Source organism: Rhinolophus sinicus, chromosome 8, assembly GCF_057876585.1.
Source record: "Rhinolophus sinicus isolate RSI-liver-muscle chromosome 8, RSI-T2T, whole genome shotgun sequence".
Lineage (NCBI taxonomy): Eukaryota > Metazoa > Chordata > Mammalia > Chiroptera > Rhinolophidae > Rhinolophus > Rhinolophus sinicus.
The window spans coordinates 35,522,164-35,666,342 of NC_142508.1; the positions used below are offsets into that span (position 1 = coordinate 35,522,164).

At 41.4% G+C, this 144,179-nt stretch overlaps 5 protein-coding genes across 13 annotated transcripts; all 5 read left to right on the forward strand.

Annotated features, from left to right (window-relative positions):
* Positions 1 to 1,706: 1,706 nt before the first annotated feature.
* LOC109459446 (KRAB domain-containing protein 5) lies at positions 1,707 to 53,758 on the forward strand. Of its 5 annotated transcripts, XM_088800578.1 has the most exons (9): positions 1,708 to 1,972; positions 4,773 to 4,999; positions 7,338 to 7,464; positions 7,827 to 7,922; positions 14,789 to 14,862; positions 37,422 to 41,319; positions 44,435 to 44,737; positions 45,115 to 46,052; positions 49,261 to 53,758. In XM_088800578.1, the coding sequence occupies exons 2-6, from the start codon at positions 4,985 to 4,987 to the stop codon at positions 37,470 to 37,472; spliced, it is 363 nt and encodes a 120-aa protein (XP_088656704.1). In that variant the 5' UTR covers positions 1,708 to 1,972; positions 4,773 to 4,984; the 3' UTR covers positions 37,473 to 41,319; positions 44,435 to 44,737; positions 45,115 to 46,052; positions 49,261 to 53,758. The 5 variants fall into 5 exon arrangements, with proteins under 5 accessions (XP_074172027.2, XP_088656704.1, XP_088656703.1 ...); XM_074315926.2 differs by lacking the exons at positions 37,422 to 41,319; positions 44,435 to 44,737; positions 45,115 to 46,052; positions 49,261 to 53,758 and adding exons at positions 33,985 to 34,069; positions 36,111 to 37,384 and having other exon boundaries at positions 1,707 to 1,972; XM_088800577.1 differs by lacking the exons at positions 37,422 to 41,319; positions 44,435 to 44,737; positions 45,115 to 46,052; positions 49,261 to 53,758 and adding an exon at positions 16,214 to 17,535.
* A 16,421-nt stretch (positions 53,759 to 70,179) lies between these two features.
* Positions 70,180 to 83,258, forward strand: LOC109437008 (KRAB domain-containing protein 5-like). The gene is made up of 4 exons (XM_074315919.2): positions 70,180 to 70,392; positions 73,350 to 73,406; positions 75,973 to 76,099; positions 76,511 to 83,258. Exons 2-4 carry the CDS (start codon positions 73,392 to 73,394, stop codon positions 76,618 to 76,620), a joined length of 252 nt encoding a protein of 83 aa, XP_074172020.2. The 5' UTR covers positions 70,180 to 70,392; positions 73,350 to 73,391; the 3' UTR covers positions 76,621 to 83,258.
* A 136-nt stretch (positions 83,259 to 83,394) lies between these two features.
* LOC148757491 (uncharacterized) lies at positions 83,395 to 87,438 on the forward strand. The gene is given in 3 exon segments (XM_088800528.1): positions 83,395 to 84,208; positions 84,818 to 86,270; positions 86,273 to 87,438. Coding segments are annotated over 3 exon segments (1,596 nt in total). The 5' UTR covers positions 83,395 to 84,136; the 3' UTR covers positions 86,344 to 87,438.
* A 30,481-nt stretch (positions 87,439 to 117,919) lies between these two features.
* On the forward strand, positions 117,920 to 131,391 carry LOC109439619 (KRAB domain-containing protein 5). 5 transcript variants are annotated; one of them, XM_074315856.2, is made up of 5 exons: positions 117,920 to 118,173; positions 119,790 to 120,013; positions 123,598 to 123,724; positions 124,147 to 124,242; positions 131,113 to 131,391. In XM_074315856.2, exons 2-5 carry the CDS (start codon positions 119,999 to 120,001, stop codon positions 131,376 to 131,378), a joined length of 504 nt encoding a protein of 167 aa, XP_074171957.2. In that variant the 5' UTR covers positions 117,920 to 118,173; positions 119,790 to 119,998; the 3' UTR covers positions 131,379 to 131,391. The 5 variants fall into 5 exon arrangements, 2 of the variants coding, with proteins under 2 accessions (XP_074171957.2, XP_088656735.1); XR_016022184.1 differs by lacking the exons at positions 123,598 to 123,724; positions 124,147 to 124,242; positions 131,113 to 131,391 and adding exons at positions 120,162 to 120,262; positions 121,375 to 121,668 and having other exon boundaries at positions 117,923 to 118,173; XM_088800609.1 differs by lacking the exon at positions 131,113 to 131,391 and having other exon boundaries at positions 117,923 to 118,173; positions 124,147 to 127,367.
* Positions 131,392 to 131,704: 313 nt separating this feature from the next.
* Positions 131,705 to 134,378, forward strand: ZNF595 (zinc finger protein 595). Its single transcript, XM_088800534.1, is given in 1 exon segment — positions 131,705 to 134,378. A coding segment is annotated over 1 exon segment (1,581 nt). The 3' UTR covers positions 133,286 to 134,378.
* Positions 134,379 to 144,179: the final 9,801 nt, after the last annotated feature.

A 144,179-nucleotide genomic window follows, 5' to 3' on the forward strand; every position in this document is an offset into this window, starting at 1 on the left:
TTATGATTGTGAAATAGAATTCATTATCCCTGGCCATAGTATTTGTCCTCTGATCTACTTTGATCTTAATATAACTATTTTCTTTTGAATAGTGTGCATATGACTTGTCTTTTTTCCATGCTTTTATTTTGCATCATTTTCCCCCCTGATTTTTTTGTTGTTTGGATTTTTTCTTTGATACTACCTTTAACATTTTAACATATCTTTGAATTACATATTTTTCTGAGTTCTGTAATTTTAACTTCCAATCATGATGAGGATCTAGAATACTTTACCCCACCACCTCCACGAACAATCATGTTACTGTTTTTAAAGATTTCATTTCCCCTTTTCTTATAATACATTTTTTGTTTTTCAGTTTTATTTTCTTATTCCCATTCCCCACCCCACTCACGATTTGCAACCATCAGCTTTTTTTTTAATCTTTGGGTCTCTTTATATTTTGTTTCATGTATTCTTTCTAGCCTTGTTGATCCCTCCCTATAAAAGAAAAGCCCTTTTGTCTGCGTTGTGAGACCCTTGTAGATCTTGTACTCAGAGGATTGTCTTTAGAATAATAATATTCGCTATAAAGTCTCTCCTTAACTAAACCCAGATTTTTAAGTTTCATAGAGGTAAATATTATGTTTTATGTGTGCTTACAAATGTACAGTCTCTGTTTTCATGACATAAAGTTTAATTCACCAGGTTAAACTAATTCCTGTTTTTTTCAAGTTTTTGAAGTCTTCAATTATTTTGACATCTTTAATAATCTAAGAATTGGCATGTGTTTTATAATGATATTACAAGAAGACATGTCAAATTTTTGTATTGATTGAGGAAATCCTCTGTCTCCACATGAATATGTTCATTTCACTCCCTTGTAAATTTTACAAGCAACAAATTTCCCCATAAACAAGATGAGAATTCTTGACTTTCATCTATAACTGGCTTTTCCCCAACTGTTTTGAGTTTGATGAAATGTTCCACCAGCCATATATTTATTTGCTTGTGAATATGGCAGTCCAAGTTGAAATCTCTTTCATGCCAGCATGGCTGGTTGGCAATATTACATAATCCCATATAATCTCTATAATCTACTTTTGAAAGATCCCCAAATCTATTCCAAACATTCTATTAAAACAACAACAATAACAACATGTTCAGGAAAAAAATGCATGAGATGGTTTGATAAAAGGACTGGATTTAAATCAGGATAAACTGAGGTTGGATATTATAACTCCAATCGAGTTAAAAAAATCTGTCTAAATAGTTCATCAGTTTTCACAATTGGAAAGGATCCTTCTCAGTATCAAAACCAACATTTACAATAAAGATGGGAAAGTTTTGATCCATTCTTCATTTATAACCAAATATCACAGGTATACATATTAGAGAAAAACTTGCAAATATAATTAACTTGGAAGGTCTTTAGGCACGACGAATTTTTACTAATCATCAGAAACTCATACCCAGGGAGATCTTAAAATATAATGAATTCTGCTACATATTAAACCGAGAGTCAAGCATTACTAACATCAGTAAATATACATCTAAGAGAAATCTTAAAAATATAATGTGGGTGGGAAAGATATTTGTATCCAAACTACAAAGCTAACGAACAACTATAGTCTATAACCAATGAGAGCGAAGCGTAGGAAAGCCCCGCCACGCCCCCGCTCTGGCCCCACCGCGTCCCCCGGTCCCGTCCCTCCCTCCCGCGGGCCCCGCCCATTACAGGCCACAATTCCCGCCCCGCCCGAAACCTTAGGGCTTCTCACAGGTCCCGCCTGCCGCCCAGGTTTTCACGTCGCGTCCCCGCGGAGTTGGTTGCAGACCCGGAAGCGATTAAGGCAGAGAGAAGGTCGGGTTGGCGCCGTGACTTTCGGTCTTTCTGGTTTAAACCTGGGCGTCTCAGTCCACGGTCCCGCACACGTGACGCCTGGCGGTCACTACGGACGTTGAAGTCCCCGCACCAGCGCCCCCCACAGCGGTGAGTCCCGCGTCCTGGGGAGACGTCCGGATACCAGACCTTTTCGCTGCCGGGTGGAGGCTCCGCGGGGGTTTCCGGGTAAACTGAGGCCGTCCTCCCTCTGGTCTCTCCGCCTTCGGGCCCTTAGAGCCCGCCGGCCGCGTTGTTTTCCTGCTTAAAACCCTCCACCGGGCAGCCCCCACGCGCGGCGTGAAGTCCTGGGAGATGGACTCGGGAGATGGAGTCCGGCCGTTGGCGCCCCTCCCCCAGCCCCGCCACGCGGCCCCTGGAGCCCCGCCTCCCCCCGGGGCTGGGGTTCTGCAGACCCTCCGCCGCCTGCAACCCCCCTCGCCCCAGTTTAATAAGAGGCCCCGAATCCCAGGTAGAGCACACTGTTCAGGGGGGTGGGATTTGGGAGGGAACACCGCGGGGTGTCACCAGGTCACCCCCTCACCCGGGGAGGGGCTTTGTGTGAGCGGGGACTGAAGGGCCGGCCAGGAAAGCGGCAGAACGAGGGTGTGAGGGGGTCACGAGAAGGAGACAGATGAGAGAGGAACAGACAGGTGAGAGGGCAGAACGGTCAGTGCGGGTCGGTAAAGAGGAGGCAAAACAGGATGTGGGAGGGACTTGTAAAGCGACGGTAAGACAGAACGAGTGACTCGGAGAAGTAGCCAGAGGAGAAAGAAAATGGAGAAATACGGAGGGAAGGGGGAGCTCCAGAGAGATGAAGGGGAACCTAAAGGGAGAGGGGCCCCTGGTTAGCAGAAGTGGGGGCAACAAAGGACAAGGCACTTTAGAGGAGAGAGGGGTTAGGAGAAGAGTTAGGGGAGCCGAGTGCAGGAACTGAAAGGGGTTGGGGGTTGACAGCACAGCAAGAAGCCTCCCTGAGCTAAGCTGGGGGTGTCAGTGAGTCCCGACACAGGGGTGTAACAGGACAGACAGTGTCACGGGAAGAGGAGGGGAATAAGGAAGGGAGAAAGAGGCAGAAATACATGGAGATGGGGAGCAATCAGATTAGAAGGAGCAACTGAGGTTGAAATGGGTTTCAAGAGTCTCAAGAAACAGGGACAGGGAAGGGAATCGAGGCAAGGGGAGAAATCAGGAGAGGAGAGAGGAGGCAGGAGAGGAGAGGGGACGCAGGAGAGGACAGCTGTGGAGAGAATGGGGGTGGAGAGGGACACACAGACCATAGACAGGAATACCTAATAGCAGACGAAGAAGGGGAGCCCCCAGCTGGTTGAGTGATGAGCAGGTGGGATGTGGGTGATCAAGTCATGATATATTGATTTGTGGCTTTATAATCAATTTAATTTTACACGTGCTGCATTTTCAGTCACACAGATGAGAATGAGAAGTACAAAACTCCAGTTTCTAATGCTTGTGCGTTTAATAATTAATCAGTCAGTTATGGGTCCCTTATCATTTGCTGGGATGGCTTGAGGGACGTGACCTGGGACAAGAAATGACTGAGTCTGTCACCACATGATGGTTCTTCAAGGAATATTAAAGCATTGGGTATTCTTTTACATGGAATTTACTTTTTACTTTCTAGTTCTCTTACATTTGATTCATTGTTTTTCTTTGAAAAGCACATTGAGTTAAATATCAGTCTGTTGAATCTGCTTTTTTCTAAGTAGTCATTAACTGTCAAAATAAGCTTTGGTGACATCTCATTACCAGCTCTTATCATTCTTTCCTAAATATGTTGTAGTCTCATTTTTTTTTTTAAACTTTGACCCTACAAGTCATTTCAGTTAAAAAAAAAAGTCAAATCGATTTCCCTTCTAATAACATTGTGTCTGGTTTAGATAATGAACCCTGCATTCTTTCTACCCTTCATCATGTTGAAACATCCATTGGTACTTATTAATAATATTAGGCTACTTCAGTGTGTATTTGGTGAGGATGTTTGTGTTGAACCTAGTTTGGTGAGTTAGTGTGATATTCAGCAGCTTTTGTCTTCCTTTTAAGTGTTTTGTTAGTGAGCTGGGAGCTACCAAGTAGCTGTCCCCTCAAGTCCTTCTTGTCTATTCTCTGAAAATGTAGAAGGATGGTGCAGATGGACCGAAACTCGGTTCCCACAGAGCTCATCTATGCATGGTGAAGTAATGTGATCTGTGTATTTCCACAGCTAACCCTCTTTTACAAGTTTTCAGAGCCAAAATGTGTGTTCATTATTTGATACTTTTTAACTAATTCTCTGTGATTTCCTGGAAAAGAGGAAGGAAATCCACCAGGGAGCCAGCCCTTCTCGAATTCCACCCCCCCCCCCAACCCTTCATACTCCCTAGAACTCTCAGGTGTGCAGTCTGAGATCTGTAGCCCAGTGTGACAGGAAACAGGTATGGGGAGCAAGTCAGCTCCCCCAGGGAGACTTAGAGATGTCATTTCATTGACCCCCTGCAGACCTCAGAACCATAACTCCTTAGAGTGGGCCCTGATCCCCCAGGGACCTGCATGGTCATTGAAGCTAAAAGTTCTCATTCTGCTTCCTCCTATGTCACGTGGGAATTTCAGGAAGTGATGTGACCTGTGTCCTCCCCCTGGGAGTTGGACAAGTGGTTTGGGTGGAGCATCATTGTATTAGTGAGGTGTTCATGCGACTCTAAGGTCAGGCCAGGGACTAGCTGGGGGCTCCTGGACACAGTTCTGAGAGTTGAGAGCAGACTTTGGACAGGGGAGGTAATGGGGTGCTGTGTTGGGTTTTGGGGGCCAGGAGAGCAGCCCACGTTCTCATTGGTATGGGAATGGGTGGGTGCCTGTGTGAGGGGAGGGCACGTGAAGACAGGAAAGAAAAAACTCAGTTCTGTCTTCATTTTAGGTGCTCATGGTTCCTGACTGTGTCCTGGGACAAAGGACAGGAGAGGGCGACCTTATCAGCATTTCAAGCCCTCAATTTGGGGGAAGCAGATGGAGGTGGGGTTAGGGGCTGTATGGACCCTCTTGAAGGCACATTCTCAAGATGCAGGAGTGATTCCTCCCCAGAACATCACCTGAGGAAACAACCCAGAGCAGGAGGAGGACGAGGACAAAATGGCTGCTTCTCAGGTAAGCGTTCCGCCCTGGGGCCGAGGCTGTGTGAGCTTTTCCTCCTAAAATCTGTGGTTTTAGAACCTGCCACATTTAACTCTCTACTTCTGACATTCCTGCCTAGTGAGTTTCTTTTCAACTACTTACTTTTTATTTTTCTTCTCATGAGAGTCAAGGTCAGCTCTGTAGAACTCTCGTCTCTTTTCTTCCAGAGCCTTCTCTACATTCTCTCCATTAAGGCTCCCTGAGGAGATGAGGAATTCTCACCATGATTACTGTCCCTCAACTACTGATAAAATCCACCTGGGAAAGGGGTTGTGTCCAAGGTCCCTATTGGGTGGGGTCAGATGCTTGATGTCCTGAAGGGAGGTGTAGGTGTATGTCCTGTGACTGCAGCATCAGGGCTGTAGAACAGGGGTAAGAATGTCCATGAACACCAGGATGCCTCAGTGCACAGAATAGCCTGGAAAGTTCTGAAATAGAAAGAGTAATTGTAAGAGACTTGCTCACTAGATTGGTAATATTGACTTACTATTTAAATGCACTATTAGAGTTACAGAACTGGGGAGCTATATGTGCATTGAAATTTGCCTAAAACTAATGTTTTTATGATCACATTATGATTATGATTTCCTTATTTGTTCGTTTGTGCCGGTAACATCACAGCAGTGATGGTGTGTCCTTCCGTGTGCCTCGGTCAGCTGATACCCACTTGTTCCTTCCACCTGATTAGTGAGGTGAGGGTGAGGTAGGTGAGGGTGACTTCCTTCCAGAACTCCTACCCCACCGCAGGGTCATGTTTTCTTCATCAGTACAGCGTCTCCTGGGAGCTTCTGCTTTGTGTGGTAGAGTTTCAGATCCCGGCTCTGAGGAACAAACTGGGGTTTGCTGATTTTCACCTGGTTGAGGTCCTGTCTTCTGTCTTCATTATAAAGTTAACATTTTTTTCTTTATCATTAATAATGGTCGGGGTGGATTTATAGAGAGATGTGCAAAAACCATCACATTTCTTCTGGAAACTCCCTTTTTTCTTAGTTTCTCTGCTTTGGAAAATGAAGGCCCTCAGCTTTCTTTACTAGAGAGAATTGGCTTTTGAAGTGGAGTCTTCAATGAGGCCTTGTTTCTGTCCATTTTAATTATGTTCCACACTCATGTCACAGACATTCTTTACTTCGTCACTTTTTGTGTTTTCAAGAAAGTTTACAAGAATCATATTATTAAGGTGTTCTACTGTGGTAAATTTTAATGTATAGCTCAGCACAAATGACACCCAATTTTTTCCAAAGAAATAGCAGCTCTAACTTTTGTTATTGTGCGTTCTCTCCCTATTGAGTTAATAAAATACAGAGTATCATCCACAAAAAAAGGAATTAAAAATGATTTTCAGAATAAATCATTGTTATTTCAGTGATGTGAAAATTTCCTTCTCTGTCACTTTTGGTGTGCACACAGTCCCCATATGTCTGTGTCCATAAAATGTTAATACTATTTGAGCTATTCTTTCTTCTTACTTGCTTAAGGTGTTTCTCTCCTTCAGAGTTATGGAACTGCTATGAACGTTCATGAGATTTGTCTGTGCATATTGGTTTCTGTCCTTTTTTGGTATGTTCTACAGATAGTTTGGAGTAAAACCCAAGCTCTACCATTTATTGGATGCTTCAGAAAATATTCTCATAGAAGAGGAACAATAATACTGTTCTCAGATTACTTATGTGCATTATAAATTAATATATAAAAAACAGAACACTCTGTAGTATACAGTAGTTTTCCTAAAGAACTGTGTTGCTATGCTTCTATGAAAAGTGTAAATTCCATAAAACTCTGTCAGTTCAAAGTCATGTATGAATTTTCCCTGTTTCCTTCTTCTGTGCTATTTAACAGTGTGACATGGACCAGAGACATTGGCGTCACTAGTTAAAACTGAGTTTGTTAAATGTGGAAACTCAGGCCCCACCCTAGGACTCCTCAGTCAGAATCGGCATTTTTATAACAGTCCAGTTCCTTGTTGTCCACATGAAATTTGACAAGTGTTTCGCATTTCTAACTCACCATGACATTTCCAGCCAAGAAATGTACACAGTGTATCCTGTGTTATACAACACTCAAAAATCCATATGCATGTGTTGATGCCTGAAAATTTATCTTCTGGAAAAGGAAAGTCTCTCGTTTGTGGATCATACGTCATCCTCCTTTCTCAGTGTTAGAAAATATATTGCAGAATATTACTGTCAGTGACCTTACTGTTTAATTCTGGATACTTTCCCAGGTCAAAACCAGTTCTCTTAACTCTGTTTTCATATTGAGTCACATTGTGACCTTGCCTGTGGCCACGTGGTAAATGTGTCTTTTGTTTCAGGGACGGTTGACATTCAGGGATGTGGCCATAGATTTCTCTCAGGAGGAGTGGGAATGTCTGCACCCAGCTGAGCGGAAACTGTACGTGGATGTGATGCTGGAGAACTACAGGAACCTGTCCTCCCTGGGTGAGGGTGACTTCCTTCCAGAACTCCTACCCCACCGCAGGGTTGTGTTTCCTTCATCAGTACAGCGTCTCCTGGGAGCTTCTGCTTTGTGTGGTAGAGTTTCAGATCCTGGCTCTGAGGAACAAACTGGGGGTTTGCTGGTGTAGAAAAGGAGTCTTCATGATGCCCTTGGAGTGAAACTCATGATCTGAAAACGTTCCAAGTTGTCTAGTAAAGGTGCTGTCAGAAAAGAGTGTTTTGGGGTCATCCTTTCCTAGAATATTCTAATTTTCTGCAAGGTTCTCTCTTCTTAGCTGAGCACATACTGGATTGGAAATTGGAGAATTTCCATCAAAACCTGTGTTCCTTTTTCTAATAAACAGGTCTTGCTGTCTCTAAGCCAGACATTGTCACCGTTTTGGAGAGAATGAAGGAGGCCTGGGATGTGAAGCAAGAAAAGACAGTGTCCATCCACCCAGGTAGGTGGGAATGAAGGAGGCAGATGACACAGGTGAGAGGCCCAAAGGTCCTGGAGGAGCCAGACCTTAAGATGTGGTTTGGGAAGCTCCGCTTCAGTGGAAAGGATGTGAGAAGCCCAGGTTTCTGTCTGTTGCTGTCACAGAGGGACAGTCCTGTCCAACACGTCCCGTGCTCCTACATCCTCTAGGGACGGTCCTCCTGCTCCGTGATCTGGGTCCCATTGCAGTGAGGGCCGACGTCCTCCCCCTGGACTGTAGGCATCACTGTGGTCTGGCTATTGTTCCATTGCCTCAGGGCCGGGGAAAATCTGTGCTCTAGCTGAGGAATTCTCCCTGAAGCCATTTTTAAAATTCTGTTCTTGCCTCATGTAAGGAGTTTGTGAAGGAAGTGGTGGAGGTCCTGGAATTTGGTGCAGAAATCCCAGGGGCACTGGTGACAGATGTCACACATTTTCTGCTTTATAATTTCTAATCCTAAGGAGGCTTCAAATATGACCCTACAAAGTTCAGACCCAGTAATTTCATCTCAGCACAAGGCACCTCCCTAAAGTGAGAAACCGTCAATCTTAGTTTCATTTCAAAATGTCCTTTTTGCTTTGTGTGAACTAACATTAGAAATTTCAAGTCTGTACTCCCAAATTCCTTTATGTTAGAATAGTTTAATGTATATGTTTACCTCACAGAATTGTTAAATGAATTCATGCCTTAGGGGAGCTCAGAACATTGCCCACCATGTAGGAAGGTCGCCATTGTTCCCTGATTTATTAATGACTGTCATGTTATAAGTCTGTCTTGTTCAGTTCAAAGCTGCCTGGGCCTGTTTTGTATGTTTTCACTCTCTGATTAGATTTTGTCAGATTAGTGGTTTTAGTTGTAGCAGTGCTGATATAACGTGCTCGAATGAACTCCTTTGGTAAGAAGTGAGTTGTAGAATTACTAGGTTCCCATATTTCAGGAAATGTTTGCTTCCTCAATTTCAGTTTACTTCAGGTGGAAAGTAATCATGAGGTTTGTTATCTGCCTTCCTCAGCATGTCTCTCAATGATGGTGTACTTTAATCTCAAATGTTGATTTTATATATCACTCATTCTGTGATATTTTACTTTTTTCTTGTTTCTTTTTTTAGAAATGGTTTTTTGTTGTTCTCTGTTTGATGGATTACAGTTTATATCTGTGAGAATAGCAGCAATGTATTTATAATCTTATAAATTTTTCTAATGTTATTTACATGCTTATTTATTAAATTTTTCATTAAAGCTATTGATGAATGATTCCAGTGCATTGTCTGTGAAATTTTCCTGCCCTACAACACATATTCCAATGATTCAGAATGCTTGCTGTTCATGGGGCCACACTCAGGGTGGAAGCTGAGTTCTACAGAAGGATTCTTTTCAATAGTACATCTGTGTAGTGTTCACAGTTCTGGATACATTATCTCTTATTCTCATTTTGCAATTCCATAACAATGCTTTTTTTATGGTAGTTTCCTCAAATTTAGTTACTTACATTCTTGGTTGTTATTTAGATGCTTTGAATGTCAATGACAGTTTTCACCTCAGTCCATGTAAGACAATGGGTGGTTTGGTTCACATACCAATCAGGCATATGCCTGACTCATCTTGTTTATTTATTTATATTTTTGGTTAATGGTCAGTACAGTACTTTTCTTATCCTGCGTAGTTAAGTATTTGTGGTAATAGTCTTCATTTCACATCTATTTACTGATGATTTTGTGTTCTCTGTGGGAGAGAACCACTTTTTTGAAGTCCAGATAATTTTTGAAATGTGTTATAACTGTATCTGTTTTAGATATTATTTTTCATTTTCAATTTTGGTAAAATCCTGTGACTAAAATTCTACCCTCCATACAGTGCAGTCGTGTTAAGTATATTCACATTGTTGTGCAACTGATCTCTGAAAATTTCCATCTTGCAAAACTGACCGAGTACCCATTAAACAACCACTTCCTCATTTCTCTCCACCCCAAGCCCCTGGCTGCTACCCTTGTTTTTGTTCTATAAGGAGGACTGCTTTAGGTGACTCACGGAAGTGGACTCTTATAGTATCTGTGTCTTTGTGATTCATGAGCTTTATGTAAATGTCCTCAAGGTTTGTCTACATTGAATTAGATGAGAGCATCTGTTTCTTTTTGAAGGCTGAATATTCTATTGTATGTATATGCTACATTTTCTTTGCCCATTCATCTATCGATGGCCAATTGCATTGCTTCCGTGTATTACAGGCTTTTGTGAGTAATGCTGCAGTGTGCATGTGTGTGCACACGGCTCTTGCAGAGCCTCCTTTGAAGTGTCTTGGAAATGTGTTCAGAACCGGGATGGTTGCATCGTAGCACAATTCTATTTTCAGTCTTTTGAGAGACCTTCATATTCTTTTTCATACTGTTTGCACCAATTGATATAGTTTATACAACCATTAATAGTGTCCAATTTTTACACATTTTTGCTGACACTTGAAATTTTGTGCTTCTTTGTTAGTGGTCTGCTTAATTGATGTGAGGTGATATGTCCTTGTGTTTTTCTAACTAGCGGGCACAAACGTGTATGTTTGTATAGGCATAACAAACCTAGAAACATGAAACTGACATCAGATAGTTCAGAGAAGCAGAAGTCTGAGGATGACGTTTATGTTAAGAGCAGTTTTAGGTTTACAGCAAAATTGAGTAGAAGTTACAGAGAATTCCCACATGCACAGCCTTCCTCTTATCTTCGTGACTTCCTCCCCCTAGCGGCACATTTATTACAGAGATGAAGCTATATTGATGCATCATTGTCAACCAGAGTTCATAGTTCACCTTGGGGTTCACTGTGTGGCTATCCATTCTGGGCATATGGACACATTTATGATGACATGTGTCATACAGAGTAGTGTCACAGCCCTGAATATTCTCTGTGCTCCGCCTGTTCATCTGTCCCTCCCCTAAACCCCAGCCACCAGTGATCTTTTTACTATCTCCATCATTTTGCCTTTTCTAGAATGTCATAGCTGGACTCATACATTATGTGGCCTTTTCAGATTGGCTTCTTTCACTTAATATCTATCTAAGTTTCCTCCACATCTTTTCGAAGCTTGAAAACTTCTTTCTTTGTAGCACTGAATAATATTCCATTGTCGGTATGCACCACATTCACTCCTCCATTCACCTCTTTACAGACATCTTGGTTGCTTCCTAGTTTTAGAATTATGAATAAAGCTGCAGTGAACGTGTACGTGCAGGCTATTGGGTGGATAAACGTTTTCAACTCTGTGGGTAACTGCTGAGGAGGAGCACAATTGCGTGATAATATGGTGAGAGGATGTGTAACTTTGTACGAACCACCAAACTGTACCCAAGAGACTGCAGCATTTTGCGTTCCCACTAGCAGTGAGTGAGAGTTCCTGCTGCTCCACGTCCTCACCAGCACTTGGTGTCGTCCATGTTCTGGGCTCTGGCCCCTCCTAATAGGTGTGTAGTGGTGTTTAATTTGCTGTGTGTTTACTTCTTGTTGTTTTCATATGTATTTTCCTGGTGACATATGATGTGGAGCATCTTTTTATATATTATTTTGCCTTCTGTATATCTTGTCTAGTGTGCTGTCTGTTTAGGGCTTTGGTCCATTTTTTAATCGGGTTGGTAGTTATTGATCAATATGAAGACTTCTTTGTGTGTTTTGCATAGCAGACCTTTACAGGTGTGTCTTTTGCAAATATTCTTTCCCAGTTTGTGGCTTCTCCTTTTGTACTCTTGATGAGGATGACTTGTTTGTTTTTGCTCTGTAATATTTGATTTCAAACGTGGGAGTTCAGAACTTGATATTACGGATTGCAAAAACAAAAACTTGGTTAAAATTTCCCTTGATAAAAATCTGAAGTGTATGAAATTATGTTTACTTTATATTTAATCACATTTAAATTCCAATTCCAGCTGTGGGCTCTTTCTTGGAATAAACATGTGTTGATACAGAAGAGTTTACATACAAATTTTTTGATAATATTATGTCAACTCTAATGAAATTTTTTAATTCATTCTTAATTGTACAGCTCCTTCTAAGATGGCCTCTTTTTTTTCAAAAATTTTCCATTATTTTGGTGTTTTTTGCATTATAAAAAAGTAGGGGTGGCCGGTTAGCTCAGTTGGGTAGAATGTAGTGCTGGTAGCACCAAGATTGCCAGTTTGGTTCCCGCATGAGCCACGGTGAGCTGTGCCTGCCTTAAAAAATAAATAAATAAATAAATAAATAAATAAATAAATAAATAAATAAAATACGTTTTTGTTACAAAAATTGAAACAGTAAAAAGATATTCAGATTTTCATTGTGGTCCAAAATGTGGTCAACCATTTTATTTTTTTGTTTATTTCTATTATTAAAGTATAGTTGACATGCAATTTTATATTAGTTTCAGTTGTACAACATGGTGATTCTTCATTTACATATATTAAGTGATCACCACCCCGAGTCAAGTACCCATCTGTCACCTGAGAAAGGTATCACGATATCATTGACTATATTCCCTCTGCTACATTACATCCCGTGCCTTACTCATTTCATAACTAGACGTTTATACCTCTCAACCCCCTTCGCCTTTTTTCCCTTCCTATGGCCCTCTCTTCTCTGGCAACTATCAGTGAATTTTCTGTATCCGTGACTTTTTCTGATTTGTTTTGTTTGTTCGCTTTTACTTTTTAGATTATACATAGTAATGAAATTGTATGCTATTAGTCTTTCTCTGTCTGACTTATCTCACTTAGTACGCTGTAGGTCTTTCCATGATTTTGCCTCTGGCAGCATTTCCCTCTCTTTTTTTTTTGGCTGAATAACATTCCATTTTGTGTATTGATCACATCTTTAGCCATTGATCTATCAATGGACACATAGATTACTACTTCATATTGTCTACTGTAAATAAGGTTGCAATGGATGTAGGGTTACATATATCTTTGCAAATTAGTGTTTTGGTACTGCTTGGATAAATGTCCGGAAGTGGAATTGCTAGGTCATATGGTAGTTGTGTTTCTAATGTTTTGATGAACCACCATACTGTTCTGCTGCACCAATTTTTACATAAATTCAATTGTTACAGCTTCTTGGTGAATCGACCCTTTTATTATATAATGTTCTTTTGTTGTAACAGTTTTGACACTTATTGTATATTTCTGTAATGCTAGTTTGGCCACTTGTGCTTTTTATTGGTAACCATTTGTATGGAATACCTTTTCCCATTCTTTTAGTTATGTCCTATGTCCTCACATGTAATATAAGTCTCTTCTAGGCAGCATGTGTTGGATTTTATTTTTTAATCCATTCAGCCAACTTATGTCTATTTATTGGGGGCGTTTTATGTTTTCATTTACACCAGTTAATGAGAGGGAGGGACTACTATAACCATTTTAGATTGCTTTTTGCCCTTTTTGTAGCTTCTTTGTCCCATTTTTCCCCTCTCAACTGTGTTCCATTTTCTTTCTTTGACTTTTTCTTGGCAGTGACTTGCTTGTGTGCCTGATACAGCTATTATATTTTGGTTACCATGGGGGTAACTTAAAATATTTTAAAGTTATGAGAGTGTATTTCGAAATCTTGGTCAGGTTATTAATAGCTCTGTTCATTTAGGGCCAGTGTCTGGAGATTTAGTTTGTTTGTCTGATTGGACCATGTTTTTCTGTTCCTTTGTATGCCTTGTGATCTTATGTTGAGTTTTGGGGGAAGAAACAGCTACCATCCCTGACTTTGTGGACTTGCTTTGTACAGGACGACACATGTAAAAGGCAGCTGTACCTGAAATTCTGAGGCCTGTCAAATCGGTTCTAAGGATGTGTGTTTGCTTTGTTTTTGTCCCCCCCCCTTCTTCCGCCTCCTGTTCCCACCCCCCCACTCCGGTTCAAGCCATTGTTTCTCAGTCTAGTTGTGTAGGACACAGCTCCCTGGCCATGCTGGTATTGTGAGCCTTGTGCTTCCCCCGGCTGAGGCTGTCAATCACCGGTCGGCGGTCGGCTGTTCACTGCAGCTCTCGCCAACTGCCGGCCGCTCACGGTGGCTGTTCGCTGTTCAGTCTGCCTGCCGGCCACTTGTGGCAGCTCACTGTAATCCACGGCAGCACACAGCAGCCCATGGCAGCTCTTACCAACCTCCGGCTGGCTGCTCACAGCAACCCAGCTCCAGGGAGGGCTGTTTACAGTCTTAGCTGTAGAAGGTACAGCTCACCGGCCCATGTGGGAATCCAACCGGCAACTTCGGTGTTAGGAGCACGGTGCTCCAACAACCTGAGCCACCGACCGACCCCATTCTCTTTGTTTTTTGTGTGTAGTTTTCCACTTTAAAATGTTTTCTGTTTCTTGTTTAGAGGCAATGGTATCTTTCTATTCTTGATGTTTGTCTTCAGTACTGTAGTCTTTGTGGTATTTGAACAATTAATCACCTTTTTTGTTAGTGGCCACCACAATGCATTGACAATGCACTGCCATTCCCTTAGCACTTGGTGTCATGCAGAAGATAAACGAGTCCCTGAGGCAGCTGCAATGAAGGGACACCATTGGACACACAACATGCTCAGCTATTTCCCTCCTGAGAAGAACCTGGGAATTGGCGTTTCTCACAATATTGCCATAGTGTGCCAGGGAGGGTTAGCAGCTTATCAGCAAATATAAGCAACTTTTCTTCCCTCTTTGATGTGAGTGTTTCTCTTTTTATACTTTCCTGGGTATGTTGTGAACTCTTAACTCCCTTCTGAAATTATCAGTATTCGCCACAAAGGAGTGAAGTTTTGGTGCTTGCTTTTATGCCATCTTCCTAAGTCCTATAATCAGTATTAAATTCGTGCAGTACAATTTACCTGACTGTAGAAAGAGTAATAATTTATTTGGTGCCTTGCAGTTATGCCTTCAGAAGACACCCAGGGCTTGTTGCCAAAACCGGACATAGAAGATTCATTCCACAGAATGCTTCTGGTAAGATATGGAAGGTGTTGCCTTGAGTATCTATCCTTATTGAAAAAGTGGGAATGTCAAGGGGAGTGTGGAGGCCCAAGGGATATTATGATGGACATAACCAAACTGGGACCATTACTCATAGTAAAGTCCCTGTTGCTAAAAGACATGAAAGATATAAGATGTCTTGGAAAAACTGTCACTGTAAGGAGTTACCTTTGCAGCATAATTTATTTCTGAATGTGAAGACAGAAAACAGTTTTATAAAGATACATATTCTGTGTAAGAAAATGTGGAGTATCTGGGAAGTCCCCTAATGCATGGTGCGATAATCATTTGACTCATTTAAAATGTTGGATTGGATTAAACATTGAGCCAAAATTCCTAAATCCAGAGATATAAAAATGGAAGATAGAAATTTAAATCTCCTCAATCTAAAAATGCCTTAACCAGGGATTCATTATTCTTTCACCCCAAAAGAATCCCTACTGGTTCCAAATTCTGTAATTTTCCAAAATGTGGGAGGGTATGAATGAATACAAGCATCATCTTTCCATAAGTATCATGGAGTAATTGGGAACAACTTGACATGTTTAATGAAATTAGAACCCTTACTAAAGTCCTTTGTGTCTTCAATGATTACCAGAGTACGTGTAATGGAGAGAGAAGTTATCAATTCAGTGACTCTTGGAAAAACTTTAGAGAAGGGTCAAATCCTAATAAGCATCAGAGAACTCAGTATCCAGAGAAACATTGTACATGTGGGAGTATCTTTGATCAACGCTCAAATCTTATACATGAGAACCGTCATATTGTAGAGAAGACAAAGGAATGTAAATGTAACAAATCTTTGAACCGATCTTTAAATCTTACTGAACATGAGAATATTCATACTTGGGAGGAACCTTACAAATGTAATCACTGTGGGAGAGTCTTTATTCGATTACCCAGTCTAAACAGATGTAAGAAAATCCATGCTGAAGAGAAGACTTACAAGTGTAGAGAATGTGGCAAAGCCTTTATTCGACGTTCACATCTTTCTAGACATGAGAGAATTCATACTACAGAGAAACCTTACAAATGTGAACAATGTGGCAAAGCCTTTACTCAACGTGCACATCTTACTGTACATGGGAGAATCCATACAGGAGAGAAGCCTTACAAATGTGAACAGTGTGGCAAAGCCTTTAATGGGCGTTCACATCTTACTAGACATGAGATAATCCATAGTGGAGAGAAGCCTTACCAATGTAGAGAATGTGGTAAAGCCTTCTTTAGGAGTTCATGTCTTACTCAACATCAGAGAATTCATAGTGGAGAGAAACCTTACAAATGTGGAGAATGTGGAAAAGCTTTTATTTACCGTTCACAGCTTACTACACATGTGAGAATTCATACTGGAGAGAGACCTTACAAATGTGAGCAATGTGGCAAAGCCTTTAACCGGTGTTCACATCTTAGTCTTCATGAGAGAATTCATACTGGAGAGAAGCGTTACAAATGTACAGAATGTGGAAAAGCCTTTATTCACCGTTTACAGCTTACTCGACACATGCGAATTCATAATGGACAGAAATCTTAAAAGTGAAGAATTGGAAAACCCTGTTTGTGGCCCTCCAGCTTCACTCAATATCTGAGAATGCTTACTGGGGTGAAACTCTACATTGTACTGTACAATGAGAGACTTTTGACCAAAATACTTCAGAAAACCCCACAGAATTCATCCTATAAAGTAACTTTAAAGATTTTAAAAAATGTAGGAGAGTGTGCATTGAAAATCAAATCTGAAATATCACAGAATTGACATTAGAAAATAGTCAAGAACACTCTTTACATATTACTCTAAATCAGAATGCTTAAAGAAAATAAGCAAAAGTTAAAAAACTTAGAAAACATTCTTGATAGTATTTTTCAACTTAAGAAAAGGAGGGATGTTGGACAGGTGTACTTTCAATGTATTTGTATATATTGACATTACTTGACTTTTTTCCATAAGGAAATAGATATTTATGTGAATCCACTATAAAGTCACTTGACACTATATTTTTATACCGTGTGTGTGTTAATCATGGGTTGATTGTTGCTGCCTCGGAAATCTGAAAGCCCTTGTTTGTTGGGTGGGATTCACTCAGATCTCCTTTTCCCTGGAAGGCTGAGGGCACTGTAATACACAATGTAGGAAGAAATCTAAATGGAGATACTGTTTGGTTGACTTAGAACATTGATGTAAGTCACCCTGAAGTAGGTTTTCAGGGCACCAGTCTCTGCATTAATGTAAGACAGGAACATTCTGAATTTTAACTAATTTTACCAATTGCTCTTGAAGGAAAATAGGTAGCAGTTCATTAAAATCCTGATGCGTCTTTGTAGTAGCCAAAAGATAACAGTCGTTGAATATTATTTGATGTGCTTAAAATAAAGACGTCTTCAGATACCTGAGAAAGTATAAACAACTCATCCCTAAGTGCATAATTATTGTACATCCCTATTTCTGAAACAATGAACCTCAGTCTTCAAACCCATGGAAAACGGAGCTCTAAGATTGTTATATCAGAACAACCAGAATGCTTCTTAAATACTTGTTATCTGTATTTTGTCCATGGGTCCTACAGGTGGTTTGCCATGCTTTATTTAGACTATGTGTGGACTTAATATTTTTAATAATAAAGGCAAATGTTTTTTAATGTACTAACACTGATGTGTAATTAATGACTTGTTATCCTGCCACGAATGTTAACCTCTCCCACCTTAGTCACAGTTGTAATTCAGTATTTGGTGAAGCAGTGGAATGAGAGCACTAGTAATCCCTTTTCCCCATGGCCTTAATCTGCAAATAATATGAGGCTATTTTCCCCATAATTTATATATTGTATTCTTTTCAATGGTAACAATAAAGGTGATACTGTAGTGCTATAGAGAGTTTAGCTAAACTACCATATTGCTGCCTCAGAATCCATGTTGTGTAGCCAAGTTGCCTTGAAGTGACACTGGCCCCTCCCACTAGTGCATACACTAGACAACAGGTCACAACTCACAAGTGAATGTAAGTTCTCAATAGGACTTCTCCAGCAGCCCTTGTGAGCAACTGTCCCCTGCCTCTGAGGGACTTTACCTTGTATACCCCTGAGATAGACCCCTGCAAAGCTTACCAAAACCTTGCTGTTTTTTTGTTTCAATTGACCAATCTTGGCTTAGTTTGAGAACCCCAAATCACTTCGTTCATGAACCCTAATAAAGGCATGTGCCCTGGGTCGTGCCCTTCTCTGGTGCATCCTGCCTTGGCTTCCCATGTGGCTTTTCCAGGTGTACTGTGTCGTTCCTCTAGGACCTGTGAGGATAAGAAACTTAGCTGTTTCAGTTTCCCTGTCATTTTGTTGAACTGTGGGCTTAGCATCCAACGAAGGAGCTCTGCTTAACAAATGCTAATGTATCAAAGTCACAAGAAATAAAATTGAAGCCATACTTTGGTTCAAGTCTGCTCTACATAGGCTTGCAAGGTGGGCACGTCCATGCACCCCACATCCCCCATCTGTACCAGAATTTGTGGGCATCTGTGCGAAAAGGGTGTTTGAGGACAGCATAGAACTGTCAGTTTGGTCTCCATGTAGGAGCTCATTGTCCCTGACTCCTGTGACTAAGGACAGGGAAGGGGGGCCTCTGTATTTCAGGGTCCTGCCTGTTAATGGAATGGTAACAGATGAAGGTCTTTGTTGGTGCCTTTAAATATAGATTCTCAATATGCAGGTGTGACTCCCCATGTCACTGTATGAGGAGGAAGAAGAGATACAAATGGCAGGTTCTCGGGTATGTGTCATGTCTCAATTGAGGGGCTCTTATTGTTTTTCCATTAATGTCATATATTTAGAATTTGCAAATCTTTACTTCTTCGCTTTTTATGTTCCTTGTTAACCAATGTTTTCAACTAGTTGTTTTTCTCTTTTTATTACGATAGTCAAGGCCAACTCCTTAGATTACTTCTTTCCTGTGTCCCAGGGCTTCTGTCCACTTCAACGTCCTGACTTCTTACATCTTCAACTGCTGACTTGCAACTACTTTTTTTTTTTTTTAACTTTAATCTCTTTGGTAAAATTTTCATTTTGTTCTTTGTGTCTGTGAGTTCATTCAACTGCCTGTCTGTTTCCTTGCATCTCATTGAGTTTTTTTGGTTGTTGTTGTTTTTTAGAACTGCAATCTTGAATTGTCTGGCATTTAAGTCATATATTTCCATGTCTGGAAGTTCATTTTCTGGAGACTTTTCATTTTCTTTCTGTGTTGCCTTGTTAACCTTGGTTATCTGTCGCGTCCAGCATGACATGAGCTGTGGGAAGCGAGAAGGGCGACGCAGGGCTGAGAAAAGACAGCAGTCAAGAATAGAGTGCAAGCGGGGCCAAGGGACTCAAGCCTCAAGGACTGAGCCCCGAATTGGGCCAACACATAGCTTTTATTGGTTAACTTCCAAGGAGGTAAAAGATTGTTAATCTCAAGATCTGTGTGTTACGTAGCCTGCTGGCCGTCTTTCCGAAAGTTCCCATTGTGTTCCAGCTTGTACTTTGCCTTCACACACGCACAACTCCAAGGAGTCCATTGAAGGGGAGGGACCGATATGATTCCATCGGGTCTTAGTTTGCTGAGACTTCCCCTCAAAGGAGCTTTTCCGATATCTCTCCATCGGGCCTTAGTGTGCTGAGACACTCCCTTGTGAAATCCTGGGAAGAGCACGGGGGAACAAATGGTCTGGCAGCTGTAAGGCAACAGTTATTCATGGCAATTAATGAATTATTATTTCTCTCTCTGGGCATTTACAGGAGTGGGTTCTGTAACAGTTTGATAGGACAAGGTCTTTTGTTTTCCAGTAGGTGCTGGTGGAATGTTTTATTTTCTCTCCCACTGCAGCGTTTTATTCTCTCTCATGCTGTAGCTTTATATTTTCTCTTGCACTGTTCTGTCTTCTCACACGATGTGTGTGTGTGTATGGGGGTTTCCCTGGAAGGTGGGCTTCTGATCTGTGAGCCGGTCTCCTGGGTCTCAGGGCACTACCTCCTTGGGGGATATAGAGAGCTTCTGAAGTCCCAAAGCTCTTCCTGCAACCAGATTCAACCTGTGTGTTTCAGTGGCTCTGTTTACTCCTGCAGGGATCCGCCCAGATAGGTGGGGGTGTTGGGGGTGGGAGGTGTGAGAGGTGGCTGTGAGCAATGGTGACTACCTGCAGAGTTGTCTTGCCCCTACAGTCCCCTCCCTTTTGCTCACAGAATTAATTGGTCTGTGAGTCCCTGGCTGCGGGCTGCAGTTCTCAGAACTGCAAATATGCTGTTCTTTTGATCTGACACTGCTACTGCTACTGTTCTGCTTCTAGCACTGGGAGGGGGGGTGACCGGTTAGCTCAGTTGGTTGCTGGTTCAATTCCCTCATGGGCCACTCTGAGCTGTGCCTTGCTTAAAAAAAAGAAAAAAGAAAACCTATGTTAGCACTGGGAGGGTGGATGTGGGGCAAACTGAGGTGAGCTCTGGGAGTGTAGCGAGGTGTCGACCAGGCTCCGTGCCTATGTTTTCCATCCTCTGCTAGGCAGTGAGGGTTTAAACTGCCATTCTCACCCTTTCCTCATGTTGGGTTCAGCTGTGTTATATGTTGATCCCACAGGCGGGACTGTGGGCTATAAGGGGAGCACTAGCAGTCTGAATTCTTCCCTCTCCTGCGACTGTAGTAAGCTCTGGAATACAGGGAGCTCTGAACTCCAGTCTGCATTCTGAAGCCTGCGTCTGCACTTCCTACTTCCCTCCTCCCCTGCTCACCTGATTTTCACACCTTTAGATGGTTCCAATTGCATGTCTCAGGCTTGCCTGTGTGCCATGCAGGGAGTCGTTTGTGGAATTATAGCTGTTCAATTTGTTGTAAATTTCAGGGAAGATTTCAAGAGGCACTCTTCACGCCGTCCTTTCTGTGACATAAATCCATCTGCAACTATTAAAGGTGTTCCCTTTGTGACAGTCCAACACAGGAATGTGTTGGTAGCCAAGATTTGCACTGGCGATGAGGTCGGGTCCTGGGATATCAGTGAAGGAGGACATTTCATGTTTAGCTCCTATCTAGATGATCCATCAGCTCTGCTGGAGACCAGGATTCAGAAAATGCACAAATAGGATAGAAAGAGAGTCCTGCTGTCTAGAGTGCTAAGGAAAGACTTATTATTAAAAATAAACTAAAGGTTAGCAGATGGGAGTTACATGTGGCTTGAAATGTACTTCAAGAGTCTGTTTCCTTGTGATTAGATTCATATCCTAATTCACTTTTCCCCAATGATAACAAGATAGGTGATATGTTCATCTGTGTGCATCAGGCAGCTCACACCAATTTGTCCTCTCATAGCTGATGTTACCTTCATCCACTTGATTTAGGTCCTGTATGCCCCATTCTTCCTCTATAATGGTAACAGTTTTCCTATTTTCACTAAGAGTTTGGGGGATTTACTGAGTGTTGTGTATAAAGAATGACATTTACTCTGGAAACTCCTTTCTTCTGAGTTTGTCTTTGTTGTTTGCTTTGGAAAATAAAGGCTTTGACCTTTGTTTATTAGAGTTACTGTTTTTTACAACTAGAGGTTCTAAGTCAGGCCTCAGTTCTTTATATTTCCATTTTATTCCAAAGTCATGTCTGATACATTCTTCTCCATGATGTCATTGTATTATCAGAAGAAGAAAATAGATTCATACAGTTAATAGATGTTCATGTGTCTTAAAATTCTAAGATACAACTCAGCACAATGATAACTAAATATTTTCAGTGAAGTACACACTCATAAATAATGCCTTTTATGAGTTTACGTCATTGGGTGTGTCCATAGTGTTTTTAAAATACAAAAAGCTTTATCCACAAATAGATGTATAATTTTATGCAATTGAAAATATTTAATTTCAGTGACATTACAACTTTTCCACTGTGTCACTTTTTACCATGTACATAGTTACTTTTTAAAAAAGATTTTATTGGGGAAGGGGAACAGGTCTTTATTGGGGAACAGTGTGTACTTCCAGGATTTTTTCCAAGTTAAGTTCTTGTCCTTTCAATTGTAGCTGTGGAGGGCGCAGCTCAGCCCCAGGTCCAGTTGCCATTGTTAATTGCAGGGGGCGCAGCCCACCATCCCTTGTGGGAGTTGAACTGGCAACCGGCGGAACCCACCATCCCTTGCTGGACTCAAGGAGTTGAACCCACAACCTTGTGGTTGAGAGCCCACTGGCCCATGTGGGAATCGAACCGGCAGCCTTTGGCGTTAGGAGCATAGAGCTCCAACGGCCTGAGCCACCAGGTCGTCCCCATAGTTACTTTTTAAAGATATGGATGTGTGCATAAAATGTAAAAGTTTTTTGGTCAATTCATTTCAGCATCTTGTTTCCATTACTTCCCAGTGACAAAATCTGCTGTGATTATTCGTTTAGGATTTTCTCTGTGTATTGGCCTTGTATATATCTTCCTTTTAAATAAATTCTAAGTCAGAAAAACTACATAAAATCCCAGGTTGTACCATTTGCTGGATATCAGACAAATATTCTTATAAAAGAAAAGCAATAATATTGTTCTCAGATTAGTTTTTTGTTAGTTTTATGCATTAATTTATGAAAAACTGATGGAACAATGAGTAGTATATTAAATGTTCACAAAGAATTGTTCAGCCTTTTTGCTATTATATGAGAACCTGTAATTGCAGTGACAGCCTCGGTTCAAAGTCATGAATGAATTCTTCCTATCAGGTTTTGCCTCTTTGATACAGAAAATGTGACTCTAGGACCTGAGGTATTAGCATGAGTGTCCAGCCTGTTAGAAATGGAGAACACAGGCCTCACCCCACAACTACTGGATTGGAACCTGCATTGTAATAAGATCTCCAATTCATTGCTGTGCACGTTATAATTTGAGAAATACACTTCAAAGTCACCATGAGTTGCTTGTATGGGATATACACACTCAAAAATATGTGTGCCTGTGTTGATGCTTTAATTACATATTTTACCTTCCCCAAAGTGGATTACCTATGGTGGGTTTTTACATGGATGCCATTCGCTTTTTTCAGTTAGCAAAAATATTAGAGAATTTTACCGTGTTGAAATAATCTAGTTTTATATTTCAGGTCACTCACCTGAGTCAAAATCACTTATCTTAACTCTGTTTCCATTTTTGGTCAAGTTTTGAACTGTGTTCATGGCCACTTGGTAAATGTGTTATTTACTGCAGGGACTGAGATATTGAGGGATGTGGCCTTAGAATTCTCTCAGGAGCAGTGGGAATGCCTGGGCTTCTCAGTAGGATTTGAACCTGGACCGTGATGTTGGAGAACTCCAGGAACCTTGTCTCCCTGCCAGAAGGACGTTTGCAGAAGTCCTACCCCACCCACACGGTTCAGTTTCTTTCATTTGTACAGTGTTTCTTGGGAGATTCTACTTTGCATGACTGAATTTGTGACCCTCTTTGAAGGAAGCTGTTTGGGGTTTGTTGGTGTAAAATCTTCATAATGGGGCCGACCCGGTGGCTCAGGCAGTTAGAGCTCCATGCTCCTAACTCCGAAGGCTGCCGGTTCGATTCCCACATGGGCCAGTGGGCTCTCAACCACAAGGTTGCCAGTTCAATTCCTCGAGTCCCGCAAGGGATGGTGGGCAGTGCCCCCTGCAACTAAGATTGAACACAGCACCTTGAGCTGAGCTGCCGCTGAGCTCCCAGATGGCTCAGTTGGTTGGAGCGCATCCTCTCAACCACAAGGTTGCTGGTTCGACTCCTACAAGGGATGGTGGGCTGCACCCCCTGCAACTAGAAACGGCAACTGGACCTGGAGCTGAGCTGCACCCTCCACAACTAAGATTGAAAGGACAACAACTTGACTTGGAAAAAAAGGCCTGGAAGTACACACTGTTCCCCAATAAAGACCTGTTCCCCTTCCCCAATAAAAAAAAAAACTTTAATAAAAAAAATCTCCATAGTGTTTTATATTGACCTTCACTTTCCCTTTTTGTGAAGTGATCTGCATCCTTCACTTTACGTTAAGGATAATCATAGAAATTCATTGTCATAAAGTATTGTTGCCTGAATCTTAAACCTCAATTTCCACGCCTTATGTTTGATTCCATATTAGTACTTTGATGTGGAGCTCAGATCTGTAAATTGAATGTGCTTACTAAGCGTTATAAAGGGGCTGTCAGTAAACTGGGGAAATTTTTTTCTATATTCTTCTATAATGTCCTCTCTTCTCTACTGAGCACAATGCTGAGTGGAAATTGTAGAGTCCCCAGGAAGAATCATGTTCCTTTTTTCCTGATAAACGTGTCACTGTCTCAAATCAAGATCTTGTCAATTTTTGGAGCGAAGAAAAAGCTCCATAAAGGGAAGATACTCAGAACACACACTCGCTTCCACCCAGGTAAGTGGGAATGAACAAAGCAAATGACACAGATGACAGGGCCAAGATTCAAGGGGGATGCACACCTTAAAGTGTGGTTTGGGAAGATGTGCTTCAATGGAAATGATTTTGAGAAGCCCAGGGTTCTTTCTGTTGTTGTCACAGAGGAACGTATCCTGTCGTACTCTGATCCTACTCCCACATCCTCTAATACCTCTCCTTCTGCTCAAGGGACCTTCCAGCACACTCCGAATGTGAGCCAAAGGCCTCCCCATGGCCAGTGAGGGCCTTCATGGTCTCACTGTACTTTCATTGCTTTTGGAGGCCTGAGAAAATCTGTTCACATCTGGAGTTCCTACATGGAGGCCAAAATGTGAGTTTCCCCTCCCCAATATTTGGGTTTCCTTGCCTGCTACAGATAACCTGTAAATTTGCTACAATCTAGGGAGTGTGGGTTATACTGACTCCCCTATCGAATCCTAGGCAGAGCAGTCCCCCCCTGCCCCACCCATGGAGGTTTCCTCCTGGGCGAGACCCTGAATCCAGTTGACAGAAATGGCCCTGGGTCCTCCCAGTGTTTAACCCTGGCCACACAGTAAAATATCCTGGGCTACTCCATGAAGATATCGTTGATGCTGTGCCCTGCCACAGACTGACTGACACTCTGGGGGTGGGATACAGGAGATGGTAGCTGTAAAACCACACGGGATGCCATCAGGAACTCCAGGCTTATAATGACTTTGCTAACCATAGCTCATCAAACTTTCATGCACTTACAAACCACAGAGCATCCCAGAAAAACAGATTCTGGGGTCCCCACACTCATGTTATACCTCCCCATGTGTGAGGTGAGGCCAGTTAATTTGCCTTTTTAACGACTACTAAGGTGGGTGCCTTAAGACCCCATTTCCAGCAGCATGAAGCCCGAGAAAGGAAGCTCACCTGAGTCCGGTACACGCAACTCTCCATCTCAACACAAATACTCGTTCCCAGTGAAGGTCACATAGCAGCTTCTCAAGAGAGGACATTCTCTGCTCACTGTGTGCCTCTTGAGAGGGGACAGAGAGGGCAGTGGTGTCTGAGTAAGGTTATGTGTAGGAAACATTCACTCATTCATGAAAGCAGTGTTAATTGAAGACGACTTCCTCTGAGAGCTCCTAAGAAATAAACTTTTAGGTCCCACAGATCTTTCCCATTTGAGGAGACTTTCCCCACCAGCAGTGGAGTGGCTTACTCTGTGCCCATGTGACCTCTTCCTTGTGTTCATGTCTCCATTCATTCCCACCTGTCTGGATTTCCCCCTATTTTCCCCTCTCTTTACAGGTCCAGGGCTTCTTTCCTTGTTGCAATATAGAGATCAAAATTAGCTCAGAAGAGATTTCAATTTATAAAGAAAAATGGAACATGATATGCTGTGCTTTTCCAGAACACGTTCACAGTACATTGTCCAGCTGAGAAGAAACAATATTAGAGATGGGTCTAAGAAAGTATTTCAGAAATTGCTCAACTGACTGTCTCAAGTTTGCAGAGAGCTGGGTCTCTTCCACAACTACTGAATCAAAAGCATGCAGGTGAAACACAGAATCAGATGTTCCTAAAACTTTTCCATAAGGTTTCCTGACTCCTAACACCACTCACCCGGCACTAATCAAGCATGAAGTGTGCAGAAATCATGATGGGGGAGTCTAGAGTCAGTATGCCCCATGAGGAACACTTCCTTCCCAACCAAAACAGCTTCAGTGGCTCTCTCACAAACTGATTTGAAATGCAGACAAGGAAGTCAGTGGCCCCCAAGAAACTCACAAGGGAAAATGCAGAGATAACAGAGTTACCGATTTTTAGAGAGAAGCAGTTTCCTGCAGTTCTCCAACTTCACGTCCCTGGCAAGGCCCGCTGAGCAGGGTCCAGGCATTCCTGCTTCTGAGAAAATTCTATGGCCACATCCTTGAGTGTCAACCCCCCCTGAGAGGAAAACACAGTTCACCAGTGGACAAGGAGAGAGTTCACATTGTGACAGAAAAGTAGAGAATCAGAGAGACACAGAAATTAACCTGTCCAGAGCCAGTGTCTTGACTGATCCATGTAGATAATGTTGAGGCCTTTACATATGCCTATTTTTAATGGAGTGAAATTGAAATAATATAAGTTTAGGCATGTGAAAGTACAATTCAGTGGCATTTAGTACATTTAGAATTTTGTACAAATATCATTTCTAAAATATTTTTATGTGACACAACGGAAACCCTTTACACGAAGCAGTTGTTTCCCATTTCCCCCTTTTTGCACTCTCTGTAAACCACTAATATCCTTTGTATCTCTATGGATTTTCTTACTTAGGACATTGCGTGTACATGGAATCGTGTGAAATGTGACCTTTTGTGTCTGGCTTTTTCACATAGAATAATGTTTTCGGTGGTGTCATGGTTTCATCCATGGTGTCATGTGCATCAGGAAGAAATTCATTTTTTATGGCTGAATAATCTATTGTACAACTATAACACTTTGCGTTTATTCATTCATCAATTGATGGACATTTCAGTTGTTCCCAGCTTTTGTCTAATGTTAATAGTGCTGCTGTGAAGTTTGTGTACAAATATGTGTTTGAATACCTGTTTTCTATTCTTTTTTGCACCAACGCAGGAGGGGAATTACTAGATAATATAGTTAAATTTGTTCCGCCCATGCCACACAATTTTCCACAGCAGCTACACCATTTCATCAATAATGTATCAGAATTCTAATTTCTCCACATCTTTAAATACGTGTTATTTTCTGTTGTACTATAGTCATCTTAGTGGGATTCAAATGATCCTTCATTGTGATTTTGATTTTGAATTTTCCAAATGAGTAATTTTGGTGAACATCATTTTATGTTTTTTTGTTTGTTTGTTTGTTTTGCTTTGTTTTTACCACTTGTATATCTTCTATGAACAAGTGTATATTTAAGTTCTTTGCCCACTCTAACTGGTTTGTTTTTTATTTTGGTTGTTGAGTTGTAGGAATTCATCAAATATCATGGATAATAGTAGACCCTTACCAATATGTGATTTGCAGTTATATTCTCCGATTCGGTAGACTGTGTTTTCATTCATGCGATAGTGTCCTTTAATGCACAAACAATTTAGATGAAGACCAATTTATCTTCATGTTTCTCTCATTTGCTATTGGTGTCATACCGAAAAATCCACTGCGAAAGCCAAGGTCATGAAGATTTAACCTTAAGTTTTCATCTAAGAGTTTTATAGTTTTACCTCTTACAGTTAGCTCCTACATAGCTCCAAGGTCTTGCCTCAAATATAACCATTTTTATTTCAAACACCTGCTGAATGAGAGTCCCTAAATCAGGGGTGTCAAAAGTTTTTTCAACGTTTTTTACCAAGGGCCATATGCGGTAAAATACACAAACAGCCGGGCTACTCACTCGAGGTGAAGTACATATTGCCTCACCTGGTTTATTTAAGTAAACTAAATATATTTTTGGAATTTGCTGCGGGCTAATTAACAATGGATTGTGGACCGCAGTTGGCCCACAGGCTGCAGTTTTGACACCCCTGCCCTAAATGAACACCAGGGTTTTTGTGAGATGGAAATGCAGTGAATACGGAATGTTTACTGTTAGAAAATTAGGTTTAATTTACATTTTAGAGCTAATCATGGAGTGACAGCAGAAGAATGGTGGTGTGAAAGGTCCCCTTGATTTCTCCCATGAAGTTACAACAAGTTGAACATCTATAATTGAACAAGGATTCCCTGTGCAATGCACATCTGAGAGAACCGAGTGTTGAAACATCTGAAGGAGGGTGAATCAGGCAAACGGGAGGAAGAGATGGGTGCTGCGGATGCAGCCCGGTCCTTCCTGTGGGTCTCATGAGAGAGGAGGAATCACGCTGCAGAAGCACTCTGTAGCCCTGACCATTCCTATCTGAATGATCAGAATTTAATAATGTCTGAATCCAGCAAATGGGGCAGAGATTTATACAGAAGTGTGACAGCTGCATTCTAGTAGCCTTCATTGCCAGGCAGAAAACAAAGCCATGGGGCCTGGCTGCCAACCTCCACCCTCCCAGAGCCAGCAGCAGGCCCCAGAAGAAATAGTGGTAGTGGGTGTCCTATTACAAAGCAAATATCTATTGCCCTGAGAACTTGAGAGACAGTTCCTGAGGGGCAGACCAACACTGCAGCTAATCCCAGTGACAGGTAGAGATACACAGGTAAGGCAGCTGACCTCTGGAAGTTGCCATTATTTGGAGGAAAACAAAGCCACAATCACACCAGAGGTCTCTCCCAGCCCACCCTCCCCTACCCTTCATGGCTAATCCTAGTGGGGGCACCTGGTACACCTCAGAGAGTGCAACACTGCTTCTGGCTGCATGGGCAGCACAGGGATTTCAGGAACTCAAACCCCATTGCCATCCACATTCTCCCATGGGGTTGGTGCCTTCCTACTGCGGTGACCTGGTCACAGAGGGGAAGCCCACCTCCTGGGGGAATACAAGGCATGTTGCACTACCTAGCAGAGATCCAAGAAGCTGGAGGTGTGCAAGAGGAAATAAAACACTGTGCTCCCACACCACATACTGGAAAACAAAAGAGAAAGACATATTCTTATCAATCTGGTGCAGAGGTCACTCTCATAAATGTCATGGCAGAGAAATAATCCATCAAATACCCAGAAAATCCAGGGTAACAAGACAGCTCAGAAAGAAAATGAAAAATCTCCAGGAAATAAGAGATGGACATATATGATGTAATTGACAGAGAATTCACGATTGCAGTTATGGAAAAACAAAATGCAAGAAAGTTCAGGCAGTTTAATGAACTCAGAAATAAAATCAATGAAGAAATGGAATACTTTACCAAACAGATTGAAATTTTAAAAAAGAACCAAATAGAAATTCTGGAGCTGAAGAACTCAATAAAGAAGATGAAGAATAAAGAAGCCAGCTTATGAAACAGAGCTGACCAGATGGAGGAAAGAATTAACTGATTTCAAACAGAAAAATCTGGAGATGATGGAAGAGAGAGAGACACAAAATGAAAGAACTCTACAGGAACTACTGTGTTTCCCCGAAAGTAAGACTGGGTCTAATATTAAGTTTTGCTCCAAAAGACGCATTAGGGCTTATGTTCAGGGGATGTCATACTGAAAAATCATGCTAGGGCTTATTTTCTAGTTAGGTCTTATTTTTGGGGAAACACGGTATCAGGCTCTATCAGAAAGAGCAATATGAGAATAGTGGATATACCAGAAGGAGAAGAGAGGGAGAAGGGAACAGCCTATTCAAACATATAGTCAGTGAGAACTTCCCGAAGCTATGAAAAAAACTGGATCCTCAAATCCAAGACACCAGCAGGAGAGCCAATTATCTCAATTCAAAAAGGCCTTCTCCAAGGCACATTATATTAAAATTGTCAAAAATTAATGACAAAATTAATTCTCAAGACAGCCAAAGAAAAGGAGATGGTAACCTATAAAGGAACTCCTATTTGATTATCATCAAATTTTTTGGCAGAAACTCTACATGCTTGGAGAAAGTGGAATAAAATATTCAAACAATTAACAGAGAAATTACTGGCCAAGAATAATGTATCAAGCAAAGCTGTCCTTATATATGAATAAGTAATAAAGACCTTTCCAGACAAACAAAAGCTGAGGGAATTTTCTATTACAAGGCCTGCATTACAAGAAATACTGAAGTGGGTTATTATACCTGAAACTAAAAGACAAAAGTACGTAAAATTATGAGTAAGATGTGTAACAGAAATGGGAAATGGCAACCACTCTTCAGAGTAGGACACTATGCACTTAAATATAACATAAAGGTTAAAGGAGGTAAAAATATTTTTAAAAAAAGACTAGAAGACAATAGTGACTACAACTTGAAAATGAATTCACAGCATAAATAGGGATAATTGGTAACAAGAAAAACATAAAAGGGAAAGGGGTAAAGGTCTGAATTTGCAAAAGGGAATGGAGATAAGATACATGCAGAAAAAATGGACTACCAAATATAGATATTTTATCTATGTGTATCCATATCTATATCTATAGATATAGATGTTATAGATACGAAACTTTCTTTTACATAAACTTAATGGTAACCAGACAAATAAAACATGCAGAAGTGACACAAATGACATTTAAAAAAGGAAACATAGGAATAATCATAGAATACGACCAAACTGAAAATAATGGAAAGAAACACAAGGGCAAGGAAACAATGGAGACATTGAGCTACCAGAAAACAAAAGATAAAATAGCAATAGGAAATCCTCATATCAGTAATCATCCTATGTGTAAATGAACTGAACTCACCAATATAAAGGCAACCAGTGGCAGATTGAATAAAAAAACAAAACTCAACCATATGTTGCCTTCAAGAGACAAATAGAGGCTCAATATGAAAGGGTGGAAAATGGTACGCCAAGCAAATGGCATTCAGAGGAAAACAGTTGTAGCCATACTTATAGCTAATGAAACAGTCTTCAAGGTAAAAAAGATAAGGAGACAAAGACGGGCATTTCATAATAATAAAGGGGACAGTACACGAAGAAGACATAACATTTATCAATGTATATGCTTCTAATCACGGAGCACCAAAATATACAAATTAACTACTAACAGAACTAAAGGGAGAAACTTAATAATGCACATTTATAGTAGGGTAGGTAAATACACCATTCTGATCATCCAAACAGAAAATAAGGAAATATTGGCCTTAAATGACACATTAAACTAATGGACCTAACCTACATTTACAGAGCCATTCATCCCAGAACACCAGATTATACATTCTTCTCTAGTGCACATGAAACATTCTCAAGGATAGACCATATGTTGGGACACTAAACAACCCTCAACAAATTTAGGAAGATTGATATCATACCAAGCATATTCTCTGACCACAATGTTTTGAAATTGGAGATAAACTGCAAAACGAAAGCGAGACAAATAGAAGTATGTGGAGATTAAATAACATGCTACTAAAGACCGACTTGGTCAAACAAGAAATAAAAGGACAGGTCAAAAGATACATAGAAACAAATAAAAAGGAAAATAGAAAATTTGGGGGATTCTGGGAAAGCAGTGATTAGAGGGAAATTTATATCATTACAGGCCTATCTAAAGAAATAGGAAAAGTCCTAAATAAATAATGTAATATTATATCTTAAAAAGCTAAAAAAAGAACAAATTAAGCCCAAAGTCAGCACAAGGAAGGAAATAATAAAAATTAGAGCAGAATTAAATGAAATAGAGAATAGAAAGACAATAGAAAAAAATAATGCAACTAAAAGCTGGTTCTTTGAAAAGATTAATAAAATTGACAACCCCCCCTGCCTAGATGCACTAAGAAAAAAAAAAAGAAAAGACACAAAAGAATCAGAAATGAAATTGGAGAAGTTATGAAGGTTACCACAGAAATACAAAGGATCATACAAAAATACTGTGAAAGACTATATACCACCAAATTCAATACACTAGAAGAAACAGACAATGTTTCTTAGAAACGTATGACTTTCCTAGACTGAATCATGAAGAACTGGAGAAATTTAAATAGACTGATCAACAGTAAGGAAACTGAAACAATCATCATTCAAAACCTCCCCCAAAACAAAAGTGCAGGACCGTATGGCTTCACAAGTGAATTCTAGCAAACATTTAAAGATGATTTAATACCTCTCCTTTTAAATGCTTCCAAAAAATTGAAGAGGCAATTATTTCCTATCTCATTTTATGTGGCCAACATTAGCCTGATACCAAAACTGGGGAAGGATAACACAAAAAAAGAAAACTACAGAGCAATATCTCTGATGAATACAGGTGCAAAACTCTGAAACATAATACTAGCAAATTGAATACAACAATTCATTAAAAGGATTATATATCACAATTAAGTGGGGCTCATTCCAGGGGTGCAAGGATGGTTCAACATATGCAATTCAATCAATGTGATACTCCACATAAGCAAAATTATGGATAAAAATCATATAATGATATCAATACATGCAGAAAAGCATTTGGCCAGATACAGCATCCATTTAAGATAAAAACACTTAGTAAATGGGTATAGTAGGAAAGTACCTCAACATAATAAAGGCCATATACGACAAACTGTCAGCTAATGTCACACTTTAAGATGCAAAACTGAAAGCTTTTCCTCTAAGGTCACTCACAGGACAATGATGCCCTCTGTTACCACTGTTAGTCAACATAGTACTAGAAGTCCTAGCCAGAGCAGTCAGGCAAGAGAAAGAAATAAAAGGCATCCAAATTGGGAATGAAGAAGTTTTTGCAGATGACATGATTCTTTATATAGAAAACCTGAAGACTCCAACAAAACACTAGTAGAAAAAATGAACAAATACAGTATAGTTGCAGGATACAAAATCAATGTACAAAAATCCATTGCATACCTATGTACTAACAATAAAATTTCACAAAATGAAATGAAAAAAATATCCTTTCACAATTGCAACAGAAAGAATAAAATACCTAGGAATAAAATTAACCAAGGATGTGAAAGACCTATACACTTAAAACTATAAGACATTATTAAGAGCAGTTGAAAAAGACACAAAGAAGTGGAAAGATATTCCATGTTTATGGATTGGAAGAATCAACATAGTTAAAAATGGCCATATAACCCAAAGCAATATACAGATTTAATGCAATCCCCATCAAAATCCCAGTAGCAATTTGAAAAGCAAAAGAGCAAAAAAATCATCAGATTTGTATGGAATCACAAAAAATCCCAAAGAGCCAAAGCAATCCTGAGAAAAAAGATCAAGGCTGGAGGTGTCACACTCCCTGGCTTCAAATTACACTACAAAGTGAAAATAATCAAAACAATATGGTATTGGCAAACACACACACACAAAAACCAATGGAACAGAATTGAGAACCCAGAAATAAATTCACATATATATGGGCAAATGATTTTGCAAAAAGGAGCTGAAAGCATGCAATGGAGAAAAAAACAGCCTTTTCAATAAATGGTGCTGGGAAAATTGGGAAGCCCCATGCAGAAGAATGGAACCAGACTGCTATCTGTCACCATACACGAAAACCCTAAAAGGATCAAAGACCTAAATAAACGACCCGAAACAATAAATTGCATGGAAGGTAAGTACTAAACTTATGGACATTGGGTTTAGAGAGAACTTGACGAATTTGACCTTAAAAGCAAGGGAAGTAAAAGCAAAAATAAGAGAATGGGACTATATCAATGGAAATAGCTTGTGCACAGCAAAAGAAACCATCAACCAAATAGTCAACCAAGCAAATGGGAGATGTTTGCAAACTAAACCTCTGATGAGGGACTAATATCCAAAATATCTAAAGAATTCATACGAAAAAACAAACATTCCAATTAAAAAATGGACAGAGGACCTGAACAGACAGTTTTCCCAAGAAGATATACAAATGGCCAACATATATATGAAAAGAAGCTCAACTTCACTAGCTATTGGGGAAATGCAAATCAAAATCACAATGAGATACCACCTCACACTTTTTAGCATGGCTATTATCGACAAGGCCAGTCATAACAAGTGTTGGAGAGGTTGTGGAGAAAAGGGAACCCTCATACGCTACTGATGGGGAGGTAAATTGGTACAGCCTCTATGGAAAACAGTATGGAGTTTCCTCAAAAACATTCAGAATAGAATTATCATATGACCCAGCAATCCCTATTCTGGGGATCTACCCCCAAAATCGAAAACATTTATCTGCAACGACCTATGTACCCTTATGTTCATTGCAGCATTATTTACAGTGGCCAAGAGATGGAAACAACTGTAATGTCCTTCAGGAGATGACTGGATAAAGAAGATGTGGTACATTTTGTGGTAAGAAAAGGTGAAATAATGCCATTCTCGAGAACATTGATGGTTCTTGAGATTATCATGTTAAGTAAATGAAGGCAGAAAAAGTAAAGAGGTATATGATTTCAGCCATGTGGGTTATAAAACTGAAAGAAACAAATAAAAAAGACAAACAAATAAACAAAAGCTCATAGATAGAGACAAGAGTTTAGTGGTTTCCAGAGGATAAAGTGATGGGGAGAGGTAGAAGAGAGTAAATTGGATCAAATAGATGGTGATGGAAAGAAATTTGACTTTGGGGGTGAACACACAATGCAATATACAGATGATGTATTACATGATTAGACATTTTAAACCTATATAAGTTTATTAACTAGTGTCACGCCAACAAATTTAATAAAAATAAAACTATGTGTTAAAAGCCCTCTCTATCCCTTAGTTCTAAAACTGAACTTCCCACTCCGTTATAAATTATTCCTGTTTTGGAGTCAGAAAGACACTGATTCAGTTGTTTAACTTCAAATGCCTTTATAAAATCAGGCAAAGCCACTTTTCACTATCAGTCTTCTTTTCCAGAGTTTCTTAGGCATTTGTTCACATTGATGTATCAGTACACATGTAGTCTCTTTAATCCTGGTTTATAGAGCTGAAAGGGCACCAGATGGGGCCCGTAAATAATCCTTGCTGACCAACATTGCTGATAGCACAGTCTCCACCCTGTCTCTAATCCATGACTGAGTATACATCCCTTCAGAGGATGATCACCTCAAAGCAGCCTCTGTCTTCCCAAGTTCCATGTCACTACCTCATCCAGAGACATGTAATCAGGATGTCTAGTATGTGAACAATAAATGCAAATAGTAAAACTAGTTTTCAACTTTTCAAGAGCATCATTTATACCCTTAATAATTTTCAACTTGTAATATACAAGTTGATAGATCCTTTCCGGTCTGCTGGGGCAATTCTGAAATGGTGCTGGCAGGATTTGGGATCAACTAGAGCATAACTGTACATGCTACAGAAATTTCTAAAAGGTTACTTCCTGTAAAGGGCATTATTCTGGTATCCTTAGAACAGATACCAGTTTCTGAAACCTTTAAAGTGTTTTTTTTCCCTAACATTTTATTGGTTTTATTATTTTAATGAAATGCTTGGACTCAAATAAATTGAAACTTTGGAAGATAAACTGCTCTTAGGCAAGCAAACAACCTACCCCCATCCCTCTCTTTTCCCGGGTTCCCAGGACTGAGCTCACTTCCCCTGAGCTCTGCTGTTGCACACAGACTGACTTGCCATTTTTCTATAGATGAAATCTTCCACCAGTAGGGATGAGAGAAAACATACTTCATAGAAGATGGTGACTGCCAGATAGTGCCCTAAAAATTATTATGGGTAGACAAGAAGTTGTTGGATATTCAGTAATTTAGTTTACTTTCTTTAGGGCTCATCTTACAGAGAATATACCTCCCTACTCAATGCCCTTAAAAATACTGCAAAATTAATGATTCTTTAGATGAAAAGAAGTCTCAATGTCTTATCAAGATTATATATTTTACAAGCTTTGTTATCCACACCTGACAGAACATTCAGACATAGAAAACAAAAAAATGGTAAAATATATTACAATTTTAAAATTAAAAATAAACTTTCCAATTATTCTCTGAAAGAACATATCATGAATTTGAAATTACATTATATTTAGGTATTATTGACCTAAGTATATTATGATGTGAACAAGTTTATCTCAAAGGTATCTGAAGGTAATATATTTCAAGTGTGGAATACAACAAATATTTTATATACGCAATTCATGACAAATTTTCAAAAAGTTGTTTCTTTTTTAAAAGCAATACTTAGTGACCTAAAGTGTCACATGCCTTAGTCCTTCAAGTCTCATGTCCCAGAAGTGTTGAGACAGGGACTTGGGCCAGGGGTCGAAAAAAATGCCAGATGGCCAGGAGGAACCCTGGATATGCCAACCACAAGAATGCCACCACCCTATCACCCCTAAAACAAAATGCAGAAGTGGCTGATTATTTTCTCCTGTCCAAACTTTTCCATACAGATTTCTAACCACTGCTCCGCATGTGAAGTTATTGAAGGTTTGACCACTCTACCATCTTCCTGGAGTGGCCATACTAACCACTGCACCATCTTGGCGCCAGTTTGGAGGAGTGAGCATGATTACCAGGCAACATAGCAGTAAAGGAAGCCTGCCTTTTTCAAAAAGCCCATTGTTTTCAAAGAGCCCACTCTTTCCTGCAAGCCCATTTTTGTTCCAAACTTATAAAAGCAGCCAGGCAGAGCCAGCCCCCTAGTCAGTTCGGAGGACATTTCTTTTCTTTGGGCCGCCAACCTTGTGCTCAAGCATAAGCTTAATAAAATGTGTCTGGAAAATTTTCTCAGGTTTCCCCTGGATTTCTATCTTGGGGAACCCAAGAACCCCAATGCTGGTAACAGTCTCCCTACAAAAATCTCTGGAACTGAGCCGTGTTGAGTCTTGGCCTCCGTGGTGAATGAGGAATAGAAAAGGAAATGCCGTTCTGTTGGTGTCAGTATGAAACTGCCTATTCTACCCAGGGAGAGCTTTGTATTTGACATTCTAGTTCGTAATCCCCACAGACAACTGCAGTTCTTGCTTAAACTGCTTAGATTAATTTTAACTGCAGAGATGTTCCCGGATCCCATCCCCTCCTCACGTCTACCCCCTCACCGAGATCCTAGTTCCCCCCAGTTGCTTTAATCTTAGTAGCAGTACTTGCGTGCAACCAGCAGGGAAAAACAGCTTTTGATGTAAACTGTTTTCAACTTGTTAAGAGGAAAACATCTGAGTTTCCAACACAAGTGACTCATATAACTCTAAGCTCTTACCTTAAAACTGTTACACATAGCTGTTAGCTTTCTGAATGTTGGAGACCTTGACTTAATGTTAGGTCTCTAAATGTTAGGTCTCAGAGACCTTGACTTACAGACAGCACTATGTCTGCAAGAAAACAAAATGTCTGTTGGCCTGCACCTGCAGACAGAGCCAAACCTGCGATAATAGAAAACTCTGCAAAACAGGTACTGGCTTGCAGGCAGTCAACATTTTCTGTTTAAACAGTGCTACCCTGTCAGCGCAGCCCCTATAAGACCTTCCTCAACCCCTCCCTCGGGGCTGCAAGTCTCCTTTATGTGCAGCCCAGGCGGTAGCTATCATTGTTCAGCCCGATAGACTTTTTTTAATAAAATAGACTTTCTCTTAATCAACTTTCTTAACTTGCCTGACTGTGCACATTCCTTTGTTGGCTGACCTATCATTTGGTGCAGACACCCAGGAGGGTTTAGGCCAGAGAGTATAGGATTGCCCCTTCTCTTTCTCTTCTCCCTCCCCCAGGCCTTGATCTGCTCTCTGGCTACCCTCCCACACCTGCCGCACCTGCCATAAGGTAAGGACGAGGTTCGGGACTTTCTCCCTTCCGTTGCTGACATCCCAGACAACATCAGGCCAGACTCTCACACCGGGTGAGTGAGACCTCCTATTCTCTCCTTGGACCTTCTGACTCTCCAGTTTTCCGCAAGTCCTAGTGCTAGGCTAGAAGGTTCTTCCAGGCCTGGGGGCCCAGATCCTCCCAGTCTGAGGACGCTCATTCTGAGGCGTGATCTCCCCTCTCTGTATCTGTGGAGGATGAACACCGGGATTGGCTGAAGCCACCTCCTGTTCTCCTAATAGGAGGCTCTCCCTTCACCCTTCTCACTCTATCTCTGCGAACCATGGGGACCTACCTCACATTCGGTCCCTGCCAAATCTACACCTCTTGGTTTTCTCCTCCACAACTTACACACCCTTGGGCTCAAGGGAGAGATCTGACCCAAACGACTTATTTTCTACTATAACACAACTTGGCCCCAATATAAACTAGATAATGACTCTCAATGGCCCCAAAATGGGACCTTTAATTACACCTCTCTCAGGTATTTAGATAACTTTTGTCACCGCAACGGAAAATGGTCAGAAATTCCCTCTCTCCAGGCCTTCTTCACCCTTCGAGCTTGACCCTCCCTCTGCCAAACCTGCAACACTTTCCAAATTCTCCTAGCCCACTCTAAGCCTTCTCCTCCTCCAGATAAAAATCCCTCCTTTGACCCAGCTGAAGATTGGGCCCCTCTTCCTCTGCCCCACACCATACTATCCCCTCAGCCTAAACCTTCTCCCTCAAACTCCAGCTCCTCATTTCAGGAGGATTTAGTTCTGTAAGTACTAGTTTATGTAACTCATTAGTTTCATTTGCCTCTGGTCTGTCTTTTCTGTTTTCTTTTGCCTTTTCTATTTGTGTCTTAGACACCAAGCTGATCGGGAGCTCTGTATCTATACCTTCTGTGAGCCCCCTAAGTCGTGTATTTAAAATTGGTACACCAACTCTGTTTTCAGGAACTTGACAAAAGTAAGTCTTAAAAGATTTCTCTAACTCTCAGTAACTTTCAAAGTCTCACAGATAACCTCAAATGTAAACAAAGGGCTGCTGCTGTCTCTGCTTGAGGCTGACATAACTGAAGAGGAAAAAAGAGGCACTTTTATCTCTCTCTTTTTTTTTTTAATTTTTTAAATTTATTGGGGTGACAATTGTAAAAGAGGCATTTTTAAATCCAGGCGGCAAGTCCCCCCACTCCTTATTACAGCCTCCTGAAGTTGTAAGGACAACTACAAGATCTTAGGTCCTCTCTACAATTGTTGGTGGTTCTGTTTATACATATAGTCTCTAAGGTCTATACTTGTCTGTGTTTTATACATATTATAATGTTTTTGCTTCCGGATGGTATTACCAGTTTATAATATCAGATTAGCTAAAAATAAAGAGATTAAGAGCTTATATTAATTAATAAAAACTAACTCAACTACTACTCAGGATCACGTGATCTAAGGAAATAGTTGATACTAAAGCTGGTTTCTTGGTTTTACTAAGTTGCGTTAATTGATAAAAGTTATTAACTATTTAGGTATTTCAAAATAACGAAATACTGCAGTATCAATTATTGGATAGGTCTGAGTTTATCTATTTCTGGCTTCTTGTCACAAGAATGTCAAAAGATAAATTAAGATCTGTTAATGAATATATTATGTATTTCATTACAAAAGCCTATATTTTTGAAGGTTACAAAATACATTCCTCGATTTACCAGGGAAAGTGTTAATTACTTGCTTTTGGTTATCAATAAAAATTAAGGTTATGAACCTAATACAAAATTCGAGTTGAGTTTTCTCTCTCTGCTAAGTAAGACAAAGTTTGTTAGACTACTGGTCTACTACTAATATTATAAAACGTTTACTACCTTAAAAAAAATGATTATATGCCATCACAATAATTTCTATGTTTATGTTATCTTAATCAGGTCCTTGGTTACTGAAAAAACAAACAAACCTAAATCTAACAACTAAGTCTTGCTAATAGTTATATAAATTTCTATATTCTAGGACTGTTGGTGTTCATGTGCCCTTCTCATGTCAGACATAAGCAACTATAAAAAAATAATTTGACTGTTTTTACCAAAAACCTAGATAAGTTAGGGTAAATTCATTAAGCTTGGTCTAATATTTTCCCTCACCTGACAGGAAATTATAGTAATTCTGACCCATTGTTGCATCTTAATGAAAAGCCATAGAACCTAGAGAAGGCCAGGAAATTTGTTTAAATATCTTTAACAACCGAGGCAGGAAAAACAAATAGTAAAGGAACAGTGAGACTAGAGACAAGGCCAGAGACAGGCCAGAATTTTGGCTAGTTATAGACAACCCAGGACTGAAGCCACCTCAGGGCACCCCAGAAGAGGAAACGACTGATAAAAGGAGGCTGCTTTGGATATGGAGGCCCAGACCATTGGAGTAAGGAGTGTCCTAATCCTCCAAAGCAGTCGTGCCCCTGTGCAAACTAAAATGACACTGGAGGAGGGATTGCCCCCTGTTCTGAAGGGAGCAGGGACCAACTCCCTCCCCACAAATGGCTGTTATCACTGTTGGGCCTGAAATTCTCAGCAGCTCCCAAGCTGTTCTCATCACAGGGGTGGAATTGTTGGTGATCCTTGACATGGCAGGTCAGCCTGTTAATTTCCTGATTAATATAGAAGCCATTATTTATTCTTTCTTGACCACTCACTCTGGACCTATTTATTTCCTCTAAAACCTACTCAGTTGTAAAAACAAAAAGCCCCTAGATTTGGGCTCATTTTACTCAGCCTGTTCCTTACCATTGGCCTATGCCTTAGACAGACTTAAAAGGGACTCTAAAATGTTTTGTCAGGAGACCTCTAAGCCCCAGCTCTAATTGCTGCCCATTGCTTTGGATTCTGACCTCAATTCTGTTATTTTCTATGTTATTAACTTGGGAAAAAGTCCAGCAGGCACTCAAAATGTAAGGACTGGCACCTCCCCCAGGCCGACTCCTCTGCACATTACAGTCCATTAAAGTTGTAATGTTGTGAAGTAAGAACCAAGTACTGTTAAAAGCCTAGAGGGGGAGGGGTCTCTAACAGCCCAGTCAAATGGAAGGGACCCTTCCCAGAGCTCCCAAGCACCCCAACTACTATCACAACTACTACACACAGCCGGGTTCCCTTCTCTTCGAATCAAACCTGTTTTATTAAAGTCTCCACAGGACTCCCCCAAAAGAAAGACTATTGCTTCTGTTCCTTTGAGCCAACTGAAGACCTGAAGCTCCTCTTCGAACAGACAAACAAGTCACTCTCCCCGGACTGATAAGCACTCATAATTACCCCCAGACTCCTGGATCTGCTCTTTATTACCTTTCTCTTCCGAGCTCTAGGTTTCATCTTTACTTACACCCCAGCAGGGCTCCCCGTCTCACTCTTAGGGATCCTGGTTATAATCCCGTCTCTCACCTTTACTGTTCCTCTTCTCATTCTCCTTGGGCTACTCCTATTTGGACCATGTCTTTTTAACCTTCTTGTCAAGTTTATCTCTTCCAGAATCGAGTCTATTAAACTGCAGATGACTCTTGTACACGGCTTCCAGCCCATCCGCATGAGGGACTCTATAACCACCTTCAGCCCCTTGGATCGGAACTTTGACTTCCAGCTCAACACCCCTAATTTAGTTCAGTCAATAGACATGGCTGCCCGGATTTTCGGAGCCCAGTCATTCCAGCGTCCCCCATTCCTCAGGAGGATCCGACCTCAACCTTCCTAGCCTTCTTAGTTTAGCCACAGAGGACTGACAGAGCCCAGGGCCCCCGGTTCCCTCCTGCCCCACAACAGCGGAGACCAGGGTAACTCTTCAGGTGGTAAGTAAGCCAATCTCCTTCTTAATAGACATAAGGACCACCTACTCTGCCCTCCCCAAATTTTCGGGGCCTACTCATCCTTCCCACATCTCCATTGTTGGGGTTGACGGCCTTATCTCACAGCCTGTAAATACCCCTGCCCTAACTTACGCACTTCATAACTTGGGTTTCTGCCCCTCATTTCATATAGGAATATTAGGGCAAGACATTCTTTCCAAATTCAGTCTCCTTTCAATTTCATCCGCCTGACTCTGAACCCATCCTCCTCCTTGCTCTCTCCCCCTCTGACACCCCGATACAGATCTCCATACCTCTGTCCTTGTTGATCCTATTTGGGACCCTCCACGCCTTCTATCACTTCACACCACTGTCCTGTCAAGATCAAGCTGCGTGATCTAGCCAAACCATCTGCACTACCTCACCTCTCTCACGCACCAACAGGGCCTACAGCCCACCATCGACTGACTTCTAGCTAGGGGTCTTCTCAGGCCTACCTACCCCCCATATAACACACCTATCTAGCCCGTCAAACAACTCGATTGATCCTATAGACTCGTTCAAGATCTCAGAATAATCAATCAAGCTATTCTCCCAACGCATCCCATCATCCCCAACCCCTATACCCTTCTTTCTCACATCCCCCTGATACCACTCACTTCACTGTCCTGGACCTCAAGGATGCCTTCTTTACCATTCCCTTACATCCTCACTCCCAAGACCTCTTCGCCTTTACCTGGACTAACCCTAACACACTATGTTACTGACAACTAACATGAACAGTCCTTCCCAAGAGTTCAGGGACAGCCCCCATTTCTTCCATCAGGCCCTAGCAACTGACCTACCTCTCTCAACCTCACTCCCAACACACTCCTACAGTACATGGATGATCTCCTTTTGTGCAGTCCGTCTCACTCTCTATCTGCCATACCGCTACCTTTCTTAACTTCCTTGGTAGTAAGGGCTACCAGGTGTCCCCACACAAGGCACAACTCTCTATGTCCTCTGTTATCTACTTGGGAGTCCAACTCACCCCCACATACAGGGCCATCACGTCTGACTGTATCTCCCTTATTAAATCCATACCATCCCACGGGACCCCACCTTCCTCAGTCCTTTTGAGCTCATGTATGGCAAACCTTTCCTACTAGACAACCTCCCTCCTAATAGCTCACCAATGGAAAACTAATTCCCAGCCCTTAGTCTCGTTCGGCAGATCCTTAGGGAACATGCAGATCACATTCTTCCCCGACCCCAAGACACTTCCTCTCTTCCTTTCCCAGGAGAAAAGCCCCAGGAGACTGGGTCCTTCTCAAAGACCTCAACCCCTCAGACTTATGACCATGGGGGGAAGGGCCCTCCGTGTCCTTCTCACCACCCCCATGCAGCCAAACTGCTGGATCACCCCTCCTGGTTTCACTTCTCTAGGCTGAAAAAATGGCTGAACCACCTGTCCTGCCACTGCACAGGACCAGTCAGGCTCCACGATATCACAGCTCAGTCCTGAGCCCCACCTGGCTTCGACTTCACAAGATTCCTGAGGAAAAACCGGGAAACTCATGAATGATGACCCCTGCCCCGTCCCTGTCCTCGCTGCATGAACCAAACACCCTCAACCTCACTCCTGGTTCCTTCGCTCCGCCTCCAAATCCTCTCAGTTATCTCCACCTTTCCCCTTAACCTCCACAGGTCAATTTTAGCCCTCCTTTCAACACTTACCTCCAAGGAAACTTTGATTACCTGTGGGATTCCATCACCCGTCTTCTCAACTCCAGAGGGGACATACTCAACTCCAGAGGCACCTTCATAATATTACTTTTCTCTCTCATAACACTTTCCCTACCATTACCCCCTTATCTCCTCCGGACCATCAACCTAACTCATCATCTTCTAAACCAGGCACCCTCCTTACTTACTCAAGACTGCTGGCTCTGCTTATCCACCTCTACTCAACTCTTTGCTGCCGTCCCCATAACGGCTCAAATATGGACCAATACCTCTGCCTTCCTCTTCTACAAAGTTCGATGTGGATCTGCCTCACACTCTAAATCCACCACTCACCACAACTCCTTGCCAAGCCAATACCAGCTCAGAGCAACACAATACCTAAAAGCCTTCGCTGATGCTCTAGATAAGGCCCATGACAAATTCAGGCCCATTGTGGGCCCCCTAAGTACCTCTACTCACATCCACACCACAGACTCCCCGTCTACATCTCCCACTCACAGGCCATCAGCAGCCCCCTGGGCACCTTAGACCCCAGTCTCCTAAATAGCACCATCACTATCTCACCCTCTCTTACTCATCCCACATCTTCCGCAGGTTCCTTCTTCCAACAACCCCTCCGCTTGTCCTCCTGTCCGAGCCTCAGCGCCACCTGAACAACTAACATCAACACCCTATACTGTCAGGAGAGGACTCAGACCTCAATTAGACTCCCCCTTGGCTCCCCCATACTGTCTAAAAGGGATCCACCTGTCTTAAGCCACCTAGTCCATCTGACCCAGCTGACTTTCACCTCGATACACTCAAACTCCATCTCTTTAAACATCAAAACTCTACACCTGACATTCCCATACAGCCCCTCATGGGGCCAGTGTTGGGCACAATCGGTATTTGGGACAAAGAAGGCTCCCCACAAAAATACATGGGAACTTTCTTCTCCCTCAACATCTTCACCTGCCTTGGTCCCTCTGGCCTCTTCTTCCTCTGCGGAACCTCCACATACGCCTGCCTCCCCACCAACTGGACACGCACCTACACCCTAGTTTTACTTTCTCCAGATATTCAGATAGCCCCCAATAATCAATCTCTACCTGTCCCCACATACACTGTAATGTGCCCAAAAGAGGGCCATCTCCCTTATTCCTAGTGTCACTGGGCATCTCTGCATGGTAGCGACAGGGACAGCAGGGCTCGGAGTCTCCTTACACCACTTTCAGGCCCTATCACAGAACCTTGCCCAGGCCCAGAAAAACAGAGACTGCCACAAGCGCCAGTGCAGCTCCTGGTTTATGGAGCTGGGGCCAGTGGCTTCTCCCCTTCCTAGGGCCTCTAATTATCTTTTCGATCTAGCCTTCGATCACTGTCTCCTCGCCTTTTCACCCAATTCCTGCAGAGCCGACTCCAGGTGTTCACAAATGGAACTGTCAGTGAAACGCTTCTCCTACAACAACATTACCAGCTCCTTCCACGATGTCCCCCTCCTCTCGCCGCCCCCGGTCAGCCTGAAGCAGCTACAGAAAAGAGACACAACGGCGCCTCTCCTTTTTAGTAACAAACAAGGCTGGACTGTTAGGTCTCAGAGACTTTGACAGTGCCATGTCTGCAAGAAAACAACAAAATGTCTGTTGGCCTGCACCTGCAGATAGAGCCAAACTTGCGATAACAGAAAACGCCGCAAAACAGCTACTGGCTTACAGTGAGCATTTTCTGTTCAAATAATGATACTTTGTCAGCACAGCCCCTATAGTACCCTCATTCCCTCCCTCGGGGCTGCAAGTCTCCTTTAGATGTGCAGCCGTGGCTGTAGCCGGCTCTGTTCAGCCCGATAGACTTTCTCTTAATAAAATATACTTTCTTAATAAACTTGCTTAACTTGCCTGACCTTATGAATTCCTTTATTGGCCGACCTATCAATAGCAACTTAAAATGGGCAGGCAACAACTTTGCCTCAGCACATGCTAAAGACACAGGAGGATTCCTAAACCAGGAAAAGAAACCTTCGTTGCTAAGCGTCCGAAAGCCCAGGCCCCGCCCCAGCCACTCCTTCACCCCGCGGCCTTTTCCCTTCCTCAGGTTCAGGCTGAGCTCTGGCATCTCACCGGCCTGGCCTACGGCAGCTCATGCGCATCCTGCCCCGCCTTCACGTCAGGTGCCTTTTGCTGCCGCCCAGTCATCGCGCATGCGCAGGCCCTGCCCCTTCACTCGGGCTGCGCCCAGGCTTTGTTCTCATTGCCGACCTTTGTGTCTGCGGCCAGTTCTTAACAGACTCTTAAGCGGAGACCTGAGAGTGAAGGTCACCCGACCGAGGTGAGTTTCCGTCTTTCTAGTGTAAAGCTGCGTTTCACAACCTCCCATCTTCATTCATGGGTCTGGAGTCGCTATGGACCTTGAAGTCCGCGCGACAGGTCCTCCCCTCTGTAAAAAAGAGCCGGGCACTTCCTTTGGAGTTTGAAATGCCTCCGAGGCTGCTCCCTGCCCGCGGGCTTTTCTGCTTTTCCGCGTTGTTTTCCTACTTAAAACTCTTCACTCACCTCTTCGCTGGTCAGGCGCCCTTAAAGTATTCGGTGAAGTGGATTTGTAACCGTATGTGAACTTCCTGGCTTTTGGATGTGTTCTGCTTTAATCCAAGCTTGCTTTGTTTATCCAGATAGAACTGTAACTCACTTGCATTCTTTCCCCGGATCCTCCGGCCTGCTCCTGTACTGTATGGGCCCTCCTTTTCATCCTTAAGCCCTTAGGACATTGGGTTCTGGTCAACACCAAGTTCACTTAAGAATAAACCTTCAGGTCTATCAACCCTGACCAAGATATAATAACTAAACCTCAAACGATGAGTACGAGTTTAACACAACAAAGCTAACACCTTGGCCTCGGTTATGTTTCCACTCCGGCTGCATGAAAGCGGAACAGCCCCACGGACCACCGTATCCCCTGGACACTGGAGGACACAACGCCGTGACTGAACCAGGACCTAAGCCATGATCATCTGCTCCCTGCCTTAGCCCAGACCGGTCAGTAGAGCCCCCAGCTCCAGCCCCCATAGCACCCATGATTAATGATTGTTTTCCTTATATAAGGCAATCGCTAGAGGCTACCAGGGAGCCAGGTTTTGGAGACTACTAGCTCACCTGTGTCTCTGGACTATGCGCCAACTCCTTAAATAAACCTTTTCTTTCTTTGCTGCAAACTCCTACTCGTGTCTTTTTGGCTTCGATGTGCCAGGCAAGCAGTCCCCTTTGAGTTGTCATTACAGATTCACAGCCCCCCGCCTGGCCCTAGAGGTCCTTAGGGCATCACTGGTCACCCTGCCACAGATAAGGCCATATTCTCTCCCTGGTCCTGGGAAGCTGGAGACCCCAACCCTGTCCTAAGCCAGTCTCCCCACACCCGGGTCTCCCATCTTCCTCAAGTCCTGTCCTTCTACTCAGGCCACCGCTTCTTAGTCCCCCTTCTTCTGACCACGTGTTGGGGGGGGTGGGGTGTTTGTTTGTGTGACCTGGATCTTCCTCGTGATACCCAATGTTTTTCCATTCGAAGTTTCACCCCACTGGGAAATGTGCTCTTTGGGGAGATGGGCAACTGGTTCCCTCCTACTCCTTCTGAATGTGTGGCCCCTGAAATAGACAGTCCCTGAGAGAACTAGAAAAGCAGAGGCAAATGAGTGATGGACTTGCAAAGAGACAGTAACAGTGAAAGTAGCAGGGGGAGAAAATGGTCATTTAGAGAAAAAGAGATTTCCAGGGAGATGAAGGTGAAGCAAGTAGGGTAGCCTTTGGAGGCAAAAGGGATGCTGTAATAAATTATAAATCCCTAACTGGGCGAGTCATTATGGGTAGTCACACCCCACGCCTGTAACTTCTTTAGTGAAAGGTTCTTAAGCCAGCCCTGTCCATTGTTCTTGTGCATCTAGGTTAACATACCTTTGAAAGGCCAGAGGTAATGATGGGGAAACTGACCTTAAAATGATTCCCTGCCACGTGGAACTGATCTAAAATGGTGGCCCGAGCGGAGAGACAAGTCCCCAGCCTAAGCCCCAGCCCACTTCCGCATAACCCCCTCCAAGCCACACCTTGAGTCAATCACCAGACGAAACCTACCCCTTCCCCGACTCAAGAAAGTCCCCAACCCATAAAAACCTGCTCAAAACCTTGCTAGGGGCTCAGTCTTTTGGGAAGGATCCCGCTGAGCCCGCCGGCGTAATAAAGCTGACTCTCCTAACTCTCTGAGTGCTGCTTGGGTTCTTTGCGGTCTTGGATTCTGCAACGGTAATACCCCTCCCGGCATGGCAGCCCACCAAGAGACAACATATCTCGTTATCTATCCTGTGATCCATCCCCCATCCCTGCCTTCTTTTGTAATCCTCCTTACTTTGACATGCATAAAAGAAATTACAAAACTCATTCTTGGGAGCATTTGCAACCTTACTCCCTGGCATATGTCCTCAGTTTGGCTCAAACTTATAAAAATTCTCTACAGGTTTGTACATTTTTTATGTTGACAGGCCCTTGGTAGGCAATAGGAGCAGGAAAACAGTGGTGAGGCACTTAAGACACTTGAGATAGGGGAGAGGCTAAAAGTGTTGGATCTGTGGGCCACAGAGCCACGTGTTGCCTGGGACTGAAAGAGAAGACAAGGAGTGAGAAGGAGAGCAGAGGAAGAAAGAGCAGGAGGGAGGCCTAGCAACCTGGGTGAGGCAGAGTGTGAGGTTGAAGGGGGTATAACTGGGAAAGAAAGAATGTAACTGGGAGAATGGATAGGGAGCCAAGGTGGGGAAGAAAGTGGCAAAATACACGGCGAGTAGGGACAATCAGAAAAGTTGGGGAGAAAGACCAACAGCAGGTGTATATAATTGCTGAGTGGGGTTAAGACAAGTGAAAATAAATACAGAGAACGGAAAACATCAGGATAGAAGAGGGGGAAAAATGAGCAGAATAGAAAAAATAAAGAAAATACGGTGATACATACACAGAACGGAGTCGCAAATGCGTAGTAAAGTGAGCATCCACTTCTGGATATATATCGAAAGGAAGTGATACCATGTTTTGAAGAGGTATCTGCACTGCCATGAGTGTTACTGCATTATTCACAGCAGCCTAGATGTGGAATCAACCTAAATGTCTGTTGACAAGTGAATGGATACAGAAATGAAATGAAATCTTTCTCGCAATGATACATTCAGCAATAAAGATGAAGGAAGGAATGAACAACATGGATGAAACTGGAGAACATTATGTTAAGTACATTAAGCCAGATAGAGTAAGATAAGTATTGTATGATCTCGCTATATGTGGAATTGAGAAAAGTCAAACTCAGAGAACCAGAGAGGAGAGAGATGTTTACCAGGGGCAGGGGAAATGGGGAGGTGATGGTCGAAAGGTACAAAATTTCACTTGTAAAATGACTTAAGTTCTGGACTAGTGAGTATCTAATGTACGGCCCAGTGAGTATCATCAATCACACTGTATCATATACTTGAAATTTGCTGAGAGATAAGTCCTAAGTGTTCTCACCACCTGGACATAAAAAGCAGTAATTGTGAGTTGATCAGTGTGTTAATTAAATTGTGATAATCATTTTAGAGTGTATATGTATTTCAAATGATGGGGTTGTGCTCTTTTATACAAGGAATTTGTATTTGTCAATTATGCCTCAATCAAGCCGGAAAATAATCAGGGTGGAGTTGTGCTGGGCTCCCCTTCCCTGGGTGCTGGTGAATCTCACTTCAACTAGATTGCTGAGGCATTTTGCAATTCCATGTCTTGCTTCCCTTGACCAGAAAGTTTCATTCCTACATTCAATGTGGGCCCAGTCTCAACGACATTTAAAGTGCTTCAGGTGATCCGAATGTGTATCCGTCATTGAGCAGCAAGGCTCTGGGTCCTCCATTTCTGGGGGCTGAGATCTGGGGTGAGGGTGAGGGGCTCTGCTCTGCTCTGCTTGGGGTTTGATCAGGGCCAGGTCTGTGATCTGAAGGGGAGTGCCAGCCAGCTGAGGTCCCGCTGCTGCAGTGTGTGTGAAAACGTCACCAGGAGGGCAGCGTGATCTGAAGAAAGGGGTGGGTGGAACTCACTTGGTGTTGGAGTAGTTTACTGTCCCTGAATGCCGCGTGTGGCAGGGGCAGCAGGCACAGTCTTTTCCGCATGGGGAGGTCTCCCCTGTGTTTGCGGCTGTGGCACAGGGAGGGGTATATTGATAAACTGCATATTTTCAACTTTTTAGATTGAATTCTAAAGACACTTGTTGCTGAGGATGAAGCCCAGAGGAGGAGGAAGAGCAAAGAAAGGACTTTCAGCAATGGCTCTTTCTCAGGTTACATCATTTCCTGGGTTGGTGGTTGTGTCTGTCCTTCCTGAGATGCTCTTTTACTTGCTGATCTTCTCTGACTCCGAATTGTCCTGCCTGACATGTTTATTGACACTCAACCTGGGCCTTCCCTCACTCCCTCCCACCTCCAGTAGGTTCCATCTCACTATGACCTAGTGACATGGGACTTGTGAAGAGGCTTCACGTGCCGTTGGATTGGAGATGATGTGTAGGCTCCATGGCATTACTGCGGTTGGGCAACAGGGATTGTGCAGGAGTCACATCTGGATGCACTGTCACCTCTCTGTCAAATAGGGTAAAGGAAGATGCTCATAGAAATTATGTATTGATCTTGAGATTGTAATGCTAAGCAAAAATAAATCACGCAGAAAAAGTCAAGAACCATATGATTTCACTGATATGTGGAGTATATAACTGAAAACAACAAAGGAACAAGACAAACAAATAAAGAAACAAAACTCATAGACACAGACAATAGTTTATTGGTTACCAGAAGGTAAGGGAGTAGTAAATGAGGGTAAATGGGATCAAATATATGATAATGGAAGAAGAACTGACTCTGGATGGTGAACACACAATGTGATATATAGATGATGTATTACAGAATTGCACACCTGAAACCTATGTAATTTTACTAACAATTGTCACCCCCAAAAAACATTAATTAAAAAATAAGTCATGTATTGATATGCACAAATACTTATAAATTCTGGAAAGGAACCAATATACAAAAATCTTTCTGACTGATATTATTGAGTCACTGACTTCAAAATGTTAATGACGGAATGGAAAGAAAAGGTCACAGAAAGATATCAGTGACAAAGGGTATTTTATCCTATCATGCATTTTAAAATAGGAAATACAGTGTAATGTCTGACAGATGCAAATTGTTCAGGTAGTTTTTTTCTCCTGTTTGTTTCTCGGGGCAGCATTTTCACTGTGTGGATTGTATCCTTTGACACACAGAAGTTTTTTATGTTTGACATAGGTAAGTTTCCAGTGTCTTTTTTTTTTTTAATGTCGATATCTAGATTTCCCACACCATTTGTTAAAGGGACTGACCTTTCTCCATTGTGTAGTCTTGGGGTCCTTTTCAAAAATCGTTTGATGTATATGCATGGGTTTATTTCAGGGCATTCTCTTTTCTTCCATTGGTTTATGTACAAGTATCTGGGTAATGCCACTATGACACTGACCTGATGACTCTTTGTTATTATGTTTTCAAATCCAAAGAAGTGAAGCCTCCAACTTCTATTTCAAGAGCGTTTGAGCTCTCCTGAATCCTTTTTGCTTGATTCCATATGAATTCTGGTGTGTTTTTTTCTATTTCTGTCAAAATTGCTTTTGGAATTTTGATAAGGATTCCATCAAATTTGCAGAACACTTTGAGTATCATGGGCATTTGGACAATATTAAGTCTTGCAATCCATGTGTAAGGTATATCTTTCTATTTATTTCTATCTACTTTCATTTCTTGTGCCAATGTTTTGTAGTTTTCAGTGCATAAGTCTTTTCTGTTCTTGGCTATATTTTTTTCCCTATATATATAATCCTTTGTGATGCTATGGTAAAAAGTATTGTTTTTTTTAAGTATCTTTTCAGATTGTTCATTGCAACTTTCATAACATAATTTTCCAGTTTTTACATTTCTTTTTTCATGTGTGGAATCTCTCTGATTTTCTACACTTGATCTTAGCCAAAAGACTGAGAAGCGATCTGATTTTCTACATGTAAGAGCTTTTCATCTGCATAAAAGATAATTTAACTTCTTTTCAATTTCAAATTTCGATGTCTTATTTCTTTTTCTTGTCTAATTGCTCTGGCTAAGACTTCTAGTACTTCCTTGAATAGTAGTGCTGGGAGTATGCATCCTTGCCTTTCTTCTCATCTTAGAGCTCAAGCTCTCAGACATTCACCTTTGAGTTTGATGGTAGCTGTGTGCTTTTCAAATATGGTGTTTATTATGTTGATGTAATTTACTATTTATAGCTTCTGAACAGGTTGTTGAATTTTGTCAAATGCCTTTTCTGTATCACTTGAGATCATGTGTTTTTTCCCCTGTCTTTATTCTCTTAATGTGGTGGGTTGCATTGATTGACTTGTTTACAGTGGTAAGTTGCACTTGTCTAATTTGTCAGTGTGCTGTTGAATTTGGTTTATTCGTATTTTGTCTTTGCATCAATACTGATCGGGGATATTGTCTGTAGGTTTTTTCTTGTGCCTTTCTTGGGTTTACTATCAGTATCATGCAGACTTTATAGTATGAATTTGCAAGACTTCATTCTTGAATTTTTTGTAATATCTTTTAGCAGAATTATTGTTATTTCCTTTGTCAGTGTTTGGTAGAATTTTGCAGCAAAGCTATCTGTTCGGGGTTTGTTTCATTTTTTGTTGGATGTTTTGATTACTGCTTGAATCTCTTGTTAGAATTTCCTTTACATTTTTTATTTTTTCATGATTGGTCCTGGTATATTTTTAGGAACGTACTCGTGTTTGAGGTTATATAATTTTTTTTCATATAGTACCATTCATACCACTCTCTTAAAATCCTTTACAAAAATTTCTGTGACATCAGTTGCAATGGTCCCCATTTCATTTCTGATTTGAGTTATTTGAATCTTCTTTTTTCCTTAGTGTTGTTAAGGTTTTATAAATTTGTGAATCTGTTCAAAAACCAACTCTTAGTTTGTTGATTGTTCAGTTTTTTTCTCTTTTCTTTACCTGTGCTTTAATAGAGTAGTTCTTATTTCCTTCTATCTTTTTACTAAACTTTGTTTTAGTTTCTTCTTTCTTTCTTTTTTTTTTTTTTTTGGAGGTGTGAAAGTTGATATCTAATTTGAGGTCTTTCTTCTTTTTAATGTAAATACTACTTAGTTCCTCCTTGTGCTGCTATCACTGCATCCCATAAATTTTAGTCTGTTGTATTTTCATCCAGATTTTTAAAAAATGCTGTTGTGATTTCTTTTAATTACTGATTGTTTAAGAATGGCTTGTTTACTTTTTATGTTTTGTAGCTGTTTCTGTTTTCCTTCTGCTGTTTGTTTCTAGTTTCATTTCATTGTGGTTGGAGTAGATGATTCATATGATTCCAATTCCTAAAAATTTTTTCTTATTTGTTGCTGACATGTGGTCTATCATGGAGGACATTCCCTGGGTGCTTGAGAAGAATGTGTTTTCTGCTGATGTTGGGTGGAGTATTGTGTATGTCTGTTAGATTCCATTGGTTTATTGTGTTTTTCAAGTGTTTCGTTTCCTCATTCATTTTGTGTTGGTTGTTGTATCCATACCTAAAGCTGAAGTAGTCAAATCTCATAGGATTACTGTGCTGGTATCTATTTCTACCTGCATTTCTGTCAACATTTAACTCACATATTTGGGAGCTCTAATGTTTTATGCATATATACTTATAACTGTTATATGTTCCTGGTGAATGGGCCCCTTTACCATTACAATGTCGTTTGCCTCTTGTCAGTTTTTGTCTTATACTCTGTTTTGTCTCCTAGAATTTAGCAACTCTGGCTGTCTTTAGGAACAGGTTTGCATGGAATATCTTCTTTCCTCCATTTGCTATTAGCCAATATCTATTTAGATTTGTGAGTTTAAAGTTCCAACTCTTTGTCTCACTGTCTATTTTTTCCTCCTTTTCCCTCTTCTACTGGTCTTTGTTTAGGCAGGCTCTCTGGTCAGCCCCCTTTGTCCACTGATTTAAGAGGAAATGAATCCACTGTTTTCTGCTAATCAAAATGTTTGGTGAAATGTTTCTGCTTCATGAAAGGTTTTGCCCCAATTTCATTTTTCTCGTGCTGTTTAATTATATAACAATTTTCTCAAGTACCCATTAATGTAATAATATACAACACTGATGATTTTGAAAACCTTGAATCATTGTTTTATGAGTGGACTACACCAATAAACTTTGGTTTTTGTTAATGCCTACATATCTAAATGTAAATGGATAAAATTCTATTTGTATGTTTCAATAAGTAATTTATAGAAATTAGAGTTGGAGTATTCTATATTCTTTTCTCTTTTTGTAGTGTTTTACTAACCTACAATACATTTCAAAAAATCAAATTGTACATTGATAAATTTTTATTGTTTCAAAGATGTTGAAGTACATATGAGTAAAAATGATAATGAATAAAAACTTTCATAATATGTCAAATGACAACACTTCTTGTTTCAGTTAATTGTTTGGTTTATACATGTGTACATGAGTGTATGGATGTGTAAGTTCATGATTTTTATAAAAGATATGATCATTTCATAAGTAAGTTTTATATTTTTTAGCAGTTGAAATTATATCTTAAACATATTCCATGGTGTTAAATTTTTTCTACACTATCGTGTTTGATTTAAATAAAAGTAAAATAGTAGTATTATGTACATGTTTGTGTATGCCCTTTTATGCAGTTTGATGTCGTTAACCTTGAACTTGTTTCAAGTTTTTTCAGTTAGAGAATGTTTTGTTAGTATACTTTTAAGGCACCATTTAGGTTCAAGTCTAAATCCCACCACCTGAGTTCGGTTGTTTGCTAAGTCAAATTGTAGATTTTAACCTGTGGTAAGTTTCTTAGAGTTTCTGTGACACGTTATCTTTTCTATAAGATGGAAACAGTGTTGTCTGTAGTGAGCCATTATGTTGTTAACTTGTTGAACTATGTAAAGCATTTAGACTAATGCTTAGTGTATAGGACGTGTTCAGAAACTTTTACTTATTGCTGTTGTTATCCTCAGCACATTTAAAGGTCTGAATTTTTTAAAGACACTGTGGACTTTGTCAGCTCTGAAGACACTACTCAGGCTCTAGCTCATCTACACATTGAATATCACTCAGTGCGTAGAACATAATATCTGACACTTCCATGTAAACAATCATATTTTGAATTTTATTTATTTACTTATTATTATTATTTTAAAAATTAGTTTTAGGTGCACAAAACAAAGTAATAGTTAGATGTTTATCATTTATATCCCTTTCACTGTGTCAATCCCCTGCCCCCCATCCACTATCCCTCTGACATCGCACACAGCCAATACATTTCCACTGTCTATTCCTAATGCTGTACTCTGCTTCTTGTAAGTATATACATACCTAAATACATATATATATGTGTATATATATTTATATATATATATAAATTTGTAGTTGACATTCATTATTGTTCAGCTTCAGCTTCAGGTGTACAGTGCAGTGATCAGGCATCTACATCATCCCTGAGGTGGTCTCCCTAACGAGACAAGTGTCCATCGGATACCCTACAAAATCTTTACAGCATTATTGATTACATTCCCCAAATTAACTTTTGTAACCCCGTGGCAATCTTGTGGTTACTGACTGCTTTCTAGACCCCTCACCTTCCCCCTTATCCCCACCCCCGCTCCCATCTAGCAACCCTCGATTTTTTCTCTATGTCTCCGAAACTATTTCTGATTAGTTCATTCACTTATTCTTTTCTTTAGATTCCACATATAAGTGAGATCATATGGTATTTGTCTTTCTCTGTCTGACTTATTTCACTTAACATAATGTTCTCTAGGTCCATCTATGTTGTTGCAAATGGTAAGATTTCTTTCTTCTTTATGGCTGCGTAATATGCCATTGTATAAATATACCACAGTTTCTTAATCCAGTCGTCTACTAATGGGCATTTTGGTTGTTTCCATGTCTTGCCTATTGTGTATAGTGCTGTAATAAACATAGAGGTGCATAAAGTTTTTTGAATTAGAGTTTTGGATTTCTCCGGGTAGATACCTAGGAGTGGAATTGCTGGATCATAAGACAGTTCCATTTTCAGATTTTGAGATACCTCCATACTGTTTCCCATAGTGGCTGCACCAATCTGCAATCCCACCAACAATGCACAAGGGTTCCCTTTTCTCCACATCCTCTCCAGCACTTGTTGTTTGTTGATTTATTGATGATAGCCATTTTGACTGGGGTGAGGTGGTATCTCATTGTGGTTTTTATTTGCATTTCTCTGATGCTTAGTGAGGTTGAGCATTGTTTAATATGTCTGTTTGCCATCTGTGCGTCCTTTTTAGAAAAATGTCTCTTCGTCTCCTCTGCCCATTTTTTAATTGGGTTTTTTGTTTTTTTGGAGTTGAGTGAGTTTTTTTATAAATGTGTGATATTAACCCCTTATCGGATATATCGTTGGCAAATATCTTTTCCCATTCAGTAGGATCCCTTTTTTGTTTTAAAAGTTAAAAAACTTTTTAGTTTGATGTAATCCCACATGTTTATTTTTTCTCTTACTTCCCTTGCGCGAGGGGATATATCAGTAAAAATCTTACTCCTGGTAATGTCTGTAAAGTTTCTTCCTATATTCTTCCAGGAATTTTATGGTTTCAGATCTTACATTGAAGTCTTTAAGCCATTTTGAATTTATTTTTATCTCTGGTGTAAGGAGGTGGTCCAGCTTCATTTTTTTGCATGTGTCTGTCCAGGTTTCCCAGCACCATTTATTGAATAGACTGTCTTTACCCCACCATATATTCTTGCTTCCATTGTTGTAGATTAAATGGCCATATAGGCATGGATTTATTTCTGGGCTCTATATTCTGTTCCATTGATCTATGTGTCTGGTTTTATGCCAGTACCATGCTGTTTTGATTACTGTAGCCTTGTGGTATAATTTGATGTCAGGTATCGTTATACCTCCCACTTTGTTCTTATTTCTCAAGATTGCTGAAGCTATCCGGGGTCTTTTATGGTTCCATATAAATTTTAGGATTATATGTTCTATTTCTGTGAAAAACGTTGTTGGTAGTTTGATAGGAATTGCATTGAATATGTATATTGCCTTAGGCAGTATGGACATTTTAACTATACTAATTCTTCCTATCCATGAACATGGTATGTTTCCATCTATTTGTATCTTCTTTCATTTCTTTCTTCAGTGTCTTATAATTTTCTGAGTACAGATCTTTTACTTCTTTGGTTAAATTTACTCCCAGATATTTTATAGTCTTTGAAGCAATTGTAAATGGGATTGCTTTTTTAATTTCTCCTTCTGGTATTTTATTATTGGTATATACAAATGCAGCTGATTTTTGAATATTAATTTTGTATCCTACTGCATTACTAAATTCGTCTATCAGCTCTAATAGTTTCTTGGTGGAGTCTTTAGGGTGCTCTCTATATAGTATCATGTCATCTGCATATAATGACAATTTTACTTCCTCCTTACTGATTTGGATGCCTTTTATTTCTTTTTCTTGTCTGACTGCTGTGGCTAGAACTTCCAGCACTATGTTGAATAGAAATGGAGAAAGTGGGCAACCTTGCCTTGTTCCTGATCTTAAGGGGAATGGTTTTAGCTTTTCCCCATTGAGTATGATGTTAGCTGTGGGTTTATCATATATGACCTTTATTATGTTGAGATATGATCCCTCTATTCCCACTTTCTTAAGGGTTTTTATCATAAATTGCTGCTGGATTTTGTCAAAAGATTTTTCTGCATCTATTGATATGATCATGTGATTTTTAGTTTTCATTTTGTTAATGTGATGTATCACATTAATTGATTTGCGGATATATATTTTTTAATTTAATTTTATTAGTTTCAGGTGCACAAGACAAAGCAAAACTTAGACGTTTATCATTTATATTCCTCACACTGTGTGAACCCCCTCCCCCTATCCACTATCCCTCTGACATTGCACAGAGCCATTACATTTCCACTGTCTCTATTCCTAATGCTGTACTCCGCTTCCTGTAACAATATACATACAAATATATACATATACATACATATATATATTTATAAAAAATTATAGTTGGCATTCAGTATTGTTCAGCTTCAGGTGTACTGTGCAGAGATCAGGCATCTACATCATCCCTGAGGTGGTCTCCCAAATGGGACACATGTCCATCGGATACCCTACAACATCTTTACATTATTGATTACGTTCCCCAAATTAATTTTCAAAACCCCGTGGCCATCTTGTGGTTACCGACTATTTTCTAAACCTCTCACCTTCCCCATATCCCCACCCCTCCTCCCCTCTAGCAACCCTCAGTTTTTCCTCTATGTCTCCAAAACTTTCTGATTAGTTCATTCACTTATTCTTTTCTTTAGATTCCGCATATAAGTGAGATCATATGGTATTTGCCTTTCTCTGACTTGTTTCACTTAACATAATGTTCTCTAGGTCCATCCATGTTGTTGCAAATGGTAAGATTTCTTTCTTCTTTATGGCTGCGTAGTACCACAGTTTGATTTGCGGATATTGAACCACCCTTGCATACCAGGGACGAATCCCACTTGATCATGGTGTATGATCTTTTTAATGTATTGCTGAATTCTGTTCGCTAATATTTTGTTGGGATTTTTTCATCTATGTTCATCGGAGATATTGGCCTGTAGTATTCTTTTTTTATGGTGTCTTTGTCTGATTTTGGGATCAGGGTGATAGTGGCCTTGTAAAAAGGGTTTGGGAACCTTCCCTCCTTATGGATTTTTTGGAAGAGCTTGAGGAGAATAGGTGACAATTCTTTTTTGAATGTTTTGTAAAATTCACCTGTAAAGCCATCTGTCCAGGGCTTTTGTTTGTTGGGAGATTGTTGTTTACTGATTCAATTTCCCTGGTGGAAATCAGTCTATTCAGGTTTTCTCTTTCTTCTTGAGTTAGCCTTGGAAGGGTGTACGCTTCTAGAAAATTGTCCATTTCTTCCAGATTGTCAAATTTGTTGGCATATAGTTGCTCATAGTAATTTCTTAAAATTTTTTGTATTTCTGTGGTATCTGTTGTCACTTCTCTTTCATTTCTGAGTTTATTACTTTGGGTCCTCTCTCTCTTTTTTTTAATGAGTCTGGCTAAAGGTTTGTCGATTTTGTTTATCTTCTCTAAAAAACAACTCTTGGATTCATTGATCTTTTGTATTGTTTTTCTGGTTTCTATTCCATTTATTTCCGCTCTGATCTTTATTATCTCCTTCCTTGTACTCCCTTTGGGCTTATTTTGCTGTTCTTTTTCCAGATCCCTTAAGTGTGAAGATGAACTGTTGATTAGTGATTTTTCTTGTTTCTTTAGGTAGGCCTGCAATGCTGTGAATTTCCCTCTGAGGACTGCTTTCACTGCATCCCATAGATTTTGGGTCATCGTGTTTTCATTTTCGTTTGTCTTGAGATATCTTTTGATTTCTTCCTTGATCTCAGGGTTGACCCATTCATTATTTAGTAACGTGTTATTCAGCCTCCATGAATTGGTGTGTCTTCCAGTTTTTTTTCCTGTAGTTCATTTCTAATTTCATAGTACTGTGGTCAGAGAAGACAATTGATAAGATTTCAATTTTCTTAAATTTATCAAGACTTGTTTTGTGGCCTAACATGTGGTCTATCTTGGAAAATGTTCCATGTGCGCTTGAGAAGAACGTGTATTCTGCAGCTTTGGGGTGAAATGCTCTGAAAATATCGATTAAATCCAAGTGGTCCAATGTGTCAGTTAAGGCTGTTGTTTCCATATTGATTTTCTGTCCGGAAGACCTGTCCCTTGTTGTCAGAGGTGTGTTGAAGTCCCCTACTATGATAGTGTTACTGTTGATCTCTGTCTTTATGTCAATCAATATCTGTTTTATATATTTAGGTGCTCCTATATTGGGTGCATAGAAGTTTACTAGGATTATGTCCTCTTGTCGGATCAATCCCTTTATTATTATATAGTGCCCATCTTTGTCTTTTAATATATTCTTCATTTTAAAGTCTATTTTGTCAGAGATAAGTATTACAACTCCAGCTTTTTTCTCATTTCCATTTGCATGAAATATCTTACTCCAACCCTTCATTTTCAGCCTGTGTGTGTCTTTTGATCTGAGGTGAGTCTCTTGTATACAGCATATACAAGGGTCTTGCTTTCTTATCCACTCAGCCACCCTATGTCTCTTGATTGGAGCATTTAATCCATTTACATTTAAAGTGATTATTGATAGGTACATAGTTATTACCGTTTTTTAAATTTGTAGTTAGATTGTTTTTATCTTTCTTCTGTTTACAGAAGTCCTTTTAATATTTCCTGCAATGCTGGCTTGGTGGTAATAAATTCCTTTAGCTTATTCTTTTCTGGGAAACTCTTTATCGCTCCTTCAATTTTAAATGATAGCCTTGCTGGCTAAAGCAATCTAGGTTGTAGGCCTTTGTTTTCCATCACTTTGAGTGTCTCCTGCCACTCCCTCCTGGCCTTCAATGTTTGTGCAGAAAAGTCATTTGATAGTCTTATGGGAGTTCCCTTGTATGTAACCCTCTGTCTTTCTCTTGCTGCTGTTAGGATTCTCTTTGTCTTTAACCTTTGCCATTTTAACTATAATGTGTCTTGGGGTGGACCTGTTTGGGTTTATCCTGGTTGGAACTCTCTGCACTTCCTGGGCTTGTATGTCGGTTTCCTTCAACAGGTTAGGGAAGTTTTCGGACATTATTACTTCAAATATATTCTCAATCCCTTGCTTCCTCTCTTCACCTTCTGGTATTCCTATGATGTGCATGTTGTTGTGTTTGATGTTATCCCAGAGGTCTCTTAAACAATCTTCATTGTTTTTTATTCTTTTTTCTTTTTGTTGTTCTGTTTGGGTGATCTCTGCTAACTTGTCTTCTAAGTCGCTGACTCGATCCTCTGCTTCATCTAACCTGCTGTTAATTCCTTCAAGTGAGTTCTTTATTTCAGTAATTGTGTTCTTTAGTTCTAACTGGTTGTTCATTATGATTTCTCTATCCTTCTTTATGTTGTCACTAAGCTCCTTAAACATTCTTATCATCAGTGTTTTGAACTCTGTCTCTGATAGGTTGGTTACCTCTATTTCATTTGGTTCCAATTCTGGAGGTTTCTTCTGTTTTTTTTATTTGGGACATGTTTCTTTGTTTTCCCATTCTGGCTGACTCTCTGTGTTTTTTCGATGTGTTAGGTAGATCCCCTAGGGTTCTTAGTTCTTGCTGGGTTATCTTATGTAGTATGTGTCCTTTATATTTGACTTGCACCATTTCCTTCTTCTCCTCTGCGCGTGCTCCAAAGGTGACTCTTGTGTTGTGTATATTGTCCTGTTAAAGTTGATCTTTAATTGCTTTTAGCTTGTGAGTAGGTGGGGTTGACTCCTAGGTTGACTAGTTGTGAGACTCGGCTCTGCCCATAGCAGGATGTTCTGCTGTGTGAAGGTTGACCACTTCAATGTGGTTTGGCCTCTATGGGCTCTTGTGCCTGTAGAGAATTCCCTCTGGGTGTGTCACTCATAGGTCAAACCCAGTAGTACTCTGGTTTGGTCTCGAGTTGGCCTCTCGGTATGTTGAGTCTTGTGCGTCTTAAGCTGGGCCCTGGTAGGGCAATTTCAGAATAAAGCAAATCACCAAGCACAACAAAAACAACAACAACAAAGAAAAAATCAAATACATTCACAGGTAAAAACAATCAACAACCCACACTCAACACAGGCAAAGCTATCAAAGATAGAAAGACAAAACAAAACAAAACAAAAGCAGTGCCAGTCTTGGCTTAAGCCCACCAAATAATCTGCAGGTTGTCCTCTGCTGTACCAAAGAGTCCTCTGTGTATTGTACAGGCAGAGCCGCTCACCTGGTGCCCAGAGTGACCTTGGGACTGCAGATTTAGATGAGTGGGGCTCAGGGGTCTGGATGGTAGTTTCTACAAAGTAAGTGCAGTTTCTGCTCTTGCCTGCACATATGCGCACTGACAATAGCACCACCAGCCCTGTGGCCAGTTCTCCTGAGTCTTAGGGCACTTTTTCTGTGTTTGTGTGTGAGTGTGTGTGTGTGTATGTGTGTGTGTGTGTGTGTTTGTGTGTATGTATGTAGTGGGCAGGAGATTTCTGAGTTGCTAAAAACCCAGAGCTGTGTCTGCCGCCTACTGCTGATCCCTGGGAGTGCCTCCGCAGTTGTAATTGCCCTGCCCTAGGCAGGCCAGAAAGGGTGGGAGCTGGGGATGGAGGGGTCTTCTCTCTCCCAGCCCAGCCGTGTCACACTCTTCCCGCAGCCCAGAAAAGGTGGTGGCCGGGGGTGGAGGAGTCTCTTCTCTCCTAGCCCAGCAAAAATCACACTCTTTCCAGCCTCTTCCCTGCATCAGAGCTGCACGCCAGTCTTCCCAGAACCTGAGCACTATGGCTCTTCTGTAATCTGACACTACTCCTCAGTTCAGGGGCCAGTTTAAGTCTCTGGAAGGCTGGGGGTAGGATTGGGAGAGTGGGGGGAGGGGCTCAGGTATGGAGTTTGTGTCCTTTGTCCAACCTAGGACCCAGCTGGAGGTCTCAGCTTAGGTTACTGCCTCAAATACTGGATATGCTGCCCCCTCAGCAGGAGAGATCAGCTGTGGGACGCAGGGTAAAAGCCCACCTCCTGGCTTTAGTGTTCAGTGTTCTGTCCTGGGATCCCCTGCGTCTCTGCAGCTGAGGATGCCGGCCGCGTTTCCATAGCCGCACATGTGGGCCGCGTCTCCACAGCGGCAGATGCGGGCCGCGTCTCTACTCCACTCCCTTCCCTCTTCCCCCTGCTCGCCCAATTTGCCCACCTTCAAGTAATCCTTGCATGAGTCTCTTAACTGTTCTGCGTGATGAGCAGAGAGTCCTTTGATGGGTTATAGCTGTGCCGTTTGTGATAAGATCCAAAGGAGAACTCAAAAAGTCCACCTCACTGCCACCATTCCTATGACGTCCTATCCTATTTTGAATTTTAATTGTATATTTTATGTATGGTCCACAAAAATGAGAAACCCTCTCTGACTTATGGGCTAGCAATAGCTATTATGGGAAAGTAAAATAAGCCAACATTACAGACACTTAACTGGCTCCACAATATCATATGGAGATCTGTCAGAACACTCACTTCAACTGAATCAATTTTACACCTCTCTCCTCATTCTGTATGAGGGTAAGAACTGTCATCATTGTCCCGTGGTGAAATGTGTTTTTCATTTCAGCAATGGTTGACATTTAAGAATGTGGTCATAGACTTCTCTCCGGAGGAATGGGAATGCCTGGACTCAGCTCAGAGGGCTTGTACAGGGACATGATGTCAGAGAACTACAGGAACCTGCACTCTTTGGGTGAGGGTGACTTCTCTCCAGAAGTTAGGATCTGCCCTGGGGTGTCTTCATGTTCCCTTGTGTGCTTCTCAGGAGCCCCTGCCTCACATGAGTGAGATCGAAGCTCTCTTTACTTGGACATGAAAAGGCTTCGTGATGTGGCATCAGGACTTTGAACTTTCCCTATCTTCAGGTGATCGGCCCACTTCATGACCCCTCGGGTTGCTCCAGAGCTTAAAATGTCTATAAAGCCTTGTGGCAAACTCAAAATATTTAATGCTTTATTTTCTATCCCTGCTTATTGATTCAGGAGTTCTTGGAACAGGGCTTGGTATCTGCATATGACACTGGTCCCTATGCACAGAAGTGGACAAGCAGTAGACAGATTTGTAAAATGTTTTTCTCGACCCATCTGTAATATCCTCATACCTCAGTTGACCAGAGATTGGGGATTCTGGAGTAACTACAGGTCTTCATGTGCCTTGCTTCTTATATGCAGGGATTTCTGTTTGTGGTCTAAATATTGTCTCTAATGTGGAGTAAGGGGAAGCACCCTGGACTCTGGAGAGTGAATTGAAAATAGCAAAAGAAGCAAATCGGTAGGAATGAATGAAACGTGTAAATACATGGAAGCTGCAGCATTCATACTGTTTGCAAAACTCTCCCCAGGAGAGAGATCTTTGGGAAACAGAAGTTTATTTCTTGGGAACCCTCGATGGAAATTTTTCTTCTCTCCAAATCCGCTCCGTCCTTCCACGTGTAAAAGTTGACCTTTCACCCTCCTGTGGTGCGGCAATTCCAACAGAGACACAGGGAAAGTGTTTATGGTGATCACAGCGCTGTTGTGTGGCCCCTGAAATGTCCTTGAGGAACATGGGCAGGTTGTTCCACATGGTTTCTTTCCTCCTTGGTCTCTCCTTCTGGACTTGATTCCATTGGTTGCTGAGTTCTTAGTCCTTACAAATCACTGAGGCCATTGTGATCCTGCCTCCCCAACCTATGCCAATTCCATTGCCATTTCCTATACATGGAAGACCTCACTGTAATGAGACATTTGTCTTATTCTTGGAAACAATAGAGAACAGTTATCTGACAGGGGAGCTTAATCAAAAGAACCAGAACAGTGTGTGTGGGAGTGTGATTCACACTGAAGTGCTGGCATTAGCTTTTGCCCTTGTTAGTGGGAACGTATCTTAGGGATCATATTCTAATGAATAAAGTTAATCATTTTTCATAGCCCTGAATGAATTGTGTTACTTGTATGAACACTGTTTTATCCCACCTCCGTAGTGTGCTTCATAATAAATGAGCAGAGGACCATTAGGCTCTCAAGGTTGAAGGAATTGATAACGATTTCCTTCCATTGTGGGATCAAGAAACATACAATTTAGGGGTCATGTACTCATAAATTGCTCTTGAGGTATTTTCCCCATACTGTGGTCCATGACATTTATGAGACTATAATAAAAATACCTTAGCGGTGAAATTTCAGACTGTGATCTCTAAAACCTGCCCACCAGTCATGAGTATCCACCATCAGATTATACTTATGTCCTTCTTTGTACCCAAATAAAACCCATGGCATACCCCTTGATTTATGTGAAGTGAAAGTAGAAATGTAGTAAATATGGGAAAAATATGAAATGAAACAACATTTCAGGAATAAGGATAAATCTTTTGAGCTTGGAGCACTCAAGTAAAATTATTTAGGTGAGGAATATACAATGGGAGCACTTTGTTGTTGTTGGGAAAATTGGAAATTTCATATATTCACTCAAAACTTTTTTGTCAGTTTGCACTTGTAACCATTCACAACAGGGTGGAACCCTGTCCAAAGCTTGGTTTGCATACAGAGACTGGTGACACCATACACTCAAATGCTAAGAGATTACTTTTTATGTAAAAAAGCTTGCTTTCCGAAAGTAGTGTCATGTGCAGGCAAATCAGAGTTAAAACCTTAGATCAATTTAATATGAAATTAAATGCTACACAGATAAACTGAACCAACCATCAATGAAGATTACACTACAGTGAACTGGCCACACTCAGATTAGTATGGTGTTTAGGGCCACTAGTTTATCTCCATACACTCAGTGTACTTGTCAGGATTTATTCCTCCTACCCTGTGTCTTTGCCACTGGACTCATTTCTACCCTGCAGGAACCGCTTTTTGGTCTGTGAGCACTTATCCACCTCTTTCATCTACTTCTTTCCCTTATAGACTCTGGCTCTCCCACTGAAATGGGAAAAGAGTCATTGGGTTCCTGCTGCCTAGACAGCAGGCTCCACAGCATTGTGACAATAAAAAGTGTCTTTGGATATTTGGGAATATTTCCTAGGAAGGGGATGACAACTCCTGGATGTCACCTGCATCCATGTAGAGATCAGAAAAGCAAAAGATAACATGACATATTCTGTTCTATTGCATATGACACAATATGACAATCATACCTGACATCAGAAATGAAGAAACTCATGTGTAGGCAGGATTTAAAGGGCATAATTATGTCTCATCTCAGACTGGTAAAACTTATTAAGAAATGCTTTGTGGGTCAAGGGCAAGTTGAAACTCAAACCCACAGCCCAGTCTAAATGAAGAATATAGCCCCAGTGCCCCTTGAAATAAGCTGCCAATTGAGTACATTGGCTCCTGTGAAATTGATCCCTTTGGACAAAATGGTTTAGTGAACAAAAACTATAAGTGTGGCTCCCCTAGGAGCACAAGAAGCACAAAGACCCTGGAATAAACATAAAGAGCTAGGGATACCTTGCTAAAAATGCTGGGTGTACCTATTGGAAAGTGGAGCTGTTTGACATCACAAAGTGCTATTATTTTTTTCTGATTCCAAAGTTTTGTTCCATTTATTTATTTTAAATTTTTATTCAAATACAGCTAACATACAATATTATATTATTTCAGTTGTACATCATAGTTTGTCGCGTCCTGCTCAACACGGGCAGTGAGGGTGCAAGAAGGGGCAGCTTTGGGTTAAGTTTTTTTTTTTTTTTTTTTTTTTTAAAGATTTTATTGGGGAAGGGGAACAGGACTTTATTGGGGAACAGTGTGTACTTCCAGGCCTTTTTTCCAAGTCAAGTTGTTGTCCTTTCAATCTTAGTTGTGGAGGGCGCAGCTCATCTCCAGGTCTAGTTGCCGTTGCTAGTTGCAGGGGGCACAGCCCACCATCCCTTGTGGGAGTCGAAACTGGCAACCTTGTGGTTGAGAGGACGCGCTCCAGCCAACTGAGCCATCCAGGAGCTCAGCGGCATCTCAGCTCAAGGTGCCCTGTTCAATTTTAGTTGCAGGGGGCGCTGCCCACCATCCCTTGCAGGAGTCGAGGAATTGAACTAGCAACCTTGTGGTTGAGAGCCCATTGGCCCGTGTGGGAATCTAACCGGCCGCCTTTGGAGTTAGGAGCATGGAGCTCTAACCGCCTGAGCCACCAGGCTGGCCCTGGGTTACGTTTTTAAGAAAGAAACAGAGATTTAATGCAGTTTAAATCTCAGAAGGCCAGGGTTCTCAGTCATGAAAGACTGGAGCCCAGAATCAAGCTGACGGGTGGCTTTTATTGCTAAGCATACAAGAGGGTAGCGCTGTTCCTGACATAGTCTGTGCGACTCATTTATCATGTCATAGAGACAACCCAAACCAAATATGTCAGTCCCCAAATAGCCGAAGCAGAAAGTCCTATGATGACTAAGGCGAAGTATGCGACTCTCTAAGGGACACATATCACATGTCGAAACTGTTCCATAGAGCTGAGGAGAGAGGGCTTGATCTTTATTGCTCTCTTGACCTCTTTCAGGTGAGAGGGGAAAGCCAGAGTCAGCAGTGGCTTTTCCAAGGCAGAGGGAAGGGGAGGCAAGGCCCCTTCCCATATCTTTCTAAGGCAGCTCATCGGGGGTCTCCACGCGGTTCCACCTGGCTTGAGTTGCCCCCACCCCCGTGGGGAATCTTACTCGTCATTGGCTGCAAACCCTCTTTTGGAGACTAGACAGAGAGACATGAGGTGTAAAACATCAAGATAAAACAAAGTCCAAAAAGGCACAGTCTCACAGACTCTTCTTTCCTTAAGGAAAGACACAGGGAGACAATCGACTAGGCTGTTGTGTGACAATAGTTATTCAACAGTGCCTACCTAGCCCTATACAGTGTTATTACCACATTATTGATTTTATTCCCTATGCTATAGAACTGATCACCATAATAAGTCCAGCAATCATCTGACACTGAACCATGCTATTACATTCATTATTACTGATCTTTTTTACCCTTTTTAAAATTTTTCAATTACAGTTGACATTCAATGTTATTTTATATTAGTTTCAAGTGTATAGCATAGTGGTTAGACATTTATATAATTTAGGAAGTGATCCCCCTGACTAGTAACACCTGGCACTATACATACTTATTAACATGTTATTGATTATATTCCCTATATTTTACATCCCCATGACTACTTTGTAACTACAGATTTCTGTTTCTTAATATCTTCATTTTTTTCACGCTGCCCCCAACCCCATTTCCATCGATCACCCTGATAGATCTAGTACCTATATGGCACCATGCATAGTTATTAGGTTGATGCAAAAGTAATTTCGGTTTTTGCAATTATTTTTAACCTTTTAAACCGCAATTACTTTTGCACCAACATAATACAATATTATTGATTATATTCCTTATGCTATACCCATGACTACTGTGTAACAACCAATTTGTACTTCTTAATTCCTTCCTGTTTTCACCCATCCCTAACTCCCAACCCATCTTAAAGAAGTCCCTCTAAGATTTCTTGTAATACTTGTTTGGTGATGATGAACTCCTTTAGGCTTTTCTTGTCTGGGAAGCTCTTTATCTGTCCTTTGATTATAAATGATAGCTTTGCTGGGTAGAGTAATCTTGGTTGTAGGTACTTGCTTTTCATCACTTTGAATATTTCCTGCCGATCCCTTCTGGCCTGCAAAGTTTCCATTCAGAAATCAGCTGACAGTCTAATGGGGGCTGCTTTGTAGGTAACTAACTGCTTTTCTCTTGCTGCTTTTAAGATTCTCTCTTTGTTTTTAACCAATTCCATTTTAATTATGATGTGTCTTGGTGTTGGCCTCTTTGAGTTCATCTTGTTTGGGACTGTCTGTGCTTCCTGGGCTTGTATATCTATTTCCTTCACCAGTTTAGGGACGTTTTTTGTCATTATTTCTTCATATAGGTTGTCATTCCTTGCTCTTTCTCTTCTCCTTCTGGTACCCCTATAATGCGAATGTTGGTATGCTTGATGTTGTCCCAGAGACCCCTTAAACTCACCTCAATTTTTTGGCTTCTTTTTTCTTGTTGCTGTTCTGTTGGGTGTTTTCTGTATCTTCTACATTGCTGTTTCAAATCTCTTTTTCACCTAATCTGTTGATTCCCTGCAATATATTCTTCATTTCCATTACTGTATCTTATATTTCTGACTGGTTCTTTTTCATGTTTCCTATCTCCATTTTTATGTTTCCTATATCTCTTTTGAAGTTCTCCCTGAGATCACTGAGCATCCTTATAACCAGTGTTTGGAACTCTAGTAGATTGCTTGCCTCCATTTTGTTTAGTCGTTTTTCTGGAGCTTTGTTCTATTCTTTTATTTCTGATGTGTTTCTTTGTCTCCCCATTTTGGCTGCCTCCCTGTGTTTGTTTCTATGTATTGGGTAGGGCTGCTATGTCTTCTGGTCTTAGTAGAGTGGCCTTATGTAGTAGGTGTGCTGTGGGGCTCAGTGGCACAGTCTTTCTGGTCACTTGAGCCATGCATCCCAGGTGTGTCCCTTGTGTGGGTTGTGTGTGCCTTCCTCCTATAGTTGAGCCTTGGTTGATAATTGCACATCAATGGGAGGGACTGACTCTTGGACTCACTGGTTGTGAGGACTGGCCTTGACTACAGTGGAAGAGTTGTTGTGCAGGGGCTGACCCTACAGAGCAGGATCTGCCTCAGCAGGACTCACACCTGCCCAACCCACCCCTTGGGTGTGTCATTCTTGGAGATGGCTGGGTGATGCTCCAGCTCATTTTGAAGCTGGCTACTGGGGGCTCAGCACCAGGACCACCTTGGAGGGGATCCACTGTAGGTCAATTTCAGCCACAGCCCGTGTCCCACCCAGGGCCAGCCAGCAGGAGTCACAAATAAATCTGCAAATGGCTGCCACCATGCTGTGCTTGGAAGCACCTGGAGAGGCCAAGCTGCAAACCAAGACCAGCTGCTGGTAGTGTTGAACTTAAGGCTGCTTGGCCAGTGGTACCAGATACATTCAAGCCAGATGCTGCTTGTTTGAGTTCCACGAAACTTTGAGAGGCTCTAAGAAAGTCTGCAGCCTGAACCAAGGCAGGTAGCGTCTACAAAAAAGCCACTGGAAGCAGCTTTGGTGTACCCGAAAGTTAAGTGGGGCGGGGTCTCGAATCGGTAGGGTGTGGCGAATGAACAGTGGAGACTCAGATATGGTGGCCACCTGAATCCATATGGTGAGAAGGGGGTGGGCTCAACAAAGAAACAATGGCCTCCACCAGCTCCTCTATCCAGGAGAAAGCTGCCTCTCCAGCTCCCATCCCAAGCAAAACAACTCAGTTCCCCACCATATGTCCCTTCCACCATTCCAGCTGCTGTCCCAGCACTGGAGTTCAGAGCAAGTGATTCAGTTGGTAGGTAAGTCCGCGCTCGGCTCTTTTAAGAGGAGTGCCTGGGAGTGCAGCCGCACTCAGTCACAATCTCTGCTTTTTTTCACAACCAGAAATTATAGGGACTTCTCTCCTTGGCACTGGCACCCTGGACTGTGGTGGGCCTGGGACCTCTCACTCCTTCAGAGGGTGGCGGGGACCTCCATATGCAAAATATCCCTCCTGATCTTTAATGGTCACTCATGGGTGTGGGACCAGCCCTTTCTGCATATCTGCCCCTCCTATCATCTTCAGGTGGCTTCGTATGTATGTCCTTAGTAGTAGGGCTTTGGTTTAGCCAGATTTTAGGTGATTCTCTATGATGGTTTTGTAGTTTAGTTGTAATTTTGATGTGGTTGTGAAGGAAGGTAAGCACAGCATTTACCTATTGTGCCATCTTGCTATTCTCTCACAAAATGTTTTTTTAATGTCCTGTTGTGCTGTTGAGAGTTCTACAAACTTGTCCTATAAAAAAACTGAGCTGATAGACTTACAATAATCTTTGTAAGTCCATAACTATTTATGAGAAGTACATAGCTGTGGAAAGCTGCTTGTTTTACCAAGAAGGCATGGTTTCTAATCCTTTATTAGATGTGACTAGGTGATGTCAGGAGCAAGAACAGAAGAATTGGATACCATTTGCAGGTGAAGTGGAGTCAAGAAAGGATCTTTCTTCATTCCTGCCCACATAGACTAGGGCCCCGACTCCCGTGTTATTTCTGTGTTCCACTGTAATTGTGTTATGTGACGAGGGCTCCACTCAGGACTCTGAATCAGACGAATATCCTGACAGCCTTATAAGTCACTCATTTGAGATTGAAATCATGTGTGGATAGAACTTTTTAACGTTTCTTTTGGGGCAAAAGTAAATGTATTTTTTTGTGAGCAAGGAAGGGACAAATTATTTCTGATGGAAGCTGCACTGCCATACATTGTAGCGTTATTTCCAGTTGTCATCCTCCTGTGAGATTTACACATCTCTGCCCCTTGATATTAAGCTTGACCTCTTGACTGGCCCCACCTCTTACCCTGAGCACCGCCCCTCCCTCCCGCCGGCCCCGCCCAGGCCTGGACGAGAAACACAAGCCCCGCCCACTGCCGGAAGCAGTCGGCCCACACTCTGCACCTAGGTCATCGCTTCTGGCAGCGCGATGCGGAAGTTTCTTTCAGACCGGGAGTCCGCAGAGACAGACGAAAGTTGAGGGTGGCGTGGGTGATATTTGGGCTTTCTGGTTTAAACCTGAGCGTCTCAGTCCACGGCCCTACACTCGTGAAGCGTGGGGGTCACTACGGACGTTGAAGTCCCCGCACCAGCGCTCCCCACAGCGGTGAGTCCCGCGTCCTGGGGAGACGTCCCGACCCAGACCGCTTCGCTGCCGGGTGGAGGTTCCGCGGGGGTTTCCGGGTAAACTGAGGCCGTCCTCCCTCTGGTCTCTCCGCCTTCGGGCCCTTAGACCCCGCCTGCCGCGTTTTCCTGCTTAAAACCCTCCACCGGGCAGCCCCCACGCGCGGCGTGAAGTCCTGGGAGATGGACTCGGGAGATGGAGTCCGGCCGTTGGCGCCCCTCCCCCAGCCCCGCCACGCGGCCCCTGGAGCCCCGCCTCCCCCCGGGGCTGGGGTTCTGCAGACCCTCCGCCGCCTGCAACCCCCCTCGCCCCAGTTTAATAAGAGGCCCCGAATCCCAGGTAGAGCACACTGTTCAGGGGGGTGGGATTTGGGAGGGAACACCGCGGGGTGTCACCAGGTCACCCCCTCACCCGGGGAGGGGCTTTGTGTGAGCGGGGACTGAAGGGACGGCCAGGAAAGCGGCAGAACGAGGGTGTGAGGGGGTCACGAGAAGGAGACAGATGAGAGAGGAACAGACAGGTGAGAGGGCAGAACGATCGGTGCGGGTCGGTAAAGAGCCGGCAAAACAGAGGATGGTGGGAGGAACTTGTAAAGCGACGGTAAGACAGAACGAGTGACTCGGAGAAGTAGCCAGAGGAGAAAGAAAATGGAGAAATACGGAGGGAAGGGGGAGCTCCAGAGAGATGAAGGGGAACCTAAAGGGAGAGGGGCCCCTGGTTAGCAGAAGTGGGGGCAACAAAGGACAAGGCACTTAGAGGAGAGAGGGGTTAGCAGAAGAGTTAGGGGAGCCGAGTGCAGGAACAGGGAGGGTGACAGCAGAGCGAGAAGCCGCACTGAGAGCTAAGCTACGGCTGTCAGTGAGTCCCCGCACAGGGGTGTAAACAGAAATACAATGTCACCGGGAAAGAGAAGGGGCACATGGACGGGGAGAAAGAGGCAGAAATACATGGAGATGGGGAACAATCAGCCAGATTAGGGAGAGGGAGCAACTGAAGGTGAAATGGGTTTCAAGAGTTTCACAGAACAGGGACAGGGAAGGGAACAGAGAGAAGGGGAGAAATCAGAAGTGGAGAGAATTCGGGTGGAGAGGGACACAGACCATACACAGGAATATATAGTACCAGAGGAAAAGGGGGAGGCCCTGCCTTTATGAGAGGTTAGTGTGATGTGGGTGATCAAGTTATGATATATTGATTTGTGGCTTTATAATCAATTTAATTTTACACGTGCTGCATTTTCAGTCACACGGATGAGAATGGAATTATAAAACTCCAGTTTCTAATGCTTGTGCATTTAATAATTTCATCATCCAGTGGCTTCCATGTGCAACCCTCATGCAGCGGGAGGGGAGAGACTTGTGTCAGGCAGTCATGGGTCCCTTCTCATTTCTGAGGATGACATGAGGGACTTGACCTGGGACAAGAAATGACTATGTCACCACGTGATGCCTTTTCAAGGAATATTAAAAGCATTGCGTCCTTTTTTCTTTTACATGGAATTTACTTTTACCTTTCTACCTCTCTTACATTTGAGTCGTTTTTATAAAAAGCAAATTGAAATAAAGCTCAGTGTGCTGATTTAATTGCTGTTTTGTAATAGTCATTAACTTCTGAAATAAGGTTTGATGACATCACATTACCAGCTCTTATTCTTTTGTAAATATGAGGTAGTCACAATTTTTTAAAAATTTTGACCCTAGAAGTAATTACAGTAAATAACATCTTGAATCGATTTCCCTTCTAATAACATTGTGTCTAGTTTAGATGAGAAACCCTGCATTCTTTCTACTCTTTATTATGTTGAAACATCCATTGGTACTTATTAGTAATATTAGGCTACTTCATTGTGCATTTGGTGAGGCTGTTTGTGTGAGAACCTAGTTTTGTGAGTTAGTCTGATATTCAACAGCTGTTGTCTTCCATTTATGTGATTTGTTAAATTAGTGAGCTGGGAGCTACCAAGTAGCTGTCCCGTCAGGTCTTTCTTCTCCATTCTCTGAAAAATGGATGGACTGGATGGACCTAAAACTTGGTGCCCACGGAGCCCATCTGTTCACTGTGAAATAATTTGATCAGCGTATTTCCACAACGAACCCTTTTTTACAAGTTTTCAGCACCAAATGCATGTTCATCATTTTATAGCTCTTAGCTGACTCTGTGATTTCCTGGAAAAGAGGAAGAAAATCCACCTGAGGGGGCCAGCCCTTCTAGAATTACCCTCCCCCCCAACCCCTCACACTCCCCAGAGCTCTCAGGCCTATGAAGTCTGAGATCTATTGCCCAGTGTGACTGGAAACAGGTGTGGGGAGCAAGTCAGCTCCCCCAGGGAGACTTAAGGATGCCATTTCCTAGGCCCCCCCCCGCAGACCTGCAGAAACATAACTGCTTAGAGTGGGTCCTGATTCCTCAGGGACCTGCATGTTCATTTAAGCTGAAAGTTCCCATCCAGGTTCCTCCAGGTCATGTGGGAATTTCAAGGAGTGATGTGACCTGCACCCTCCCCCTGGGAGTTGGACACATGATCTGGGTGGAGCATCGTTGTAGTGAGGTGGTCCAGATGATTCTCAGGTGAGGCCAGGGATTAGCTGGGGCTCCTGGACACAGTTCTGACTGTTGAGAGCTGTTGAGAGAAACCTTTGGTCATACCTTTGGGTGCTCTGTTGGATTTGCGGGGGGCAGAAGAGCAGCCCACGTTCTCATTGCTGTAGGAATTTGTAGACATCTGTGGAAGGGAAGAGCATGTGAATCAGGAAGGAGAAAACTGACAGTTCTGTCTTAGGAGCTCCTTGTCCCTGACTGTGTCCTGAGACACAGGGCAGGAGAGGGGACCTTAGCATTTCAAGATCTTGCTGCTTGTCAGTTTGGGGGAAGCAGATGAAGGGCCTGTGCTGACACCGTTGAAGGGACATTCTCAAGATGCCAATGTGATTTCTCTCCAGTAGGTTGCCTGTGGAAACAACCCTGAGCAGGAGGAGGACGAAATGGCTGCTTCTCAGGTAAGCGTTCTGTCCCGGGTCACAGGTTATATCGGCTTTTCCTCCTATAATCCATGGGTTTGGAACCTGCCACCTTTAATTCTCTACTCCTGAAGTTCCTGCCTAGCAAGGTTCTTTTCAACTACTTACTTTTTCGTTTTCTTCTCGTAAGAGTCAAGGTCAGCTCGGTAGAACACTCAGACTTTGTCCGACAGACTTTTCTGCAGTCTGTCCATTAGGCTCCCTGAGGACATGAGGAATTCCCACTGTGAGTTACTGACCCTCAACTACTGAAAACATCTCCTTTGTGACAGATCGACCTAAGAAGGTGGTTGTGTCCAAGGTCCCTGTTGGGCGGCGGTCAGATGCTCCGCGTCCTGATGAAGGGAGGTGTAGGTGTATGTCCTGTGACTGCAGCGTCAGGGCTGTAGAACAGGGGTAAGAATGTGCATGAGCACCCGGGATGCCTCAGTGCACAGAATAGCCTGGAAAGTTCTGGAAAAAAAAAAGTAATTGGAAGCGACTTGTTCACTAGCTTGGTAAGCTTGACTTACTGTTTAAATGCAGTATTAGAGTTACAGAACTGGGGAGCTATATGTGCATTGAAATTTGCGTAAAACGAATGTTTTTATGATTAGATTCACATGATGATTTCCTTATTTGTTCATTTGTGCCGGTAACATCACAGCAGTGATGGTGTGTCCTTCCATGTGCCTCGGTCAGCTGATACCCACTTGTTCCTTCCACCTGATTTTCACTTGGTTGAGGTCCTGTCTTTACTATAAAGTTAACATTTTTTTTCTTTATCATTAATAATGGTCGGGATGGATTTATAGAGAGAGGTGCAAAAACCATCACATTTCTTCTGGAAACGTCCTTTTTTCTTAGTTTCTCTGCTTTGGGAAATGAAGGCCCTCAGCTTTCTTTACTAGAGATAATTGACTTTTGGAGTGGAGGCTTTCATCAGTCAGGCCTTATTCCTGTCAATTTTAATTATGTGCCACACTCATGTCACAGACATTCTCTAGTTCATCCCTTTTTGTGTTTTTAAGAAAGTTTACAAGAATCATATTAAGATGTTGAAGTGTAATTTGTAATGTATAGCTCAGCACAAGTGACAAGGAAATTTTTTCAAAGAAACAGTGGCTATAACTTAGTAATTGTGTATTCTTCTCCCTATTATAATTATAAAATACAGAGTATCATCCACAAAGACGTTTATTAGATTTACACAATTGAAAATAATTGTTATTTCAATGACGTGAAAATTCCCTTCTCTGTCATATTTAATGTGCACACAGTTCTCATATGTCTATCTGTGTGCCTGTGTCCATAAAATCTTAACACTATTTGATCTATTCTTTCTTCTTATTTGCTTAAGTTGTTTCTCTTTTTCTCAGTTACAGAAATGGCCATGTAGGTTCATGAGGGTTGTCTACACATATTGGTTTCTGTCCTTTTTGAAAAATTCTAGAGCAACTTTGGAGTAAAACCCAAGCTCTACCATTTAGTGGATGCTTCAGAAAATATTCTCATACAAAAGGACGTACGATACTGTTCTCAGATTATGAGTTATGTGCATTATGAGATTATGTGCATTATGGATTAATATGTTAAAAAAGTTAGAACGCTATGTGGTATAGTCATTTTTCAAAAAAGATTGTGTTGCTATGCTTCTAGAAGTGTAAATTCCATAAAACACTTGCCAGTGCAAAGTCATGTACGAGTTTTTCCGTTTCCTTCCTCTGTGCTATTGAATAGTGTGACACATGGACCAGAGATATTGGCATCACTAGTCAAAAGTGATTTTGTTAAATGTGGAAACTCAGGCCCCACCCCAGGACTCCTCAGTCAGGATCGGCATTTTTATAACAGTCCAGTTCCTTGTTGTCCATGTTAAAATTTGAGAAGTACTTTGCATTTCTAACTCGCCATGACATTTCCAGCTGAAAAATCTACACAGTATATCCTGTATGATACAAATATAACACTCAGAAATCCATATGCATGTGGTTTTTTTGTTTGTTTGTTTGTTTTTAAGATTTTGTTGGGAAGGGGAACAGTGTGTACTTCCAGGACTTTTTTTTTTTTCCCCAAGTTAAGTTGTTGTCCTTCCGATCTTAGTTGTGGAGGGTGCAGCTCAGCTCCAGGTCTAGTTGCCGTTTCTAGTTGCAGGGGGCGCTGCCCACCATCCCTTGCGGGACTTGAGGAATTGAACTGGCAACCTTGTGGTTGAGAGCCCATTGGCCCATGTGGGAATCCAACCGGCAGCCTTTGGATTTAGGAGCATGGAGCTCTAACCGCTTGAGCCACCAGGCCGCCCCCCATATGCATGTGTTGAAGCCTGAATTTAAATTTTTCTTTCGGAAGAAAAGATAGATTTTTCTCTACAGTGGTTTGTGGATCATACATCATCCTCCTTTCTCAGAGTTAGAAAATAGCATTCAAGAATATTACTGTAAATGGCTTTAGTGTTCCATTCCAGATACTCTCCTAGGTCAAAACCAGTTCTCTTAACTCTGTTTTCATGTTGGGTTACATTATGACCTTGCCTGTGGCCATGTGGTAAATGTGTCTTTTGTTTCAGGGACGGTTGACATTCAGGGATGTGGCCATAGATTTCTCTCAGGAGGAGTGGGAATGTCTGCACCCAGCTGAGCGGAAACTGTACATGGACGTGATGCTGGAGAACTACAGGAACCTGTGCTCCCTGGGTGAGGGTGACTTCCTTCCAGAACTCCTACCCCACCGCAGGGTTGTGTTTCCTTCATCAGTACAGCGCCTCCTGGGAGCTTCTGCTTTGTGTGGTAGAGTTTCAGATCCTGGCTCTGAGGAACAAACTGGGGGTTTGCTGGTGTAGAAAAGAAGCAAATTGGGGGTTTGCTGGTGTAGAAAAGAAGCAAATTGGGGGTTTGATGGTGTAGAAAATGATGTCCTTGAAGTGGAACTCATGATCTGAAAATGTTCCATGTTGTCTAGCAAAGGTGCTGTGAGAAAACTGTTTTGGGGGAATCCTTTCTAGAATAGTATAATTTTCTCCAATGTCCTTCTTTTCACCTGAGCACATACTGGATTGGAAATGGAGACTCTCCATCAAAACTCATGTTCCTTTTTCTAATAAACAGGTCTTGCTGTCTCTACGCCAGACGTGGTCACCTTTTTGGAGAGAATGAAGGAGGCCTGGGATGTGAAGCGAAAAAAGACAGTGTCCATCCACCCAGGTAGGTGGGAATGAAGGAGGCAGGTGACACAGGTGAGAGGGCCAAAGGTCCTGGAGGAGCCAGACCTTAAGATGTGGTTTGGGAAGCTCCGCTTCAGTGGAAAGGATGTTGTTGTCATGCAGCTGCCTACCTGTCTGTCCCCTCGTACCTGCCCCTAAAGAAAGGAGAGTCTGTGAGATGGATCCTTTCAGGGACTTTGCTTCACCTTTGTGCTTACACCTCTTGTCTCCCTGTTTGGCCCCAACGGATGGCTGGTTAGTCAATGACGGGTAAGATTCCTCAAGGGAGGAACAACCTAAAACAGGAACAGTCGCATAGGGGCCATCTGGAGAACTCACGGGGTTTACAGGTGGGCATAGACCCCACCATCCTCTGGCTAAGGAGAGCTTCTGCCTCTGTGGCTATATCTTTCCCACAACCTGCTTGGGAAGTGATTCAGTGATGTGATAACATCAGTTCTCCATCTATTCATCTCAGTAAGTTTCAGCATCAAGGTTTTGTCCCTTGGGGAGGTACATACAACAATTACTAAGACATCCTGGGACTTTCAGTTTCTGCCGCTTGTAGGCAACGGTGATTAGTTTGAATCAATTTCCTAGTATAATGTATGAAATTCACAGACGGTGGAGAAAACAATGCTACTTCCTTGTGTGAACATCAACAAAAGCCACAAGGTGGCCTGATTCCGGGCTCTCAGTCCTCTGAGGCTGTGAGACCCTTGGCCCCTAGGGCATAAATCTCCTGACTTCAGTTTCTTTCTTAACCCTTCACCGCCCCTTCTCGTTCTCTCACTGGACGTTGCGGGATGTGAGAAGCCCAGGTTTCTTTCTGTTGCTGTTACAAAGGGACAGTGCTGTCCAACATGTCCCGTGCTCCTACATCCTATAGGGTCTGTCCTTCTGTTCAGTGATCTGGGTCCCATCGCAGTGAGGGCCCCTGGACTGCGGGGGCCGCCCTGGTGTGGCTATTGTTCCATTGCCTCAGGGGCCGGGGAAAATCTGTGCTCTCTGCTGAGGAATTCTCCCTGAAGCCATATTTCAAGTTCTGTTCTCGCCTCATGTAAGGAGTTTGTGAAGGAAGTGGTGGAGGTCCTGGAATTTGGAGCAGAAATCCCAGGGGCACTGGCAACAGATGTCACATGCTCTCTGCTTTATAATTTCTAATCATAAGAAGGCTTCAAACAGACCCTACAAAGTTCAGACCCAGTAATTTCATCTCAGCACAAGGCACCTCCCTAATGTGAGAAACCATCAATCACTGTTTCACTTCAAAATGTCCTTTTGCTTTGTATGAGCTGACATTAAAAATTGTGTGTCTGCTCCCAATTCCTGCATGTAAGAATAGTTTAATATATCTGTTTGCCTCAGAATCCTTAAATGACTTCCTGCCATGGGGGAGCTTAGAACATTGCCCACTGTATAGGAAGGTCTCCATTGTTCTGATTTCTTAAGGACTATCGTGTTATAAGTCTGTCTTGTTCAGTCCAAAGCTGCCTGGGCCTGGGTCTTCTATGTTTTTCATTTCTGATTAGATCTTTGTAAGATTAGTGGTTTTAGATTCAGAAGTGCTGATACTATGTGCTCGAATGAAATCCGTTGGTAAGAACTGAGTTGTAGAATTATTAGGTTCCCATATTTTGGAAAAATTTACTTCTTCAATTTCAGTTTACTTCAGGCAAAAAGTAATCATGAGGTTTCTCATCTGCCTTCCTCAGCATGTCTCTCAGTAATGGTGTACGTTAATCTCAAATGTTGATTTTATACATCACTCATTGTCTGAGATTTATAACTTCTTGCACTTTCGTTTGGCAGTGAAGGGTTTTTTCCCCCTCCGGAGGATGGATTAAAGCCTGTACATTTTGAATGAGAATAACAAAATATATTAATAACAGGAAATTTCTTCAGTGTGTTTTAAATGGTTATTTATTAACAATTTCCTTAGAGCTATTTATGAATGATTCTAATGCATTGGGAAATTTTCCTGTCGTGCAACACATATTCCAATGATTCAGAATGCTTGCTGGTCATGGGGCCACACTCACGGTGGAAACAGTTGTACAGAAGGATTCTCTTCAATAATGCATCTGTGTAGTGTTCACAGTTCAGGGGATACATTGTCTCTTATTCTCATTTTGCCACTGCATAGCAATGTGTTTTCTTTTTTATGGTAGTTTCCTCAAATTTAGTTACTTGCATTTTTGGTTGTTACTTATATGTTGTGAATGTGAATGACAGTTTTCAGCTCAGTACACTTAAGACGATGTGGGGTTTGATTCACATAGGAATGAGGCATATGTCTATTGCCATTAAAATTATGTGCATGTTTGTATCATTTTACTCCAGCTTTGTGTATGACATCTTGTTTATTTCTTTTGTTGGTTAATGGTCAGTGCTTTTCTTATCCTGTGCAGTTAAGTAGTTGTGGTAATAGTCTTAATTTAACATCTGTTTACTGATTATTTTATATTTTCTTTGTGTGAGTACCACTTTTTGAATTCAAAGTAATTTTTGAAATGTTTTATAACTGTGTCGTGCGGGCAGCCCTGCTCGCTGCGCCATTTGTCATGCGGGACGGCCTGCGGGGTCTCTGCTCCCACTCCCCACACAAGAACGCAGGATATGGTGAGGCCAAAAAGGAACACCCACGGAGCCATAGGTAGGGGAGTCATATCACTATATTCTCTCTGGCGGCACTATACTCTCACTGGAGGCTGGATCCACACTGTCCGCAAACCGCCATCCACACTTGCCAGCCAGCCACCATCTTCTTGCTAGCCCCCATTTTCTGCTAGCACAGCCACAGCAGTTATATTAGTGGCCAATGGCTCACTGGTTACAGCTGACGGCCAACTAGCCACAGCTGATGGCCATGCAATCACAGTTGGCCATTTACTACCTGAGCCAGCACCTGTCTATGTGAGGCCGAGAGCCTGGAAACTACTCTCTGGGGCTCCGCCCCCACAAACTGTATATATTTTAGATTTGTTTCTGTCATTTTCAATTTTGGTAAAACCTGTGACTGAAATTCTACCCTCTGTAACTGGAGACCAGTCATGTTAAGTATATTCACATTGTTGTGCAACTGATGTCTGGAAATTTCCATCTTGCAAAACTGACCAAGTACCCGTTAAACAGCTACTTTGTCATTTCCCTTCACGCCAAGCCCCTGGCTACTACCCTTCTTTTTGTTCTATGAGGACTGCATTAGGTGACTCACAGAAGTGGACTCTTACAGTATCTGTGTGTTTGTGGCTTGTGAGCTTTACTGAGATGTCCTCAAGTTTGGTCTGCATTGTATCAAGTGAGAGCATCTGTTTCTATTTTAAGGCTGAATAACATTCTGTTGTATGTATAGGCTACATTTTCTTCACCTGTTCATCAATTGATGGCCATTTGGGTTGTTTTCACCTATTACAGGTTTTGTGAATAATGCTACAGTGTGCATGTGCGTGCACACGGCTCTTGTAGAGCTTCCTTTGAAGTTTCTTCGAAATGTGTCCAAAAGTGGGAAGGCTGCATCATAGCACAATTCTATTTTTAATTTTTTGAGAGACCTTCATATTGTTTTTCATATTGTTTGCAACAATTGATATTTCATCCAAGAGTGCGTAAGGGTCCAATTTCTCCACATTTTTGCCAACACTTGATATTTTGTGTTTCTTTGATAGTAGTCAGGGTAATGGTTGTGCAGTGATATTGTGTTTTTTGTTAACTAGCGGATGCAAACATTTATATTCTTGTATGAGCATGTCAAACCTCTGGAAAGACACACGCACCTGAGATCAGATATTTAGGAGAAGCAGGAGCCTGAGGGTGACTTTTATGTTAAGAGCACTTACAGGTCACAGCAAAATTGAGTAGAAGTTACAGAGAATTCCCACATGCCCCTCCCACATGTACAGCCTTCCCTTGTCCATGTCGTCCCCGACTCAAGTGGTACATTTGTTACGTAGATGAAGCTACATTGACACGTTATTGTTACCCAGAGTTCATAGGTCACATTGGGGTTTACAGTTGTTCTGTCCATTCTATGTGTGTGGACACATTTATGATGACCTGTATCCACCATTACAGTGTTTTATGGACTAGTGTCACAGCCCTGAATATTCTCTGTGCTCTGCCTGTTCATCTCTCCCTCCCCTAAACCCTGGCCACCAGTGATCTTTTTATTGTCTCCATCATTTTGTCTTTTCTGGAATCACACTAATGGGCCTTTTCAGATTGTCTTCTTTCACTTAATATGTATCTAGTTTTCCTCCATGTCTTTTCATGGCTTGATAGTTTCTTTCTCTATAGCACTGAATAATATTTCATTGTTGGTATGCAGCACAGCCCACTCCATTCTCCTCTTAACAGACGTCTTGGTTGCTTCCTAGTTTTGGAAATTATGAATAAAGCTGCTATGAACACATGTGTGGGCTTTTGGGTGGATAAACGTTTTCAACTCTTTGGTTAACTACTGACGAGCACAATTGCTTGATAGTATGGTGAGAGGCTATGTACAAACCACTAAACAGTACCCAAAAGGCTGCAGCATTTTGCGTTCCCACTGGCAGTGAGTGAGAGTTCCTGCTGCTCCATGTCCTCACCAGCACTTGGTGTCGTCCGTGTTCTGGGTTCTGGCCCCTCCTAATAGGTGTGTAGTGGTGTTTAATTTGCAGTGTGTTTAATTCTTGTTGTTTTCATGTGCATTTCCCTGGTGACATATGATGTGGAGCATCTTTTTATATACCAGTTTGCCTTCTGTATATCTTGTCTAGTGTGGTGTCTGTTTAGGGCTTTGGTCCATTTTTAATCAGGTTGGTAGTTATCAGTTTGAAGACTTGTGTGCTTTGCAAATATTCTTTCCCAGTCTGTGGCTCCTTGTTTTGTACTGTTGACGATGACTTGTTTGTTGTGTTTTACTGGTTATTACAATATTCTATTTGAAACAAGGTGTTCAAAACTTAATACTACAATTTGAAAAACGAAACTTGGTTAAGAATTTGTCTTAGAAAAAATGTGAAGTGTGTGAAATTAAGTTTATATTTCATAACATTTAAATTCCAATTCCAGCTTTGTGTTCATTCCTGGAATAAATATGTAATCAATCTCGTGTTGATGAAGATGAGGTTAAATATTATGACAATATTATAGGTCAACTCTAATGAATTCTTTTTTTTTTTTTTTAAGGAGGGCACAGCTCCCTGTGGCCCATGTGGGGATCGAACTGGCAACCTTGGTGTTATTAGCATAGCACCGCACTCTAATCAACTGAGCTAACCAGCCACCACTCTAATGCAATCTTTTAATTCATTCCTAATTGTACAGCACCATGGTGTTTTTTACATTATAATAGTAATACGTGATTGTTGGAAAAAGTGAAACAGTAGCAAGAGTTATCAAAATTTTTATTGTGGTCCAAAATGGGATCAACTGTTTTATGTATTGATTTATATATTTCTATTTTTAAAGTATAGGTGGCATACAATATTCTATTAGTTTCAGTTTTATAACATGGTGATTCTTCATTTATATATTTTACAAATTGATCACCATGACTCATGTAACATCTGTCACCTTACAAGGGTATCACGATATTGTTGAGTACATTCCCTCTGCTACATTACATCCCATGCCTTACTCTTTTCATAACTAGATGTTTATACCTCTGATTCCCCTTCACCTGTGTTTTCTTTCCTCATGGATTGTCTTCTCTGGCAACTATCAGTTAATTCTCTGTATCTGTGAATCTTTTTTTGATTTGCTTTTTCATTTCTATTTTTTAGCTTCCATGTATCAATGAAATCATATGGTATTAGTCTTTTTCTGTCTGAGTTATCTCACTTAGCATAATACCCTCTAGGTCCATGTATGATGTTGCCACTGGCAGGATTTCTGTTTTTCTCCTGGCTAAGAAATATTCTATTGTGTACATTTATCACATCTTCTTTATCTGTTGATTGATTGATGGGCATGTATATCTCGTCTATTGTAAATAATGTTGCAGTGGATGTAGGGATGCAGATATCTTTTTGAATTAGTGTTTTTGTATTCTCTGGAAATGCCCCGAAGTGGAATTGCTGCTTCATATGATAATTGTGTTTATAATTTTTGAGGAAGTTCCATATTGTTTTTGGCTACAACATTTTCTGCATACATATAATTGTTATACCTTCCTGTTGAATTTACCCTTTTATCATTATATAATGTCCTTCTTTGTGTTTTGACACTTTTTGACACTTACTGTGTATTTTTCTGATATCATTATGGACACCCGTGCCCTTTTTTGGTAACTGTTTGTGTGGAATACATTTCCCATCCTTTGAGTGCGGTCCCATGCATGTCCCCACGGCTAATGCAACTACAGGAGGTAGTTGGTTTTTATTGTTTTATCCATTCATCCAACTTACGTTTTTTGATTCAGGGAGTTTCATCTGTTTTCAATTAATCACTGAGATGGACGGACTACTATAATCATTTTAGAATTGTTTTCTGCCCTTTTTGTACACTATTTTGTCCTGCGTTACCCCCTCTGAACTGTGTTCCATTGTTTCTATTATATCAATTGGTAGTGGCATGCTTTGATTTCTTTCTTGATTTCTTTTTGTGTTTCTGTTACAGATATTTTATTGTAGTTACCATAGGGGTAACTTAAAACACTTTTAAAGTTATGACAGTGTATTTTGAATTATTGGTCAGGTAATTAATAGCTCTATTAGTTTTGGGCTAATTTCTCAAGATTTAGTTTGTTCCTCTGATTGGACCATGTTTTGGTGTTCTTTGTGTGCCTTGTGGTCTTTTGTTGAGATTTGAGAAAAGAAACAGCCACCATCCCAGGCTTTGTGGACTGGCAGAACACAAATAACAGGCAGCTGTGCTTGAAATTCTGAGGCCTATCAAATTGGTTCTGCAGATGTGTATTCACTGTGTTTTTTGCATGTAATTTTCCAGTTTAAAATGTTTTCCATTTCTTCTTTTTGAGGAAGTGATGTCTTCCTATCCTTGATGTTTGTCTTCAGTACTGCATTCTTTGTGGTGTTTGAACAATTACTCACCATTTTTCTTAGTGGCCACCACAATGCATTCACATTGCACTGCCATTCCCTTAACACTTGATGTCATATAGAAGATAAATGAGTCCCTCAGGTGGCTGCAAAAAAATGAATCCATTGGACATGCAGTACACTCATCTATTTCCCTCCAGAGAATAAACTGGCAATTGGGTTTTTCTCACAGCATTGCCATGTGTGCCAGGCAGGGTGAACAGCTATTAGCTACTGTTGACAAATATAAGCAACTTTTCTTCCCTTTTTGATGTGCCTCATCTATGGTGGTTTGCTCTCCGGAGCATGGTTTCTGAGTACTCAGAAAGCTTAGTGGGTCAGTAATTATTGCTAAGTTCATGTCTCCAGGGAGGGTGGAAGTTTTGGTATTTCCTCTTATGCCATCTTGTTAAGTCCTGTAATCAGTATTAAATTTGTACATTAGAATTTAAAGTATATTCACCTACATGTAGTAAGAGTGATAATTTATTTGATGTCTTTTAGCTATGTCTTCTGAGGACACCTTGGACTTGTTGCCAAACCCAGGCATAGGAGATTCATTCCACAAAATGCTACTGGTAAGATAATGGAAGGTGCTGCCTTGACAGTCTGCACTTAATGAAAGATTGGGAGTGTGAAGGGCCAAAGGGGTATTATGGTAGACATAACCAAACTGGGACAGTTACTCATAGTAAAATCCCTGTTGCCAAAGAGATCAAGGATATAAGACATGTTGTGAAACCCTGCACTTTAAGGCAGTTTCATTAGCAGAACACTTTGTTTCTGAATGTAAAGATAGAAAACAATTTACTAAAGATACATATTCTTTGAAAGGAAATGTGGAATGTATGGGAAATTACCTAATACACGGTATAACAATCATTTGAATCACTTAAAATGTAGGATTAGATTAAACTTTCAGTCAAACATTTAAAAATCAAATTTAAAAATGAAGATAGAAATTCTAAATGTAATCAATTTTACAATCTCTTAATCAGGCTTTCATTATTCTTTCACCAAGAAACAATTCCTCCTTGTTCCAAATTGTGTAATTTTCATAAATGTGGGAGCGTATTTATACAAGCATCATGGTTTCATAGGTATCATGGAGTAATTGGGAATAACTTTACCTGTTTAATGAAATTGAAGTCCTCACTAACAGTCTTTCTGTCTTTGTTGATTACCAGAGTACATCTAATGGAGAGAGAAGTTATCAATTCAGTGAATCTTGGAAAAACTTTAAACAAGGGTCAGATCCTAATAAACATCAGAGATTTCAGTTTCTAGAGAACCATTGTACACATCGGAAAATCTTTTGTGAAAGCTCAAATCTTACACATCAGAATAGTTATATTGTAGAGAAGTCAAACAAATGTAACGAATATGACAAGTCTTTGAACCAATCTTTATATCTTACCGAACATGAGAATATTCATACTGGGGAGGAACATTACAAGTGTAATCCGTGTGGGAGAGTCTTTAGTCGATTACCCAGTCTAAATAGACATAGGAAAATCCATACTGGAGTGAAGCCTTACAAATGTAGAGAATGTGACAAAGCTTTTATTCGGCGTTCAAATCTTACTGGACATGAGATACTTCATACTGGAGAGAAGCCTTACAAATGTAGAGAATGTGGTAAAGCCTTTATTTGTCGTTCATATCTTACTGTACATGAGAGAATTCATACTGGAGAGAAGCCTTACAAATGTAGAGAATGTGGTAAAGCCTTTAATTGGCATTCATCTTTTATTAAACATGAGAGAATTCATACTGGAGAGAAGCCTTACAAGTGTGAGGAATGTGGCAGAGCCTTTCACTGGCGTTCACATCTTAGCGAACATGAGATAATTCATACTGGAGAGAAGCCTTACAAATGTAGAGAATGTAGTAAAGCCTTTACTCAGCGTTCAAATCTTGCTGTACATATGAGAATTCATACTGGAGAGAAACCTTACAAATGTGAACACTGTGGCAAAGCCTTTACTCAGCATTCAACTCTTACTGAACATAGGAGAATTCATGCTGGAGAGAAGCCTTTCAAATGTAGAGAATGTGGTAAAGCCTTTATTCAACGTTCATATCTTGCTAGACATGAGTTAATCCATACTGGACAGAAGCCTTACAAATGTAGAGAATGTGGCAAAGCCTTTCACCTGCGATCTAAACTTACACAACATGAGAGAATTCATACCGGAGAGAAGCCTTACAAATGCAGAGAATGTGGTAAAGCCTTTACTCAGCGTTCATATCTTACTAGACATGAGATAATTCATACTGGACAGAAGCCTTACAAATGTAAAGAATGTGACCAAGCCTTTCACCAGCACTGTAAACTAACCCGACATGAGAGGATTCATACTGCAGAGAAGACTTACAAATGTAGAGAATGTGATAAAGCCTTTACTCAGCATTCATATCTTAATAGACATGAGATAATTCATACTGGACAGAAGCCTTACAAATGTATAGAATGCGGTAAAGCTTTTACTCAGCGTTCGTATCTTACTAGACATGAGATAATTCATACTGGAGAGAAGCCTTACAAATGTAGGGAATGTGGTAAAGCCTTTACTCAGCGTTCATATCTTACTAGGCATGAGAGAATTCATACTGGAGAGAAGCGTTATAAATGTGAAAAATAGGCAAAGCCATTACTCACCATTTACAGTTTACTCAACACACGAAAATTCATAATGGAGAGAAACCTTAATACTGAAGAATCCAAGAAACCCTGTAGCTGGACCTACAGCCTCACTCAATATCAGAGAATGCTTACTGCAGAGAAATCTCCATTCAAAATTAACGATGAAAGCCCTTGGTTCAAAATATAAACTTCAGAAAACCCACAGAATTCCTACTCCAACGTGACTTGAAAGATGTAAAAAAAATGTGGGGAAATGCTTAATCGAAAATGAAATCTGAAATACCAGAGAATTGACATTACCAAGTTGTAAGTGAAGAATGGTTTTCAGATATTACTTGAAATCAGAATATATATAGAAAATAAGCAAATGTTAAAAAAGTTGTTAATATGCTTGAAAGTATCAAGGGATGAATATTGGACAGGTATAATTATTTACAATGAGTCTTTATATATTGATCGTAGTTGAGGTTTATTGAAAAGGAAATATTAATGTGATCCCACTATGAAGTCACTTGATGCTATGTTTTTATTCCTAGTGTGCGAATCATGGGTTGTTTGATGCTGCCTCAAACATCTGGGAGCCCTTGTATGTTGGCTGGGATTCACTCAGATCTACTTTTCCCTCGAAGACTGAGGGCACTGTAATACATAATGTACGATGAAAATCTAAATGGAGATGCTATTTGGTTGACTTAGAATGCTGGTATAAGTCATCGTGAAGTAGGTGCTAGGTCATCATTCTCTGCGTTAATGTAAGACAGGAACATTCTGAATTTTAATTAGTTTTACCAATTGCTCTTTAAGGAAAATAAGGTGGTGGTTTATTGAAACCCTGATGTGTCTTTGTAGTAGCCATACATAGGAGTCCTGAATATTACCCGATGTGGTTGAAATGAAGTCTTCAGAGATAACTGAGGAAGTATAGACAACTCATCCACAAGTGTATAGTTATTGTACATCCATGTTTCCTAAACAATGAGCCTCAGTCTTCAAACCCATGGAAAACAGAGCTCTAAGGTCATTATATCAGAACAACCAGAATGTTTCTTAAATGCCTGTTGTCTGTATTTTGTGTATGGACCCTACAGGTGGTTTGCCATGCTTTATTTAGACTGTGTGAACTTATATTTACATTAATAAAAGCAAACGATTTTTAATGTATTAGTAGTGATGTGTAATGAATGACGTGTTGTCCTGCCACCAACGCTGACCTCTCCCACCTGAGTCATGGGTGTGATCATCAGTGCCCTGTTTGGTGATGCAGTGGAAGGACAGCACTAGGAATCCTTCCCCATGGTTTTAATTCGCAAGTGGAAAGAGAACCTTGCTCTCTACAATGCTAAAGAAAGACTCTTTAAACTACACTCAAGGTTAGCAGACATGGGAGCTATATGTGGCTTGAAATGTGCATAAAGCACCTGTTTCTTTGTGATTAGATCCATATCATACTTCACTCTCCCCCAGTGATGACAGGACAGATGATGGGTTCCTCCACGTGCATCAGGCAGCCCACACCAGTTTGTCCCTTCACAGCTGGTGTTACCTTCATCCACTTGATTCAGGTGCTGTGTACACCATTTCTCTATAATATTAACAGTTTTCCTATTTTCACCCCCAATAAGGATTTGGGGATATTTACTGAGTGTTGTGCATAAAGAATGGTATTTACTCTAGAAAATCCTTTCTTCTGAGTTTGTCTTTGCTTGATTTTGCTTTAGAACATGGAGGCTGTGACCTTTGTTTATTACAGATACTGGTTTTTACAACTGGAGGTTTTAAGTCAGGCCTCAGTCCTGTAAGTTTCCCTTTTATTCCAAAGTCATGTCTGACATACTCGTACTCTTCTTCATGTCTTTGTTCTATTTTCAGAAGAAGAAAATAAGAGTGATATAGTTAATAGATGTTCAAGTGTCTTCAAAGTCTAACATATAACTCAGCATAATGATAACTAAAAAATTTTCAGTAACGCTCATACTCACAAATAGCTTTTATATGAGTTTACATCATTGGGCATGTTTTTTCCTGCAGTATTTTTAAGACACTCAAAAAACTTCATGCACAAATAGATGCATACGTTTTTGCAATTGAAAATATTTCTTAGTTTCAGTGACATTGAAATTTTTCTACTGTGTCACTTTTGCCATGTACATAGTTACTTTTTAGAGATATGCCTATATACCTAAAATGTAAAAGTTATTTGATCAGTTCCGTTTCCATTACTCTTCTCAGTTACAAAATCATCAACAAAATAATTTGTTGATGATTTTCTCTGAATATTAGCCTCGTACGTGTCTTTCTAGTAGATGAATTCTAGGTCAGAAAAGCTAGGTTCAACCCCTGGTTATAATATTGACTGGATGATGAGACAAGCAGAGAGTTAACAGGAGCGAGCTTGTGAGCTGGCAGGATGGGACAGGCATAGAGTTAACACACACTAGCTTGTGAGCTAGCGGGAATGAGCTTAAAAATTAACCAGTTGGCTCTGAGTCCCCTGGCTTGCACTGTACCTGCAAGCTCACAAGCACCTTACATCCATCATAGATGGGAACAGGACAGTTATCAGGAGAAGACAATTGTAACGGTAGCCTCCCTGCATGCTAACAAGCACCCACCCTACTTTTTTCATGGAAAAATACAAAACCCTGGCTAAACAGAAACCTGCCACAGCTGTCTCCATCAGACTCTGCCCTGGCAAACTCCTTTTGCCAGTATTTCTCTTACCTCTCTGTCTTGGCAGATGTCCCAATTGGACTCTGCACCGACAAAACTCCCTTTGCCAGTATTTCTCTTCTAAACAACTCTCTCTCTGCCTGACTTTCAACAAACCTTTTCTTGCTCTTCTACTTTGTAGAGTCTGTGAACTGCCAGAGGTTAGTTCTACACCAATTCACTGGATAGTGGACAAATAGAAAAATAACATTGCTCTCATAGACTATTTTTTTGTAGTTCTATGCGTTAATATTAGAAAAAGTTAGAATAATGTGTCAGGATACCCAATGTTAAAAAAGGAATGGTCTGCCATTGTTGCTATTACAGAAGAACTTGTCATTGCTGTGCAGCTCTTTCCTTTCCAAGTAATTCATCACATCTTCCCATTTGCTTTACCGCTTTGGTATTAAAAAGTGTGGCCCTGGGACCTGAGGCATTAGGATGAGTGGCCAGCATGTTAGAAATGCAGAAACTCAGGCCCCACCCCAAAAAATTCTAAATTAGAACCTGCATTGTAATAAAATATACAGTTCATTGTTGTGCATGTTTAAATTTGAGAAATCTACTTCAAACCCACCATGAGTTGCCCGTATGGCGTATACACACTAAAAAATACATGTGCCTGTGTTGATCCTTAATGACATATTTTATCTAAAGTGTATTATCTATAGTGGGTTTTTATATCTTTGTCAATCCCCTTTTTTAATTAGAAAAATACTGAAGAATATTACCATGTTGAAAGCAACCTGATTTTATATTTCAGAATCAAATTCACCTACCTCAAAACCACTTCTCTTAATTCTTTTAATCTTTGGTCGAAGTATGAACTGTGTTGATGGCCACTTGGTAAATGTGTTATTTACTTCAGGGATGGTTGACATTCAGGGATGTGGCCGTAGAATTCTCCCAGGAGGAATGGGAAATCCTAGGTCTCGGTGGGATTTTTACCTGGACATGGTATTGGAGAACTCCAGGAACCTGGTCTCCCTGCGTGAGGAGCGCTTCCTTCCAGAATTCCTACCCTACCTGCAAGATTCAGTTTATTTTATTTGTAGACTGTCTCCTGGGAGTTTCTGCTTTGTATGACTGAATTTGTGACCCTCTTTGAAGGAAGTTGTTTGGGGTTTGTTGGTGTAAAATCTTCATGACCTTTTATGTTGACCTTCCCCTTTTGTGAGGTGTTCTGCATCCTCCACTTTACATTAGGGACAATCATAGAAACCTAGTGACATAAAGTATTTTTTTAAACATTTTTTATTAGTTTCAGGTGTACAAAACAATGTAATAGACATTTATCATTTGTATCCCTCACACATTGATGACCCCTTTCCCCCGTCTACTACCCCTCTGACATCGCACAGAGCCATTACATTTCCACTGTCTCTGTTCCTAATGCTGTACTCCGCTTCTTGTAAGTATACACACACATACATACATACATATATATAAAATTATAGTTGGCATTCATTATTGTTCAGCTTCAGGTGTACAGTGCAGTGATCAGGCATCTACATCATCCCTGAGGTGGTCTCCCTAACGAGACAAGTGTCCATCGGATACCATACAAAGTCTTTACGACATTATTGCTTGCATTCACAAATTGACTTTCGTATCCCTGTGGCAATCTTGTTGTTACTGATTGTGCTTTCTAATCCCCTCACCTTCCCCCTTATCCCCTACCCCCCCAATCTAACAACACTCAGTTTTTCCTTTATGTCTCTGAGACTGTTTCTGATTAGTTCATTTATGTATTATTTTCTTTAGATTCTACATATGAGATCATATGGTATTTGTCTTTCTCGTGACATAAAGTATTGTTGCCTGCATCTTAAACCCCAATTTGCACCCCTTATGTTTGATTCCATGTTAGTACTTTGCTGTACAGTTCAGATCTGTAAATTGAAAATGCTTTCTAGGAATCATAAAGGGGCTATCAGGAAACTGGGGAAATAATGTTCTATTTCCTTGTATAATGTCCTCTCTTCTCTATTGAGCACAATGCTGGGTGGAAATTGTAGAGTCCCCAGCAAGAGTCACGATCTTTTTTCCAATAAACTGGAATGATTGTCTCAAATCCACACCTGGCCATGTATTTGGAGCAAAGGAAAAAGCCCTGAGAAGTGAAGACACAGGAGACACTAGCCTTCCACCCAGGTAGGTGGGAATAAACAAAGCAGATGACACAGGTGAGAGGGCCAAAGGTCAAGCAGGAAACCCCCTTAGAGTGTGGTTTGGGAAGATCTACTTCAATGGCAATGATTTTGAGAAGCCCAGGATTCTTTCTGTTGTCACAGAGGGACGTATCCTGTCCGACTCTGATCCTTCTCCTACATCCTCTAATGACTCTGTTTTCCTCCAGAAACCTTCGAGCACATTTAATTGAGAGCCAAAGCCTCCCCACAGCCATTGAGGGCCTGCATGGTCTCACTGTATTTCCATTGCTTTTTTACACGTCTGGAATTCCTACATGGAGGCCAACGTATGAGTGTCCCTTCCCCAATATCTGGGTGTCCCTGCATGCTAGAGACACCTACAAATGAGCTACATCCTAGGGAATGCGGGATACATTGACACTCCCCTAGCAAAACATAAGCAGAGGAGGCCTCCCCATGGAGGCTTCCCCATGGAACAGACCCTGTAACCAGCCCACAGAAATGGCCCTGGGGTCCTCCCCGTGTTTCACACTGGCCTTATGGTAGAATATCATGGCTACTCTATGAAGATAATATTGATGCTGGGCCCTGCCACAGACTAACTGAGAATCTCTGAGGTGGGGCACAGGAATGATAGTTGTAAAACCACACAAGGGAGGCCATCGGGAAGTCAAGGCTGAGCTCGACATTGCTAACCCTATCTCATCAAATTTTCATGCACTCACAAATCACCGAGGATACCTTTCTGGGGCTCCACACTCAGACATTATATTTCCCAGGTTTGAGGTGAGTCCATTTAATTTTCCTTTTTAACAACCACTGAGGTTGCTGCCCCAAAACCCCATTTCCAGCAGCACAAAGCCTGAGAAAGCAAGCTCACCCAACTCTCCATCTCAACACAAATACCCGTTCCCAATAAATGTCACCTAACAGCTTCTCGAGAGAGGACAATCTCTGCTCACTGTGTGCTCGTTGAGAGGGGACAGAGCAGACAGTAGTGTCTGAGTAAGGGTGTGTGGGGAAAAAAAATCACGTATTCATGAAAGCAGTGTTGAGGATGACTTCCTCTGAGACCTCCTAAGAAATACACTGTTATTTCTGTCAGATCTTTCCCATTTCAGGACACTTTCTACACCAGCAGTGGAGCGGCTTACTCTGTGCCCATGTGATCTCTTATTTGTGTTCACAGCTCCATTCATTTCCACCTGCTTTGATTTTCCCCTTCACTTTGCGGTTCCAGGGTTTCCATTTTTGCAAAGTGGAGATCAAATTTAGCTCCAAACACTTCAATATATAAATAAAAATTGAACATGATATGGTATGCTTTTTTCAGAACACATTGCCAGCTCTTGATTCAGCTAAGAACAGAGAATATTAGAGACAGGCCTAGGAAACCATTTTAGAAATTGGTTAACTGACTGTCTCCTTCTGAATGCTGAGGGGGTCTTCTATTAAGTTCGCAGAGAGCTGGGTCCCTTTAGCAATTACTGGATCAAAATCATGAGGGTAAAAGAATCAGGTGCTCCTAAAACTTCTCCATAAGGTTTTCTGGCTCCTACCTAACATTGCACATCCAGCACTCATCAAGCATGAAATGTGCAGAACTCGCAAGGAGAGGATAAGTCCAGAGTCCACATGCCTCATACAGAAGCCTTTTCTGCTGAATCAAATCAGCTTCAGTGGCTCTCTCATGCACAGGGATTTGAAACTCAGACAAGTCAGGGCCTCCCAAAAGACTCAAATGGGAAAACAGATATGCAAATATTGTCTCTGATATTTAGAGAGAGGCAGTTTCCTGCAGTTCTTTAATATCACGTCCCTGGAAAAGCCCTCTAAGATGGGTCCAAGCATTCCCATTCCTCCTCAGAGAATTCTGTGGCCACATCCTTGAATGTCAGCCATCCCTGAATGGAAAACACAGTTCACGGAGTTGACAGGGAGAGAGTTCTTATTTTGACACAAAATGAGAGAATCGGAGCTATGCAAAAATTAACTTGGCTGGGTCTAGTGTTCTGACTTATCCATGTTAGGTAAATTTAAGGATCTTATATATGTCTATTTCTTTTTAACGGAGTGAAATTCAAATAATTTAAGGTTAACCATGTTAAAGTACAAGTGAATGGCATTTAGTACATTGAGAATGTTGTACAAATGTCACATCCAGTTGTAAATATTTTATCAGCAGCAAAGGAAACCCTTCACACACGAAGCAGTTGCCTACACCTCCCTCCCCCCATTCTGGACACCACTATGGTGCTGACTGGATTTTGGATTAATGGGATCATCAGCGTATGTGCTGCAGACATTTCTAAGAGGTTATCTGCAGTGAGGACTCCTGGTTTCCTCAGGACTAATACTAATTGTCAAACCTTTAAAATGTTTTCTTCCCTAATATTTTACTGAGGGTTTTATATTTTAGATATTGAAATACTTAGATTCAAACAGTTTGAAACTTGGGAAGGTAAATTGCTTTTGGACAAGACAACAAATCACCATTCCCCCATCCTTCTCTTTCCCCTGTCTCCCAGGGCTGAGCTCACTTCCCCGGAGCTCTGCTCCTGCACACAGACTCACTTGCAATTTCTTCTTATTTATTTTTTTTTTTTATAAGTCAAAGTACCAGGTGTTTGTTTTTTTTTTTTGTTTTTTTTTTTAAGATTTTATTGGGGAAAGGGAACAGGACTTTATTGGGGAACAATGGTCAAATTGTTGTCCTTTCAATCTTAGTTGTGGGGGGTTCTGTTCAGCTTCAAGTTGTTGTTCTTTCAGTCTTAGTTGTGGAGGGCGCAGCTCAGCTCCAGGTCCAGTTGCCGTTGCTAGTTGCAGGGGGCACAGCCCACCATCCCTTGCGGGAGTCGAACCGGCAACCTTGTGGTTGAGAGGACAGGCTCCAACCAACTGAGCCATCTGGGAGCTCAGCAGCAGCTCAGCTCAAGGTGCCGTGTTCAATTTTAGTTGCAGGGGGCGCTGCCCACCATCCCTTGCGGGAGTCGAGGAATTGAACTGGCAACCTTGTGGTTGAGAGCCCGCGCTCCAACCAACAACTGAGCCCTCCGGGAGGCAGCTCAGCTCAAGGTGCCGTGTTCAATCTTAGTTGCAGGGGGCAGAGCCCACCATCCCTTGTGGGACTCAAGGAGTTGAACTGGCAACCTTGTGGTTGAGAGCCCACTGGCCCATGTGGGAATCGAACCGGCAACCTTTGGAGTTAGGAGCACGGAGCTCTAACCGCCTGAGCCACCGGGCCGGCCCTCTTCTTATTTTTTTAAAGCTTATTAGGGTGACAATGGTTAGTACATTGTACAGGTTTCAACTGTACAATTCTGTAATACATAATCTATATATTACATTGTGTGTTCACCACCCAGAGTCAGTTCTTCCGTCACCATATATTTGATCCCTTTTACCCTCATCTACCACCCCTCTTCCCCTTTACCCTCTGGTAACCATTAAACTATTGTCTATCAATTTTTGTTTCTTTCTCTTGTTTCTTTGTTGCTTTAAGTTTTATATCCCACATATCAGTGAAATCCTATTGTTGTCAACTTTTTCTGTCTGACTTATTTCGTTTAGCATAATAATCTCAAGATCCATACATGTTGTCGCAAATGGCACCATTTCATCTTTTCTTATGACAGAATGGTATTCCATTGTGTATATATACCACAACTTCTTTATCCAATCATCTTTCGAAGGACACTTTGGTTGTGTCCATGTCTTGGCCACCCTAATTAAAGCTTCAGTGAAGATCGGAGCACATATATCTTAATGGATAAATTTTTTCAGATTTTTTGGGTAGAGAGGGATTGCTGGGTCATATGGTAACTCAATTCTTAAGTTTTTTTGTTTTTTTTTTAAAGATTTTAGTGGGGAAGGGGAACAAGACTTTATTGGGGAACAGTGTGTACTTACAGGACTTTTTTTTTTCCAAGTCAAGTTGTGCTTTCAATCTTAGTTGTGGAGGGCACAGCTCAGCTCCAGGTCCTGTTGCCGTCACTAGTTGCAGGGGGCGCAGCCCACCATCCCTTGCGGGAGTCGAACCAGCAACCTTGTGGTTGAGAGGAGGCACTCCAACCAACTAAGCCATCCGGGATCTCAGCGGCAGCTCAGCTAAAGGTGCCATGTTCAATCTTAGTTGCAGGAGGTGGAGCCCACCATCCCTTGCGGGACTCGAGGAGGTGGACGGGCAGCCTTGTGGTTGAGAGCCCACTGACCTATGTGGGAATCGAACCAGCAGCCTTCGGAGTTAGAAGTACGGAGCTCTAACCGCCTGAGCCACCGGGTCGGCTCTGCCCATTTTTTTTTTTTTTTTAAGATTTTATTGGGGAAGGGGAACAGGACTTTATTGGGGAACAGTGTGTGCTTCCAGGACTTTTTTCCAAGTCAAGTTGTTGTCCTTTCAATCTTAGTTGTGGAGGGTTCTGTTCAGCTTCAGGTTGTTGTCCTTCCGGTCTTAGTTGTGGAGGGCGCAGCTCGGCTCCAGGTCCAGTTGCCGTTGCTAGTTGGAAGGGGCACAGCCCACCATCCCTTGCAGGAGTCGAACTGGCATCTGGGAGCTCAGCGGCAGCTCAGCTCAACAAGGTGGCTCAAGGTGCCGTGTTCAATTTTAGTTGCAGGGGGCGCGGCCCACCATCCCTTGCGGGAGTCGCCCTTGCAGGACTCGAGGGATTGAACTGGCAACCTTGTGGTTGAGAGCCCACTGGCCCATGTGGGAATTGAACCGGCAGCCTTCGGAGTTAGCAGCACGGAGCTCTAACCGCCTGAGCCACCGGGCCAGCCCTCTGCCCATTTTTTAATTGGATTGTTTGTTTGGTTTTTTGTTGTTGTTGAGTTGTAGGAGTTCCTTATGGATTTTGGATATTAGCCTGTTTTTCAAGGAGTTGTTTGCAAAAATCTTCTCTCATTCTGATGGTTGCCTGTTTATTTTATTGGTGGTTTCTTTTGCTGTGGAGAAGCTTTTTGGTTTGATATAGTCCCATTCATTTATTTTAACTTTTACTTTCATTGCCTTTGAGGTCAAATTCATAAAATCCTCTTTGAATCCAAGGTCCATAAATTTAGTATCAATGTTTTCTTCCATGTAGTTTATTGTTTCAGATCTTATGTTTAGGTATTTGATCCATTTTGAGTTAATTTTGGTACATGGTGACAAATAGCAGGCTATATGTCAAATAGAGGGTTATGTTTCATTCTTTTGCATGTGGCTTTCTCATTCTCCCAACACCATTTAGTGAAGAGGCTGTCTTTTCTCCATTGTATGTTTTTGGCTCTTTTGTCGTAAATTATCTGTCCATGTTTAAGTGGGTTTATTTATAGGTTTTCAATTCTATTCCATTGGTCTGTGTGTCTGTTTTTCTGCCAATACCATACTGCTTGGATTATTGTAGCCCTGTAGTACACACTGAAGTCAGGGAATGTGATACCTCCAGCATTGTCCTTTTTTCTTAGGATTGCTTTGGCTATTCAGGGTCTTTTGTGGTTCCATATAAATCTGATGATTTTTTGTTCTATTTTTTTAAATAATGCCATTGGGATTTTGATGGGGATTGCCTTAAATATGTATATTGCTTTGGGTAGTATGGCCATTTTAACTATGTTGCTTCTTTCAATCCATGAACATGGAATGTCTTTCCATTCCTTTGTGTCTTATACAATTTCTTTTAAAAATGTCTCATTTTCAGTGTATAAGTCTTTCCCATCCTTGGTTATGTTTATTCCTAGGTATTTTATTCTTTTTGTTGCAATTGCAGAAGGGATTGTTTTTTAATTTCATTTTCTGAGATTTCATTGTTAGTATATAGGAATGCAATTCATTTTTGTACATTGATTTTTGTAGCTGGCAACTTTATTATATTCGTTTATTGTTTCTAGTAGCTTTTTGGTGGCGTCTTTAGGGTTTTCTATATATAGCACCATGTCATCTACAAAAAGTGACAATTTAACTTCTTCATTCCCTGTGTGGATGCCTTTTATTCCTTTCTCTTGCCTGATTGCTCTGGCTAGGACTTCCAATACTATGTTGAAAAGCAGAGTGATAGGGGACAGCCCTGTCTTGTTCCTGAACATAGAGCAAAGGATTTCATTTGTTCACCATTAATTATGATATTAGGTAAGGGTTTGTCATTTATGGTCTTTATTATGTTAAGGTATTTTTCTTCTATAACCATTTATTAAGTATTTTAATCATACATAGATGTTGTATTTTGTCAATGCTTTTTCTGCATCTATTAATATAATCATATGATTTTTGTCCTTCATTTTGTTTATGTTGTGTATCACATTGATCAATTTGCGTATATTGAACCATCCTTGTGCCCATCGGATGAACCCCACTTGGTTATGATGTATAATCTTTTTGTTTGTTTGTTTGTTTTTTATGAATTGATTTTTTTTATTAGTTTCAGGTGCACAAGACAAAGTAATACTTAGACATTTATCATTTATATCCCTCACACTGTGTGAACCCCCCTCCCCCATCCACTATCCCTCTGACATCGCACAGAGTCAATACATTTCCACTGTCTCTATTCCTAATGCTATACTCCGCTTCTTATAAGTACATACATGCATATATATATACATATATACATATACATACATATACATATACATACATACACACACACACACACACACACACACACACATATATATATATATATATATATATATATATATATATATATATATATATATATATATAAACTTGTAGTTGACATTCATTATTGTTCAGCTTCTGCTTCAGTTGTACAGTGCAGTGATCAGGCATCTACATCATCCCTGAAGTGGTCTCCCAAATGGGACAAGTGTCCATCGGATACCCTACAAAATCTTTACATTACTGATTACATTCCCCAAATTAATTTTCAAAATCCCATGGCCATCTTGTGGTTACCTACTATTTTCTAATCCCTTCACCTTCGCCCTTATCCCCACCCCTCCTCCCCTCTAGCAACCCTCAGTTTTTCCTCTATGTCTCCAAAACTGTTTCTGATTAATTCATTCACTTATTCTTTTCTTTAGATTCCACATATAAGTGAGATCATATGGTATTTGTCTGTATAATCTTTTTTAATGTATTGTTGTATTCAATTTGCTAGAATTTTGTTAGGATTTTGGCATCAGTTTTCATCAGAGATATTAGTCTGTAATTTTCCTTTTTTGTGTTATCCTTACGAGGTTTTGGTATCAGGGTAATGTTGGCCTCATAAAATGAGTTAAGGAATATTATCTCTTCTTCAATTTTTTTTGAAGAGTTTGAGTAGTACAGGTGTTAGATGCTCTTTGAATGTTTGGTAGAATTCACTAGTGAAGCCATCTGGTCCTGAACTTTTGCTTTTCAGAAGGTTTTGGATGACTGATTCAATTTCCTAACTGTTGATTGGTCTATTTAAATTTTCCAGTTCATCGTGATTCAGCCTAAGAAGGCTATATGTTTCTAAGAACTTGTCCATTTCTTCTAGGTTTTTGAATTTGGTGGCATATAGTCCTTCATAGTATTCTTGGATGATCCTTTGTATTTCTGTGGCATCCGTGGTAACTTCTCCTTTTTCATTTCTGATTTTGGTTATTTGTGTCCTTTGTCTTTTTATCTTAGTGAGTGTAGCCAAGCATTTGTGAATTTTATCAATCTTTTCAAAGAACCAGCTCTTTGTTGCATGAATTTTTTCTACTGTCTTTTTATTCTGTATTTCATTTAGTTCTGCTCTGGTTTTTATTATTTCCTTCCTTCTCCTGACTTTGGATTTCATTTCTTCTTCTTTTTCTAGTTCTTTAAGGTGTGATGTGAGGTTGTTTATCTGGGTTTTTTCTGCTTTCTTGAGCTAGGTCTCTAATGATATAAATTTCCCTCTTATTACTGCTTTTGCTGTGTCCCTATAATTTTGATAGGATGTATTTTCATTCTCATTTGTTTGTATGTATCTTTTGATCTCTCCTGTTATTTCTTCTTTGACCCAGTCATTCTTTGAAAACATGTTGTTTAATCTACACATATTTGTGTTTTTTCTGCTTTCTTTTTGCAGTTGATACCCAATTTCAAAGGTATGTGATCAGAGAATATGCTTGCTATGAGATTTCAGTCTTCTTAAATTTCTGAGGCTAGTTTTATGTCCCAATATATATGGCCTATCTTTGAGAATGTTCCATGTACTCTAGAAAAGATTGTATAGTCTAGTGTTCTACAATGAAGTGCTCTATAAATGTCAATTATGTCCATTTCATCTAATGTGTCATTTAGGGCTACTATTTCGTTATTTATTTTCTGTTTGGATGATCTATCCATAGCTGTCAATGATGTATTTAAGTCCCCTGGTATAATTGTGTTTTGGTCGATCTCTCCCTTTAGTTCTGTTAGTAGTTGCTTGGTATATTTTGGTGCTCCCTGGTTGGGGGCATAAATATTGATTACTGCTAAGTCCTGTTGTTGTATTATCCCTTTTATCATTATGAAATGTCCATTTTTGTCTCTTTTTACATTTCCTATCCTGAAGTCTGTTTCATCTGATATAAGTATGACTACACCTGATTGTCTCTGAATACCATTTGCTTGGAGTGTCAATTTCCACCATTTCACTTTGAGTCTATATTTGTCCTTGTAGCTGAGATGTGTCTCTTGGAGGCAGCATATGGCTTTGTTTTGTTTTAAATAAATTTTTATTGGGGTATATTGGGGAATAGTGTGTTTCTCCAGGGCCCATCAGCTCCAAGTCATTATCCTTCAGTCTAGTTGTGGAGGGTGCAGCTTAGCTCCAAGTCCAGTTACCATTTTCAATCTTTAGTTTCAGGGGGTGCAGCCCACCATCCCATGGAGAGAATTGAACCAGCAATCTTATTGTTGAGAGCTCGCGCTCTAACCAACTGAAGGCCACCTGAAGCTCAAGGGCAGCTCATTGTCTTCAATTTAGTTGTGGAGGACACAGCTCACTGGCCCATGTGGGAATCAAACCGGCAACCCTATTGTTCAGAGTTTGTGCTCTAACCAACTGAGCATCCAGCCGTCCAGGTTTTGTGTTTTGACCCAATCTGCTGCTCTGTGCCTTTTTACTGGGGAGTTCAGTCCACTTACATTTAGGGTGGTTATTGACATATGAGGATTTCCTACCATTCTCTTTTGTTTTCTGGTAGGGATGGTGTCTTCATTGTTTCTTTACGTTTTTGTTGTTGTCTTTTATTTTAGTGTGGTGGTATTCTATGATTTTCCCCTCTGTTTCTTTTTTTTTAAATGATATATAGTTCAGTTCTGGATTTTTTTGAGTGGTATACTGACGAGTGGGGAAAGTAAGGGGGGGTTATGCTAGAGTGGGAATAATTGATTTATTCAGCAATATCTAATCAATTTATTTAGCAACATGCAATAGCAAAAAGACAAAGGCAATTAATAGAACGTGTTAAAGACAGAAAGTAAAGGTGGTTAAGATTAAACTATATACACTGATAACAATGTCATGTCACAGGAGTACACATACTTATAAGTTTAAGAGATCTCAACATATGTTTACTATTGATCAAAAATCACTTAGCTAAATACACAAATAACATCAGTAAAGAGTATCCAAAAGCAGTAATAAGCTCTATAGGATAGTAACTATTACAGTAGATGTCAAAAGCTCACCACTCCTTAGGAAAAATGATAATAGAAAAGTCAGGAATCAAAACCTTGCCAGGTCTGCAGCTGAGAGAAACTCAGGCGTCTCGCACACCACTGCTTTCTAGTTCCCCAGAATGTTGCTGTTGTTGCCAATGTTGTTGTTATTGTTGTTGGAAGTTAAGGTGTCTCCCACTGCTGCAAGCTGCAAGCTGCATACAAATTTCCAAAATGCTAACAAATTCTCAAGAATGTTGCTGCTGTTGCTGTTGCTGGTGTGGTTGTTGCTCGAAGTTAGGGCATCTTCTAATGCTGCAAGCTGCAAGCTGCACACAGGTTTTAAAATGTTAACAGTTCCCAAAGAAGGTTAACCTTGGGGAACAACACTGGAGAGGTCGGGAACCAGCCAGACTTCACCAGGTCCAAGGCTAGAAGTCAGAGTGTCTGCGGGTGTTGTAAGCTGCATGTTGCTGGAAGTTTCCAAAATGTTAGAATGATGAAGAATCACCAATGACAAAATTATGAAATTACACTGCCAACTGAGGTCTGTCTTATATATTTTTCCAGATGTACCTTAGAGCCAAGTTCTTTGTTCCTGCCTCCCCCTCAGGGAATAGCCAGTTCTGGGAGGGTTCGGCAGTTACTGTGATAAAAATATTGCTTATCGAGCTGAAGGGTTAGTTCATCTGGACAAGCAATATCTACTGTTCCTGCTTGGGACCATTGGCCCAATGCCTGGCAGCATGCCTGTCACGTCATCCTGATATAATTGAGTTACTTCTTCACTTTATCTGCTGATGTGGGAGAAACAGATGGAAAAGCAACCTCATCTCATATGTCCCCTGCTTGGGAGGATGAGACCAAAGGGGGAATTCTCTCAACCCCTGATCAAGAATTATTTTAACCCTAAGCTAGCCATCACCTCACATGCAGTAACAGACAAAAGCTAATAGACAAAAATTAACAGCAGCCAATGAAAGCAAATTTTCCTCAACATCTTCCTTACAAGTGGTTACCATTAAGTTTATTAAAAGAAAGGTTCATATTTACAGTAGTCCGTTTTCTTCAGCATGCTTCTTATCGCCATTCCCCTTTTAGGGTTCAGACCTTTACTCTCTCCCCTTTTATGTTTTTATTGTCACAAATTATCCCTCCTTCTGCTGTGAGTTGATTTCTGAGTTGCAGTAGCAAGTTGTGTTCATCCTCTTTTTTTTTTTTAATGTTTTTTTTCTTCTTTACCTTGTATGTTATATTTAAGTGTATAGTGTCCTATTTGGTGTACAGGTTGCCATTTCCTACTTCTGTCTGTTCATAAGGCTGCTCATGGTTTTGTATTCTTTCGATTTTTTTGTTTCAGGTTGAATAGCCTCCTTCAGTATTTCTTGTAATGCAGGCTATGTGTTACACATACCTTCTGTATGTCCGGAAAGGTCTGTATTTCTCCTTCATATGTAAAGGATATCTTTGCTGGACATATTATTCTTGGTTTAAAATTTCTTTCTTTTGATAGTTTGAATATTTGATTCCACTCTGCCCCGGTTTGTTGAGTTTCTGTTATAAAATCTGATGATAATCTAAAGGGTTTTCTTTTGTAGGTTCTGTTCTCTTCTCCCTAGCTATCTTGAGCTTTCTTTGTCATTAAATTTTGACAACTTCAAGACAATGTGCCTTGGAGAAGGCCTGTTGGGATGGAGGTAATTAGGTGTTCTATTTGCTTCTTGGATTCCAGGATCCAATTCCTTCCACAAGTTTGCGAAGTTTTCATCAACTACTTGAATGTACTCTCTGTTGCCGTCTCCCATTCTTCTCCTTCTGGTATACCCATTATTCTTACGTTGTTCTTTCTGATGGAGTCAGAAAATTCTTGTAAAGTTCTTTCATTTCTTTTAACTCTCATGTCTTTCTCTTCTTCCATCTGTGTCATTTTCAGATTTCTATCTCCGATGTCACTGATTCTTTCCTCCATATGGTCAGCTCTATTACCTAAGCTGGCTATTGTATTCGACATTTTTTTATTGAGTTCTTAATCTCCAGAATTTCTGTTTGCTTCTGTTTTAAAATTTCAGTCTCTTTGGTAAAATGTTCTTTTCTTTCTTTGATTGTGTTTCTTAGTTCATTAAACTGCCTGTGTGTTTACTTGCATCTCATGAGTTTTTTTTCAGAATTGCAATCTTGAATTCTCTGTCATTTAAGTCACATATTTCCATGTCTGGAAGTTAATTTTCTGGAGACTTTTCATTTTCTTTCTGAGCTGCCTTGTTACCTTGGTTATTCATGGCAATTAATGAATTATTATTTCTCTTCCTAGACATCTACAGGAGTGGGTTCTGCAACAGGATGATAGGAAGAGGTCTTTGTTTTGCTTTTCAGTAGGTTTTGGTGGAATGTTTTATTTTCTCTCCCACTGAAGCCTTTTATTCTCTCTCATGCTGCAGCGTTAATATTTTCTCTTGCACTGTTCCAGCTTCTCACACAATAAGGGCATTCCCGGGAAGGTGGGCTTCTCCTCTGTGAGCAGGATGCCTGGGTCTCTGAGCACTGCCTCCATGGGGGGATGTGGAGGATGATAGAGTTCTGAGCTCCTGAAATCCCAATGCTGCCCCTGAAGCCCGATGCAGAGCCTGTATGTCTCTACGGCTCTGGTTGCCTCTGCAAGGATCTGTCCAAAAGGTGAGGGCAGGGTGGGCTGTGAAAGGTGGCTGGGGCATTTATGACTCTGAGCAATGGCTACTCCCAGCCCACAGTAGTCTTGCCCCTACAGTTCCTTCCCTTTTGCCGCAGTTAGTTTCGCTGTGAGTCTGTGACTGTGGGGTTGCAGTTCTCAGAGCTGTAGATATTCTGTCTGTTAATCTGACACCCCTACTGTTTCTTCTGGAGCCCGTTTTTACCACTGGGAGGGTGGGAGTGGGGTGAGCTCTGGGAGGGTGTGGGAGAGGCGGCCAAGCTTCATATGTTTGTTTTCTGTTTTCTGCCTGGCACTGAGAGCTTAAACCAATTTTCACCCAAGGTCTCTGCCCCAAACACTGGGTTCAGTCATCTTATATGCTGAACCCTCAGGCAAGACTGTGGGCCACAGTGAGTGTGCCTGGAGCCTGAATTCTTCCCTCTCCCGTGACTGCAGTTAGCTCTGGACATCAGTGAACTCTGGTCTGTGTCCTGCAGCCCCTGTGGCCCACATCTCTGTACTTCCCCCTTCCCTTCTCCCCCCGCACTCCCGACTTGCCCACCTTTAGGGGATTTGATTTTCAGGTCTCTTAGACGTGCCTGTGTGCCACACAGGGAATCTATTGTTGAATTATAGCTGTTCAATTTGCTGTAACTTCCAGGGGAGATTTTTTTTCCTATAAAGTTTATTGGGGTGAACATTGTTAGTAAAGTTACATAGATTTCAGGTGTACAATTCTGTAATACATTATCTATATCTCACATTGTGTGTTCACCCAGAGTCAGTTCTCTTTCCATCACCAAATATTAGACCCCGTTTGCCCTCTTCTATAGTCCTGCTCCACCCTCTCCCTTTACCCTCTGGGAACCCCTAAACTATTGTCCGTGTCTATGAGTTTTTGTTCTTTCAGTGTTTGCCTTGTTCTTTTGTTGTTTTCGGTTTATATACCACATATCAGTGAAATCATATGTTTCTCTAATTTTTCTGTCTGACTTATTTCGCTCAGCATTACACTCTCAAGATCCATCCATGTTGTCACAAATGTTCCTATATCATCTTTTCTTACCACCGAATAGTATTCCATTGTGTATATATACCACAACTTCTTTATCCGTTCATCTATCGAAGGACATTTTGGTTGTTTCTATGTCTTGGCCACCGTAAACAAAGCTGCAATGAACACTGGAGCACACGTGTCTTTAATAATGTTTTCAGATTTTTTGGGTAGATACCCAGGAGAGGGATTGCTGGGTCATATGGCAATTCTATTCGTAATTTTTTGAGGAACCTCCACACTGCCTTCCATAACGGCTGCACCAGTCTGCATTCCCACCAACAGTGTATGAGGGTTCCTTTTTCTCCACAGCCTCTCCAACACTTGTTATTATTTGTCTTGTTGATGATAGCCATTCTGACTGGGGTGAGGTGATATCTCATTGTGGTTTTGATTTGCATTTCTCTGATGATCAGTGATGTTGAGCATTTTTTCATATGTCTATTGGCCATTTGTATGTCCTCTTTGGAGAAATGTCTCTTCAGGTCCTCTGCCCAGTTTTCAATTGGGTGTTTGTTTTTTTGTTGTTGAGTTTCATGAGTTCCTTGTATATTTTGGATATTAGCCCCTTATCAGAGGCACTGTTTGCAAAAATCTTCTCCCATTCTGTTGGTTGCCTCTTTATTTTGTCAGTGGTTTCTTTTGCTGTGCAGAAGCTTTTAAGTTTCATATAGTCCCATTCATTTATTTTAGCTTTTACTTCCATTGCCTTTGGAGTCAAATTCATAAAATGCTCTTTGAACCCAAGGTCCATAAGTTTAGTACCTATGTTTTCTTCTATGCAGTAATTGTGTCAGGTTTTATGCTTAAGTCTTTGATCCATTTTGAATTAATTTTGGTACATGGTGAAAGATAGCAGTCCAGTTTCATTCTTTTGCACGTGGCTATCCAGTTCTCCCAGCACCATTTATTGAAGAGGCTGTCTTTGCTCCATTGTATGTTTTTAGCTTCTTTGTCAAAAATTATCTCTCCATATTTATGTGGTTTTATTTCTGGGTTCTCAATTCTATTCCATTGGTCTATGTGTCTGTTTTTCTGCCAATACCATGCTGTTTTGATTATTGTAGCCCTGTAGTACAAGCTAAAGTCAGGGAGTGTGATACCTCCAGTATTGTTCTTTTTTCTTAAGATTGCTTTGGCTATTCAGGGTCTTTTGCGGGTCCAAACAAATGTGATGAGTTTTTGTTCTATTTCTTTTAAAAATGCCATTGGGATTTTGATGGGGATTGCATTAAATCTGTATATTGCTTTGGATAATATGGCCATTTTAACTATGTTGATTCTTCCAATCCATGAGCATGGAATGTGTTTCCATTTCTTTGTGTCTTCTTCAATTTCTTTCAAAAATGTCTTACAGTTTTCAGCATATAGGTCCTTCACATCCTTGGTTAAGTTTATTCCTAGGTTTTTTATACTTTTTGTTGCAATTGCAAAAAGAATTGTTTTTTGCATTTCTTTTTCTGAGCTTTCATTGTTAGTATATAGGAATGCAATGGATTTTTGTATGTTGATTTTGTAGCCTGCAAGTTTACTGTATTTGTTGATTGTTTCTAATAGCTTTTTGGTGGAGTCTTTAGGGTTTTCTATATGTAGCATCATGTCATCTGCAAAGAGTGATAATTTAACTTCTTCATTCCCAATTTGGATGCCTTTTATTTCTTTCTCTTGCCTGATTGCCCTGGCAAGGACTTCCAACACTATGTTGACTATTGATATGTGAGGATTTCCTGTCATTCTATCTTTAGTTTTCTGGTAAGGCTGTGTCTCCATTGTTTCTTTGCCTATTATTTCTGTGTGGTGGTATTCTATGATGTTTCCCTCTGTTTCTTCTTTTATTACAGTATGTATTTCAGTTCTGGATTTTTTTTGAGTGGTTACCCTTAAGTTTATGTAAAAGAAGGTTTGATATTTATAGTATTCCATATTTTTCAGCACGCTTACTTTCTCCAGTCCCATATTCCGGTTCAGGCCTTTACTCTCCCCCTTTTTATGTTTCGGTTGCCACAAATTGTCCCTGTTGATGGCGGTCGAATAGCCTCCGTTAGTATTTCTTGTAGTGCAGGTCATGTATTAGAAAATTCCCTCAGCTTCTGTATGTCTGGAAAGGTCTTTATTCCTCCTTCATATCTAAGGGATATCTTTACTGGATATATTATTCTTGGCTCCTAATTTCTCTCTTTCAATTGTTTGAATATTTGGTTCCCCTCCCTCCTGGCTTGTAGAGTTTCTGCTAAAAAATCTGATGATAATCTAATCGGCTTTCCTTTGTAGGTTACCGTCTTCTTTTCCCTGGCTGCCTTGAGAGGATTCTTTCTTTGTCGTTGATTTTAGACAGCTTCAATACAATGTGCCTTGGAGAAAAAGCCTGTTGGGATTGAGGTAATTAGGTGTTCTATTTGCTTCTTGGATTTGAGGATCCAGTTCTGTTCACAAGTTTGGGAAGTTCTCATTGACAATTTGTTTGAATATATTCTCTGTTCCCTTCTCTCTTTCTTCTCCTTCTGGTATGCCCATTATTCTTATATCGCTCTTTCTGATAGAGTCAGAAAGTTCTTGTAGAGTTCTTTCATTTCTTTTAAGTCTCAAGACTCTTTCTTCTTCCATCCGTGTCATTTCCAGGTTTCTATCTTCCATGTCACTGATTCTTTCCTCCATCTGGTCAACTCTACTACCTAAGCTGGTTATTTCATTCTTAATTTCTTCTATTGAGTTCTTAATCTCCAGAAATTCTATTTGGTTCCTTTTTAAAATTTCAATCTCTTTCATAAAATGCTCATGTTGTTCTTTGATTGTGTTTCTTAGTTCATTAAACTGCCTTTCTGTGTTTTCTTGCATCTCGTTCAGTTTTTTCAGAACTGCAATCTTGAATTCTCTGTCATTTAAGTCACATATTTCCATGTCTTTAAGTTCCTTTTCTGGAGACTTTTCACTTTCTTTCTGAGCTGTCTTGTTGCCTTGGTTATTCATGGCAATTACTGATTTATTATTTCTCTTCCTAGAAATCTACAAGAGTGGCTTCTGCAACAGGTTGATAGGAAGAGGTCTTTCTTTTGTTTTCCAGTACTTGTTGGTAGAATGTTTTATTTTCTCTCTGACTGCAGCCTTTCTTTTCTCTCTCACACGGTAGTGCTATGTTATCTCTGCACTATTCCAGCTTCTCACACAATGGGTGGATTCCCTGAGAGAGGGGCTTCTCCTCTGTTAATAGTTCACCTGGGTCACAGGGTGCAGTGTCCATGTGGGTATGCGGAGCGCTTTTGAAGTTCCAAATCTCTTCCTGCACCAGAGTCAGAGCCTGTATGTTTCAGCAGTTCTGTTTACTCCTGCAGGGATGTGCCCAGATAGGTAAGGCCAGGGGCGGGGTGAGTTGTGAGAGGTGGCCCAGAGCAATGGCGGCGACCACCACCACAGCCGGTCCTGCTTCCACAGCTCCCTCCCTTTTGCCGGAACTAGTTGGGCTGCGAATCTGTGTCTGCGGTCCACAGTTCTCAGAACAGCAAATATTCTGTTCTTTTGATCTGACACTGCTACTGTTCTGTTTGTAGCACTGGGCAGGTGGGGGCAGAGCGAGCTCTGGGTGGGTTCGGAGGGGGCGGCTAGTCTCAGTGCCTAAGGCTCCGTTCTCTGCTCGGCAGTGAGGGCTTAAACCGCCGTTTTCAGCCTTCTTCCCTCAGTCTTTTCTCCGAGGTTTCTGCGGTGAGCGTTGGGTTCAGCCGTGTTATATGCTGCCCCCTCAGCCCTGTGGGCCATAAGCAGAGCCCTAGCAGTCCGAGCTCTTCCCTCTCCCACAGCTGCGGTAGTTCCGGGATGCAGCGAGCTCAGAGCACTGAGCTAGGTCTGCGTCCTGCGCCCCCACGGCTCCATCTCCGCACTTCTCCTTTCCCTCCTCCCCCGCTCACGCTATTCGCCCACCTTTAGGGGCATTCAGTAGTGGGCCTCTTCGTCTTGCCTATCTACTGCGCAGGGAGTCCTTTGTGGAGTTATTGTTGTTTGATTCGTTGCAAATTCCAGGGGAGCTTTACAGAGGCTCACCTCACGCGCCATTTTGATGACGTCTTGTCACATCCAGGATTTTTTTCCAAGTCAAGTGTTTTTCTTTTGTCCTTTCAATCATTGTGGAAGGCGCAGCTCAGCTTTAGGTCCAGTTGCCATTGTTAGTTGCAGGGGGCGCAGCCCACCATCCCTTGTGGGAGTCGAACCAGCAACCTTGTGGTTGAGAGCCCGCACTCCAACAAACTGAGCCATCCAGGAGCTCAGCTGCAGCTCAGCTCAAGGTGCCGTGTTCAATCTTAGTTGCAGGGGGCACTGCCCACCATCCCTGTGGGAGTCAAGGAATCAAACCAGCAACCTTGTGGTTGTGGGAATCCAACTGGCAGCCTTCGGCGTTAGAAGCACAGAGCTCCAACCACCTAAGCCACTGGGCCGGCCCTATGTATAATTTTTGTGAGGAACCTCCCACTGCCTTCCATAGTGGCTGCACCATTCTGCATTCCCACCAACAGTGTATGAGGGTTCCTTTTTCTCCACAGCCTCTCCAACACTTGTTACTATTTGTCTTGTTGATGATAGCCATTCTGACTGGGGTGAGGTGATATCTCATTGTGGTTTTGATTTGCATTTCTCTGATGATCAGTGATGTTGAGCATTTTTTTCATATGTCTATTGGCCATTTGTATGCCCTCTTTGGAGAAATGTCTCTTCAGATCGTCTGCCCATTTTTCAATTGGGTTGTTTGTTTTTTTGTTGGTTAGTTGTCTGAGTTCCTTGTATATTTTCGATATTGTCTGAGTTTCTTGTATATTTTCAATATTAGCCTCTTATCAGAGGCACTACTTGCAAAACTCTTCTCCCATTTAGTTGGTTGCCTCTTTATTTTGTCGATGGTTTCTTTTGCTGTGCAGAAGCTTTTAAGTTTCATATAGTCCCATTCATTTATTTTAGCTTTTACTTCCCTTGCCTTTGGAGTCAAATTCATAAAATGCTCTTTGAACCCAAGGTCCATAAGTTTAGTACCCATGTTTTCCTCTATGCAGTTTATTGTTTCAGGTCTTATGCATAAGTCTTTGACCAATTTCGAGTTAATTTTGGTACATAGTGACAGATAGCAGCCCAGTTTCATTCTTTTGCACGTGGCTATCCAATTCTCCCAGCACCATTTATTGAAGAGGCTGTCTTTTCTCCATTGTATGTTTTTTGCTTCTTTGTCAAAAATTATCTGTCCATATTTTTGTGGGTTTATTTCTGGATTCTGGATTCTATTCCATTGGTCTATGTGTCTGTTTTTCTGCCAATACTATGCTGTTTTGATTATTGTAGCCCTGTAGTACAAGCTAAAGTCAGGGAGTGTGATACCTCCAGTATTGTTCTTTTTTCTTAAGATTGCTTTGGCTATTCAGGGTCTTTTGTGGTTCCAAACAAATCTGATGATTTTTTTGTTTTCTTTCTTTTAAAAATGCCATTGGGACTTTGATGGGGATTGCGTTAAATCTGTATATTGCTTTGGGTACAGGGGAGATTTCAAAGTGCACTCCACACCATTTCTGTGATGTATTGCCAAAAGTGTAATTGTTTAATGTCCTCTTATACTATTGAGAGTTATAAAAAACTTGTCCTATAAAAAAAACTGAGCTAACAGACTTACAATTATTTTTGGAACTATAACTATTTATGAGAAGGATGTAGCTGGCGAAAACTGCTTGTTTCACCAAGAAATAATTGTTTCTAATCCTGTATTAGATGTGACTAGGTGACATCAGGAACAAACAGAAAGACTGGATATCCATTTGTGGGATAACTGGACTTAAGAGAGGATCCTTCTTCATTCCCATCCCCATGGACTAGGGCCCCAACTCCTTTGGGGAGGATTTATTGAGGTGTTATTTCTGTGTTCCACTGTAACATTATGTGACGAGGACTGCACTCAGGGCTCTGAATCAGATGAATCTCATGACAGTCTTATAAGACATTTGTGATTGAAGTCATGTGTAGGTAGGACTTTTTAACATTTCTTTTGGGACACATGTAAATGTATGCTTTTTGGGGACAAATGATGAACAAATTATTTCTGATGGAAGCTGCACTGCCATATGTTGTAGTATTATTTTCCAATTATCATTCTGCTGTGAGATTGCACATCTCTGCCCTTTGATATTAACCTTGACCACTTCACCCAGGCCACCCTTCCTTCCTTTTAGGATGATTGTACTTCCTACCAACATCATGGCAAATTTGGCTCTGAGTTTTCATGACTTCCTTGGCCAATTTGGTGTGAGTAGAGGTGGCATATTTCAATTTTAAAGGGAAGCTTTAGGCATTTTTGTTTGCTTCTAACTCCATCTTTCTCTGCTCCAGTCCTGGATGGCCTGAAATTTCCCAGAATCTAATTATGTGCCAAGCAAGAGGTGGACGATGAGAGATATAATATGAGGAAGAAAGAAAGGTCTGTTGTTGTAAGCCAAAGAGAATTCAGGGGTATGTGCTACCACAGCTAAACTTCCAGAAACCTGACTGGTATTCTTTCAATGACATTTTCTTTTTTCTGTACCCACCCTAACCTCCAAATATTGAGGTTACAGATGGGAGAGCATTATGTCCAGCAATTAAAATCTTGATTTCAAGAATTCCCTTCCTATATTATTACCCTCATTTCTTTCATTTTATATTTTCTATTTCTCTTATAATATCCATTTATTTTTAATTAATTGAGGAACATATTGTCTTTCATTGTCTAACAGCCCTCAGTGGCCTTATGGTATCAATTCCATTTTCAACTGGTTTATCAAATGTCCATAAAGGACCTCACGCACCTTGCCCATGTTCACCTGCTGCCTTCACCTGACAGCCTCAGGACCTGATGAGCTGTTTTCAACTCACGTCCCTTTACAGGCAGGAAGTTCACAATGATGTACAGAAAACCAAAGCAAACAAACAAAATAAATAAAAGAACCGTTAGCTTATAGGTGTTTGGTTATATTGCTACCTGTTTTTCAAGGGTATTATTTATAATTTCTGTGTTAGCGGCAAATTATAAATGTTGATATGTTCTGTTCTCATTTATTCAGATTATACTTAACATGGCCAAGATTATATTTAACATGGCCAAGAATTTAGTTTGTCTCCTTATATTACTATGTGCATTTTAAAAGACTGTGTATAATTCTCTTGGTTGGTGCAGTGTTCTTACGAAGGAAGACCTCAGTTTTCCACTTCCTGTGTCAGATAAAATCCAGTTCTTCCCTACTGAGTGTTTCCTTCTTCTGTGTCCCCTTTACTGTCACAGTATTAACACACTCACCCAGAAGAGTTCACTTGTGACACTCATGGTCAGCAAATTCGTGGAGGTTTGCCCCACACTAAGCAATTCTATGGGACACCAGCTGGATGTCCTAAATTTCAATGCAATTCTGTCACTATGGGCCTGGCACAGAGATAGCATCAGGTCTCACAAATTAAGGGATTGGCCCCATAGACTGCCTCTCTTGCCTTCAACACAGATGCCATTTAGAGCTCCAGGTTCTGACCAACTGGCTATAGATTAGAGGTTTCTACAACCCCCTCCTTGGGTTCAGTTAATTTGCTAGATCAGTTCTTAGAGCTACAGTTTATTAAATGATGTGATAATACAGATGGACAGTCAGATGAAGAGAAACATACGGCCAGGTCTGGGAGGGTCAGGAACACAGGAGCTTCTGTCCCCATGGAATTGGAGTGCATCACCCTCCAGGCGTGGATGTGTTCAGCCACCTGGAAGTCTCTGAACCCCCAGCTACTGGGATTTTATAGCAGCTGCCTCATGTAGGCATGATCAATATGTAGCTCCATTTCCAGCCCCTCTTCCTCTCTGGAGTGTGGGGGTGGGGCTGAAAAATCCCAAGTTTCTAATCATGGCGTGGTCTTTCTGATGACCAGGACCCATCTAGTAGCCCACCAGAGTCACCTCCATAGAACAAAACATTCTCCTAGTGCTGCATCACTTAGGAAATCTTAAGAGTTTTAGGAGCTCTGTGCCAGGAACCAGGGGCAGAGACGAATATGAATATATATATATATATATATATATATATATATATATATATATATATAGTTACCTCATAGTTCTACAAATGTCGATTAGGTCCATTTCATTGATTTGTTAACAATTTAAATGTTAGAGTCTTTTATGTACTCATTTTCTAACTGGTCTATATATTATTGAGAGAGTAGGCATGGGAATGTCTGAACATAAGTGTGGATTGCATTTTTTCCTATTACCCCAGTCAGGGTTTTAAGGGCTTTGGAAGTTCTGCTGCTTGGTGCATGGTTCATGGTTGTCATGTCTGTGATGAGTTTATTCCTTCCTGATTGTGAAATAGAGTTCATTAACCCTGGTCATAGTATTTATTCTCTATTCTCCTTTTCTCTTTTCTTTTATTAGTTTCAGGTATACTTTGGTCTTAATATAAGTACTCTATTTTGAATAGTGCACATATGGTTAATCTTTTATTCAAGGTTTATTTTGCCTCCCTTTTAACCCTAATTTTTCTGTTTGGATTTTTTTCTTTTGGTATTATCTTTAAAATTTTAAGATATCACCAGTATATATTGCTGAGACAAATAAAGAGTTAACTGGAGTGGGCTTGTGAGCTGGCAGGATGGGACAGGCAAACAGTTAATGTCACGCAGCAGCCTACCTGTCTGTCCCCTCATACCTACCCCTAAAGAAAGGAGAGTCTGTGAGACGGATCCTTTCAAGGACTTTGCTTCACCTTTGTGCTTACACCTTGTCTCCCTGTTTGGCCCCAGAGGATGGCTAGTCAGCCAATGATGAGTAAGATTCCCTATGGGGGGGGGGCAATGCAAGCCAGGCACAGTCTACTGGGGACCAACAGGAGAACCCACGGGGTTGATAGAGGTGGGCATAGACCCCCACCTTCCCCCAGTTAAGGAGAGCTTCTGCCTTTGTGGCTGCATTCCTTCCCACAACCTGCTTGGGAAGAGATTCAATGGTGTAATAACATCAGTTCTTCATCTATCCATTTCAGTAAGTTTAAGCATAAAGGTGCTTGCAGTTGGTACATCCTGAAATTGACGGTGTAGCTGCTTGCAGGCAAGGGTAATTAGTTCAAATCAGTTTCTTAGTATAATTTGTGAAATTCACAGACCTTGGAGGAAACAATGTTGCTTTCTTGTGTGTGCATTAATAAAAGCCACAAGTCCACCCAATAAGGGGCTCTCAGTCCTTTGAGGCTGTGAGACCCTTGGCCCCATAACTTTCTTGATTTCTGTTTCTTACTTTCTTAACCTTTCGCTGCCCCTTCCCGTTGTCTGACTGCCTGTGTTGCGCTGGACATGACAAGTTAACAGGAGCAAGCTTGTGGGCTAACAGGAACGAAGGTAAACATTAACTCCTTGGCTCTAACTCCCCTGTATAGCAGTGCACCTACAAGCTAACCAGCACCTTACATCCATCATAGGTTGGAACACAATAGTTCTCAGTCACAACACAATAGTTCTCAATCGCAACAGCAACCCCCTGCAAGCTGACATCCATCATAGGTGGGAACAGGGCAGTTCTCAGGAGAAGACAATTGTAACGGCAGCCCCCCTGCAAGCTGACAAGCACCCTACTTCCTGCATGGAAAAATATAAAATCCCTGCACCACTTCTCATCTGTGCAGCTGTCCCTATTGGGCTTTGCCCTGGCACAACTCCATTCACCAGTATGTCTCTCTTACCCCTCTGTCTCAGCAGCTGTCACTATTGGGCTCTGTGGGGACAGAGTCCTAGAGAACAGTTTCCAGGCTCTTGGCCTCACATGGAAATGTGCTGGTTCGGGTAGTAGATGGCCATCAGCTGTGACTAGTTGGCCATCAGTTGTTACCAGTTAGCCATTAGCCACTGATATAACTACCGTGGCAAAGCTACCAAGCATGGATTGCTGTTAGCATGGCGGATTGAAGTTAGCAAGTGGGGTCAGTCGGCAGAGAAGCGGACGGCAGGTTGCGGATTGTGTGGCTCCTGCTTTCTGTGTCTCCAACCCAGCCGCCAGTAAGAATATAGTGGTATGACTCCCCTACCTATGGCTCCGTTGGTGTTCCTTTTTGGCCTCACCATGTCCTGTGTTCTTGTGCAGGGAGCGGGACCAGAGACCCTGCATGACACCCTGCATGACAGGCTCTGTACTGGCAAAACTTCCCTTTGCCAGAACTGTCTCTTTCTTTGACTTTCAATAAATCTCTGCTTACTCTTGTAGAATCTCGTAAATTCTTTGTACATTCTGCAAGCCACCAGGGGTTAATTCTACACCAAGACATATATTTTCCTGAGAGTGCTTCCAGTTCAGTAATTTTAACTTCCAACCGTGATGAAGACCAGAATTCTTTATCCCCACCACCTCCAACAACAACCATGTTGTCGTGCAGGAGACCCTGCTCGCTGCACCATTTGTCGTTTGGGGAGGCCTGCGGGTTCTCTGGTCCTGCTCCCCACATAAGACCGCAGGATATGGTGAGGCCAAAAAGGAACACCCACGGAGCCATAAGTAGGGGAGTCATATCACTATATTCACTCTGGCGGCATCCGCCTCTCTGCAATCGCTCTTGCCAGCCTAGCCGCCATCTTCTTGCTAGCTCCCATCTTTCTGCTAGCGTAGCCACAGCAGTTATATTAGTGGCCAATGGCTCACTGGTTACAGCTGACCGCCAACTACCCACAGCTGATGGCCATCCAATCACAGTTGATGGCCATTTACTACCTGAGCCAGCAGCTTTCTATGTGAGGCCGAGAGCCTGGAAACTGCTTTTTGGGGCTTTGTCCCCACACATGTTATTCCATTTAAAGTTTTCATTTCTCCTTTTTTTGTAATACATTTTAAAAAAAAAATTTTTTTTTTTTTTAATTTTATTTTCTTATCCCCATCTTCACCCCCTCACATTCGGCAACCACTGGCTTGTTCTCCATGTCTTTGGGTTTGTTTATATTTTCTTTTGTTTATTCTTTTTTTTTAATACTTTTATTTTATTTTTTTTAAAGATTTTATTGGGGAATGGAAACAGGACTTTATTGGGGAACAGTGTGTACTTCCAGGACTTTTTCCCAAGACAAGTTGTTGTCCTTTCAATCTTAGTTGTGGAGGGTGCCATTCAGCTTCAAGTTGTTGTCCTTCTCAAGTTGTTGTCCTTTTAGTCTTAGTTGTGGAGGGCGCAGCTCAGCTCCAGGTCCAGTTGCTGATCCCTTGTGGGAGTCGAAACAGGCAACCTTGTGGTTGAGAGGACGCGCTCCAACCAACTTAGCTATCCGGGAGGCAGCTCAGCTCAAGGTGCCGTGTTCAATCTTAGTTGCAGGTCTTAGTTGCAGGGGGCGGAGCCCACCATCTCTTGCAGGACTCGAGGAGTTGAACCGGCAACCTTGTGGTTGAGAGCCCACTGACCCATGTGGGAATCGAACTGGCAGCCTTCGGATTCAGGAGCATGGAGCTCTAACCGCTGAGCCACCGGGCCTGCCCTCTTTTGTTTATTCTTGCTAGCCTTGTTAATCCCTCCCTATAATAGAAAAGCCCTCTTCTGTCTGGTCTGTGAGTATAGCTCTTATACTCAGAGCATTCTGTCTAGAGTAATAATGTTTCTTGTAAAGCCTCTCCTTACCTAAGTCCAGATTTTAAAAAATTTAATAGTGGTAAATATTACATGTTTCATGTGTGCTTAAAAATGTCTAGTCTGTTTTCATGACATAGAGTTCAAACTAGTCCTGTGTTTTTCAAATTCTTGAGGTCTTCAATAATTTTGACAACTTTAATAATCATAAGTTGCATATGTTTTATAATATTACAGGGAGACGTATGTTTAATTTTTGCATTGATTGAGGAAATTCTTTTTGAATATGTTCATTTTCCTCCCCTGTAAATTTTAGAAGCAACAAAATTCCCCAAGAACAAAATGAATTCTTGACTTTCACCTATTATTGGCTTTGCCTCAACTCTTCTGAGTTTGATGAAAAGTTCCACCGGCCATGTATTTATTTGCTCGAGAATATGTGAGTCCATGCGAGTTTGGCTGGCTGGCACAATATTCCATAATACTGTATAATCTCCATAATCTACTTTTGTAAGATCCCCAAATTTATTGCCAGGTGTCATGCGGGAGACCCTGCTTGCTGCGCCATTTGTCATGCAGGGTGAAGGGCGGGGTCTCTTCTGGAGTCTCTAGTCCCGCTCCCTGCATAAGAATGCAGGATATGGTGAGGCCAAAAAGGAACACCCACGAAGCCATAGATAGGGGAGTCATACCACTATAGTCTTGCTGGCGGCTGGGTTGGAGAAACAGGAAATTGGAGCCACACGATCCGCAATCCACACTCCGCCACCTGCTAGCTCAGCCACCATCTTCTTGCTAGCCCCCATTTTCTGCTAGCGTAGCCACAGCAGTTATATTAGTGGCCAATGGCTCACTGGTTACAGCTGACGGCCAACTAGCCACAGCTAATGGCCATCCAGTCACAGTTGATGGCCATTTACTACCTGAGCCAGCACCTTTCCACGTGAGGCCGAGAGCCTGGAAACTGCACTCCTGGCTCTGTCCCCACAGTAAGCTATAGAGATTATAACTAAGGGTGCATATTATAAGTGTAATTAAATTAAGAAATCTATTGGAGTGGCCAGTTAGCTCAGTTGGTTGGAGTGTGGTGCTAATAACATCAAGGTTGCCGGTTTGATCCCCAGGTGGGCCACTGTGAGCTGCACCCTCCTTGGAAAAGGAAAAAAAAAAGACATCTATCCAAAAGGTTCCAGTTTTCAGAACTGGAAAGAATCCTTGCTAGTATTGAACTCAACATTCACAGTGAAGATGGGAAACTTCATTGATAACTAAACCTCACGGGTATATATATTAGAGAAAAAATTTTACAAACATAATGAACTTAAAAGGTCTTCAGTAACCATAAATCTTCACTAAGCATCAGAAATTCATGCGAGATCTTAAAATATATAATGAATTGGGTTACACGTGAAACCAAGAATAAAGCATTACTAAGCATCAGTAAGTATGCATCTAAAAGAAATCTTAAAAATATAACGTGGGGGCCGGCCCGGTGGCTCAGCTGGTTAGAGCTCCATGCGCCTAACGCCGAAGGCTGCCGGTTTGACTCCCACATGGGCCAGTGGGCTCTCAACCACAAGGTTGCCAGTTCAATTCCTTGAGTCCTGCAAGGGATGGTGGGCTGTGCCCCCTGCAACTAGCAACGAGCAACTGGAGCTGAGCTATGCCCTCCACAACTAAGATTGAAAGAACAACAACTTGACTTGGGGAAAAAAAAAAGTCCTAGAAGTACACACTGTTCCCCAATAAAGTCCTGTTCCCCTTCCCCAATAAAATCTTTTAAAAATATATATATGTAATGTGGGTTGGAAAGATCTTACACAAAATACCAGGAAAAGCCCCGCCCCACCCCTAGTCTGGCCCCACCCCTTCCCCTGGGTCCAGTCCCTCCGTCCCACAGGCCCCACCCACTCCTGGATTACCCCCCCGCCCATTGCCTTCCCGCCCTGCGGAGGCCACACCTGCGGCTGATGTTTTCACCGAGTCACCGCAGAGTTTTTTGTAGACCCGGAAGCGACTAAGGCAGAGAGAAGATTTGGTTGGCAATCGTGACTCTCAATTTTTGTGGTTTAAACCTGGGCGTCTCAGTCCACGGTCCCGCACACGGACGCCTGGCGGTCACTACGGACGTTGAAGTCCCCGCACCAGCGCCCCCCACAGCGGTGAGTCCCGCGTCCTGCGGAGACGTCCCGATACCAGAGCTTTTCGCTGCCGGGTGGAGGGTCCGCGGGGGTTTCCGGGTAAACTGAGGCCGTCCTCCCTCTGGTCTCTCCGCCTTCGGGCCCTTAGACCCCGCCTGCCGCGTTGTTTTCCTGCTTAAAACCCTCCACCGGGCAGCCCCCCACGCGCGGCGTGAAGTCCTGGGAGATGGACTCGGGAGATGGAGTCCGGCCGTTGGCGCCCCTCCCCCAGCCCCGCCACGCGGCCCCTGGAGCCCCGCCTCCCCCCGGGGCTGGGGTTCTGCAGACCCTCCGCCGCCTGCAACCCCCCTCGCCCCAGTTTAATAAGAGGCCCCGAATCCCAGGTAGAGCACACTGTTCAGGGGGGTGGGATTTAGGAGGGAACACCGCGGGGTGTCACCAGGTCACCCCCTCACCCGGGGAGGGGCTTTGTGTGAGCGGGGACTGAAGGGACGGCCAGGAAAGCGGCAGAACGAGGGTGTGAGGGGGTCACGAGAAGGAGACAGAATGAGAGGAATAGACAGGTGAGAGGGCAGAACGGTCAGTGCGGGTCGGTAAAGAGGAGGCAAAACAGGATGTGGGAGGGACTTGTAAAGCGACGGTAAGACAGAACGAGTGACTCGGAGAAGTAGCCAGAGGAGAAAGAAAATGGAGAAATACGGAGGGAAGGGGGAGCTCCAGAGAGATGAAGGGGAACCTAAAGGGAGAGGGGCCCCTGGTTAGCAGAAGTGGGGGCAACAAAGGACAAGGCACTTTAGAGGAGAGAGGGGTTAGGAGAAGAGTTAGGGGAGCCTAGAGTAGGAACAGAATGGGGGTGGTGGTGGTGACAGAAGAGCGACAAACAGCACTGAGAACTAAGCTGGCGATGTCAGTGAGTCCCCACACAGGGGTGTAACAGGACAGACAGTGTCAGCGGGGAAGATGAGAGGAACAGGGACAGGAGAAAGAGGCAGAAATACATGGAGATGGGGAGCAATCAGAAAGATTAGAAGGAGCACCTGAGTGTAAAACAGGTTTCAAGAGTCTCAAGGAACAGGGACAGGGAAGGGAATAGAGAGAAGGAGAGAAATCAGGAGAGGAAAGAGGAGGCAGGAGAGGACAGCAGTGGAGAGATCCAGGTCGAGAGGGACACAGACCATAGACAGGAATACCTACTAGCAGAGGAAGAAGGGGAGCCCCCAGCTGGTTGAGTGGTGCGCAGGTGGGATGTGGGTGATCAAGTCGTGATACATGACATGTGGCATTAAAATCGATTCAGTTTTACACGCGCTGCATTTTCAGTCACAGATGAAAATAAGAATTACAAAACTCCAGTTTTTAAGGCTTGTGAATTTAATAATTCACTTCATCACTGGGTGGCTTCCATATGCAATCCTTATGCAGCCAGAGAAGGGAAAACTGTGTCAGTCGGTCATGGGTCCCTTCTCATTTCCTGGGATGGCATGAGGGACGTGACCTGGGTAGCGGGATAATGGGTTGATTTTGTGGGGACAGGAGTGCACACTGTTCTCATGGCTGTGGGAATTTGTAGACGTCTGTGTGAGGGGAGGGCACCGGAAGACAGGAAAGAAAAAACTCACAGTTCTGTCTTCACTTAGGAGCTCCTTGTCCCTGACTGTGTCCTGGGACATAGGACAGGAGAGGGCGGCATTTTCAGCATTTCAAGGTCTTTCTGCCTGTGAGTGTGGCGGAAGTACATAAATGAGCCTGCACCACGCCCTGGAAGGCACATTCTCAAGATGCAGGAGTGATTCCTCCCCAGAAATTCTCTTGAGGAAACAACCCAGAGCAGGAGGACGAGGACGAAATGGCTGCTTCTCAGGTAAGCGTTCTGTCCTGGGTCACAGGCTGTGTCCACTTTTCCTCCTAAAATATGTGGGTTTGGAACCTGTCACCTTTAATTCTCTACTTCTGATGTTCTTGCCTAGCAAGGTTCTTTTCAACTACTTACTTTTGCCCTTACTTCTCAGGAGAGTCAAGGTCAGCTCGGTAGAAACACTCTGCCCTTTTCCCAGAGCCTTCTCTGCCTTCTGTCCATTAAGGCTCCCTGAGGACATGAGGAATTCCCACTGTGAGTTACTGACCCTCAACTACTGAAAACATCTCCTTTGTGACAAATCCACCTGGTAAGGTGGTTGTGTCCAAGGTCCCTGTTAGGTGGGGTCAGATGCTCGGTGTCCCGATGAAGGGAGATGTAGGTGTATGTCCTGTGACTACAGCGTCAGGGCTGTAGAACAGGGGTAAGAATGTGCACGACGACCCAGGATGCCTCAGTGCTCAGAATAGCCTGGAAAGTTCTGGAAAAAAGAAAGAAGAGTAATTGGAAGAGACTTGTTCACTAGATTGGTAAGAAAGACTATTTAAATGTACTAGTAAAGTTGCAGAACACTGGAGCTTTATGTACATTGAAATTTGCATAAAACTAATGTTTTTATGATCAGATTCACATTATGATTTCCTTATTTGTTCATTTGTGCCAGTAACATCACAGCAGTGATGGTGTGTCCTTCCGTGTGCCTTGGTCAGCTGATACCCACTTGTTCCACCTGATTTTCACTTGGTTGAGGTCCTGTCTTCCTATAAAGTTAGCTTTTTTCTTTTTTTTCTTTATCATTAATAAGTGTCTGGTGGGCTTTATAGAGAGATGTGTGAAAACCATCACATTCATCTGGAAACTCCCTTTTTTCTTAGTTTCTCTGCTTTGGAAATTGCAGGCCCTCAGCTTTCTTTACTAGAGATAATTGGCTTTTGCAGTGGAGGCTTTCATCAGTCAGGCCTTGTTCCTATAAATTTTCATTGTATTCCAGACTCATGTCACAGACATTCTCTTTCATCACTTTGTGATTTCAGGAAATTTTACAAGAATTGTATTATTAAAGTTTTGAAGTGTGGTAAATTTGTAATGTATAACTCAGCACAAATTGTAAAGCTGAAATTCAGGGAATCAATATCATTAGACTTAGCTAGTTTGCAGTTTGACTCACCTCAATTCTCACTGTCGAGCTGTCTGTAATTAGACTTCGTTTATTCGCAGTTTGATCGATCCTGATATTCATCTGTTTGCTCTTTGTTTCTCCCCTCGCTGATTAACTGAAGAACTCTGTGTGTTCCCTTTCTCAAGGCCACCCACACCTCGTTCATTAACAACATCCTAACCTGGAAAAACAATTTCTTAATCCTTAGGTACCCGGAGTCTGGAATCCAATTTACAACTCCCTTGTAACTTTTACTGGTGACGCATTAAAGTCCCAGGCCACTATGGCTGAGTCCAGAGATAATGAGATAACATCGTCTTCAGACAGCCTAGACCCCAGGAAGGATGTCAGCCCTCACACCTGCCTGACCGACTCCCCCTCTCCTGTACAAGAGAAAGCTAACCTGCAGTTAGTGCCGCTGCCTATCAGGCCGCCCTGGCAAATGAATCTGCCAGGATTTCTCTCCTCCTAACTTGAATAAAACCTTTTCTTGAAGTCCCCACTTTGTAGAGTCCTTTGTGAATGCTTTCACCTTCTGTGAACAACTATGGGTTAATTCCACAGCCGTGACACAAATGATGCGCAATTTTTTTCAAAGAAACTGCAGCTCTAACTTATTATATGTTATTGTGTTTTCCTTTCTATTGTGTTTATAAAATACAGAGAATCATCCATGAAGACATTTATGACATTTACACAATTGAAAATAATTGTGATTTAAGTAACGTGAAAATTTTCTTGTGTCATTTGTCATGTGCACATGGTTCCCATATACCTATCTGTCTGTGCGCATAAAATGACACTGTTTGAACTGTTCTTTCTTCTTACTTGCTTAAGTTGGTTCTCTTAGGAGTTACAAAAACTGCTATGAAACTGCTATGAATGTTCATGAGAGTCGTCTATGCATATCAGTGTGGACCTTTTTGATGAATTATACACAGTTTGGAGTAAAATCCAAGCTCTACCATTCTACCAAATGCTTCATAATATTCTCATACAAGAGGAAGATTAAGATTTTTCTTAGATTATTTATCTTTTTTATGAGTTAATATATAAAAAAACAATGTTCTCTTTCATACGGTAAGTTTTCAAAAAGGATCGTGTTGCTATGCTTCTAGAAGAAGTGTAAATTCCATAAAACTGTCAGTTCAAAGTCATGTATGAGTTTTTCTTTGTTTCCATCCTCTGTGCTATTCAACAGTGTGACACATGGACCAGAGATATTGGTGTCACAGGTTAAAACTGAGTTTGTTAAATGTGGAAAATCAGGCCCCACCCCAGGACTCTTCAGTCAGAATCGGCATTTTTATAACAGTCCAGTTCCTTGTTGTCCACGTGAAAATTTGAGAAGTACTTTGCATTTTAACTCAACTATGACATTTCCAGCTGGGAAATGTATACAGTGTATCCTGTATGAGACAAATATAACACTTACAAATCCATATGCCTGTTTTGATGCCTGAATTTAAATCTTTCTTTCAGAAGAAAAGATAGATTTTTGTCTACAGTGGTTTGTGGATTTGTCTACAGTGGTTTGTGGATCATACGTCATCCTCCTGTCTCAGAGTTAGCAAATAACACTCGAGAATATTGTTGCGACCTGCACAACACAAGCCATGGGAAGGCGAGGGAGGCGGCGAGGGTTAAACTATAATAAAGAGACAGAGACTCATATACAGTTAAATCACAGAGGACCGAGGGACTCGCAGCCTCAAGAGACTGGAGCCCTGAATCGGGTCACTGACAGTATTTATTGATTACAAACAATGAGCATCACATGATTAGAGGCAGGGTCTGTGAAACTCTTACACCATTTCAAAAAAAAAGATTTCAATACCCAATTATTTGTCCCAAAGCAGCCGAAGCATGTTGTCCCCAAATGACTAAGGTGCGGTATGCACCACCCTGGGGGAGAGAGTCTCTCATGGTGAAACTGTCCCATGAGTTGAGCAGAAAGAGCTTGATCTTAACGCGCTAATGGGCCTCTCTCACAATAAGGTGAGAGGGAGAGGCAGAGGCAAGCAGCAGCTTCCCACAAGAACAAGAAGGAGGGGCAAGGCTCCCTCCTATTATTTCTTATTACAGCTCATTGGGGTCTCAACGGGGTCGCGTCTGGCTTGAGTTGTCCCTCCCGCGAGGAATCTTACTCGTCATTGACCGCAGACCCTTCTCTTGAAGACCAGATGGAGAGACTCAGGATACTATAAACTCAATCCCAGAGAGACACAGTCCCACAACTTCTTTCCTTAGGGAAAGGTTGTGGGGGACAAACGGCTAGACTGCTGTGTGACCACATCTATTACTGTCAGTGACCTTACTAGTTAATTCCGGACACTCTCCTAGGTCAAAACCAGTTCTCTTAACTCTGTTTTCATATTGAGTCACGTTATGACCTCGCCTGTGGCCATGTGGTAAATGTGTCTTGTTTCAGGGACGGTTGACATTCAGGGATGTGGCCATAGATTTCTCTCAGGAGGAGTGGGAATGTCTGCACCCAGCTGAGCAGAAACTGTACATGGACGTGATGCTGGAGAACTACAGGAACCTGTGCTCCCTGGGTGAGGGTGACTTCCTTCCAGAACTCCTACCCCACCGCAGGGTTGTGTTTCCTTCATCAGTACAGCGCCTCCTGGGAGCTTCTGCTTTGTGTGGTAGTTTCAGATCCTGGCTCTGAGGAACAAACGGGGTTTGCTGGTGTAGAAAAGAAGCAAATTGGGCATTTGCTGGTGTAGAAAAGAAGCAAATTGGGGGTTTGCTGGTGTAGAAAAGGAGTCTTCATGACGCCCTTGAAGTGGAACTCAGGATCTGAAAAGTTTCTATGTTGTCCAGTAAAGGTGCTGTCAGAAAAGAGTGTTTGGGGGGAATCCTTTTCTAGAATATTCTAATTTTCTGCAATGTCCTTTCTTCTCAGCTGAGCACATACTGGATTGGAAATTGGAGAATCGCCGTCAAAATCCATGTTCCCTTTTTTATTAAACAGGTCTTACTGTCTCTAAGCCAAACCTGGTCACCTTTTTGGAGAGAATGAAGGAGGCCTGGGATGTGAAGCGAAAAAAGACAGTGTCCATCCACCCAGGTAGGTGGGAATGAAGGAGGCAGGTGACACAGATGAGAGGCCCAAAGGTCCCGGAGGAGCCAGACCTTAAGATGAGGTTTGGGAAGCTCCGCTTCAGTGGAAAGGATGTGAGAAGCCCAGGTTTTTTCTGTTGCTGTCACAGAGGACAGTCTTGTCCAATACGTCCCGTGCTCCTACATCCTCTAGGGACGGTCCTCCTGCTCAGTGATCTGGGTCCCATCGCAGTGAGGGCCCCTGGACTGTGGGGGCCACCCTGGTGTGGCTATTGTTCCATTGCCTCAGGGGCCGGGGAAAATCTGTGCTCTCTGCTGAGGAATTCTCCCTGAAGCCATTTTTTAAGTTCTGTTCTTTCCTGGTGTAAGGAGTTTGTGAAGGAAGTGGTGGAGGTCCTAGAATTAGGGTCAGAAATCCCAGGGGCACTGGAGACACATGTCTCATGTTTTCTGCTTTATAATTTCTAATCCTAAGGAGGCTTCAAACATGACCCTGCAAAGGTTCAGACTCAGTAACTTCATCTCAGCACAAAGCACCTTCCTATAGTGAGAAACCGTCAATCTCAGTTTCCCTTCAAAATATCCTTTTGCTTTTTATGAACTAACATTAGAAATTTTGAGTCTGAACTCTCCAATTCCTCCATGTTAGAATAGTTTAATGTATCTGTTTACCTCACATATTCTTAAATGAATTCATGATATGGGGGAGCTTAGAACATTGTCCATCATAATAGGAAGGTCTCCATTGTTCCCTGATTTCTTAATGACTGTCATGTTATAAGTCTGTCTTGTTCAGTCCAAAGCTTCCTGGGCCTGTGTCTTGTATGTTTTCACTTTCTGATTAGATTTTGTCAGATTAGTGGTTTTAGATGGAGAAGTGCTGATATAACGTGCTCGAATGAACTCCTTTGTAAGAAGTGAGTTGTAGAATTATTAGGCTCCCATATTTCCGAAAATGTGTGCTTCCTCAATTTCAGTTTACTTCAGGAAAAATAGTAATCATGAGGTTTGTCATCTGCCTTCCTCAGCATGTCTCTCAGTAATGGTGTACTTTAACTTTAAATGTTGATTTTATAGGTCACTGATTCTGTGGTATTTTACAACTTTTTTGTTGTTCCTGTATTTAGAAATGAAGGGTTCTTTTATTGTCTATGTTTCGATTATAGCGTACATATTTTCTGTAAGAATAGTAGAAATATGTTAATCTAATAAATTTATCCAGTGTCATATCAATGCTTATTTATTAATTTTTCCTTTGATCTATTTATGAATGATTCTAATGCACTGTGTGTGATATGTTCCTGTCATGCATGCAACACATATTCCAATGATTCAGAATGCTTGCTGTTCATGGGGCCACACTCACAGTTGAAACTGAGTTCTATGGAAGGTTTCTCTTCAATAGTACATGTGTGTAGTGTTCACAGTTCTGGATACATCTTCTCTTATTCTCGTTTTGCAATTCCATAACAATCTGTTTTTTTTATGATAGTTTCCTCAAGTTTATTTACTTGCATTTTTGGTTGTTACTCATATATTATGAATGTCAATGTCAGTTTTTAGCTCAGTACACTTAAGACAATATGGGATTTGATTCATGTATGCTTTTTTGAAATCCAGGTAATTTTTGAAATGTTTTATAACCATATCTGTTTTAGATATTATTTTTCATTTTCAATTTTGGTAAAAATCTGTGACTAAAATTCTACCCTCCGTACAGTGTGGTCGTGTTAAGTACATTCACATTGTTGTGCAACTGATCTCTGGAAATTTCCATCTTGCAAAACTGACCGAATACCCATTAAACAACCACTTCCTCATTTCCCTTCACCCCAAGCTCCTGGCTGCTACCCTTGTTTTTGTTCTATGAGGAGGACTGCATTAGGTGACTCACAGAAGTGGACTCTTATAGTATCTGTGTCTTTCTGACTTTTGAACTTAACGTAAATGTCCTCAAAGTTTGTCTGTGTTGTATCAGGTGAGAGCATCTGTTTCTATTTCAAGGTAGAATAATATTCCGTTGTATGTATATGCTACATTTTCTTCGCCCGTTCATCTATTGATGGCCAATTGTGTTGCTTCCAGCTATTACAGGCTTTTGTGAGTAATGCTACAGTGCGCATGTGTGTGCACACGGCTCTTGCAGAGCCTCCTTTGAAGTCTCTTGGAAATGTACCAGAAGTGGGAAGGCTGCATCATAGCATGGTTCTGTTTTTAAGTTTTTCAGAGACCTTCATATTGTTTTTCATAATGTTTGCACCAATTGATATTTCATGCAACTGTGAATAAGGGTCCAATTTCTCCACATTTTTGCCAACACTTGATATTTTAGGTTTCCTTGATAGTGGTCAGGGTAATTGATGTGAGGTGATATGTCATTGTGTTCTTTTAAATAGAGGATACAAGCATGTGTGTTCTCGTAGAAGCATAACGAACCACTGGAAAGACATGGCACTGAGATTGGATAGTTCAGAGAAGCAGAAGTCTGAGGATGACTTTTATGTTAAGTGCAGTTTTCGGTCACAGCAAAATTGAGTTGAAGTTACAGAGAATTCTCACGTGCCCCTCCCACATTCACAGCCTTCGTCTTATCCTCGTCACCCCCTCCTTCAGCAGTACGTTTGTTACATAGATGAAGCTACATTGACACGTCATTGTCACCTAGAGTTCATACTTCACCTTGGGGTTCACTGTGGGACTGTGCATTCTGAGAGTGTGTATACATTTATGATGACGTGTCATACAGAGTAGTGTCACGGCCCTGAATATTCTCTGTGCTCTGCCTGTTCATCTGTCCCTCCCCTAAACCCGAGCCACCAGTGATCTTTTTACTGTCTGCATCATTTTGCCTTTTCTAGAATGTCATAGCTGGAATCATACATTATATGGCCTTTGCAGATTAGCTTACTTCACTTAATATGTATCTAGGTTTCCTCCACATCCTTTCTTTTTTTTATTTTTTATTTATTTATTTATTTTTATTTATTTTTTTAATTTTATTTTATTAAATTTATTGGGGTGACAATTGTTAGTAAAATTACATAGATTTCAGGTGTACAATTCTGTATTACATCATCTATAAATCCCATTGTGTGTTCATCACCCAGAGTCAGTTCTCCTTCCATCACCATATATTCGATCCCCCTTACCCTCATCTCCCACCCCCCGCCCCCCGCCCCCCCTTACCCTCTGGCAACCACTAAACTATTGTCTGTGTCTATGAGTTTCTGTTTCTCTTTTGTTTGTCTTGTTCTTTTGTTGTTTTTGGTTTATATACCACATATCAGTGAAATCACATGGTTCTCTGCTTTTTCTGTCTGACTTGTTTCGCTCAGCATTACTCTCTCAAGATCCATCCATGTTGTCACAAATGTTCCTATATCATCTTTTCTTACTGCTGAATAGTATTCCATTGTGTATATATACCACAACTTCTTTATCCATTCATCTATCGAAGGACATTTTGGTTGTTTCCATGTCGTGGCCACCGTAAACAAAGCTGCAATGAACATTGGAGCACATGTGTCTTTATCTCTAAATGTTTTCAGATTTTTTGGGTAGATACCCAGGAGAGGGATTGCTGGGTCATATGGCAATTCTATTCGTAATTCTTTGAGGAACCTCCACACTGCCTTCCATAACGGCTGCACCAGTCTGCATTCCCAATCCTTTCATGGCTTGATAGCTTCTTTCTCTATAGCACTGAATAATATTCCATTGTCGGTATGTACCACGTTCACTCCTCCATTCACCTCTTGGCAGATATCTTGGTTGCTTCCTTGTTTTGGAAATTATGAATAAAGCTGCTGTGAACACACACGTGTGGGCTATTGGGTCGATAAATGTTTTCAACTCTGTGGATAACTGCTGAGGAGCACAATTTCTTGACCTTATGGTGAGAGGATGTGTACCTTTGTACGAACCACCAAACTGTACCCCAGACCCTACAGCATTTTGTGTTCCCACTGGCATTGAGTGAGAGTTCCTGCTGCTCCACGTCCTCAACAGCACTTGGTGTTGTCAGTGTTCTGGGTTCTGGCCCCTCCTAATAGGTGTGTAGTGTTGTTTAATTTGCTGTGTGTTTAATTCTCATTGTTGTTTTCATGTGCATTTCCCTGGTGACATATGATGTGGAGCATCTCTTTATATATCATTTTGCCTGGTGTATCTTGTCTAGTGTGGTGTCTACTTAGGGTTTTGGCCCATTTTTTAATCAGGTTGGTAGTTATGTCATCGATCAGTTTGAAGTCTTCTTTGTGTGTTTTGCATAGTAGACCTTTACAGGTGTGTCTTTGCAAATATTCTTTCCAGTCTGCGGCTTCTCATTTTGTACTGTTGATGAGGATGACGTGTTCATTTTTGCTACTTAATATTTTGTTTCAAACATCGGAGTTCAGAACTTAACATTACAGATAGCAAAAACAAGAACTTATTTAACTTCCTTTGGTAAGAATCTAAAGTGTATGAAATTAAGTTCCCTTTATATTTAATAACATTTAAATTGGAATTTCAACTATGTGTTCTTTCCTGGAATAAACACATAATGAGTCAAATGTTGATGGAGAAGAGTTTACATATAAATTTTGTGACAATGTTATGTCAACTCTAATGAAATCTTTTAATTCCTAATTGTACAGCACCATCAAAGATGGCTTTTTTTCAGTCTTCTTTTATTTTGGTGCTTTTTGCATTATAAAAATAATACATGTTTGTTAAAAAAATTGAAACAGTAGAAAGATATTAAAATTTTCGTTGTGGTCCAAAATGTGGTCAACTATTTTATTTATTTGTTTATTTCTATTATTACAGTGTAGTTGATATACAATATTATATTAGTTTCAGTTGTACAACATGGTGATTTTTTTATTTACATATCTTGCGAATTCATCACCACACTGAGTCAAGTACCCATCTGTTACCTGACAAGGGTATTATGATATTGTTGACTATATTCCCTATGCTACATTACATCCCGTGTTTTACTCATTTCATAACTAGATGTTTATACTTCTCAACCCTGCTCCCATTTTTCACCTTTCTTTATCGCCCTTTCTTCTCAGGCAACTATCAATAAACTGTCTGTATCTGAATTTATTTCATTTGTTTGCTTTTAATTTTTAGATTCTACATAGTAATGAAATCGTGTGCTGTCAGTGTTTCTGTGTCTAACTTATCTCACATAGAGTAGTACCCTATAGGTTATTCCATGATGTTTCTTCTGGTAGTGTTTTATTTGTTGTTGGTTTTTTTTGGTGAATAACATTCCATTTCATTTATTTATCACATCTTTATCCGTTGATCTATCGATGGACACATAGATTCTTAACTGATCTTGTCTATTGTAAATAATGTTGCAGTGGATGTAGGGGTACATATAGCTTTTCGAATTAATGTTTTGGTGCTGCTTGGATAAATGCTCGGAAGTGGAATTGCTAGGTCATATGGTAGTTGTCTTTGTAATGTTTTGATGAACCACCATACTGTTTTGCTGCACCAATTTTTACATAAATATAATTGCTATAGCTTCTTGGTGAATTCACCTTTTTATTGCTATATAATGCTCTTTGTGTTGTAACAGTTTTTGACACTTAATGTGTATTTCTGTAATACAGGTATGGCTACCTGTGCTTTTTATCAGTAACTGTTTATATGGAATACCTTTTCCCATCCTTTTAGTTATGTCCTATGTCCTCATAACTCAGACAAGTCTCCTATATGTAGAATGTATCGGATTTTATTTTTTAATTCATTCAGCCAACTTATGTCTGTTGATTAGGGGAGTTTTATCTGTTTTTATTTAAACTAATTAATGAGAGGGAGGGACTATAAATATTTTACAATTTTTTTCTTCACTTTTTGTAGCTCTTTTGTCCCACATTTTCCTTCTCAACTGTGTTCTATTTTATTTGTTTGACTTTTTTTGGCAGTGACAGGCTTGTGATTTTTTTCGCAGTTTCTTTTTGTGTGTCTAATATAGCTATTATATTATGGTTACTGTGGGGTAACTTAAAATATTTTAAAGTTATGAGAGTGTATTTTGAATTCTCAGTCAGGTAATTAATAGCTCTGTCAGTTTAGGACCAATGTGTGCAGATGGAGTTTGTTCCTGTGATTGGACCATTTTTTTTCTGTTCCATTGTATGCCTTGTGATCTTTTGTTGAGCTTTGGGAACAGAAACATCCACCATCCCAGGTTTTGTGGACTTGCTTTGTACAGGAGAACACAAACAGGAGGAAGATTTGCTGGAAATTGTAAGGTCTGTCAAACCGGTTCTGGGGATGTGTATTTTCTGTGGTTTTTGTGCATAATTTCCCACTTCAAAATGTTTTCTGTTTCTTCTTTAGAGGCAGTGGTATCTTCCTATCCTTGATGTTTGTCTTCAGTACTGCAGTCTTTGTGGTGTTTGAACAATTACTCACCATTTTTCTTAGTGGCCACCACAATGCGTTCATATTACACCACCATTCCCTTAGCACTTGGTGTGATGCAGATGATAAATGAGTCCCTCAGGCAGCTATGATGAGGAGAGACCATTGGACACACAGTATACTCAGCTGTTTCCCTCCTGAGAAGAAACTGGGAATTGGTGTTTCTCACAATATTGCCATGGTGTGCTAGGGAGGGTTAGCAGCTATTATCAGCAAATATAAGCAACTTTTCTTCCCTCTTTGATATGACTCTTCCTCTTTTTATACTTTTCTGAATGTGCTGTGAACTCTTAACTCTCTTTTGAAATTATCAGTACTCTCCATGGATGAGCAAAGGTTTGGTGCCTGCTCTTATGCCGTCTTCCTAAGTCCTATAATCAGTATTAAGTTCTTGCAGTTGAATTTAGCTGAGTGTAGAAAGAGTGATAATTTATTTGGTGCTTTGCAGTTATGCCTTCTGAAGACAGCAAAGGCTTGTTGCCAAAACTGGGCATAGAAGATTCATTCCACAGAATGCTTCTGGTAAGATATGAAAGGTGTGGCCTTGATTACCTACCCTTAATGAAAAATTGGGAATGTGATCGGGAGTGTGAAGGGCTGAAGGGATATTATGATGGACATAACCAAAATTTGACTGTTGCTCATACTAAAATCCCTGTTGCCAAAAGAGATGAGAGATATAAGATGTCTTGGGAAACCATCACTGTAAGATAGTTGAATTTTCAGAATAATTTATTTCTGAATGTAAAGACAGGATACAGTTTTATAAAGATATATATTCTGTATACGAAAATGTGGAGTATCTGGGAAGTCCCCTAATGCATGGTGTGATAATCATTTGACTCATTTAAAATGTAGGATTGGATTAAACAATGAACCAAAAAATCTCAATCTGACAATCCCTTAACCAGAGATTCATTATTCTTTCATCCAAAAAGAATCCCTCCTTGTTCACATTCTGTAATTCTCATGACCCTGGGAGGGTACGTATAAGCATCATGGTTCCATAGGTATCATGGAGTAGTTGGGAACAACTTTACATGTTTAATAAAATTAGAGCCCTCACTAAAGTCCTTTCTGTCTTTAACGATTACCAGAGTATGTGTAATGGAGAGAGAAGTTATCAATTCAATGAATCCTGGAAAAACTTTCGAGAAGGGCCAAATCCTAATAAGCATCAGAGAACTCAGTATTCAGAGAACCATTGTAAATGTGGGAGTGTCTTTGATCAACGCCCAAATCTTATACATGACAACCATCATATTATAGAGAAGACAAACGAATGTAAATGTGACAAATCTTTGAACCGATCTTCAAATCTTACTGAAAATGAGAATATTCATACTGGGGAGGAACTTTACAAATATAATCCGTGTGGGAGAGTTGTTACTCAATTACCCAGCCTAAAGAGATGTAAGAAAATCCATAATGGAGAGAGGCCTTACAAGTGTAGAGAATGTGGCAAAGCCTTTATTCGGCGTTCATATCTTACTAAACATGAGAAAATTCATATTGGAGAGAAGGCTTACAAATGTACAGAATGTGGAAAAGCTTTTATTTACCGTTCACAGCTTACTACACACGTGAGAATTCATACTGGAGAGAGACCTTACAAATGTGAACAGTGTGGCAAAGCCTTTAACCGGTGTTCACATCTTAATTTACATAAGAGAATCCATACAGGAGAGAAGCCTTACAAATGTGAACAGTGTGGCAAAGCCTTTAACCGGTGTTCACATCTTAATTTACATAAGAGAATCCATACAGGAGAGAAGCCTTACAAATGTGAACAGTGTGGCAAAGCCTTTAACCGGTGTTCACATCTTAATTTACATAAGAGAATCCATACTGGAGAGAAGCCTTACAAATGTACAGAATGTGGAAAAGCTTTTATTTACCGTTCACAGCTTACTACACACGTGAGAATTCATACTGGAGAGAGACCTTACAAATGTGAACAGTGTGGCAAAGCCTTTGACTGGTGTTCACATCTTAATTTACATAAGAGAATCCATACAGGAGAGAAGCCTTACAAATGTGAACAGTGTGGCAAAGCCTTTAACCGGTGTTCACATCTTAATTTACATAAGAGAATCCATACAGGAGAGAAGCCTTACAAATGTACAGAATGTGGAAAAGCTTTTATTTACCGTTCACAGCTTACTACACACGTGAGAATTCATACTGGAGAGAGACCTTACAAATGTGAACAGTGTGGCAAAGCCTTTAACCGGTGTTCACATCTTAATTTACATAAGAGAATCCATACAGGAGAGAAGCCTTACAAATGTGAACAGTGTGGCAAAGCCTTTAACCGGTGTTCACATCTTAATTTACATGAGAGAATCCATACAGGAGAGAAGCCTAACAAATGTAAACAATGTGGCAAAGCCTTTACTATGAGTTCACATCTTACTAAACATGAGATAATTCATACTGGAGAGAAGCCTTACCAATGTAGAGAATGTGGTAAAGCCTTTACTCAGTGTGCACATCTTATTGTACATGAGAGAATTCATACTGGAGAGAAGCCTTACAAATTTAAATAGTGTGGCAAAGCCATTACTCATCATTTACAGTTTACTCAACACATGAAAATTCATAATGGAGAGAAACCTTAAAACTCAAGAATCCAAGAAGCCCTGTAGCTGGACCTACAGCCTCACTCAATTTCAGAGATAGCTTACTGTTGACAAATCTACATAATAAACGATGAAAGCCCTTGGTTGAGAATACACACTTCTAGAAAACCGACAGAAGTCATGCTTCAAAGTAACTTTAAAGATGTAAAAAAAACTGTAATCCGAAATAAAATCTGAAATACCAGAAAATTGACATTAGAAAGTGATAAGTGAAGAACACTTTTCAGATATCACTTTAAATCAGAATACTTATAAACAATAAGCAAATGTTAAAAAACTTGTTTAATATGATTGAAAGTATCAAGGGCATGGATGTTGGACAGCTATAATTATTTACAATGAGTCTTTATATATTGACAGTACTTGACGTTTATTGAAAAAGAAATATTAATGTGATTCTAGTATGAAGTTACTTGGTGCTATGTTTTTACAGCTAGTGTGTGTGTGAATCGTGGGTTGATTGTTGCTGCCTCAACAATTGTTGATTGTTGAGAGCCCTCGTATGTTGGTGGGATTCACTCAGATCTTCTCAGACTCAGATGCACTGAGACTGAGGGCAGTGTAATATAAATGTTTGTAGAAAATCTATGTGGAGATGCTGTTTGGTTGACTTAAATGTTGATGTAAGTCACCATGAAGTAGGTGTTCAGGGCATTGTTCTCTGCACTTAATGTAAGACAGAAACATTCTGAATTTTCACTAGTTTTACCTATTGCTCTTTAAGGAAAATAGGTGGCGGTTCATTAAAACCATGATGTATTTTTGTAGTAGCCAAAGATAGGAGTTGTTGAGTTTTATTTGATGTGGTTGAAATAAAGAAGTCCTCAGAGGTACCTGAGAAAAGGACAGAAACTCATCCCTGAGTGCATAATTATTGTACATTCATGTTTCCTAAACAATGAGCCTCAGTCTTCAAACCCATGGAAAACAGAGCTCGAAGGTTACTATATCAGAACAACCAGAATGCTTCTTAAATGCTTTTTATCTGTATTTTGTCCATGGAACCTACAGGTGGTTTAGACTATGTGTGAACTTATATTTTTAATAATAAAGGTGATTGATTTTTAATGTACTACTAGCACTGATCCGTAATGAATGACATGTTTTCCTGCCAACTACATTAACCTCTCCCACCTTAATCATGGTTGTAATCATCAATGCACTATTCGGTGATGCAGTAGAAGGACAGCACTAGTAATCCCTTTTCCCTGTGGCCTGAATCTACAAATCATGTGAGGCTATTTTCCCCATAATTTATATATTGTATCCTCTTCTAACTGTGACTACTGGAGATTTATTACAATAAAGATACAGTAGTGCTGTTGACAGGTTAGCTAAACTACCATATTGCTGCCTTAGAATCCATGTTGTGTAGCCAAGTTGCCTTGAAGTGACACTGGCCCCTCCCACTAGTGCATACACTAGACAACAGGTCACAGACTCACAAGTGAATGTAAGTTCCCGATAGGACTTCTCCAGCAGCCCTTATGAGCAACAGTGTCCCCTGCCTGTGAGGGACTTCACCTTGTATACCCTTGGATAGATCCCTGCAGAGCTTACCAAAACCTTGCTGTTTTTTGTTTGAATTGATTAATGTGGACTTAGCTTGAGAACCCCAAAGCACTGCTCTCATGGACCCTAATAAAGGCATGTGCCCTGGGTTCTGCCCTTCTCTGGTGCATCCTGCCTTGGCCTCCCCATGTGGCCCTTCCAGGTGTACTGTGTCCTTCCTCCAGGACCTGTGAGAATAAGAAACTTGTCTGTCTCAGTTTCCCTGTCATTTTGTTGAACTGCGAGCTCATATCCAACAATGGAGCTCTGCTTAACAAATGGTAATTTATCAAACTCACAAGAATTATAATTAGAAGCCGTACTTTCGTCCAAGGGGAGGTAACAATCTGCTCTAGTATGAAGTTACTTGGTGCTATGTTTTTACACCTAGTTTGTGTGTGAATCGTGGGTTGATTGTTGCTGCCTCAACAATTGTTAATTGTTGGGCTTGCAAGGTGGGCATGTCCGTGCATCCCACATTTCCCATCTGTACCAGAATTTGTGGGTGTTTGAGGGAAAGGAGGACGCCTGAAGACAGGATGGAACCCTCAGTTTGATTCCATGTAGGAGCTAATTGCCCCTGATTCTCCTGTGACCGAGGACAGGGAAGGGGAGGCCTCTGTATTTCAGGGTCCTGCCTGTGGATGTGGTAGCAGATGAATGGGCTCTGCTGGTGCTTTAAAACAGATTCTCAAGGTGCAGGCCTGACTCCCCACGTCACTGTATGAGGAGGAAAAATTAGAAACGGCAGGTTCTCCAGTAAGTGTCTTGTCTCAATTCAGGGGCTTTTGTTTCTTCTTCCATTAATGTCATGTATTTATACTTGCTAACTTTTACTTCTCTACTTCTGATGTTCCTTGCTAACCAATGTTTTTAACTAGTTTTTTCCCTCTTATTCTTATGATAGTCAGGGTCAGCTCTTTAGATTACTTCTTTCATGTGTCCCAGACCTTCTGTCTACTTCTCCATCCTGACTTCCTACATCTTCAACTATTGACCTGCAACTATTAAAAGTGTACCCTTGGTGACAGGACGACATAGGACTGTGTTGGTAGCCAAGATTCACATTGGCAGTGGGGTTGGGTCCTGCGATATCAGTGAAGAAGGAGAACGTATCATGTTTAGGTCCCATCTGGATGCTCCCTCAGCTCTGCTGGAGACCAGGATTCAGAAAATGCACAGACACTATGGTAAGTCTTGCTGTCTAGAATGCTGAGGAAAGACTATTTAAAATAAAAGTTAGGGGCAGCCTGATGGCTCATTTGGTTAGAGCGTGACCTATTAACAACAAGGTTGCCAGTTTCATTCCCACATGGGCCAGTGAACTGCGCTCTCCACAACTAGGTTGAAAACAGCTTGAGCTTGGAGCTGAGCTGCAGGTGGGCAGCTGGTTGGCTCAATGTTTAGAGTGTGGTGCTCATAACACCAAGGTCACCGGTTGAAGTCTCACTGCAGTGAGCTGCACCTTGCACAAGTAGATTGAAAAACAACGGCTTGACTTGGAGCTGAGCTGTACCTCCCCGACAACTAGGTTGAAAAATGACTTGACGTGGAGCTGATGGGTCCTGGAAAAACACACTGTTCCCCACTATTCCCCAATAAAATATTAAAAAACAAAACTATGCTACACATGTAGTTTATAAAAAAATAAAGGTTAGCAGAGATAGAAGCTACATATAGCTTGAAATGCACATAAAGCACCTGTTTCTTATGATTAGAATCATATCATAATTCACTTTTCCCCCATGATAATAAGATAAATAATGGGTTCATCCATGTGCATCAGGCAGCCTACACCAGTTTTCCCCCTCACAGCTGATGTTACCTTCATCCACTTGATTGAGGTCCTGTATGCCCCATTCCTCCTCTATAATGGTAATACTTTTCCTATGGTCAGTAATAAGGATTTTGGGGATTTACTGAGTGTTGTATATAAACCATGATATTTACTGTGTTTCCCCGAAAATAAGACCTAGCCAGTCCACCAGCTCTAATGTGTCTTTTGGAGCAAAAGTAAGATTTTTTGCTCCAAAAGACACATTAAAGCTGATGGTCCAGCTAGGTCTTATTTTCGGGGAAATACGGTATTCTGGAAACTCCTTTCTTCTGAGTTTGTCTTTCCTTATATTTTACCTTGTTCGATAAAGGCTCTGGCCTTTGTTTATTAGACATACTGGTGTTTACAACAGGAGGTTCTAAGGCAGACCTCATTCCTGTAAGTTTCCATTTGATTCCAAAGTCATGTCTGACATACTCTTCATGTCTGTTGTATTTTTTGAACAAGAAAATAAGAGTCATATGTTCAGGTGTCTTCAAATTCTAAGATGAAACTTAGCACAATGATAACTAAAAAATGTTCAGTTAAGTACGCACTCACAAACAATAGCTTTTATATGAGTTTATGTCATTGGGCATGTTTGTCCCCATAATATTTTTTAAACACACAAAAAGGTTCATCCACAAATAGGTGATAACTTCATGCAATTGAAAATATTTCTTAATTTCAGTGGAATTGAGATTTTTCCACTGTGTTACATTTACCATGTACATAATTACCTTTTATAGATATGGAAGTATGCATAAAATGAAAAAATTATTTGATCAATTCCATTTTGGTACCTTGTTTCCATTACTCTTCTCAGTTACAAAATCTGCTGTGATTATTCGTTGATGATTTTCTGTGAATGTTGACTTTGTATGGGTCTTCATTATAGATAAATTCTAGGTCAGAAAAGGTAGGTTAAATCCCAGGTTCTATTTACTGGATACTGAAAAAAATATTCTTATAAAAGAAAAATAATGTTGCTCTCAAAGACTGCTTTTTGTAGTTGTATGCATTCATATTAGAAAAAGTTATAATAATGTCTCAGGATATCCAGTGTTCAAAAAGGAATGGTCTGCCATTGTTGCTATTACAGATGAACCTGTCATTTCTGTGAAGCCCTTTCCTTTCCCGTCATTCATCGTGTCTTCCCATGCGTTTTACCGCTTTGATAGTAAGAAGTGTGGCCCTGAGACCTGAGGCTTTAACATGAGTGGCCAGCATGTTAGAAATGCGGAAACTCAGGCTCCACACCAGAACTATGAATCAGAACCTGCATTATCATAAGATCTCCACTTCGTTGTTGTGCATGTTTAAATTTGGGAAATACACTTCAAACCCACCATGAGTTGCCCATATGGGGTATACACACTCAAAACTATATGTGCCTGTGTTGATCCTTAATTACATATTTTATCTTCCCCAAAGTGTATTATCAGTAGTGGGTTTTTATATCTATGTCATTCACTTTTTTTAATTGGAAAATATTACCATGTTGAAAGTAACCTAATTTTATTATTTCAGAATCAAATTCACCTACCTCAAAACCTTAACTCTTTTAATCTCTGGTCAAAGGATGAACTGTGTCCATGGCCACTTGGTAAATGTGTTATTTACTTCAGGGACGGTTGACATTCAGGGATGTGGCCGTAGAATTCTCCCAGGAGGAATGGGAAACATTATGCCTCAGTGGGATTTGTACCTGGACGAGATATTGGAGAACTCCAGGAACCTGGTTTCCCTGCGTGAGGAGCGCTTCCTTTCAGAATTCCTACCCCACCTACAAGGTTCAGTTTCTTTTATTTGTAGACTGTCTTCTGGGAGTTTCTGCTTTGTATGACTGAATTTGTGAACGTCTGTAAACGAAGTTATTTGTCTTTGTTGGTTTAAAATCTTGATGATGTTTCATCTTGACCTCCACCTTCCCTTTTTGGGAGGTGATCTGCATCCTCCACTTTACATTAGGGACAATCATAGAAACTTAGTGACATAAAGTACTATTGCCTGCATCTTAAACCCCAATTTGCACCCCTTATGTTTGAGTCCATATTAATACTTTGATGTGGAGTTCAGAGTAAATTGAAAATGCTTTCTAAGAATCATTAAAGGGGCTATCAGGAAACTGGGGAAATAATTTTCTATTTCCTTGTATAATGTCCTCTCTTCTCTATTGAGCACAATGCTGGGTGGAAATTGTAGAGTCCCCAGCAAGAGTCACGATCCTTTTTCTAATAAACTGGAATCATTGTCTCAAATCCACACCTGGCCATGTATTTGGAGCAAAGGAAAAAGCCCTGAGAAGGGAAGACACAGGAGACACTAGCCTTCCACACAGGTAGGTGGGAATAAACAAAGCAGATGACACAGGTGAGAGGGCCAAAGGTCAAGCAGGAAACCCCCTTAGAGTGTGGTTTGGGAAGATCTACTTCAATGGCAATGATTTTGAGAAGCCCAGGATTCTTTCTGTTGTCACAGAGGGACGTATCCTGTCCGACTCTGATCCTTCTCCTACATCCTCTAATGACTCTGTTTTCCTCCAGAAACCTTTGAGCACATTTGACAGAGCCAAAGCCTCCCCAGAGCCAGTAAGATCCCGCATGGTCTCACTGTATTTTCATTGCTTTTTTGCACATCTGGAATTCCAACATGGAGGCCAACGTATGAGTGTCCCCTCCCCAATATTTGGGTGTCCCTGCATACTAGAGATACCTATAAATGTGCTACATCCTAGGGAATGTGGGATACATTGACACTCCCCTACCAAAACATAAGCAGAGGAGGCCTCCCCATGGAGGCTTCCCCATGGAACAGACCCTGTAACCAGCCCACAGAAATGGCCCTGGGGTCCTCCCCGTGTTTCACACTGGCCTTATGGTAGAATATCATGGCTACTCTATGAAGATATTATTGATGCTGGGCACTTCCACAGACTAACTAAGAATCAATCTCTGGGATGGGACACAGGAGTGATAGTTGTAAAACCACACAGGGGAGGCCATTCGGAAGTCAAGGCTGAGCTCGACAATTGCTAACCCTATCTCATCAAATTTTCAAACACTCACAAATCACTGAAGATAACTTTCTAGGGCTCCACACTCAGACATTATATTTCCAGGTTTGAGGTGAGGCTGTTTAATTTGCCTTTTTAACAACCACTGAGGTTGCTGCCTCAAGACCCTATTTCCAGAATCATGAATCCTGAGAAAGCAAGCTTGCCTGTGTGCCTTACACCCAACCCTCTATCTCAACACAAATACCCGTTCCCAGTGAGTGTCACCTAGCACCTTCTCGAGAGTACATTCTCTGCTCAGTGTGTGCTAGCTGAGGGCACAGAGCATGTAGTGATGTTTGAGTAAGGATGTATGTGGGAAAAAAACATTCACTCATTTATGAAAGCAGTGTTGAGGACAACTTGCTCTGAGAGCTCTTAAGAAATCAACTTTTATTTCCCACAGATCTTTCCCATTTGAGGAGACTTTCCCCACCAGCAGTGGAGTGGCTTACTCTGTGCCATGTGTGCTTTTACTTGGGTTCAAGTCTCCACTCATTCCCACCAGCCTGCATTTTCCCCTATTTCCTTCACTTTGCAGGTCCAGGGTTTCCCTTTTCCCAAAGTGGAGATCATATTTAGCTCAATAGAGACTTCATGAAGGAAAAGGAACATGATATGCTATGCTTTTCTAGAACACATTTTCCAACTCTTTGTTCAGCTAAGAAGAGAGAATGTTAAAGATGGGTCTAGGGTAATATTTCAGAAAATGGTCAACTGACTCCTTCGTTCTGAATGCTGAAGGGTTCTCTTAAGTTTGAAGAAAGCTGGGTCTCAACTAGTAAATCAAAAGCACGAGGGAGGGCCGGCCCGATGTCTCAGGTGGTTGGAGCTCCATGCTCCTAACTCCGATGGCTGCCGGTTCGATTGCACATGGCCCAGTGGGCTCTCAACCACAAGGTTGCCAGTTCTATTCCTCGAGTCCCGCAAGGGATGGTGGGCAGTGCCCCCTGCAACTAAAGATTGAACATGGCATCTTGAGCTGAGCTGCCATTTAGCTCCCAGATGGCTCAGTTAGTTGGAGCGTGTCCTCTCAACCACAAGGTTGCTGGATCGACTCCTGCAAGGGATGGTGGGCTGTGCCCCCTGCAACTAGCAACAGCAACTGGACCTGGAGCTGAGCCCTCCACAACTAAGATTGAAAGGACAACAACTTGACTTGGAAAAAAAAAAAAATCCTGTAAGTACACAATGTTCCCCAATAAAGTCCTGTTCCCCTTCCCCAATAAAATATTTTTTTAAAAAAAAAGCAGGACGGAAAAACAGAATCAGGTGTTCCTAAAACTTTTCCATAAGGTTCCCTGACTTTTAATGTTGCACATCCAGCATTGATAAGGCATGAAATGTACAAAAGTGACGAGAGGGGAAGTCTAGAGTCCATCTCCCAAATCAAATCAGATTCAGTGGCTCTCTCATACACAGGGATTTGAAATACAAGCAAGTCAGACGTTCCCAAAATACTCAAAAGGGAAAGCAGTGATATGCAAATATGGTCACTGAATTTTAGAGAGAAGCAGTTTCCTGCAGTTCTCCATCATGTCTCTGGATAAGGCCCTCTGTGATGAGTCCAGTCATTCCCACTCCTCAGAGAATTCTATGGCCACGTCCTTGAATGTCAGCCATCCCTCAATGGAAAACATAGATCATGGAGTTGACGGAGAGAGTTCTTATTTTGACACAAAATGAGAGAATCGGAGCTATGCAAAAATTAACTTGGCTGGGTCTAGTGTTCTGACTTATCCATGTTAGGTAAATTTAAGGATCTTATATATGTCTATTTCCTTTTAACGGAGTGAAATTCAGATAATTTAAAGTTAACCATGTTAAAGTACAAGTGAATGGCATTTAGTACATTGAGAATGTTGTACAAATGTCACATCCAGTTGTAAATATTTTATCAGCAGCAAAGGAAACCCTTCACACACGAAGCAGTTGCCTACACCTCCCTCCCCCCATTCTGGACACCACTATGGTGCTGACTGGATTTTGGATTAATGGGATCATTAGCGTATGTGCTGCAGACATTTCTAAGAGGTTATCTGCAGTGAGGACTCCTGGTTTCCTCAGGACTAATACTAATTGTCAAACCTTTAAAGTGTTTTCTTCCCTAATATTTTACTGAGGGTTTTATATTTTAGATGTTTAAATATTTAGATTCAGACGTCATCAAAATGGAGGCGTGCAGTGAGCCTCTGTAAACTCCCCTGGAATTTACAACTAATCTAACAACAATAACTCCACAAAGGACTCCCTGCACAGCAGATAGGCAAGACGAAGAGGCCCAATACTGAATTCACCTAAAGGTGGGCGAATAGCGCGAGCGGGGGAGTAGGGAAGGGAGAAGTGCGGAGACAGCGCCCCGCCGGCGCAGGACACAAACCTAGCTCAGTGCTCCGAGCTCGCTGCATCCTGGAACTACCGCAGCTGCGGGAGAGGGAAGAACTCGGACTGCTAGGGCTCTGCTTATGGCCCACAGGGCTGAGGGGCAGCATACAACACCGCTGGACCCAACGCTCACGGCAGAGACCTCTGAGCAAAGACCGAGGGAAGAACGCTGAAAACGGTGGTTTAAGCCCTCACTGCCGAGCAGAGAACAGAAGCCTTAGGCACTGAGACTAGCCGCCCCCTCCCTACCCTCCGAGAGCTTGCCCTGCCCAGTGCTAGAAGAGGAACAGTGGCAGGGTCAGATCGGAAGAACGGAGTATTTCCTGTTCTGAAACTGTGGACCGCAGAGACGAATTCGAAGCCCAACTGGTTCCGGCAAGGGGGAGGGAGCTGTGGAAGCAGGACCAGCTCTGGTGGTCGTCGCCACCGTTGCTCTGGGCCACCTCTCACGACTCACCCCGCCCCTGGCACCACCTATCTGGATGGATCCCTGCAGGAGTAAACAGAACTGCTGAAACATACGGGCTCTGACTCTGGTGCAGGAAGAGCTTTGGAACTTCAAAAGCTCTCCGCATACCCACACGGACACTGCACCCTGTGACCCAGGCGAACTAATAACAGGAGAAGCCTGTCTCCCAGGGTATCCCCCAATTGTGTGAGAAGCTGAAATAGTGCAGAGAAAACATAGCACTAACGTGAGAGAGAGAAAAAAAAAGGCTGCAGTTGGAGAGAAAATAAAACATTCTACCAACAAGTACTGGAAAACAAAAGAAAGACCTCTTCCTATCAACCTGTTGCAGAAACCACTCCTGTAGATGTCTAGGAAGAGAAATAATAAATCAGTAATTGCCATGAATAACCAAGGCAACAAGACAGCTCAGAAAGAAAGTGAAAAGTATCCAGAAAAGGAACTTAAAGATATGGAAATATGTGACTTAAATGACAGAGAATTCAAGATTGCAGTTCTGAAAAAAACTCAAGGAGATGCAAGAAAACACAGAAAGGCAATTTAATGAACTCAGAAACACAGTCAAAAAACAGCATGAGCATTTTACGAAAGAGATTGAAATTTAAAAAAAGAACCAAATAGAATTTCTGAAGATTAAAAACTCAGTAGAAGAAATTAAGAATGAAATAACCACCTTAGGTAGTAGAGTTGACCAGATGGAGGAAAGAATCAGTGACATGGAAGATACAAACCTGGAAATGACACAGATGCAAAAAGAAAGAGTCTTGAGACTTAAAAGAAATGAAAGAACTCTACAAGAACTTTCTGACTCCATCAGAAAGAGCAATATAAGAATAATGGGCCTACCAGAATGAGAAGAAAGAGAGAAGGGAACAGAGTATATTCAAACAAATAATCGAGGAGAACTTTCCAAACTTGTGGACAGAACTGGATCTTCGAATCCAAGAATCAAATAGAACAAGTAATTATGTCAATCCCAACAGGCCTTTTCTCCAAGGCACATTGTATTGAAGCTGTCTAAAATCAACAACAAATAAGAATCCTCATCAGATTTTTCAGCAGAAACGCTGCAAGCCAGGAAGGAGTGGAACCAAATATTCAAACAATTAAAAGAGAGAAATTATGAGCCAAGAATAATATATCCAGCAAAGATATCCTTTACATATAAAGGAGGAATAAAGACCTTTCCAGACATACAGAAGCTGAGGGAATTTTCTAATACACGACATGCACTACAAGAAATACTAAAGGAGGCTATTCGACCACCATCAACAGGGACAATTTGTGGCAACTGAAACATAAAAAGGGGGAGAGTAAAGGCCTGAACTGCAATATGGGAATGGAGAAAGTAAGCGGGCTGAAGAAAATTGAATACTCTAAATATCAAAGTTTCTTTTACATAAACTTAAGAGTAACCACTCAAAAAAAATCCAGAACTGAAATATATACTGTAATAAAAGAAGAAACAGAGGGAAACATCATAGAATACCACCACACAGAAATAATAGACAACAACAAAAAGGCAAAGAAACAATGGAAACAGCCTTTCCAGAAAACTACAGATAGAATGACACAAAATTCTCACATATCAATAATC

Bases quoted from the DNA above. Each gene is read 5' to 3' on its own strand.
- LOC109439619 (XM_074315856.2), top strand. The intron at 123,725-124,146 runs GTGAGGGTGACT...TTTATTAAACAG, and splicing joins CAGGAACCTGTGCTCCCTGG to GTCTTACTGTCTCTAAGCCA. The intron at 124,243-131,112 runs GTAGGTGGGAAT...GGTGCTTTGCAG, and splicing joins GACAGTGTCCATCCACCCAG to TTATGCCTTCTGAAGACAGC.
- LOC109437008 (XM_074315919.2), top strand. The intron at 76,100-76,510 runs GTGAGGGTGACT...TCTAATAAACAG, and splicing joins CAGGAACCTGTGCTCCCTGG to GTCTTGCTGTCTCTACGCCA.
- LOC109459446 (XM_074315923.2), top strand. The intron at 7,465-7,826 runs GTGAGGGTGACT...TCTAATAAACAG, and splicing joins CAGGAACCTGTCCTCCCTGG to GTCTTGCTGTCTCTAAGCCA. The intron at 7,923-14,788 runs GTAGGTGGGAAT...GGTGCCTTGCAG, and splicing joins GACAGTGTCCATCCACCCAG to TTATGCCTTCAGAAGACACC.